This window comes from Artibeus jamaicensis, unplaced genomic scaffold (assembly GCF_021234435.1).
Source record: "Artibeus jamaicensis isolate MK-2021 breed Jamaican fruit bat unplaced genomic scaffold, CSHL_Jam_final scaffold_847, whole genome shotgun sequence".
NCBI classification, from domain to species: Eukaryota; Metazoa; Chordata; class Mammalia; order Chiroptera; family Phyllostomidae; genus Artibeus; species Artibeus jamaicensis.
The window spans coordinates 2,677,732-2,804,643 of record NW_026522057.1 but is presented as its reverse complement, the minus strand read 5'-3'; the positions used below and the strand labels follow the sequence as shown (position 1 = coordinate 2,804,643).

At 50.0% G+C, this 126,912-nt stretch overlaps 6 protein-coding genes and 1 pseudogene across 10 annotated transcripts; 3 read left to right on the top strand and 4 right to left on the bottom strand.

Annotated features, from left to right (window-relative positions):
• The first annotated feature begins 7,679 nt into the window (after positions 1-7,679).
• MPL (MPL proto-oncogene, thrombopoietin receptor) lies at positions 7,680-21,128 on the top strand. 2 transcript variants are annotated; one of them, XM_037149489.2, is made up of 12 exons: positions 7,680-7,759; positions 7,875-8,040; positions 8,337-8,515; positions 9,004-9,302; positions 9,708-9,870; positions 10,126-10,252; positions 13,896-14,077; positions 14,241-14,383; positions 16,779-16,938; positions 17,148-17,244; positions 19,336-19,423; positions 19,633-21,128. In XM_037149489.2, exons 1-12 carry the CDS (start codon positions 7,681-7,683, stop codon positions 19,918-19,920), a joined length of 1,971 nt encoding a protein of 656 aa, XP_037005384.2. In that variant the 5' UTR covers position 7,680; the 3' UTR covers positions 19,921-21,128. The 2 variants fall into 2 exon arrangements, with proteins under 2 accessions (XP_037005384.2, XP_037005385.2); XM_037149490.2 differs by having other exon boundaries at positions 7,681-7,759; positions 7,908-8,040.
• Positions 21,129-24,575: 3,447 nt separating this feature from the next.
• CDC20 (cell division cycle 20) lies at positions 24,576-28,544 on the top strand. The gene is made up of 11 exons (XM_037149618.2): positions 24,576-24,682; positions 24,782-25,015; positions 25,119-25,267; positions 25,341-25,437; positions 25,621-25,749; positions 25,848-26,044; positions 26,161-26,255; positions 26,395-26,623; positions 26,779-26,904; positions 27,797-27,914; positions 28,290-28,544. The coding sequence occupies exons 1-11, from the start codon at positions 24,598-24,600 to the stop codon at positions 28,466-28,468; spliced, it is 1,638 nt and encodes a 545-aa protein (XP_037005513.2). The 5' UTR covers positions 24,576-24,597; the 3' UTR covers positions 28,469-28,544.
• A 154-nt stretch (positions 28,545-28,698) lies between these two features.
• Positions 28,699-33,701, bottom strand: ELOVL1 (ELOVL fatty acid elongase 1). The gene is made up of 8 exons (XM_037149619.2): positions 33,583-33,701; positions 30,872-30,931; positions 30,460-30,650; positions 30,208-30,288; positions 30,019-30,075; positions 29,828-29,933; positions 29,602-29,738; positions 28,699-29,422 (listed from the first exon to the last, which is right to left on the bottom strand). The coding sequence occupies exons 2-8, from the start codon at positions 30,915-30,917 to the stop codon at positions 29,201-29,203; spliced, it is 840 nt and encodes a 279-aa protein (XP_037005514.1). The 5' UTR covers positions 30,918-30,931; positions 33,583-33,701; the 3' UTR covers positions 28,699-29,200.
• A 14,174-nt stretch (positions 33,702-47,875) lies between these two features.
• MED8 (mediator complex subunit 8) lies at positions 47,876-53,787 on the bottom strand. The gene is made up of 7 exons (XM_037149724.2): positions 53,714-53,787; positions 52,297-52,415; positions 51,469-51,613; positions 50,579-50,719; positions 50,305-50,386; positions 49,320-49,568; positions 47,876-48,258 (listed from the first exon to the last, which is right to left on the bottom strand). The coding sequence occupies exons 1-7, from the start codon at positions 53,717-53,719 to the stop codon at positions 48,194-48,196; spliced, it is 807 nt and encodes a 268-aa protein (XP_037005619.1). The 5' UTR covers positions 53,720-53,787; the 3' UTR covers positions 47,876-48,193.
• Positions 53,788-53,866: 79 nt separating this feature from the next.
• SZT2 (SZT2 subunit of KICSTOR complex) lies at positions 53,867-105,345 on the top strand. 3 transcript variants are annotated; one of them, XM_037149278.2, is made up of 72 exons: positions 53,867-53,969; positions 64,657-64,782; positions 65,080-65,253; positions 65,547-65,717; positions 69,347-69,478; positions 70,233-70,374; positions 70,773-70,879; positions 74,466-74,676; positions 74,893-75,063; positions 75,506-75,740; positions 75,931-76,060; positions 76,811-76,953; positions 77,195-77,347; positions 77,492-77,606; positions 77,811-78,028; positions 78,129-78,344; positions 78,665-78,743; positions 78,972-79,066; positions 79,572-79,740; positions 79,939-80,053; positions 80,148-80,261; positions 80,478-80,648; positions 80,817-80,911; positions 81,322-81,445; positions 81,547-81,711; positions 81,802-82,006; positions 82,293-82,408; positions 82,521-82,767; positions 83,256-83,397; positions 83,541-83,633; positions 83,786-83,864; positions 83,968-84,261; positions 84,539-84,680; positions 84,861-84,968; positions 85,052-85,115; positions 85,328-85,513; positions 85,898-86,065; positions 86,153-86,240; positions 86,379-86,450; positions 86,633-86,834; positions 87,340-87,439; positions 88,169-88,298; positions 90,467-90,619; positions 90,703-90,805; positions 90,896-91,001; positions 91,087-91,198; positions 91,826-91,944; positions 92,054-92,218; positions 92,462-92,546; positions 92,697-92,861; positions 92,953-93,120; positions 93,469-93,602; positions 94,043-94,209; positions 94,328-94,425; positions 94,508-94,640; positions 94,755-94,885; positions 95,021-95,121; positions 95,195-95,371; positions 95,574-95,841; positions 95,947-96,026; positions 96,113-96,238; positions 96,362-96,561; positions 98,357-98,447; positions 98,684-98,764; positions 98,846-98,920; positions 101,180-101,393; positions 101,778-101,931; positions 102,077-102,199; positions 102,309-102,714; positions 102,836-102,952; positions 104,275-104,343; positions 104,480-105,345. In XM_037149278.2, exons 1-72 carry the CDS (start codon positions 53,943-53,945, stop codon positions 104,621-104,623), a joined length of 10,299 nt encoding a protein of 3,432 aa, XP_037005173.2. In that variant the 5' UTR covers positions 53,867-53,942; the 3' UTR covers positions 104,624-105,345. The 3 variants fall into 3 exon arrangements, with proteins under 3 accessions (XP_037005173.2, XP_053516278.1, XP_053516279.1); XM_053660303.1 differs by having other exon boundaries at positions 78,951-79,066; XM_053660304.1 differs by lacking the exons at positions 53,867-53,969; positions 64,657-64,782; positions 65,080-65,253; ... (6 more) ...; positions 75,506-75,740; positions 75,931-76,060 and adding an exon at positions 76,089-76,474 and having other exon boundaries at positions 78,951-79,066.
• LOC119052462 (DNA replication complex GINS protein PSF1-like) lies at positions 60,617-63,861 on the bottom strand (annotated as a pseudogene).
• On the bottom strand, positions 105,336-108,008 carry HYI (hydroxypyruvate isomerase (putative)). 2 transcript variants are annotated; one of them, XM_037149276.2, is made up of 8 exons: positions 107,761-108,008; positions 107,568-107,679; positions 106,431-106,545; positions 106,159-106,237; positions 106,017-106,066; positions 105,859-105,928; positions 105,599-105,733; positions 105,336-105,485 (listed from the first exon to the last, which is right to left on the bottom strand). In XM_037149276.2, the coding sequence occupies exons 1-8, from the start codon at positions 107,957-107,959 to the stop codon at positions 105,412-105,414; spliced, it is 834 nt and encodes a 277-aa protein (XP_037005171.2). In that variant the 5' UTR covers positions 107,960-108,008; the 3' UTR covers positions 105,336-105,411. The 2 variants fall into 2 exon arrangements, with proteins under 2 accessions (XP_037005171.2, XP_037005172.2); XM_037149277.2 differs by lacking the exon at positions 107,568-107,679 and having other exon boundaries at positions 106,431-106,561.
• Between the last annotated feature and the right edge of the window lie 18,904 nt (positions 108,009-126,912).

Genomic DNA, 126,912 nt, shown 5'->3' with positions numbered 1-126,912 from the left:
CAATTATTGCACATGTGTCCACACACACACACACACACACACACACACACACATACACACACTTGTACAGCCCTGGCTGGTGTGGCTCAGTGGATGGAGTGCCAGCCTGAGAACCAAAGGGTCGCAGGTTCAATTCCCAGTCAGGGCACATGCCTAGGTTGTGGGCCAGGTCCCCAGAAGGGGGCATGCAAGAGGCAACCACACATTGATGTTTCTCTCCCTCTCTTTCTTCTTCCCTTCCCCTCTCTCTAAAAAGAAATAAATAAAATCTTTTAAAAATCTTGTACATAAATGTTTATAGAAGCATTATTCATAATTAAATAAATTAATTATTCATAGATAAAAGTGGAAATAACCCAAATTCCTATCAACTGATGAATGGATGAACAAAATGCAGTATATCCATACCACGAAGTGTTCTTCAGCCATTAAAAGCGAATGAAGTACTGATACACACTATCACATGCATGAACCTTGAGAATACCATGTTAAGGGAAAGAAGCTACTAACAAATGATCACATGTTGTATTTGTATATAATTGACATGAAATGTCCAGAATAGGCAAATCTGCTGCTTTAGGGTTGGGAGGAAGATGGTGGGAGAGGAGTAAGGATAGGAGGACAGAGCTAAAGAATATAGATTTCTTTTTTTAAAAGATTTTATCCACTTCTTTTTAGAGAGAGGAGAAGGGAGGGAGAAAGAGAAGAAACATTGATGTGCCAGAGAAACATTGATCAGTTGCTTCTTGCACACCCCTAACCCAGGACTTAGCCTGCAACTCAGGCATGTGCCCTGACTGGGAATCGAACTGGTGACCCTTCAGTTTGTGGTATGATGCTCAACCCACTAAACCACACCGGTCAGGGCTGGATTTCTTTTTGAGGTGATAAAAAAGTCTAAAATCGGCTGTGGTTGTTTATATCTGTGAATATATTAAAAACCACTGAATTGTACCCTTTCAATGGGTGAATCATATGATATGTGAATTATATCTCAGTAAAGCTACTAAAGAAAGACAGAGTGCAGGCAAGGACATCAGTAAGAGAGCATTCCAGTCGTGCGGGTGAGACGTGGTGTGGGGGCAAACTGGAAGGAATACGCGGGAAAAAAGAAATGGACGTGGCTTGAAGATGGAAGTGGAAAGAAAGGGTAGAATCTAGGATTACTGCCAAGCTTCTGTTTATATAACTGGGTTGATGGAGATGCCGGTTACTAAGAAAACAAAAACAACTAACACTTAAAGGGCATTTAATTGCCAGACACTGTTCCTGGCGCTTAGCATGTATTAATTCCTTCAATCTTGAACAACATATTAGGTAGGTACTATTATCATCCTCATTTTACAGAAGCTCATAAAACAAGCTCAGAGAGGTTAAGTAACTTAGCCAAAACTCTGACAATTAGTGAATGGCAGGGCTGGGATTCAAACGTAGATGTGCTGACTTTAGTCTCTCTCTTAGCCACGATGCTATGCTGCTTCTCTGGGACAGTGAAAAGGGGCCAGAGTGGGGTATAATACAACGTCCAAATTGAACACAAAAGCACACATCTCATGCCAGGTGTGGGCTAGGGTAGGACCCAAGGGCACCCTCTCCCAACAGAAGATGCCCACATTTCCACCATGGCCCACTGCACTCAGAGCCTCACTACAAACGAGGCAGCAAGCTGCGGGTACAGAGCACCTAAATTCTCAGCCTCTCCTGCCCCATACCTGACTAGTGTCAGTTCTCAGTGCTTCTCTCTACAGCTGTCTTCTCACAGGTGATGGCCTGGGCTGGGCAGAGGCTGGAGCAAGAGACCAGTCCAGCAGCACAAACTGATATCCAGAGCAATGATGGAATAGAGAAGAGGGAAGCTCGGGATACAGCTCTCAAAGCCTCGTTAGGCAGGCAGCTGGGGAAGGAGAACCTGAGCTTGCAGTCCAAGGGGCCCCACTGCAGCTGGTCCTGGCCACAGAAAACGGAACTCCGACCAGCAGGCCGAGTCATTCCCTCTCAGCCCCCAAGGAAGGAGTGATTTCCTGCATGGCCCTCTGGGCAGCTCAGGCCCCTCCTACAGGCTGAGCATCCTCTTATCTCACCCCTGGCCCTGGCCCTGTCCCGGGGTGGAGCAGGCCAAACAGAGCCTGGTCTTCGTAGGCTGGTCCTCCTGTTTCCTCAGCAGGAAACAAGGATTCGGGGTCAGAGAGAGCCTGGCAGCTCAGCAAAAGCAGCTCAGGAACCAGGATGGCAGCTCTCACTGGGGGTCACTGCTAAGCACCTACCGGTCCTTTTCCCACTTACTTAGATCCCTTCTTGGCGCCTCTTTTGAACTCAGCCTCACACTGTGGGAGAGACACACCAGGCCCTGTGCCCAGCTCGTAATGTTAAACCAATGAGTAAAATGGAGGAACCAGAGGTCCTAGTCAGGGCTGCCTACGCTGTGGCCAAACAACAGACTTTGGAGCCAAACAGACCTGAATTCAAACCTCGGCTCTGCTCCTCAGTAATGACTTTGGACAACTCATTTAGTCCATCTCAGCCTCCACTTCATCTTCTGCAAAGTAAGGAAAAGGGCATGGGTTCATTAATGGTCGCTGGTAGTATAATGGTAGAACAGGGAATCAGGGAGGAAGAGGCAGGCCCACTCCCACCGGACTTTTATCCCAGGATGGGTGGCTCCGCACTTGGCAGGATTCAATTTTGTCTAGCTAAAGTGGAAAAATAGCATGGCTCCTTATGTATGAAAGTACCCCAACAGAGGCACAAAATTGGGGGGGGCGGGGCTCAGAGGAGGAACACATTGCATGTTTGCAACCCGAATGTCCTCAAGGCAGCCAGCCCCTCGGTGTAACCTTTCCGTTTATATTCCATTAGAACAGCTCAGTCCCTGTCCCACCTTCTCAGGGAAGCCCACACCCTCCAGTTTTCACTAGCACTCTCTCTGCAAGGCGTCACACCTGCACGATCACCTTTCGATCACATCCCTGCTTTGCTCAATTCTTGATCACTGGGGTGCTCACTTTCCATGGCTGCCATCCTCTGTCAACTCCACAGGGATCAGAACAGGTATTTCTCCCTTGGTTCCCAAACCACCACGGTATCAAGTTTTGTGTGTAAGACGCTTTCACTGAGCGTCTAGGGTGCTATAAAGAAGCTAAGCATCCACAGAATAGGGTGTAAACTTAAAACAGAGCATTAGGCATTACTGTTCTAAAATTTTCCTCTAACAACCCTGGCTGGTGTGGCTCAGTAGACTGAGCACTGGCCTACAAACCAAAAGGTTGCTGGTTTGATTCCCAGTCAGAGCACGTGCCTGGGTCTCCGGCCAGGACCCCGGTTGGAGGCATGTGAACTCTCACACATTGATGTTTCTCTCCCTCTCTTCCTCCCTCCCTACCCTTTTCTCTAAAAATAAATAAATGGAATCTAAAAATAAAATAAAAATTTCCTCTGACAGTCCTTCCATTGGAATGTCTCTCTGGTGAAGCTTTCTTCTCCTCCAGTTGCTGCTGTTACTTACTGGCCCTCCGCCTTTCTCTGGGGAGTTAGCAGGGAACAGGCTGAAATTCCCATCAATTTCCTATTCCGCTCTCTAATGCCTTCCTATCAAGGTCACGCCCACTGGCTCACCAACTTGTTTCTGACCACAAAAGACCTACTGAGGCCTCTGAAAGGAATGTGAAATTGCATTTCTGTTTTTAATTTAGCCTTTTCCCCCGTTACATATAGTTGGGAGATAAGGAAAGACTCCCCAAGAAGTAGTGAGTTGGGGACAGATCTTGAATCACAAAGAAAGTTCCAGCAGACTAAGAGGTGGGAGGGCTCTGTGCCTGGGGGAGAGGGGGAGGGAAGGAGGTGCTGAGCAGGAGGGAGGTGGGGCTTGAGTCATAGGGAGGGAGAGACTCTAGAACTGGAAGGTGAAAGGTCAAAGGGCTGTGTTCCATCTAGCCTCAGGAGTCTTGGCCCAAAGGATCATTCGGACCCATGAAGGATTTTAAGCAGGGAAATAAAAGCCAATTGAAGCTGCAGAAGAAGCACTGAGTAAGGAGATACCATCTGTTGACTATGGGAATGGCAAACCTGAAACAACACGGATAAAGGAGTGGGGGAGGGCAGTGCTCTAACACACTGCTGGAGGTGCAAATGGAACAACCATTTTGGAGAGCAGTTTGGCAATGCTGGGGAAGAGATGGGGGACCGAGACTCCAAGTGCCTGGACACACGTATCTCGGACTTTCTGACTGGATAGCAACACTGGTGTTGGAAATCTGGGAAAATGGAGAGACAGTGGGCAAAAGCGCAAGCATGGGCTTAGGAAAGCCAATCCCTTTCCAAGTCACTTTCAGTATCATCATGTTAGTGGGTTGAAATTGGCCATAGTTCACATCACAAAAACCAGCAAATGCTACGGAACAAGACTTCCCCTGCCCCTGGCCCTGGAGAGAGTAGTTTAACAGTGCTCAACTTTCTGCCTGAGCCAGTCCTCAACCAGCAGCCCCTCAGGTTCTCTCAGCAGTGGCTGCACAGAGACCAGAGAGGGGCTTTAATAAGCCAGGACTTACACCTTCTGTGCCAACAGAAAAGCCTAGGCCTGCTAATTCGGGCTGCACTTTAGAAGCCTACTGGGCTCTTTGTCTAAAGGGTAGACAGACCTAAGTGGTCTCCCTGGGGCTATTCCAGGTCCTACTTTAGATTTCAAAGAAGGAAAGAATTGGGGGGAGGTGCCTCTTTCTAGCTGTGTGGAAGCAGAGAAAAATGGGGAAAATGACAAGGACCGGCAGCTGGACCTCCTCCATGCAGGAGCAGAAAGCCTTCATCTCAACGCTCTGACAGTCACAGACAAGCCACTTGTCTTGTGAGCCCTGCACTACTAGTCACAGACCTTCTAAGACTTGGATGCTTGGGTGCAGGGGTGGAGGAAGAATGAAGAGTTGAGAATAATTCAGGTTTCAGACTTGAATGCCCAGACAGTCTGCAGTGAGATGCGAACACAGAAGATACGAAAGGGCGTAGTAGAGTTAGTCATAGTTCTTTCTGGGACTTGGTGAAGTGCCTATGGGACAACAAATAGAGATGGCTAAGAAGTCACTTTAGACTTCTAATTTCAAGGGAGTGATGAAGTTACTGCTGTACAGATGAAATTAAAGCCGAGATCATTCAGGGAATATAAAGGGCAAAGAAAGAACCCCTGGGGAACAGCAACAATTAAGAGAAAGCGCAAAGAAAGAAACTGGGGGTGGGGGGACTGTTACAGGAGTAGGAGGAACCAGGAGGATGTGATACATTGTAGAACACAAAGAAGAAGAAGAATATCAAATGTTGCAGAGAAGTCCAGCATGATAAGGATTGGGATGAGAAACACAATGAGGTTATTGTGTCTGATCCAGAGTGAAGAAGACAGTGGTAGGAGATGAGACTTACACAGGCAGGGGCTAGGCCAGGCAGGACCTTGTGTGCCATTAGGAGGCATTTGGATGTCATTCTAAGTGCAGTAGGAAATTATTAGAGGAATTTCCCAGGGGAGCAAAGAAGTATGCTTTGCAGTTCAAATGTATCCCTGCATTATGTGGAGGGTAAACTGGAGGGGGTAAGAGTGGAGGCAGTTGGGGAACAGCTATTGAGTGCCCCAGGTGTGGGCTGGGCTGGCAGGAGCAGAGGTGGTAAAACATGTTCAGATTCGGGGTACATGTTAAAAAGATATCTTGCCCTGGCTGGTGTGGCTCAGTGGATTGAGCACTGGCCTGCAAAACAAAAGTTGCTGGTTTAATTCCCGGGCAGGGAACATGTCTGGGCTGTGGACCAGGTCCCCGGTAGGGAGTGAACGGGAGACAACAGACAGATGTTTCTCTTGCACAGCCCTCTCTCCCTGCCTTCTACTCTCCCTATAAATAAATAAATAAATAAATAAATAAATAAATAAATAAATAAATAAATAAATCCTCTAAAAAAAGCTATCTGGGTGCTAAAGAAAAAAAATAAAAGATACCTGATAGAATACAAGATAAGAGAAAAATAGAAATCAAAGATTATTGAGGTTTTTGGTTTGATCAGCTGAGTAGATAGTGGTACCATTTACAGACATAGATAAGACTAGAGGAAATAAAACAGGTCCAGGGGTGGGAAGCAGAATCCAGAGTTCTGTTCTGGCCAACTCAGGAATTAGATGGCCATTGGACATACAAGTGGAGAAGCCAAGAAGGCAGTTGGCAGTCCAAATTTGGAGGCTGGAGGGGAGTTAGAGATATTAATTTTGTGTATATATAGAGCCTCAAGGCAATGGGCCTCTACGGACATCAAAGCTCTGTTTCCCCTTTCACTTGACCTGACGGAGGTCGGGTGGCCTTGGCTGGGGGCTGGGAGAAGCACACAGAGTCATCCCACTGGGCAAAGGAAGCTGGTCCTTGGACCTGAGAGCTGGACAGGACTCAGGACAAACCTGGCTGAGGGACCTCCGACAGACAAATGGTGCCAGGGAAACTAAGACCTCACAAGAAGGCTGGCGGATCTCCATGCCCCCTTCTCTCTCCCCTCTGCATAATTCTGTTAGTAACATTAATTCAGGAGGAAGAGAGAAAAGTGATGCTGAGGATACTGACATCTGTAGAGCCAGCAGTGGGAACTCCAGCTGAGTTCAGAAGGGCTAAATGTGGGAGTTTATGTGACATGCACCCCCTTATGCCCTGCAAGAGTCAAAGCTCCTGAGAGTAGGCAGAAGAGCCACCCAGGGCCACAGCACTCCCAGGAGGAGGCCTGGGCTTCGGGCAAGGGGCCCTATTCTGCTGCTAACGTGAAGATGAGCATCTGCGGAAGAGCTGACACCAACCACCCCATGATTTTGAGCCAACCAGATGAAAGCACCAAAGACCAGCACTTCTCCAACTTTAAAATGCATCCACATCATCTGGGCACTTCGGTAAAATGCAGGTTCTGTTTTGGTCCATCTGGGGTAGGGCCAAAGAGTCTGCATTTCTGACAAGCTCCTAGGTAACGCTTTCGCGGCTGGTCTACCGACCACACTTTGAGTAGCCAAGAATGAGCCGTGGAGCTGCCCAGGACGGAAGGGGCATGGCAAGCTCTGGGGAGAACCTACTGAAGTGGAACCAGCCACCGTTCCGTCTTGGTTGTGAGGCAGATGGCCATGCCTGGCAGACTGCACTTTGCAGGAGCATCGCATGGTCGTTGAGCATTTGGGTTCCCGAGCTTCACCTCCGAGGAGGTGTGTGAACTGGGGCAAATCTTTAACTTCTCTGCATCTCGGTTTCCTCATCTCTCTAACCAGAGTAATAGACTATTGTGAGGATTAGCTGAGTCGATAGACACAAAGCACTTGAAACGTGGTTGCATAGCAAAGTAAGTGCTCGGTAACTGTTACTATTCTCGTCCGCTTCTGCAGCAGCCAAAGTAGACACGCATGGCGGCTTAGTCTCCTACTGGTACACAGTCAAAACTGTAACTCCCATCTCCCTCCCACCCACAGGCCCGCATCCTCTCTTTCAAATTCCTCCTACCATCCTGCCCTGGTGCTCCTCCCCTGGCCCCTGGCCCCAGTGTGGTCTGGATGGGCCCCAGAGGGGCAGGGACAGGGACAGGACGTGGGGCTGTATCTGACAGGAACCTGAGGGGCTGGCCTGGGAGGGGATTGGGGCCCAGCTTCCTGAAGGGAGGCTGGGCAAAGGCAGGCACACAGTGCCGGAGAAGATGCCCTCCTGGGCTCTCTTGGTGGTCACCTCCTGCCTCCTCCCGGCCCCCCAAAACCTGGCACAAGTCACCAGCCAAGGTGAGGTGTGTGGAGGGTGGAGATCACCTATAGGCAGAAAGAGGGAGCCCCGGGAGGGTGCAAGTCAGCAGGCTCCCACTTGTCCCCCACTCTTTCCCATAAACATGCCTGGAAGGACCCAGAGCCCAACTCACTGGCTGTTCCTCAGATGCCTCCTTGCTGGCCTCAGACTCAAAGCCCCTGAACTGTTTTTCTCGAACATTTGAGGACCTCACTTGCTTCTGGGATGAAGAAGAGGCAGCGCCCAGTGGGACATACCAGCTGCTGTATGCCTACCCAGGGTACGTGCAGGGCTGCGCCCATGCCCCGGTGTCTGTCCTGTCCTTACCTCAGCAGAGCCTCGCTCCCTGCCCCTGACTCTGTAAGAGAATTTCTTCAAGTACATGTCCTAAGTAGCCACTTATTGAAGCGATGTGCTTTGACCAGGCCTAGCTCGAGCCCCTGCAGAACCCCTCACCTCACCCATCCCAAGCACCGGGAACAAAAAAGCAGCAATGGAAATAGAAGTAGGGGTTGGGCCCCGCCTGGGTGCTGATGGTGGCCAGGTAGGCAGGATGGACTTTCCCTGCGCCCACAGGGAGGAGCCCAGGGCCTGCCCCCTGAGTTCCCAGAGTGTGCCCCCCTTTGGAACTCGACACGTGTGCCAGTTTCCAGCCCAGGATGAAGTTCGTCTCTTCTTCCCACTGCACCTCTGGGTGAAGAATGTGTTTCTGAACCAGAATCTGACCCAGCGGGTGCTCTTTGTGGATAGCGTGGGTAAGAGCCACCCCCCTGTCACCCTGGCCCCTCCATCTGCTGCCCCCAGGCCAGAGCGCGGAGTCAGCCTGGTCGGGGCTCTTTCAGGACAACGTGATGTCCTCATTACTAGCCACCCCCAGAGACACCTCAGGATGCGCTTACCAATCTTCCTAGCTGTGGCATGTAGCGCTAGACTTCATTTCACACCAGAGACTCCCTGGTCCTCCCGTCATCAACCTAGGCACTCACACACTTGTGTGACAGTTGTGGGACACTCGCTACGGGCCCAGGCCCTGCGCTAGGTGACAAGGATACAGAGATCCATGCTCTTGATGAAAACAGATCCTTGCTCCTGAGTCTAACTGTCCAGGAATGAGGTCACTGTTCTCGTGAGAAAAGGAAAACAGGATAAGGGGCCTCTCTGTCCTGCCCTGCTCTCCCAGAGAGCCAATCCGGCCTCACACGCTCCTCCCTACAATCCACAATGTGCCCCATCTTGCCCTCAGGCCTACCAGCTCCCCCCAATATCACCAAGATCGTGAGCGGGAGGCAACCAGGGGAACTTCAGATCAGCTGGAAGGCCCCAGCTCCCGACATCAGCGATTTCCTGAGGCACGAACTCCGCTACGGCCCCAAGCACCCCAAGAACTCCACGGGCCCCACAGTCACGCAGTTGCTGTCCACAGAAACCTGCTGCCCAGCGCTGCGGGGGCCGAACCCAGCCCCGGCTCTGGACCGGCCTGTGTGTGTGCAGCCCCTGATGCCCCAACAGTACGGACCAGAGCAGACCTCCCCAGTCAGAGAAGTATCCTGGCCTTCTTCAACTCCACTTTCTATCTCCTACGCCTCATTTTGCCCCAAGAAAGGACAGGCTATATTTTAGGAATTCCAGACTGCTTTGGTCCTTGGGGAGTTAGTACAAACTCTGATTAGTCCTCAAGAACTGTGTCTGTTTAGAGATTTCCCACTTTGGGTCATTCGCACCTTACAAAATTGAGAGCTTTGGGCCTCCAAATTGATGGGAATTTCCCTAAAAACCCCTGAACACACCCAAAACCCAATGACCTGATCCCCAACCTGTGTGCATCTTTGTCCAGTAAGGAACTGAGCATCTCTCTACAGACAGGCTGTGGGGCTTCAAATATAAGAGATGGAGGCTGTGTTGGCCAAGAGGCAGACCTAGATCTGAGGCTGTGATTCTTCTCTCGAGGCTCCACCTCTGACAGTGATGAGTGGAAGCTGCCTTATCTCAGGGCTCCAGCCTGGGAAGTCCTACTGGCTCCAGCTGCGCAGCCAACCCGATGGAGTCTCCCTCCATGGCTCCTGGGGACCCTGGTCTCTCCCTGCAACCGTGGACCTACCTGGAGATGCAGGTGAGACAGTAAAGGAATGGGTAGATGAAGGGGAAATAAAAAAATCTCTAGGGAGGCCTAGGCCAGACATGGAAGCTATGATAACCAGGGTCTTTCCCGATGACCTCAAACCTGCCGCTGAACAAAGTGAACTGTGTTCAGGGAGAAAAACAAAGAACGGGAGTAAAGGTTCCATGTTAGGTGGGTAAAGATGATCTGGATACCCTATAGGGTAGGAGCATGTGGGCCCTGATGGGACTTCCTTTTCTGATTCAGTGGAAATTGGACTGCAATGCTTTACCCTGGACTTGAAGAATGTCACCTGTCGGTGGCAGCAACAGGACCATGCTAGCTCCCAAGGCTTCTTCTATCACAGCAGGCCGTGGTGCTGTCCCAGAGACAGGTAAGAGACGAACTGCTGATTGAGCAAGATGTCGTGGGAGCGAGGCCCAATCCTGAGGGAAGAAGGGAGAGCTTGCTCTTGGGCCTCTTCACTCCCCTCCTGGTCCCCAAACCAAGTGACCTCCATGCTCTCCTCCACCAATAGGTGTTTTATCTTCTCAACCTCTCTCTATTACCACTGGGAATGCCTTGGTTTATTCCAGCGTTAATCGTGTCCCCTGGACCACTGCCACGGCCTACATGCTCATTCACCTCCGGCTGATCCCCCATGCTGCTGACAGAGGTCTTTGTTAAACCCAGACTTTGTCAGCTTTCCACCATCTATCAAATTGCATCAAAACTTTGCTTGGTCTCCAAGAATTTCCACCAAACACCTCACCAGTTTGTCACCTCCACCATATCCAATCTATAACCAAGCTTTGTTGATCTTACCTGTTAAATATTTCTAGAAGCTGTCCATTTTTTTTTTTTTACCGCTGCCATTATCTAGTACATCATCATCTCTCATTTGGGGGACTGAGAATACTTATCAACTGATCACCTCCTGAATCCTCTAAATTATTCTCCATGCAGGAGCTGAAGTGATCTTTTAAGAGTGAGAAAATGAACATAACACTGCCTGCTTCAAAATCTTGGATAGCTTCCCTTTGATCTTAGGATAAAGAACCCTACTGTGTGGCCTAATAAAGTTCTAAAAGACCCAGCCCTCCCCTCGGCCCTCAGCCTCAGGTTGACTGCGCTGCCTTTCGCTCTCTGTGCCCCAGTACCAGTCTTCTCTGGTTCCCTCTTATCTGCCATATTCCCTCCTGCCTCTGGGTCTGGGTGCAGGCTGTTTACCCAGCTCTCTTATCTATGTTCGATTTCTACTTATCCTTCAGATCTACACTCAATGTCGCCTCCCCAGCGAACCCTCCCCCGAGGGAGAAATTCACATCAATCCAGGCAAGAGATAACAGTGGTTGCATCTAACCCCTGTTCCCTCTGACCTTCCAATAGCACTACTATGCAACCTTGCTGTGCCGCATACAAGGGCTTAATCATAGTTACAACTGTACATTTTCATTTATGTGGCTCTTTGATGATAACATTTTCTCTCAGAATTCCAGTTGGGAAAGGCTGATCCTGACTATACAGGATCCACGAAGGCAAAGCCAATGCCTGATCTCTGCTCACCGACGTATTCTCCCCTGTTACAGTGCCTGGGATGTTGTGGGTGCTCAGTGAACAATAATGAAGCGAAACATTATTCACAGTTTCAATCTATTCTTCCAGTTTTTCTATGCACTTATATATGTCTATACGTGACAGTTAATTTTCAGTATAAACTGCATGCATGTGTGTGTGGTTTGCTAAACTACTTTTTTACTTACAAATATGTCTTGAAGATGATTACAAAGAATGCCACTGGTTCTTTTTACTAACTGCATAGATTTCCATAGTACCGAGGTACCTTGAATGACTGAAGTGTGGCAAAGCTGGAGTTATCATTTCCTCTATCGAAACCTGCTCCTCCTCTTATTTCCTCCATCCTACCATCCATGCAACTTTTCAGGCCTGAACCTTGGAAATCACCTTGGACTTCTGCCACTTCTACACCCTCAAGGTCCAATCAGAAAGCCTGTCATTTCTACCTCTTTGGTATCCCTTGAGTCCATCTATTTCCCTCCACCCCCATCACCATCACCCTATTTTCAGACCCTCTGCACTTGGCAGGTGCAAAACCGTAACAGTGTCCTAATGGATCTCTCTCCTAGTTCACCCTCACAAATCCTTGCCTAGAAACTGCGATCTTCCTAAAGTACAAAGCCGATTATGACAATTCCCTGTTTAAAATCCTAAATGTCTTCATAATTACTACAAGATTAAGTTCAAGCTCCTTAGAAAGGCCACAGGGCCATCCAGGACCCTGGTCTGCCCTCCCACATTTATCACTCCCCATCAGGCCCTCTGTGCTAAAAGCAGTCTGCACCACCATGTAGAATTTCCCCCAAAGCACCATATCTCTTATCTGGGCCCAAGCATGTGCTTTGGATGCCCGTCTGTGCCCTTAGCATCCTATTTATAGTCTAAGACCCAGTTTAAGTACAGCCTCATCCAGGAAGTATTCTCTGACCCTCCCATTCTGGGTAAGATCATCCTCCCTGATACTCCCGAACCAGCCTGTGCTCCACAGAAAAATACCTTCTGTTTGTTTTTCCACCTTTCCTACTGACGTGAGGCCTTTAAGGTTCTCCTTCTATGTATTCACAGGGCCTAGCCCACTGCCAGGGGCATAGTGTCAATTACTTGATGAATAAATGAGTAAGCATATTAAATACATAAAATGATGAATAATTTTAATAATAACTAGACATTTGGGGGTTGGAAAGAGACACACTTCATTTGTTTAATAAACCATTGTCAAAGGTGACTGTGCCAAGCACTGGGGATGAAGAGACAAAGAAAACAGAAAAGGTTCCAGCATCGTTGGGGTTTACATTTTCATGGGGAATGGAGCGGGCGACTAACAAGAAATAAAGAAACAAGACTATACAATAGAAACTAAGTGGGAGAATGCGGTGGGAGGGTGGGGTTGCCCATTTAGAGTGAGTGGTCAGAGAAGGACTCACCAAGGAGGTGACAGATGAGCTAAAACCTCAGTAGCAGGAAGGAAAGTGACATGAAAATCTAGAATCAGAGCAGTCCAGGTCACAGGAAAGTGCAAGACAGTGTGTCTGGCACAACTGTAGCACAGAAAGAAGGCCCGCGTGGATGAATGGTGGCAAACTGGTGTGAGAAATGTAAGGCATGAAAGCGAGGGGGTCGGAAGGAGCTAAATCATAAAGTCCCGAAGGCCCAGGTATGGATTTTATTCCGAGTGGGATGGGTAGCCATTAATGGATTTTAATCAGAAGAGTGACATAATACAATTTACATTTTAAAAGGATATGTTTCTTCGTGAAGTTATAAAGAGAGAAGAGTTGAAGCAGGATCACCAGTTAGAAATTCACATTAATCCAGGCAAGAGATAACGGTGGTTGCATCTAACGGGGCAGCGGTCAAGGTCAAAATAAATGAACAGCTTTGTGATATATTCTGGATGTTATCGGCTCAATATTTTGGAAACAAATTCTGGTAGCTGTGGAGAGAACACATGGAAGGGAATGGCAAAAACGGAAGCAGAAAAGCCAGTTAGGAGACTGTTGTAATAACCTAATGGTAAAATAACAGAGATGACAGAGAGGGCTGCTGTATAAGAACAGATTTAAAACACAAGGAGTTTTCCTGTAGAAAGATGAAGGCCCTTTAACCTTTGAAACAATTGTGAAGTAGGTATTATTAACCCATTTTACAATGGAGGAAACTGGGACAGAGCTAAACCAAGTAATTTGCCCAGAGTTGTACACCAGCAAGCGAAGACCTGAACTCAGCAGCCTGTGCTATCTCCTTGTGCCATCTAGCTCCTTTCTGAGGAGGAAGAGGCTGGACACCAAAGCAAACTGTAGAAAGCAAAACATGTCAAGAAGACAGAAAGCCCTGAAGGGCCATCCAAGAGAGAAATCAGGTTAATGACCATGCAGGGCACAGCTCCTGTGGGATGGGGAATATCAGGATTAGTGTCTGCGGCAGGCCTGATTCAGTGATTCCGTGGGGCTGATTCTTAGGGACCCCATCTGGGAGAAGTGTGAAGAGGAAGGGAAAAATCCAGGATTACAGCCCTCCCAGTTCTCCCGCTGCCACTTCAGGTCACAAAATGACAGCGTTATTCACATCCTTGTGGAGGTGACCACAGCCCAGGGTGCTTTACACAGCTACCTAGGCTCTCCTTTCTGGATCCATCAGGCTGGTAAGAACTTGCTTCCCTGCTCCTGTCACACAGTACCCCCGCCCCCACTGCACCTGACCCTTTGTCCAGAGTCAACAACTCTGACACTTCCGACCCGTGGGCCCGGTGGCATGACGTCTCATGCACAGAGGGCTTATGCCAGTCCCTGATGACATCCCTGTAGTGCTCATCCCCACTCCAAACTTGCACTGGAGGGAGGTCTCCAGCGGGCAGCTGGCTTTGGAATGGCAACACCCATCATCCTGGGCGGCCCAAGAGATCTGCTATCAGCTCCGATACACAGGAGAAGGCCACCAGGACTGGAAGGTAAGTTCAAAGAACACATGCCCACAGACCTCGCCACACTGGGAATCCCTGAGTTTCACTGTGCCTGTTGTCAGGGGTGAGGGTGTCCGTGTATCCATGCCTAGATTTGTGGATCTGTGTTTATCTGATTCAACTGGTACCTTAATCACCCTTTGGCAATTGATACTGCTGACTACTCTCATTTAAAAGTTTCTCTTCCCTTTGCCACTGGGATATCAGTCTGTCTTGATTCTCATACTGCCTCTCTGACCATCCCTTTCACTCTCCTTTCCTGGCTCTTCCTTTTCCATCCTTTGTTAATATGCTGTGCTTCCTACAGACCCATCCTAGACTCTTTTCTCCCCTAGATAAATACATACTCTTTCCCTAGGTGAGTGCCTCAACTCCACGGTTTTAACAACCATACATTAACCATCCCAAACTGACCACATGGAAAGGAACTTCTACACCACGGGCAAATTACTGAAACTTTGAAGTCCCAGTTTCCTCATTGGTGAAATGAGAATAAAGCTCTCTACCTCCCAGACTTAAAGTAGAGATGAATTATATAAATATCTAGCATACTGCCTGACAGATAGAAGGCACACGTACACACTCGTTAATCTTAGCTTCTTTCTCTACTTTTATTCCCATTTACCACACAGAATATATACAACTTCTTACCAACCAGATCCACCTAAAACCTCCAGGAGCATTTCAGACTCATACAGTAGTTCCCCCCTTATCTGTGGGAGGTACATTCCAAGAGCCCCAGTGGAGGCCTGAAACCACGGGTAGTAGCAAAGCCTTCATGTACTATGTTTTTTCCTGTGTACACACACACACACACACACACACACACTTTATGGCTTCTCTTCGGCATATTCAAATTATCAGCATCACTATTTTTGCCTTTTGGGGCTATAATTAACTAAGAGTTACTTGAACACCATTGCCATACCTTAACAATTGATCTGTTAACTGAGACAGCTACATAGGGACCATCAGGTAGGACAAAGGGGTAATTCATGTCCTGGGTGGGATGGAGTGGGGCAGCACGAGCTCACGACATGCTACTCAGATGCCGAGCAATTTAAAACTTACAGGTTGTTTACTTCCATAATTTTCCATTTAATAATTTGAGAACACAGTTGACAGTGGGTAACTGAAACAGTGGAAAGAGAGACTGTGGATAAAGAGGGACTACTATGCATCCAAAACTTAGCTCATCTACAGTAAAGTTCACAAATCATGAGTATGCCGTTGACTAATTTGTACATGTGTATACACCTATGTAACCATTACCCAGATCGCAATATGTTATTTCTAGCACCCCAGAAATTCCTCATGCCCCTATCGTCAGTCACACACATCCCTTCCAAGGCAACCACTATTCTGGCATTACCACTGATAAGTCTGACTGTTGTTGAACTTAATAAAATGGACCCATACAGTATTTCTTCCTCAAACCTATTTCTCTTCTGGACCCTGTCTCTGACGATGGCACCACCACTTACCCAAGCCTGGAATCCTCCTTGACTCTTCTTCCTTTTGCCTTGTCTCTTCCCCCTATTCATCAGGTTGAGTTTATTTTACTAACAGCCCTCAAATCCCTCCTACCACTGCCTTGGCTTCATCTTTGACCGTCCAGCCTGCCTATCCATGCTCTCAGCTCACCCAACTGCTTTGTGGCCTCCAACCCAGGAACTCAGGCTGCACTAAATGCTGCTTTGTGCTCCTGGTGCCTTGCTTATATCATTATTATAGCACCAATTATTTGTATTGAGTAATTATTTATTTGTGTGTATCTTTCTTATTAGACATGTGAGAGACCCTGCTTCAGCATATTACAAGCAGCTCATAAGTGCTCGCTAAATGATTAAGTTAATAAAGTTTCCCTGCTATACACACAATGCTTGCATCTTCTGTTTAGAATCTGTCCTTGTACTTCCAGCACCTAGTGCAATTCTGGCATCCTCTGCTGAGTGCATATGATTTGCAAAAGGGCCCTGAATATGTGTGTCTGGGGTTTCCATGGCTTCTGGCAGGATGCGCATGTGTCCCGGCCAGTGTGTGTGCACCGGCATCTCTGTAAGGGTATACTGCAGGTATTTGTGTCAGGATGAGTAATTCTCCGTGCAGATGAGGTCGGTGTGTCAGGCTGAATTTCTCAGGTTGGGCAGGCCTCAGGCAGGGCGAGGCTGCAGGCAGTGGGAGGTGTTCTGTCTCTGTTGGGTGAGACAGAACACCCAAGTTCTAACTTCCAAGTTTCCGCTCGGATGTGTGATTTTTGTCAGTGAGGTTATTTGAGGGGATGCGCTGAGATTCGGTCCAACAGATGCTGATCTCTCGGGGACCCGATGCCCTCTCATTTGCACCTACAGCCTGACCACCTGCTCGCTTCTCCTCTGCACAGGTGCTGGAGCCACCTCTAGGAGCCCAGGGAGAGATTTTGGAGCTGCGCCCGCGCTCCCGCTACCGTTTACAGCTGCGCGCCAGGCTCCACGGCCCCACCTACCAAGGTCCCTGGAGCTCCTGGTCCGACCCAGTGAGGGTAGAGACCGCCTCTGAGACAGGTGAGGGCTCAATCTGGGCAAAGGCGCTCTGCGGCTGCGCACCTGGAAGCGCGCCGGCGCAGCGAGAGCAGGGCTCCAACAGCACTGGTCTGCGGCTGCGCAGACGTTTGCGGAGCCGGGTCAACAACCGGCGGGCTCAGGGCGGGGATGGCTGAGCCGGGGGGTGGGGCTCCGGCCCGAGGTAGCCGAAGTCTGTTTTCCTCCCATAGCCTGGATCTCCTTGGTGACCGCTATGCTGCTGGTACTAGGCCTCAGCGCTCTCCTGGGCCTGCTGTTGCTGAGGTGGCAGTTTCCTGCACACTACAGGTACTGTCCTGGTCAGGCAGGAGACAGGGTCGTGGCCCGAGAGGGGCCACGGCCTCTAAATAAGCATTCCAAGTTGACACCCGCTTTCCGAACAACTTCAAGTCCACACCTGTGGCTTCTGCAGCTTCCTGCATGTCTTTCCTGGTGGGTGGCACCGCTTCCTCAAACTCTAACATACCCACTGCACTGAACACCTCAAACGGCCCAACCTCCTGGCTCCTCATCTCAGTAACAAAGCGAATGTCCACCTGTCACTCGAGCCAAAACACTTAGGCGCCTCCCTCCTCCTTATCCAGTCTGATCTGGTCTGGTCATTCCACCTCCTAAACCTCGCTCAAACAATGGCCCCTTTTCTCTGGCCCTACGGACACTACTCACTGAAACAGAGCCTCTTCTCTCTCCGATTTGCCTCGCGCAACCACCAGAAAAATCTCTCTGAAATGCACACATGAATATCACGCACCTCCTTCAATCTTCTCATTAGCTCCCCAGGATAGAGTTCGAATTTTAGAATGACAAGCAAAGCCCCACAAAATCTGGCCCGTGCCAGCGTTTCCACCCTCTTCCACCCTGTGCATCAGCCTTGCCAAACTGCTGGTGGTTTTTTCCACAAGCCAAGTGGTTTTACTTCTCAGGCCCTTTGCACGTAATGTCGCCTCTGTCAGGAATACCCTCCCCGGATGACTAATACCCACTTACCTTTAAGCAACTTTCTTCACCAACTCCTGGGAAACCTTTCCTAACCCTCCCCCACTGGCTACTCTCTTTGTATCCCTGTACAGACTTCTATCACAGTACCAGCAGCGTTTTACTACATTTGTTTCTTTACATGTCTTCCCTGTACCTTAGTTGGTCATCTTTAAAACCTCAGCACAATGTCTGCCAAATAGCATGCCCTTAAATAGCATGCCCTTATTAATGAATGACTTATTTATGTGGGAAAACTAAGATTAAGGAGAAATGTCACTGGAAATTATGAAGGGAAGAGATAGAATGCATACCACCTCAGCCTTTTAATTGGTAACATCTCTTGATTCTTGAAGAAGACTCAGCTCAGAAGGAATTCCTCCAGGCAGCCTCTTTTGATGGTCCTACACTGTCATCTCTCTTTGAACGTGCCTGTCTCTGACCTTTTAATCTGCTTGTGTATATAAGCAGACTGGAATGTATCCTCTATGCAGGTAGCCAGATCCAACAAAAAAGTTAGGGGAGAAGAAGGAATTGATGCTGCTGAACCAGAAATACTCAGTTCCTCCCTGCCCCTCCGCCCCCTCATTTACCAGATAACTCACTCTTCTTCCCCTGGAGAGATATGAGTGAGGTCACAGAAGAAGCCTACAATGTTGTTCAGCGGAAGTCCCTCTATGTGGAAATATGAGCCTAAAGAATTGGAGGTTCCCCCAGCATACCTTGGCTTAGTCCATACTCTTCCCTGATGACTCACTTTCCCATGTAACTTAACAATAGGCCCCACTGGCTCTCTTCATTCTTTCATTGAGCTAAGTTCTTGAGCACCTATAATGGGCCACACACTGTTCTACACCCTGGAGATACAGGACAGAGTGAATAGACAAACTTTCGGCTCTCATGGAACTACATTCTAGTGGGGAGAGACAGACAAAAAACAAATATATATTAGAACAACAAATAAACAATAAGTCAAGTGTTATAAAGAAAAATAAAGCAGAGCAGGAGATAGTGTGATGGGGAAGGGAGGTGGTGCTATTCTAGACAGGGCAGTCAGGGAAGACCTCTCTGTCAGGATGGTACTTGAGCAGAGACCTAAATGAAGCGAGGGCATAACCTGAGTGTTCCAGACGGAGAGAAAAGAAAGGGCAAAGGCTCTGATGCAGACTGTCTGAGGATACTCTGTACTGCTCCTTTTTTTGACCCTCCCCTCCACTAACTTCTCTCCCCCACCTGAGGTTCAGTTTGCACTTAAGCTCTTACGTTATTACCTTGACTACACGATTACCCTTCCAGGCTCTACTCAGCCACCTCAATGCCCTCCTCACTGCCCACCTCACTGTTCTCCTCCTCCCTCCCAACGCACTCTCTTGACTCAATCTCCTTCTCTTCCTTCTCCCCAAGGAGCCTGAGGCATGCCCTGTGGCCTTCACTCCCGGACCTGCACCGGGTCCTGGGCCAGTACCTTAGGGATGCTGCAGCCCTGAGTCCGGTGAGAGCACTCCCCTCCCTACTACCCGCCACTAGTCCTCCCTGGAGCTCGATCCTTGCCCACACAACACGTCTCTTCCAAGGCCATTACCCACCAGCATTTCCTCCCCCTGGGTCCCACCCACAGCCAGATCTTCCTTCCTATGCAGTCTGGGTCTTCCCCCCACGGGACCTGCTAATCCAGACCCCTTTCCCTCCCGTCTCTCCCAGCCCAAGGCTGCAGTCTCAGATGCCTGCGAGGAAGTGGAACCCAGCCTCCTTGAAATTCTACCTAAGTCTTCAGAGAAGACTCCCTTGCCCCTGTGTTCTTCCCAGGCCCAGGTGGACTACCGTGGATTGCAGCCCTCTTGCCCGGGGACCATGCCCCTGTCTGTGTGCCCACCCATGGCTGAGTCAGGGTCCTACTGCACCACTCACATTGCTAACCATTCCTACTTACCACTGACCTGTTGGCAGGCCCCTCACTCCCAGTACCCTGGACAGATCCAAACCCTCTAGACCTTTCTTCCCACCCTCTCAACCCACCTCGCCCACCCCGACACCATATACATCTCAGACCTCACTTCCAATCCCCTTGTTGAGCCTCAGAGCTGGGCTTCACAACACTGATCTGGCAGCACTGACCCAGGACCCTCTTTCCTCGGGCGAGGCTCATTTGTTTGACTACATTCTAACTTCCACCTTCTTTCTCTCTCATCTTTAATGCCATACTCCCTGAAAAGAAGTCTTCACTTCCCCACTTCTCATTTGTTCTTTGGACTCCTTTAATTAGTTCTCCTACCACTTTGCTAATGAAACTGCTGAGGCAAAGTTCACTTCAACCTTTCTAATTGCAAGATCCAATAGACTCTTGTTAACCCTTCATTTATTTGATCTCTCTGTGGCGTTTGTTATGGTGACTACTTGTTTCTCCTTTAAATTTTCTCCTGCCTTGGTTTCCGTAGCATCACGGTCTCTCCTGGCTTTGCCCCTCCAGTGGTTAAGAGCGTAAACTCTGTAATCAGCACAAAGTTCCATTTCTGTCATCCCGCTTACTAGCTTCAGGTAAATAAAATTTTTGAGCTATAATTTCTCATCTATACAACAGGGGTAACAGAACCCTATAGAGAGTTGTGAAGAGGGTTAAGTGAGGTAATCTAGGTAAACCAGAGCACCTAGGACACGGTGTTTAGTATATCCGAATGGTCATACTTATTCTTTACTGTTCTCTTATCCTGGTGTCTTTTCCACTCCTTAATTATTGCAGTCCCTCAAGAGTCCACTCTTAACAGTCCCCAATCCTATCCCTCCTCATTGCTTTTACTCTGTGCTGTCCATTCCACAGTTCTAGTCTCCAGCCCAGGCTTCTGCAACAGCACCTGTGGTGCTTTATGTAAATAACAGTTTACCTGTCTGTCTCCCACTATTAGATTGTGAGCTCACTGAGGGCGAGGGCTTTGACTGACTTGTTTCCCCCCCACCCCACCAGCACCTAAAGTAGCACTTAGTGAGTGCCAGTAAGCCTTCAATAAATGTTTTCTAAATGAATGAAATCATTCTGGACACCACTACCTTAATCCTATGCCAACTTCCCTCATCCTCTAAGCCATTTACTTATACTCAGCAGTAAATGTACTTAGGCTATTCTGACTGCGCATTCCCCAGACCCTTTTAAATTCTCAAATATGTTTTTGTTTGGGGGTGTTTTTTTTTTCTGGCTCCCAACATACCCACTGTATCAGTCAGGGTCTTGGCAGAAATAAATGGCACACCAAACTGGGTATACTGATGAGAGTTTAATAAAGGGAATGTTTATAAAAATGAGGCAAGACTTAAGAAAACCATCAAGGAATACCACAGTGCCCCAGGGCTAACAACAGCTGGGAGCTGGTTCCATCCCTCGGCATCAAAGGATAAGGGGAGAGAGTGCCTATTAGATCTGGGGAGAGTGGCTGTGAGAGAGGGCCACCTGGCAGCAGCTGTGGCCTTAGATAGAGAGATACTGTCAGCCTGTGGGGACATGGCAGGGAGGGAGCCAGGGGAATAAATAGCTCAAGTTCACTCTTCTCCCATCCTCTGATCTCTGTCTTGGCTTGCTAGGGCTGGTGTAACAAAGTACCACAAACCGGGTGGCTCAAACAACACAAACGTATTGTCTCAAAGTCCTGGAGGCTAGGAATCCAAGGTGTCAGCAGGGTTGTTCCTTCTGAGTGCCGTGAGAATCTGTTCCGTGCCTCTCTCCTAGCTCCTGGTGGTTTCCTGGCAATCACTGGTGGACCTTGGCTTGGTAGAAACATCACCCTTATCTCTGCCTTCATCTTCCCATGGCATGCTCCCTGTGTGTGTCTGTGCCTAAATTTCCCCATTTTACAAGGAAACCAGACATACTGGGTTAGGGCCCACCCAAATTACCTCATCCTCACTAATTACATCTGCAATGTCCCTGTTTCCAAATAAGGTCCCACTCTGAAGTACTGGGGCTTAGGAATTCAACATGAATTTGGGGGGTAGGTCACAATTCAGTCCATAATATCCTCCCATTGGTGGAACTCAAACAGAAACCAGAGCCCAAGGGAATCCATTGATATGGGCTATGAATTGGCCTCGTGGGCACAGGGCAGGGGGAGAAGGATGAAGAGTGGGTCTGGATGGGCTGAATGGATGACATCCAGTATACTTATTTTCCATCATTCCTTCCCCTAGACATGTTCAAGGCTCCAACTTTACTTCTAGGGATTGAGCCCAAATTGCTGAACCTCTCACCTTTACCCCCACTCGGCCATCATGTCCTGATCACTTTTAATTCCTAAATTCTATATCCTCTTCTCTATCTCCACTGATCTATACAGCCTTCTGGTTAATATCTCTCCTCTGGCCTCTCTTAGTATCTCTCCACTCTCAACCTGTATGTTGCCTCCAGATTGATCTTTCTATTAATCTCACTCCTCACTTCTAAATCGTTGGTGTTTCAGAACCTGATTTCTTTCTATGCCATGATTTGTTTCTATTCCACGATTTCTTCCAATGTGAGGATTAAAAGTGTTAACACAACGCCAAGCACATAGTGACTGCTCAGTGTTTACTGATATCTCACTCTTTCATTATTTTCCCAACTGAGTTTTGCCACCCCCTGAATATCACCTGTATTTTATCCTTCTATGCCCTTTGCTTCCCTAGATTAAAGTCCTTCAGGTGGGAGTTCCCCCATCTAACCAGCTGCTCAGCCTCTAACTATCCATCTCAAACACCTTGTTCTCCTTCCCTCTGCCCAAGAGGAAGTGATCTTTCTTTCCTAGACTGGTAAAGCTCCCTGTTTCTATCCCATTTCTTCCTGGTTCCCTTGTTCTGTCCTCTTTCACCTCCCCTGACTTTTGCCTCCACCTTCAAATAGACATAGGCCTCTTGATGCTAGTATTCCCTCAAGCTCTCATGTGCTGCCCCTTGGTCACTGTCAGATTTCTCGTACAAGTAGCCTGTGCTTACTGCCTCCACATTCTCCCTACCCTTCTTTCTACGAACCTTCCAAATGGAACCCTAGCATCCACTCTCCTGATTGTACTCTCTCCAAGGTCACTGATGATTGCTTGATTTCTCAATAGCCAAATCTAACATCACTCTACTTAACTATTTTGCATCATATCAGAATTCCTCCCACTTCAAGGTCCATGTCAATATAATCTGGCTTCTTTAATTCCTTTATTTTAAAATATATGAATTCCCTGCTGTTGTATGCTTATATACTCTATCCTCCTTTTTCTCTGCACTTAACCTTACTCCAGAAGCTAAAAACTGCTAGCCATGTCCTGCCCTCAGATGCGTTTGGTTCAGCCCATGCCTACACAGAAACTTGCACTAATTCCACAATGCCTAGCAGATCAAGTCCAAACTCCTTAGCTTAACATTTAAGGCTGGGACTAGCCTGACTCTAGACTATATTTTCTAAGTAAATGGCACTCCCCATTTACAAACCCGGGGCATCCAACTCCTTGTTTTCTGAGGTAAATGAAAACAGAGAACATAAATGCTTCAAAATCAAAGATAATAACGTGAAATTTGGCCTAAGAGATCCAGATTTTTCTCTGAGTCATCAGAGTTCACTCCACTACTATTATTGGCTGTTTGCCTTTGGACAAGTTTCTAACCTTTTTCTGAGCCAGTTTCTTTCTCTAGAAAAGGGAATAATAGAGTACCTGCCTTATGGTGCTAAGGATTAAACTCAATTATGTATGTAAACTGTTTATACACAGTAGTTAGCAGGTGACCAATAAATGGTACCCATCATCATTATTATTTTTATTGCTGCTTCATACAGTTCATTCAAGTCATTTTTAGAGCACTGGGGTTGAATGGGTTTCAGACCTGGATTCCCACCAATTCGTGTGATCTTGGGCAAATCTCTTTTCTGGGCCTCCAATTCTTTACCTGTAAAATATGGGTATGTTGCCAAGAGGCGGAGGGTGCACCCCCCGCAGATCAAACTAGTGGATCTCTAAAGTTCCTGACACCTCGGAACCCCAAAAGGGTGAGCCGCACTGTCTCCCTCAGGGCAGTCCAGACTTATCTTCCAGATTGGTAGGTCTGTATCCCGATCCTTTTTCTTGAATATAAGGAATTCACCCCTATTTCAGACTCATTTTCCTTGCTTGTAAAACAACAAACAGAACAATTTTTTTAAACAAACACATGTACTACTTTCTTTCCTAGCAGTGTTCCTACAGGCACCAAACAAACAGAAGATGCACCCTAACTAGTTCTGGCTTCCTAAATTTCTCAAGTATTTCCCCCGTCCTACCCTTGTCCGGCGGCCGAGAGGCCGCCCGCTGCCTTTCCCTTCTCTAAAGGGCTCAAATGCTTTAGGTCGCTCCATGGAGTTCTGCACTTCGGTTGCATAAATAGAATACAATCCAATTGCAGTTTAAATGTGAAGGGCGGGTGAGAGGAATCTGAAGAATGAATGGAAGCGAACCGGGAAGGCGGAGACAGCGCAAGCCCCGCCTCCAGACGCTCCCGGCTCCTCCCATCTGGCTTTCAGACAAGTTCCCAGGGACCTACCTTTAGTTTGTCTCTCACCCTTCAAATCACACTCCACGGCGGGACTCTCGTGAGATCTGACTTGCCCCGGAAGGCCCGCCCCCAGTGCCATAGAGGCCAATGGGAGAAGGTGACGGTTGCGACGGTTGGGTTTTGAAGGAGCCAATGAGTGCTCGGAGCGGAGACTTTAAGAAGCGTAGTCCCACACTTCTGAAGTCGGTCCGGTACCTTAATCGTCTCCGACCTGACGGTGAGAGGCGGCTTAGCCCAGCTAAAGTGGGGCTGCGGCCGTGGTGATCTTGGCCGTGTGGCCGGCCTTCCCAGACTACGGTCGCCTGTCTTTCTCCAGGGCTCGCCCGCACCCACTCCAAGGACCCCTCCCCCTCCAGACGCTTCGCCGCAATGGCGCAGTTCGTGTTCGATAGTGACCTGCACTCGCTGCTGCAGCTCGACACACCCATCCCCAATGCACCCCCTGCGCGCTGGCAGCGCAAAGCTAAGGAAACCGCGGGGCCGGCCCCCTCACCCATGCGGGCCGCCAATCGATCCCATAGTGCCGGCAGGACCCCCGGCCGAACTCCTGGTGAGTGGGGTGCGGTGGGACGCGCGGAGGGAAAAAAGAGTAACCTACGTTTCCCTTTTCGGAAACCTGGTGAGACTGTTTGGCTTCCCTTTTCCCGCCCTAGGCAAATCCAGCTCCAAAGTTCAGACCACTCCCAGCAAACCTGGTGGTGACCGCTATATCCCCCATCGCAGTGCTTCCCAGATGGAGGTTGCCAGCTTCCTCCTGAGCAAGGAGAACCAGGCGGAAAACAGCCAGACGCCCACCAAGAAGGTATGTGTCTTAGAGGACCTATCTGTGTACTTTGCATTATGGCATCCTGTCTCACCACCACCGTATGTGTCAGGAACATCAGAAAGCCTGGGCTTTGAACCTGAACGGTTTTGATGTGGAGGAAGCCAAGATCCTTCGGCTCAGTGGAAAACCGCAAAAAGTTCCAGAGGGTAAGACCTGAAATCCATGGTTTTTAGAGGGAGCTTTCAGCCCATCCCCCGGGGCTGAGGGGAGATGCCTGTCTACTTTTCACACCTAAGACTGAGGGGAGGGAAGTGCTTGTCTGGCCTTCCAGGCTAGGGGCAGCGGAGGTGTCAGTTCTCCCAGTGTCTAGACTTACTCCATTGCCACAGGTTACCAGAATAGACTGAAAGTACTGTATAGCCAGAAGGCCACGCCTGGCTCCAGCAGGAAGACCTGCCGGTACATTCCTTCCCTACCAGACCGGATCTTGGATGCCCCTGAAATCCGTAACGACTATTGTAAGTGCAGCCTGTTCCTTGCCGGGTGAGTGCAAAAAGGGGCTCTGGGGACCAGACAGACAAGGAAGCTTATGTTCTCCCCTTCACTCCTCTGGCAGACCTGAACCTGGTGGACTGGAGCTCTGGGAATGTGCTGGCTGTGGCGTTGGACAACAGTGTATATTTGTGGAGTGCCAGCTCAGGTGACATCCTGCAGCTGCTACAGATGGAGCAGTCTGGGGACTATGTGTCTTCTGTGTCCTGGATCAAAGAGGGCAACTACCTGGCTGTGGGCACCAGCAATGCTGAGGTGCAGGTGAGGCTAGGCCCTGTGCTGCAGCCCTTTCGTTCCCCAGACCCTGGGAGCTTTTGCCTAGCGAGAGAATGTTAACGCTAAGACCCAATCTCTGATCATAGTGGTTTTCTCTCTAGCTGTGGGATGTGCAACAGCAAAAGCGGCTTCGGAACATGACCAGTCATTCCGCCCGAGTGGGCTCCCTAAGTTGGAATAGCTATATCCTGTCCAGGTCAGTGGGTTTTGCTAGTCAGTTGCAAAAACAGGCAATGATTTTTGCTCTGTCTTCCCAGACTACACTTCTGAAGTGAAGCAGCTCTGGTGGCATTTGGCACTGCCACAGAATCTGATTCCCTTCTTCTTTCCTACAGTGGCTCACGCTCTGGCCACATCCACCACCATGATGTTCGGGTAGCAGAACACCATGTGGCCACACTGAGTGGCCACAGCCAGGAAGTGTGTGGGCTGCGCTGGGCCCCAGATGGACGACATTTGGCCAGTGGTGGCAACGATAACTTGGTCAATGTGTGGCCTAGTGCTCCTGGAGAGGGGGGCTGGGTTCCCCTGCAGACATTTACACAGCATCAAGGGGCTGTCAAGGTGAGAATGGGGTCAAGCTCAGACCTCCACAGACCCTTACCCAGGACCTGGGGAATATTTCAGGGAGATGGGATGCTGGGATTGGATTGGGTTAATCTGGCACCCTTATAGTTCCCTGTCTAGTAAACTGCTGACCCCACCTTTATCCCATCTAGGCTGTAGCTTGGTGTCCCTGGCAGTCCAGTATTTTGGCAACTGGAGGGGGCACCAGTGATCGACACATTCGCATCTGGAACGTCTGCTCTGGAGCTTGTCTGAATGCTGTGGATGCCCACTCCCAGGTAGTCTTTTACCTACTCTAGCCTCTCCCAGATAAGTTCTTCCTCTTTACAGTCTTCCTGGGCAACCGTCTCCCCTCCGATGGCTTCTCCAAGTCTATACCCTGATGATTTCCAAACTCCTGAGTCACCTCTCACTCAGGAGCTCCAGACCTGCATTTTTAATACCCTGGTTCATCTCCCATTCCACGTTCTATAGGTGACACCGCCCTAATATGTCCCAAATTAAATTTGTTACTTCCCTTTGCTTCCCTAAAATGTATTCCACCTCCTCCTTTTATATTCTTTTTGGACAGAAACTACTCAGAAATTTGAAAAACCTTCTAAAATCTTTTATCCTCCTCACCTAGTCACCAATATTCCAGTTTCCCCTCAGAATATTATGTATGTGTATTCCCTTCCCTCAGTCGCATCCTTCTTGCCAGCAGAGGTCCAGTGCACTGGTCCCTCAGCCTTCTCAGCCCCTCCAGTCTTCCTCTGTACTGCCGGCTGGGTGGTACACTACTGTCCTCCTTAAACCCTGCAGTGGCTCCCCCTCACCTACAGCACATAACCCAAATCCGTTAGAATCTGAGGCCCTTGCCTGGTGAGTCTCCCTGCAGCAACTGCAGCTTCTTCCTTTCCCCTGTTGCTCCCCCACCACCTTTATTATAAGCCAGAGTTCAGATCCTGGCTCTGTCACCTACTGACCTAACTTGCATGAGATCTTAGGCAACTTACTGAACTCTCTTCTGCTTGATTCCTCATCTGTAAGATGGATAATGATTATAACTCTCAAAAGGCTTTTACTAGCAATTGACAGCAGATGGCAGGGTGCCTAACACTGGAATGGACTTAGTTCTGATTCAAGTAGCGTTGACTCTGTGTCATGCCTACACCACTCCCCTCTCCACAGGTGTGCTCCATCCTCTGGTCTTCTCACTACAAAGAACTCATCTCGGGCCATGGCTTTGCCCAGAACCAGCTGGTCATTTGGAAGTACCCAACCATGGCCAAGGTGGCTGAGCTCAAAGGTAGGTGCTGAACAACAAGCCAGACACAAAAGACTACATATTGTATGCTCATATATATGAAATGTTCAGAAGAGGCAGTGCAGAAAAATAAAACCAATTAATGGTTGCCAGGGGCTGGAGGAAAAGGGTAATGAGTGACTTTCTTTATGGAGTGATGAAAATGTTCTGGAATTATAGTTGTGATAATTGCACAACTTGGTGACTATACTGAAAACCAATGAATTATACACTGTAAAAGAATAAGTTTTATGGTATGTAAATGATTAATAATGTCAACAAAGCTGTTATTTAAAAAGTAGGTTGCCCTCAGAATTGGAGAGCTGTAGTATGGCTACATTCATGTGCAGCTCTCACTTTTTCCCTCTTCGTGCTCAGGTCACACAGCCCGGGTCCTAAGTCTGACCATGAGTCCCGATGGAGCCACAGTGGCATCAGCAGCAGCAGATGAGACCCTACGGCTGTGGCGCTGCTTTGAGTTGGACCCTGCACGTCGGCGGGAGCGGGAGAAGGCTGGTGCAGCCAAAAGCAGCCTCATCCATCAAGGCATCCGCTGAGGACCAACTCATCACTTTAGTTCTTTGTTGTTGTTTTTTTAAATTTTTCTAATAAAGTCATGTATCCCTCTCTTCACCTTGCATGACCACCGCCCCACTGGCTTCCCCTCTCCTATGTTTGAGTGCTACAAACGTCCATCCTGTGGGAGCCTTGACCGTCCTTCCTGTTTGTGGACAGGGCTAGTAGGCTTGGTACCCCACCTTCTTCATTTACACACATACACACAGCCTTGGTGGTTTCCTCTGTCACTTTTAATGAAGACATAAGTGAATGTGCAGCCTCCACAGGCTGTATTCCCAGGCTTCCCACCCATTTGACCTGTGGGGAGCAAGAGGAGGGAGCCTGGGTCCACAGTGACAGATTATTGCTGACGTCTTCAGTGTGAGGAAAAAGGCCACGAGACCCTGGTGGGGGCCAGCCCTGAGTGTTCCTCTCCCAAGTTTAAGGCCGGGAGGGGGAAGTAAGCGTCCAGCCCTTTCAGTGCCCAGCTCTGGAGTGGCAGAGGGCAATCAGGCCACGTCTCTGGGGCTGGCTGGGAGAAGTGGGTGAGGAACAGAAGCTGTGGTCCCTGTGTACCAGCTGTGGTGAGGGGAAGGCTTTGTCCCCTGCTCAGTCCTGACCACATAAGCTCTGGTCACAGGTGTAGGTGAGAAGGACAATGATGGAGCTGCCCAAGGTGCAGTCCTGCAGTCCTGAGGCACTTAGGTGGGCACCTTGCCAGAGCGTGTTTCTCAGTTGGCCTTGACTTTGGCAGTACCTGGAGCTCCATTTTGCTGAACTGCACGGGGTAGCCGCTTGCCTTTGGTGTAAGATTGATACCAGAAATTGGAGAATAGCACAAAGAAGATGGTGCCGTACATCCAGATGAGGTGAATAATGACTGGGTATTGGTAGTTACAGCTGGACATGAAGTAGTACTGGGAGATGTGCAGTGAGACCAGGACAAACTGGACCTAGGAGAGAGAAAAAGGCAAGGGTCAGAGGGAATACTGAAAGGACTGGAGGGAAAAGGAGTAGAGAAAGAGACGAACTTTGAGTGGGGGATAGGGTCAAAGGTGAGAGGATGGATAAAGGAAGGATCCAGACTAGGAATGCTGGGTGGATGGTTATGGGCCAGGTGCAGGCCCCTTACCAGCTGGATGGCTGTCATGTGCTTTTTCCACCAAAGGTAGGGCTGGGCCACAGGGCCAAGGGCAGACAAGCCATAGTACAGGTACATGATGACATGCACAGAGGAGTTTACCATGGCATGGAAAGAGCCCATTCCTCCTGCAAATGGACAGTGAACAGGGTCAGGAGGGAGAGGTTCCTGGTGCTCTGTGCCCACCTCTCTTCCCAAAGGGGCCTGCACCACTCACCTGGAGCAATATTTATTCCCCACCACCAGCTCCAGGGAAGCACTGAGTGGTGGAAGACATGTAGGAAGGTCACCTGTCCATCTTTTTTCCGGAGAATAAAGATCACCTGAGAGAAGAGTAGGGAAAGGAGTTTCAGAGTGAGGGCCTCTCCTTCCCCCAACCCCAAGTTTTCACATTTCATTTATTCTCACCGTGTCCATCAGCTCAATGAACTTGGAGAAGAGGAAGAGCCAGGCCACTCGAACCATCTGCAAGAAGTCAGGACTGTCTCAGAACCCTTACCCTACTAGAGCCTCCCTGAACTGGCCCATGAGCATAGGTCACACCCAAATTGCTCCTGTCCCCAGGTTGCTTATGACCTGGCCCCCACTCCTACTTACTCTCAGCGCCTCCGGGCTGTTGGAATAGTCCACAGGGTCACAGCGCCAGGTGTAGCTTTTCAGCCAGCCAGACATCAGGAACTAGGATGGGGTGTGGATTAGACCATCGGAATTCCCTCCCCAGTCCCTCCCGTTTTCTAGTTGAAGAAATGGATCTGAGCCTCTCTGGACAGGAGATTCTGTGCTCCGGTTCTAAGGCCCGCCCCTTATCCTGTCTGCAGGAATTAAAACCTAGGCATGCCAGGGGCCCACCTCATATACAATGTAGAGGGAGAGTGCCACCAGTGAGAAGTTGTAGATAACCATGAAGCCACGCAGCTGGAAGGGCTTCCGGTTGGCCATGATTCGAGGCCCAAGTGAGAGAACGAAGAACACATAAGTCAGGAGAATGGAGGTCATTAGCAAGGGGGACCCCATCAAAGGGTAGTCCTGAATCCGGGGATCTGTGAATAAGAATTAAAGGAACCAGGATGGGACAAAGGAGTCAGGAAGTGCCACAAGGTTCAAAGGGTCCCCACCAAGTGTACAGATATGGGATCAGATCACAAAGGGTCAAAGGGGTTTGACCCTTAGGTCCATTAGGAGAAACTTTCCATTAGGACAAAGCCCTAGATACAGGGACCTCAGGGCAGGAGGGAGGAAGGGCAGGTGGACAGCATCTTACCTGCAAGCTTCATCATATCCTGGTACAAGTTCACAACCGCCTCCATCCTGTCTAATGACTCTGGGGATGTATGGAAGGGGGGGTGTCAGCCAGGGCTGACCGTGTCTCCCCATCCCAGCCCTGACCCACAGAGAGGACACAGATCAGACGAAACAACTCCCAATGCCTCATTGCAAAAAGGACATAACAGTGAGAGGAAGGAATTGCTGGGGACTCAGAGTAAGAGGAGGCAGTTTGTCAGGGGCATCTGCTTCCCACACATCCTGCCTGCCCGGGAAGGGTTGATCCACCCTTCCTCTCCATACCTTCCTCTCCTCTTCACTCTCTGCTCTTTGGAGATTTTTACTCCGTGATCTCCCCTCCCAACCTCCTCCACAAGAAAACTCTCAATTTTGATCTCTTTCTACAAAGTCTTACATCTCACCAACAGGAATTCATCTCCAGAATGAACTGCCTCTCCCTTCCTCACCAAAGCCTCTCACCTCTCCGGCTCTGGGCCTCTCTTCTCTCCAGGGATCCTCCCCTTCAACCTCTTCTGGCCCATTTCGTGAAGCTCATCTTCTGGGACTGTCCCTCAGGACTCTCACTCCCTGTCCCTCCTGTCCTTTCCAGGACTCGCCTGTCCCCAGGGTCCCTCCTAACCCCTGGAGGACTCTCACTTCCCAGCCCCTCCTGCCCACCCTGTCCCTTTCGTCCATTCTGGATGCTCACCTCCCAGTCCCTTCTGCCCCTTCCTCCGCTCCCCTGTGGGGACACTGCTCCCTAGGGCTCTCCTCTGCCCTCCTGGGCTCTCACCTCCAGCCTCTCGGCTCCTCTCCGGTGCTCTCCTCTTGCCCTTCCTCTCTGGGAGCCTGGCTCTTTGAGACTCCTGCCCTGGCAGCTCCACCTGTCTGACTAGATCTGGCAGCAGCCCCGCCCTCCGCCCACCCCGCTGCACTGCACATGGGGTGGAGGGTGGGTCTAGGCCACAGGTCAGTGCCTGGAGGAGCAGGACCCACGAGGATTGAGAAAGCCAAGTAAAGCTGGGACTCACCACCCACCCACCCACCCCAGACCAGCCAGATAGGCTAAGGTTCTAGATTTTGAACCACAAACCTGCCAGAGCTCCGGCCCCAACCCAAACCTTGGCCCAAAGAGAACTGCCAAAAATGCACACCCAGTATCTTCTAAACTAGCCACAAATTCTCAGTTTGTCCTACTTCAGAATGGGTACAATCACCCTGCTCTCCCAGGGAGGGGCAGGGATGCCAGTGGCATGTGAGGAGGTGGGGGAGTGGGGGAGGTCTCAGGAATCTTCCCCTCCCTCAGGGAGGGGACTAATGAGCTAAGTCCTCTCCCCCTCAGAGCCGGAAGGAATGTGGAGGGAGGGCTCGCTGGGACACCAAAGCCAGACCCAGGGGAGCCTGGAGCTCCGGGGCAGTCCCAGAGGGGCAAGGCAGTCCCCAGACAGCCCGGGAAGATGATGCTCTGAGAGCTAGCACTCCAGTCGGCCAGGTTCCTCCCAGCCAGAGAACAACCTGTGCAGGTTCGGAGTGAAGAACACACCTTCTGACACATCCACTGAGGCTCGATATGCACCCCTCACACACTCACTGGGCATGCATCTCACAGATGCTCCCTCGACCTCCATGTCAACCCCAACCGCCACACCACAATGAGGCCCAAGTCTGCCCATACTCACACCCGCTCACACGGACCTGCCTCTCACACAGCTCTCCCCCACCCACCCATGACGAACTCACCAATGGTTAGCACACACAGAGCCCACACACCTCCTGCTGGCAGCAACCGCCCTCCTCTGACACACCACCCAAAGAAGCCCGTGGACTCTAACACTCGGACCCACTCACACCTCCTCCAACTACATCCACACTAGAACATACCTGAGATGCTCACACATCCTCCCTCGTAAGTCCTGCATTACCATGTGCAAATGCTCATGCCCATACATAAGTGAGTCACAGATAAGTGTGGTCACACACACAAACTCATACATCCCCCTTAGCAGGGAATGAACAGAATATCACTCACACCACACGCAGGCACACACCTGCCCTAGGTGGAGCATACAGATGTCTTTTCACAGATGACAGCCATCATTCATTCATTCATTCATTCATTCACAATAATACTTGTGTTGGCTGCCTAGTCGGTGGTAGGGCCTGCCCGAAAAGGCATAGCATGTGCTCTGTGCTGCGCACAGTTCCTCCCTGACCCATGTGAGTTTGCCAGCTTGTTATCTCTCTCAACCACCACACAGGCACACACGCACGCACCCTGGAGGTCAGGAGCGGCTCAAGGCTGCTGGGAAGGACCTCTCTCCCAGCCTGAGAAGAATCTGGGTGTGTCCCTGGTAGGGGGAACTCAGTCCATTTCTTCCTTCCTTTAAGATGGATGGAAGGAAAAAACAGGCAGGCGGAGGAAGGGGTAGGAGAAGGGAGGAGGGAAGAAAAAGGAGGGGACAAGAGGGGACAAGGGTAAGACCAGGAGGTGGTGGAGGAAAACCTAGGTTTGAGTAAATGGGGTGCACCGGCCGGAGGGAGGTTGCAGAAGAGGCTCAGCCCCAGAGAGCTGGGACCTCCCACCCACTCTCCCCAGCAGCAGCCTCGCCCACAGCCTGGGCAGGGCAGAGCTGGGCAGGGCTGGGCCGGGCCAGCCCGGCAGGGGCCCTGGGCACGTGGAGCGGCTGCCTAGGGGAGGTCCAGACTCACCAGTGGGGGGCCAGGCAGGCAGCAGTGGAGGGCTCGAAGGGAGCAGGGCCAGAGAATAGTCCCCAGGGCCAGCCTGCCTGCCACTTCCTCATCTGCTGGGCCGACTTTCTGTCACCAGAGGGGGAGAGGGCGGGCCGGGTGGGGGGCGCCTGCTGATTGGGCCTCCGGCTGAGGCAGGAGGGGCCGTCCAGCCTCAACTGGGATGGGCCCGCAGGGCGGGAGCTAGGGAGGGACGCCCGATTCCGGGGCAGGAAGCACGCCCAGCTGTGACTCCCCACCCCTTCCCTCGGCAGCGCTGCCCGCCGCTGTCAGGTCGCGGCGGCCTGGCCAGGGCTGCCAGAGTAGTTGCCTATTTCTTCCCGACATTCAGCTCTTGAAAAGCCTCATTCTGGGCCTTCTGGCCATTAATCCGCCAACACGACCAACACACCTTCTGTGTGTGGCAGGCCCACCCAGCTTAGGACCCCGGGAAAAGTTCCAGGGCTCAGCCCTTCCCTCAAAGAGTTCCCTGCAGAGAGGGCGAGATCCGAGAGATGGGCCAGAGCAGCAGGGGGGCCTCTGGTGGAGAGGGCAGTTGAGCACGGAAGCCCCCCTACCAGCCTATGTATCTGGATGGGCCCCCGCATCAGGAGGAGCTGAGAGGACACCCTGGCGTGGAGGTGGGAAAATACAAGTGCCCGGGGCACAGCTGCTCCGCAGGGCGCGCCGCGTTCCCTCCGTGCCCGGTGGGAGGTGGTGTGGTCCGAAGGGCTGAGTATGAGCCCACCGGATGAATCCTTGTTACATTCTCTGCACATGTGTGCTTTGTTTTTCACTGTTTGATATTCTATGATATCTATTTTAAGAAAGCACTAACCTGTAATAAAGTAATTAATTTACTCTTTATTAAAAACACACGCGCACACACGCGGCCCGGGGCAGGGACAGGGAGTGAATCGCTGGCCGCACTGGCCTTCCAGGTAGGAAAAAGGGAACAAGGGGAGCGAGGCGGTGGTTGAACGTAGCTTGAAGGTCAGATGGGACAGTTTGATTTCATCCTGGAAGCAGAGGATGAGCAGTGAAGATTTTTGAGGAGGCTGTAATCAGGCTTGTATTATCAAATACTCATCAAATATTTATTGACCACCTACAAGTGCAAGGCTGCACTAAGGGCTGGTGACATAGCAATGAAGGCGGCGGAGCTGTCTCTGCCTGGGGTTTACCATCTAGCCGAGTCCCAGCAGTCTGGTGGCCAGTGTGAAGCCGGCATTGGAGGGAGACCAGTGAGAGATACAGCCCGATCTAAGCAGGTCTGGGAATGAAGAGGCAGACACTGTGGAGATTTCCCTGAGCCCTTTGGAAAACACACACACACACACACACACTTAGTTGTCTATCCAGCTTTCCCTCTTCCACAGATTCAGCAATTGGACTGAATTCTTGGGGGTGAGGACTAGGTTTTAGTGAAATGAAATCTTTATGTCTAGCAGCTTGCATGCACTTCTATGTAGATGCATGAGCATTCATTTAACAAGTATTTCCTAAATGCTTACTGTGTACAAAATGCTATTCTGAGACTGCTATTGAGAGATCTTGGATTCAGTGCCCACCTAGAGATGGACTAGAGAAGAACAGAGCAGACCAACATGGACAATGAAACTGTCCTAGAGGCCGATTATAGTGATAGGGAACTTCAGCTACCTCTGTATGCACCTGGACCACGTAGGCAAAAGACCATGGCAAGCTCTCAATAAGTACTGATTGATTCCATGAATGAACATGCCCAAAGGCTCACTTGTTTCAGTTCTTATCCTAGTCCTTGGAGAAAGCACCCTCAAATATCTGAGACAGACCACTTAGCCCCAAGTCCCACTAAATGGCATCCCCATGGTTGTGGGGTTCCTGTAAAACAGTCTCGTGGGGAAGACAGACACTTAATGAACAATTAGAGTAGCCCGTGTCAAGTATTCCTACAGAGATACATCCAGTGGGTTACAAAAGCATGGGGATGGGGGACACTGTACCCCAAGGTGGGGGTTAGCTCTTAAAGACGTCACAGAAATGGCATGTAAGCTGAGCATTAAAGGACCCTTTAAAGAAGGCAGGGGGAGACACTCCAGGCAGAGGTAGGCAAGTGTGTGAAGGCATAGAAGCTAGAGAGGTGGCAGGTTTGGGGAGCTCTGGGGAGTCTGCTGTGGCTCCAGTGCAGAGGTCATACGGGTAAGGACAGGAAACCTGGGCAGGAGTCAGTTTATGAGGAGCCGCTCTGTGCCGAGGTTTGCATTTTATTATTTATCTTCTTCAGCTCTGGCTGAACAGTAGAATCACCTTGGGGAGCTTTTAACGTATCAGCGCCTGGCTCTCACCTCCGTATTGAGGCTAATGGTTGTTTTAATGGGAAGGGACTCGAGTATGTTTATGTGCTGTACGGGAGGAAAGAGTGGGCTCCAGCATACACCCGCAGACCGAAATGTGTGGAAATGAAGAGTAAGCTTGTCAGTGGATTGGGAGGAAAAGGAGCCGTCTGCCGGGAAGCTGGGCGGAAGGCCTTGGAAGTCAGAGGAATCAGTGAAGGGTTCTACCCGAGGGGCAGGCTGATAAACTGGAGAAACTGAAGGAGTCCAAAAACTCACCGTCTTTTTCATTGATTTTAGGGAGAAAGACAGGAAGGGGGAAAGAGAAAGAGAAACTTCAATCTGTTTGTTCCACTTATTTATGCATTCATTGTATGTGCCCTGACCAGAGACCGAACTTGACACCTCGGTGTATCTGGACAATGTTCTTGATGCTCTAACCAACTGAGCTACCCGGCCAGGGCCAGAGAATCACAATCTTGAGAAGAATGGAGGTCCAGTGTTGCGAAGAAAGGATACCTGATCCAACAGCTAAAATTGCCCCCACACACAGACAACAGGAAGTGAGGTGGCACCTGCCCTGCCTGACTCACTCCTCGCTCAGAGCCCTCTACGGAGCCCTTCTCATCCTCTTTCCCCACAAGGCATGGGTGTACCTTCTCCAAGGGTTTAGTCTGAAAATCATCACCTGTATAAACTCTAACAACTCTATTCCCATAATTATTTTAGGCTTTCAGCAGAAAAAAATGGAATCAGAGAAACAGTCATGGTAATGTGTTAAAAAAAGGAAAAAGGTGAGCCTGCACCTTTGGGAGTGAGTGGGTGGGGGGGAGTGAGTGCAGAGGGGAGCAGTGGAAGGAGGAGTATGGGAGCCGGGAAATCATCCGAGAACAAAAGGAACTGAGGGTCTAGGCTGAGGGACAACAGGAGTGGCAGGTAGACGTGGAAGCAACTTCCTAGGGGCTGCGTCAAGCTTCCCCATCCCCGTCATGTGAAGGACAAAGGGCACTTTCTACACAGTGCTTGCCCTGGGTAGCGGAGGGGAGGGCTAAGTCTGTGAGGACAGGGGAGCGCAGATGTGGATGAAGGGTTCGTCAGTTAATCATTCTGCGTGTCCCTGGGCCTTTGCCAGCTAGAACACATCCTCTGCCTTCTGGGACCTTGGCTGAAGAAGCGGGAGCTGGAAAGGCATCTAGCTGGCAGAAGGGAGAGACTGTTTGCAAACACTTATCATATCATCCAGAATTGGGGGTTTGCCTGAACTCAGGAGAGGTCAGGGACGGGAGTGTGTAGCCAGCGCCAACACACTGTGGGCATCATGGAGTGCTCGCTGAACTGAACTAAGGAAACTCAGGTTGGAGGGAAGAGGGCTTTGATAAAACCTTCATGAAGAGCTCTGGAGACGGACAAAGGGAAGCTTTTGGGCAGAGAACAAACCAGCGGAGGCTATCAAGATGGGAGAAAGTGAGTTAGCAAGATCTGGAGGATGCGTGAGGAGGGCCAAAAGGGGAAAAAAGAAAATGTAGCTTACATTTCAGTATTTTCTCTGATAAGCATGGGGCCAGTTGCTTTCTATGTGCTTTTATGGATCAGTCTTGTAAGGTATTGTTATCACTGCTTACCAAAGGAGAAGAACAGAATCAGAAAGGGTGAAGGATCTTCCCAAGGTCACATCGCAAGTAAGGTGGAAGCAACATAGGTGTCCTCGGCTGAGGGAAAAGCGTGGATGAAGGCGTGGAGGAAAGCACAGGACAGGTGTAGGGAACTGCAAGTGATTCTGTGTGGCTGACGGATAAGGTGAATGAAAGGCCTACATATGATAGAAAGTGAAAAAGTAGGTTGGCCCCATATCATGAAGTGTTTTGAGTGAAAGACGGAGGAGTTTCATTTGTACTGAGGGTGTCCCTGAAGATTTTTAAGAAAGGGGGTTGATATGATCCTCATTGTTCTTTACAAGGGCACACCTGATGACAGTGAGCTATATTATCAAGAGGAAAATTGGAGCCCTGGCTGGTGTGACTCAGTGGATTGAGTACTGACCTGTAAACCAGGGCGTCGCAGGTTCGGTTCTCCAGTCAGGGCGCATGCCTGGGTTGCTAGGCCAGATCCCTGGCTTGGAGTCTGTGAGACGCAGTGAACTGGTGTTCTCTCTCTTTCACATTGATGTTTCTCTCCCTCTGTTTAGCCTCCCTTCCCCTCTCTCTGAAAATAAATAAATTTAAAAAAAAAAAAAGAGGAAAAGGAGGAAGAAAGACCAACTGAGACGCCGCTGGGAGAAGCGCAGGTGGGACACAATCCAGAGCAATCAGAGTGAGAAGGAAGAAGAGGGGAGAGAGCAGAGGGAGGGCCCAGAATGGGCGGCAGCGATTAGCTGAAAACCCGGGTGAGGTCGGATGGAGCAAATGGAGGTAGTGTGGGACGTGCTGAGTTCAAGGTAAGACCGCACATTCAGCAGCAGCCCGAAACACAGCGATCGCCGTAAGTACGGGACGAAGGACGGGGCTTGAGAAAAACCCCTAAAGACTCTGTGCAGAGATGAAATGTTACCAAGTGGACCACGGGGGCTCTAACTTGGGTTGTATTCAGACACTTTCCCATCGCCCCGTTTTCTTTTCCTTTAAGGAATTCCCGCCCGACTCCACTCCATGGGCTCACTAATCGTGATGTTCTCCCCCTCCCCCGCAACCCTAGCTACTAATGGCACAGAATGCTGTCAGAACAATCCGAGCTCTTCCACACTGGCCGCCGCACTGCTGCAGACGGAGTGCAGACTCAGAGGACCTAGGCAAGGCCGGAGCCCCCAGGCCCCCAGAGCCAGCTGCCCTTCACTCCGCATGTGCATAACTCAAATACAATTGGCTCCCCTTTTTGGTTTTTGGTTAAGCTAGTTTAATTGTAATGTGTTACAATCAAAACAGTCTAATATCCCATTTAATAAAAATGAGGTTGCTCAGGAAAGCAGAGAAAGAAGTGAACAGTAGTTAGCGTTTGAGTGCTGACTATGTGCCTGAAGGGCCTTGTATGCCCTTCTAAGAAGCTTGGACTTTATTCTGTAGAAAATTGAGGTTAAATTTAATTTTATTTTTCCCATTTATTTTATCTTATTGTTGTTCAAGTTCAATGTAATTTTAAATAATGTTTAGTTGAAGGTAGACTTTGAAGTCGGTGCTATAATCCCGTTTCACAGAAGTGGAAACTGAGTTTCTTGAAAGAAAAGTAATTTGCCTAAGGTCACACAGTAGGTAAGTGTTCTGGTCAAGATCTAAACTTGTAAATGAATAAACCGCAATGGCATTCTAGGTACTGTAATGCAGATGTGTATGGTGTACAGAGAGGTATAATTTAAGAATGGTCGATTCTACAGGGGAGGAAATGGTACTCAAACTGGAAGGATGAATTGCTCAGTAGGTGAACAAGGGGCTTGGAGCTGGAAAAAGAGAAGGGCAGGCATCCCAGTTAGAGGGTAGGAGAACCACTGAAGTGTGAGACAGCACCTGACCCCCAGGTATTTCCTTATGGCTACAGCTGAGAGTGTTTCTAGTTTGGTGGCGAGAACAGTGGTCTGCAATAACAAAACAAGGCCTGAAGGGTGGGTGGTGAGAGCGAAGGGAAGAGAGGCAGGCATGGAGCTCTGGTGGTGGTACACCCAGCGAATTACCCACAGCCACCATGAGGGCCTGAGCCCAGACCGAGTAAGTAAGGACAGTCCAGGGGAGAACTGATCACAGCTGCACAGAGAGATCTGTGAGTGGTGAAGGCCCTGTTGAGGGGGAACGCAGGCGGACAGTGGGATGGAGTCTACCTAGTTTGGGCAGGGAAGAGATACAGTGTAGGAGGGATGACAGAGCCTATTGGGTGAGGGAGCTTGTCATTGGGCCTCAAAATGATGCAATTTAAGAGACAATCCTGGGCTTTAATGAAAGAGTGACAACTAAGTGGGAGAAAGAAAATTCACAAAACTAGATTCGAAAACGACTTACAATAATATCAGGCAAGTCAGCGTAAACACGTTCTAGTACCTGCTCCGTGCAAGATGCTAAGGAGACACTGTGGGGAGTGAAATGGGCACAGAGGGTGTTTCCCAAAGCCAAGCTCCTGAGATGTGAGCACAGACATGCTGCAGAGGGAGGAAGAGGTTACTTCCTAAGGAATATTGGTCAATCGTTGATTTAAGCAATAATTACTAACAGCAGAGTTCTAGACACTACACTGAAGATACTTATTGAGCTTTTGCTATTGTTAGGCACTATTCTAAGCACATTGTATGTCTTAATCTGTTTAACTTTCACAGCAAACCTCTGCAATAGCCACTATAATTATCATCCACACAAATAAAAAAACGGAGGCACATAGAAGTAAATTAACTTGCCCCAAATCACACAGCTAGTACGGGCACAGCTAGGATTCAAATGTAGGCGGTCTGGCACTAGCATGTGCTTTGAACCCAAATACAACATCACAGGTGCATGTTATCTTTCCAAAGATTATACAACTCTCAGGTGAAAAAACTGGGATGCAAACACTTTAGGGTACTTGGGTTGGGGGGCAATGAAGGGCAGTGCAAGCTAGAGTTAGATTGTACAAGGTACAAATATGGAGCATTAAAGAGGAGATTATTGACCTTACCTGGTGGGAGTGGCCCTGAGTTGAGGACAGACTGGGTTGTTGGAAAGCTTCACAGGGTGGCTCATGAGCTGAATTTTGAGGAATGATTGGGCAAAGTGTTCCACACAGAGGGACCAGTGGGCATGAAGAAATGGAGGCTGGAAAGAGTCGGTTACTTTCGGGAAACTTCAAGCAGTTTGTACGTCGTGGGGACAGAAGGGGCGGCGGGACAATATTCATAGGAAATAAGTCAGGAGAAGAAGTCAGGAGGCTAGATCACAGGGAATCTCATTTGCCTTTTCAGAAAATTTGAGCTGTTTTCCAGGGAAGTAAATGTAATGGCAAAAAAAGGGGGGGGGAGTATATAAATATTCCCAGGGAATCCGGTGGCTTAGTCTGCAGCCCTTCAGACTGTGGTCTGTGCCACACAACAGGTCACCTGTACAATGGTGGCCCCATAACATTATAATGCAGCTGGAAAAGTCCTTTCGCCTAGTGAAGTCGTAGTCATCGTAATGTCATAACACGATGCATTACTTATGTGTTTGTGGCAATGCTGGTGGCCAGTGTTTACAAAGCCTACAGCAGTGCCCAGTTGTGCTCTTGGCCTTCACATTCACTTGCCACTCACTCATGGACTCACTCAGAGCAAATCCCAGTCCTGCAAGCTTCATTCATGGTAAGCACCCTATACAGGTGAAATGTTTTTTATATTTTATACTGTACTTTCACGGTGCCTTTTCTATGTTTAGAATCACAAATACTTACATCATTACAAATGCCTACAGTTATTTAGTACGGTAACATGTTTTCCAAGTTCACAGCCCAGGAGCTACGGGCTGTGCACCACGCAGCCGAGGCTGGTAGTGGGCTCTGCCGTCTAGATTTGTTCACCGCGTGTTTGCACCATGGCGGAATCACCTGACGACGTGTTTCTCAGAACATCCATCTGTCGTTAAACAACACATGACTGCAGTGGGAGTTTTTTGAAGTCTATTTTCTCTTAACGATACATGAATGATAATTTTGTATTCTCTTTACTTAAAATTACTTTTAAGTGAAATGTGTATTCCAGGATGATTTTATCCTGACTCCCAGTGTGCCTGGCACTGGCCTTACTGATCTGCCGGGTGTGTGGACTCCAATTTGAGAAACACGGGAAGGGGATTATCAAAAGGATTTCAATCGAGGGAGCAATACAATTATGTCTGCAGTCTAAAAGAGCTGTTTGGCAGCCACGTGGAAGATGAGTTGGAGCAGGCAAGACTGGAGACAGGGAGTCTGAGTAATTTTCAAGTGAGAGGCCCAGGGCCTAACCTGCAGGGCAGGACAGATGGATATTCAGAAGACAGAACTGTTAGGATTTGGAGCCTGATTGGATGCAGGGGGCTGAGGACAGGAATGGGGAAGAGTGTAGAGTGGCTTCCATGGACCTGGCTTAGGTCACACCCAGGAAAACTAACAAAGAAACAGGGGTAGAGGGAAGGATGATTGGATTTGGACATTCAGAATTTGAGGTACCTGTGGGTCATATGAGTAGAGATGCCCGATAGTCATTTTCAGCTCACCAAAGAGGTACATGAGAGTGGTGGTCACAAATAGCCAGTAGAATAAGAAGAAAAGAGAGTTAAGGACAGAGTCCTGGAAAATGACAACATTCAAGAAGCAGCCAAAGGGATAGAAGCCAAAGTGCCACAGAGAAGGAGTGATCACAGTAGTAGGAGCCAAGAAGAAAGAAATGAAAAGAAAATGATCAGCACAGATCAATGCTCTGGAGCTCAAATAAGATGAGGATTGAAAAAATCCTGGAGTTTGCCGTTATGATATCATTTTGCAAATGATAAAGTAGTTCCAGAGGAATGGTGGAAGAAGAAGCCCATGCAGGGACTGAAGAGTGAGTGGGAGGTGTGGGAGAAAAGAAAGGGGAGGTGAGAGCATGGCTGTGAGTCAATGAGTGGCGAGGTGGCATCAAGAAGGAAGAGACGCTGACAGGACACCAACCCTCGGGAGTAGGTGCAGCCCAGAGAAATTAGTAAAAAGAACAAAGGATAGACTACATGTGAGTGTGGGCAAGAGTAGAATTGAAATGACCACCAGCTAGGGAGATCTGGGTAAGAAGAGGGTAGGCGGTGGAATGGCAGAGGGAGAGTAGGAAACAGCCCTGGGGCCTTGAGTTTGATTCAGTAAGCAAGGTTCTCATCACGTGGAAAAAGGATAATTTACTGCTTGTATTAGAAGAGTCTCTGTACAACGTATCTTGCCCGGGAGCAGAGAGGGATGCTTGAGGGTGGAAAGGTGGCTTGTGATTCACAATACATGTATCTCTGTGATGACTAACCCCCTCTTGGATGACTTTTCACTAGAGAGCTAGTGAAAGCTAGAAAAAAAATTCAGGGTAGTGGTCTAGAGAGATGTTAGTATGTTCAGTTACAAGTAACAGAGAGGGAACTTTAAGAACAGCCTGTAGGGGTTTTTGCAACGGGTTCGCTGCCAGCACACAGGTGTCGTGAAAAACACCACCAGATCAAAGCCAATATGGGAAAAGAAGAGACTCACATCACCATCATAGTTGCTGGACATGTAGATTCTGGCAAGTCCACTACTGCTGGCCATCTGATCCACAAACGTGGCGGGCTCAACAAAAAAACATTGAAAAATTTGAGAAGGAGGCACACTCCTTCAAGTGTGCCTGGGTCTTGGATAAACTGAAAGCTGAGCATGGAGTGTGGTATCACCACTGATATCTCCCTGTGGAAGTTCAAGACCAGTAAGTATTGTGTGACCATCCTCGATGCCCCGGGACACAGAGACTTTATCCAAAACATGATTCCAGACACATCTCAGGCTGACTGGGTCGTCCCAGTTGTTGCTGCTGGTGTTGGTGAGTTTGAAGAAGGGATTTCCAAGAATGGGCAGACCCGTGAGCTTGCCCTTCTGGCTGACACACTGGTGTGAAACAGATGGTCGTTGGTGTAAACAAAAAGGTTTCCACTGAGCCACCCTACAGCCAGAGGACATATGAGGAAATTGTTAAAGAAGTCAGCACCTACATTAAGAAAATTGGCTACAACCCTGACACAGTAGAATTTGTGCCAATTTCTGGTTGGAATGACAACATGCTGGAGCCAGATGCTAATGTGCCTTGGGGTTCAAGGGTTGGAAAGTCACCTGTAAAGACAGCAGTGCTAGTGGAATGTGCCACTTGAAGCTCTGGACTGCATCCCGCCACCAACTCATTCAAGTGCCGGCTTCTGCCCCTTCAGGATGTCTACCCATCTGGTGCCACTGGTGCTTTCCCTGTGGGCCGATGGGAGACTGGTGTTCTCAAACCCAGCACGCTGGTCACCTCTGCTCTAGTCAACGTAACAACTGAAGTAAAATCTGTTGAAATGCACCATGAAGCTTTGAGTAAAGCTCTTCCTGGGGGATGATGTTGGCTTCAATGTCAAGGTGTTTGTCAAAGATATTTGTTACAGCAACGTGGCTGGTGACCCACCGACAGGCAGTGGCTGGCTTCACAGCTCAGGCGATGATCCTGAATCATCTGACCAAATCAGTGGGCATCCACCTGTGCTGGGTTCTCACAGCTCGGATTGCTTGCAGATTTGCTGAGGTAAAGGAGATTGATTGTCGCTCTGGGAAAAAGCTGGAAGACGGCCCAAAGTTTTTGAAATCTGGTGATGCTTCCGTTGTCAGTATGGCTCCTGGCAAGGCAGTGTGTGTTGAGGGCTTCTCTAACTATCCTCCTTTGGGCTGTGTTATTGTTTGTGACATGAGACACTGGCTGTGGGTGTCATCAAAACAGGGGGCGAGAAGGCAGCTGGAGCTGGTAAAGTCACCAAGTCTGCCCAGAAAGCTCAGAAGCCTAAAGGAATAATCAGCGGCAGAAGGATGGTCTCAGAACTGCGTGTCTCAGTCGGCCATTTAAGTTTAATAGTAAGACTGGTTCATGATTACAATGCACCATGAAAACCTTCAGAAGGGAAGGAGATGTTTTGTGGACCCTTTGGTTTTTGTGCATGTGTGGCAGTTTTTAAGTTACTAGTTTTTTAAAATCGGGACTTTTCGATGGAAACAACTTGATCGAATATCTATGACAGAATTTTGAGACCCATGAAAACAAAGTTTAATGAGAAAAAAACAAGACAGTGTGTAGGGGTTTGAGGGACTCAGGGGTTGATCGAAGAAAAATGTGTCCTATTCTACATACCACTCATGCACGGAAGAAAAAAAGAATCATTTCCAGAGACTTGAGAGCTGGGAAGAAACACTGGGGTCACTCAGGTGATCTTGTCCGTGATATAGTTGCACAAGATGCTACATCCTAATGGTAGGTGACACGCTGAGAGCATATTAACCCATCAAGCGACCACAGTAGGGATCCAGGATCTGCCACAGTGACTCACAGGAGCCCAAGGACAACAGAGAGAGAAGTTAAAGGGAAGGAGAGAAGAAGTTTGTCTGGTGGGACAGAACACATGTTGAAGCGATGGGGTGCTGTGCCCCTGTCAGATGGGTTGGAGTTTGCCTTCTGTTCCAATTAGAGAGCCCCATCTACAGGGTGGCAAATGCTTTCCAAAAGTTAGTCCCTGTGCGTTCAAGGCCGTCAGGCCAGAGCCACATCAAGCCTCCTCAGTTGGGCACAGTGAACCCTCAGGACCAAACCGAAAAGGGACCAAAGCCCCTGGCCCAACTTTTGGCTTGTTGCTAAACTTCAAAAGGTTATCCCCTCAAATCTGAAGCAGATGAAAGAAAATGTACATCCCCTAGTTTCTCTGGACAGCAATCAGGAGTTGACCCAGGGTGGGCATTTAGAAGGATTCAGCCTCTGTCCTGCCTGGTGCTGGGATCAGCTCATACAGCCCCTGTGTCCACGGGGTACAGAGAATACATTGTCCATAGGAGGATTATTCTGTGCAAGAAGCTTAGACAAAGGGAGAGGTTGTTCCCAGCTGCCTGGGGGAGGTGGGAAGGGGGTGGGAAAAGGGACCAGCCTTGCACTGAGGCATTCCTACAGAGTTCAGCTTCTTCCCCCAAGCAGCAGGACAGGAGGTGGGCAATACACCTCCTCCAGCTCAGTCCTAATGCCAGGATTCATTATGGAGTTAGAGGGAGCACTTAGCTACAGCCTATATTTCTATCTTGGCTGTTTCCCAAGAAAGTACAAGGTTAACTGAAGTAAACTATCTAGGTAAGAATGCAATGGACACCAGAAGGAGAAGAAAATAGGGTGACTGGGGCAATGAATGAATAGGAGGTTCAGCAATGCCCCAACCCCAACCTTAGGACAGAGCTGTACTGACTCAGTAAGCCCCCACCTTCAGCAGGATGGACTCAGTGGTGTGGTAAGAGTTTGCTATTTCACAGCCGCTGCTTCTTTCTCCACCCTAGATATAAACCTGGAAGATAATCTCATTCCCTAGGAGCCCCAAGAGTAGGAAAAAGCAATCCCCAGGCAAAACAGAGCAGTCAGAAACTGAGGAATATTACCGAAGTAGGGCAAGAGAGCCATCTTCTGCAAATTCTAAATCTGAGCAAGCAAGCAGGTCATATCCTCATCTTTAAAGGAAACTCCATTAACATACGTTCCCTTCGGAAGGAATGGGTGTGTCAGGGGTGGGAGATACGTACTCTCCACTGAGGCGGTTACTGAGTTCTGTGGGCCCCAAGGTAGTGATGCTACATAGGTTTGTGTGCTCCAGAGGATTTAGGGGTGGGGAGGGCCTGGGAATGTAAGCAAATACTCTCAAAGTTTAGAACATAGAGATGTGAGTGCCTCCAGAATGAGGAGTATTTGCTTCTGGGCACAAGATATAGATCGAGTCCTTCATGTTCCTCTTGGGGCAGGATAGTTCCATTCTTGGAGGACAGGAATCCATTTCAAACAGTGGGGTGGGAATGAAGTCAGTATTAACCATAGACAACCGAGAAACTTGGGTTTGGTGCCTCTCAGCTGGAAGGATTCTTTTTGTAGAATAAAGGACGGCAGTTGCCAATACGCCAGGGATTTTAGAGAAGCACAGTGTGAGCCTTGGGCACAATGATAGTTAGCTTTGACCTCACCGGTAGGAAGAGATCCGATAAAGACCTGAGGAAGCTGACAGAGCAGTAAGGCAGTGCTGAGAAAGTGGGAGAAAGGTCAGGCATTGCCTCAGAGCCGATGACGTCACTCCCTGTGCTGCTGTGTAACATGGTTAGTGTGCTTTGTGTGTTTCTTGTCCTTATGGAACAAGGATGGCTGTGACATCTGGGACCACTTTTGTAGTCCTTTGCTGCCACAGCCTGGCAGAATGCTGCCTGGCACCGAACAGATGTCCAAGTATGAGCAATGTGATGAGAAAACAGAGAAAAAGGCAGCGGGAGGGGATGAACGGGCTCTCCTTGAAACTTAGGACTTTCAGACCAAAGCTAATCAAAGATAAAAAGTTTTAGGGAGAACAAATTAGAGGTGCCTTGCAGCAACCCTGCAAGTCTCTGATATATGGTCTCTGGTCCCTGATACAGCTCTTCCATAAATTGCTGTCAGATAAGCCCAACTCAGTGACCATCAAAATTTAAATAACTTTATTCAGGGAAATCTTTTGGCCCACTTCTGCTGACTTAAGCCCTGCCCTTGCCCACAGGGAAGGACTAAGAAAGGCAGCTTGGACTGGAGACCCAAACTCGATCTGCTCTTCTTCAGCTTCAGGAAAGCAAGCGAAGGTACTGAAGGCGGCCCTCTCCCAGCGCCCATCCAGCTCTTACTTGAGGCGCAGGCTCGGTGGACTGGAGGAGAGCCATCCTGGCTGGAGTCTAGGAACTGGGCATACGACCAGGATAACCAAACCCTGATGAAAGACAGGGTGCAGTAAAATTCCCCTCTTCCTCCAAAGTATGAAAAATGAGCCTGGAAAGGGCTTTTTCTGAATGCTAAAAAAAACCCTTTCTTACCCAGCCCTACCTAGTAGAGCCACTTCTTGGGGAAGCCCCAACCCCACCCGTTGGGCCTTCAACATCCTCCTTCTCGTGTGCAGGGCATGATAAACAGAAGACTTTGAGACTACTTCCCAGGTAAGAGCTAAACTGGCTTCTGAGAGAACGGAGAGCACAGCTGGCCCAAACGGCACCAGAGCTGCAGGGAGAGTTCATCCAAGCCCAGAAGCCTCACTGCCTACAGCTTGCGGATGGCCAGGATGGAACCTGGGCAGAGACAGTGAGCCTCTAAGCACACAGAGCCTGACACGGTTTGTAGCAGCACAAAATAAGCACAGGCTTTTTTGAGTCCCATGACCTCGTGTTCATCAGCTCACCATGGCATAAAACAGTATCAAATCAGGGCTAGTTCTGGATCAAGGACTGAGGGTAACAGGGAGAAGTGGCTATAGAAACTGTCATTTATTGAATCCCGATTATTTCATACACTGTGCTTAGTGTTTTACATTCATTTTCTCATTTTAATCCTCATAACGACCCTATGAGGTAGGTATTATCACCATCTACAAATAAGGAACAGGCTTAGAAAAACTAGGCCACTTGCAAAGTCACACAGCTGGTCAGTGGTGGAACTGGGATTTGTCTATTGCAGAAAGCCCATGTTCTTTTTATCATGCTCATCTAGGTCAGCTTTGGGCAAAAGGCAATTTCACTGCCCAACTCTGCAGAGAACACTTGGCTGTGGAGGCTGCTGGCCACACTCACCGCTGGTAGGGATGCATTGAAGCTGACTTGATATTAGTTTTTATTCCACCTGGCATTTTTCCTGAAAGGAACATGAAGACACAGGAAGCATGGTAAGACTTTTATGATCAGCCAGAAATGTGGCCTCTCACATTTCCTTCTGCCACCCCCTCAATCATCTCAGAACCTCTGTGGCATCTGACCTTGGATGGCAAACCTCAGAGGTGTGGTTCCGCACTCAGCCCTCTCCCTGAAGGCGTCTAGAAGGAGAGGACTGATGGGGGTGGGTAGTGGGAGGGTCAGACTCCTGCTCACCTACTCCTGGAAAAAACAGCTAAACTTGTGTGACTTCATTTAATGTCATGGGTAAAAGTATATGTTTTCTCTCTCTCTTTTATAAAGATTTTATTTGTTTACTTTTAAAGAGAGGGAAACAGAGGGAGAAAGAGAGAGAGAAACATCAGTGTGTGAGATACGGGTTTCCTCTCACACGGCCCCCAACCAGGGACCTGGCCCACAACCCAGGCATGTGCCCTGACTGGGAAATGAACCAGTGACCTTTCAGTTCACAGGCCGGCGCTCAGTCCACTGAGCTACACTAGCCAGGGCTGTTCTCTTTTATTTTAATTGACCCTTTTCTCAGGCAGCTTGGAAGAAAATATCTCTCCTAGTTACTTGCATCTGAACTCCTCCAGATTGTTCTCATCATTACTCAAAATGAGCAGGAGATACAGGGTACAGAGAAAACAAAATCATGGAGCACCAGGAAACTTGACTGCTTATCAATTCACAACCCACCTACCACATGGTCTTAATTAAGGTTTGACTGTCAGTTTCTCTAAGAAAAAACCCTGGCAACACACCAAATATCCAGAGTAAATGGAACAGAAGGGTAGTTGAGACAGAGGTCTGAGATGGGGGTTGGAGGTGAGAGCAGTTTCTGCTATTCGAAGTTATTCTTCATTCTCTTGGTGTTTGTTAGAGTCTCAAAATGAAAATTTTGCTAAAAACTGTTTTCTGGGTCACAGTCCAGGAGACTAGGAGAAAATCTCTAGCTCCGGGGATGCTGGAGGCACAGATGTTTCTACTTATTCCTACTTCCCTGTTTAAGGCCTGTCACCACGTCAACCCTTGCCGTCTTACCTGGTTGACCTGCTTGAGCCATTTGCACCCCACTGAGCATTGACTGCTGCTGGCTTGGAGCACCTGTCATTTGCACCTGCTGTAACCCTGAGGTTCCTGCAAGGATTGTTCCAGTTCCTGGCTGGCCTGGCTGGCCAGGTCCGCTGCTGCCTGAAGGTCTCCAATTAGACAATCCCTTTCCAAACGCAACTGCTGCCACCAAGGCATTGGTGTCTGCAGGGTTAAAGGTTTGCTTGTTCGGCCGGAGACCTGAAGAAAAAGGTGAGTGAGGACCTTGGGGTATAGCTCTGGCCCTGGACTGAATGCAGCAGTCTGAAAACCCATATGAGCATCAGAGCTTGGAATTCTGACTTCAGCAGCATCCAGACTCCCTGGTGGCCTAGAGGAGGAGCCAGAGGACCCCCCAAAATCATCTCAGAATTCTCCCTTTTCACCCATTTCCTCCACCTTCTCCAGGGCTGGCCTTAAATAAAAAGGACTAACAGAATGGATGTAGACCCTTTCCTAAGGAGCTCATTCTTTTCTTTTCTTTTCTTTTCTTTTTATTTTTTAGCTACAGTATTCCGTCTTTTACTCCCATCCCAGCCCCCCCCCGTGCCCCCCACCTCCCTCCCATTTCCACCCCCCTTAGTTGTTGTCCATGTGTCCTTTATACTAGTTCCTGTAAATCCTTCCCCTTTTTCCCCTGAAATTCCCTCCCCTCTCCCCTCCAGTCGCTGTCCCCCTGTTCTTTATTTCAGTGTCTTTGTTTTTATTTTGCTTGTTTGTTTGTTTTGTTGTTTAGCTTCCTGTTAAAGGTGAGTTCATATGGTATTTGTCTTTCACCGCCTGGCTTATTTCACTCAGCATAATGCTTTCCAGTTCCATCCAAGCTGCTAAGGAGCTCATTCTTACATCCTCATTTCACTACTACCAAAATCACCATTCCTGTAGAAGTAATCTTATTCCTCTTTCCGTCTCCACTTTGCCACTGATCCCTCCATACCTCCACTCTCTGATTCTCGTTCCTCTTTGCTGATTTTCTCCAGAAGGTTTGAGCACATTTTATTCAAGCTCTGGATCTGCTTCTATAACACAAAAATTGGTGCAGAGATTAGGGCAAGCAAGAGGTGATTGTGGGGAAGTTGCTTTCTTATGTCCCTCTAGGGGCAATTTACATGCAACCAACTGTGCATCTCCACCCAACAGCAATGGTAATGCCTGGGTTCTCACGATGGGACATGGGGAGTGGGGGGCAGCAAGGCGCACATCAGCCCAACCTGAGCTGCATCAGCACCAATTCGGGCAGCATCTGTTGTCAGCTGCTTCTCTTGCTCTTCAACCTCAGGGTCAGGCTTGGTTCTCAGATGGTCAGGGACCACCTCATGGCTGAAAACAGGTACTCGTCCTTCGGTCTGCCGCTGTTAAACACAGATTTTATTAATCCTCCTATGCATTCCAAGAAGATTCAATCTGGCCTGATATATATTGTGGTTCTTGCCACAGGCAAACAGTGCATTTTCAGGAAAAACACATCCTAAGACTTATAACATTTAGCTTCCTAGGACACTCTATCCCTCATTCTTTCTGTCTCCTCATGCTCCTGTATCTACTGGACACAGGAGCAAATCTCTCTACTATATTTTTATCAAACACTGAAATATACAAACTCACAAAAGAACATTTTTTTAAAGATCATTTATTTATTTATTTATTTATTTTTAGAGAGGGGAAGAGAGGGAGAAAGAAAGGAATGGAAACACTGATGTGCGAGAGATATATCAATCGGTTGCTCTCTCATGCCCTCAACTGGGGACCTTGGCCTGCAACCTAGGCATGTGTCCTGACTGAGAATCCAACCAGTGTCCTTTTAGTTCACAGGCCAGTGCTCAATCCACTGAGCCACACCAGCCAGGGCAGAACATTTTTTGCTCAAGATAGGTATTCAAGGAGAAAGGTCTTTGCCTTGGTGACAGTCCTCAGATGTATTTGGGAGCAGCTCCCCAACTCCAGAAGGACAGAAAGCAAGGCCTCCAAAAGGCAGCCCTCACTTTTTACTGCCACACACTACTGCACATTCAGAAGTTCTAGAATCCCCAAACAACAATTGTGCTCTAGGTCCTCATCTAAGAACTTTATTTCCCAAGTTGCACCTTTCTTCTCCTCTTACCATGAGATCTTCGTCCCGGTCTGGGGACAACACCAGAGGGATGATGACCTGGTTACGGAACAATGGTGTCTTTTCATGCTTCAAGACCTTGTTCAGAGTGTTCAATTGTCCAGACAGCAAGGCAAAGCTGTCCAGGACGGAGGGCCTGGTGGCAGTAAGAAGGTGTCAGAACGCTCCCAGTAGTCTCAAAGGAGTCCTTCAGATCAGGAATACCCAGATTTACCCCCCAAAGACTCACAGCCCTATGGCTTGAGTGGGTGGGAACCAGACTGGCTTATAGGGATTGTTAGGTTAGGAAAAAGGGACACACTTTCAGTTTCTGACACAGATGGAGGAAAAAGGCAGTTCATTATCTGAATGGGGTGGGGAAGGGTGGCAAAATAAGAACCATGGCTACACTGTTATCACTAAAAATTCAGAAACTGAGTAAAAGCCTCCTTTGTGGCCTAGAAATAAAATCCATACTTCCAGTGTAGGCTGGACTTGAAAGACTCACCAATATCTATGGCAAGAGATCCAGTGTGGCTTTTGTATCCCTACTGTAGCAGGGAGGACCCACTGAGGAAAGATATCTTCCCAGTGAGGTCAAAGAATGAGAATCAAAAGTACAAAGAACCTAGGTTGGGAAACTGTATGCTTCTCTATGTCCTTGCCATGGAGGCCCTAAGCTACACTTCACTTGTTAAATATTGGGCAACCCAGCTCTTAACACATCATAAGATGTTTGCAAACTGATAAATGGTTACACCACTGGAGATGTACTTGTCCACCGGGAGGCCTGGTCCCCCATCCATGGAGCCCTCCCTAGGTCGCCCTGGCCACCCTTACCAGGTCAGCCGGTCATACTCGTTCTCCAACTTGTAAATGAAACTCCCCAGTGAGTTCTTCAGATCAGCCACTTGACTCAGCAGTGCATCTAATGATGCCTCAAGCTGCTTCTCCTCCCTCTGCACCAATAGAAACAGGTCGATTACCCGGATGAGTGTGCGAGTATGACATCCACATACAGGAGGAGAGCAAGCAACACTAGTCAAGTAACACAGGATCTCATTTGCATGAGAAAGCCAGGTTGTTTTCTATCTTCAGTATTTAGGTTACAGGCAAGGTCAACCCTTGGCCCTTTCAACCCGTTCACCTGATTTCAGTTCCTCCTACTAGCTGATTCCTTTCTCTCATCACCTCCTCAAGCATGACTATTTTTTCTCTGTGTGAAGTACACTCTAGTCTCTCTGAGAACTTTTTTCCAGACCTAAATGCCTTGGGTTTATTATCTTTCTGTGTACCTCTGCAGCATATTTACTCTTCTGTCCTAGAACTTGCCTTCTGAGCTGGGCTTTCTTGTCAGTGGCACACAATCTGTGAGAAATCTACCAGCACATGAAGGTCTCTTCTGAATGCTGGCCTTGCACCCCACACCCCCTGTCCCATTTCACTTGCCTTCAGCATTTGCTGATTCCACCTCCTCCTTCCTGAATTAATCTGCACCCATTTTATTTCTGTGCCAATATTACTGTACTCCTTTCATAGGTTACATTTACTGACAGACCACAGGGGCAAGAAACTAAATGACAAATGACAAACAATCCCCCCCAATATTCACATGTCCTAAGCAGTAGACAAACAACTGTAAATGCGGGGGGGGGGGGTGTCCGCAAAGCAATTTCTCTCCATCCGTGACCTCCAGTTCTACTTCATCCTTAACAACTATCGGGCATAGATTGTGAAACAGTTTTGCAAACTCGCCATGTGCAGAGCAGGAGCCCTGATCCTGGGTTCTACCCACGGCCTCAGATTATAATTAATTCAGGATTTAGCCAGTTTCGTCCCATTTCTTCACCTCCGGCGTCTCTCCAATTACAATCCCCTGTTATTTCTACATCCAACGGCATCCACCCAACAAGCGAAGCCGGGCCGAGCCAACGCGCCACTTTCTCGCTTCTTCCTTAGATTAACATCTCAGCCTTCCAAATTACAACCTGATCCTTCCCCACACTCCAGCAAATCAGTGCTGCTTCCTCCCTCCCGATTTAGCCACAGCCTGTCTCCAGCCAACAGGGTTCCCAACCCATCAAATCTTCACCTCTTCTACTCAGTAGGCCTTGCCCCTCCACACCACGTTCTTACGCGCCAGCCGCCAGCTCTGCACCCTCCTCTCACCCCAACTTCTAATCTCCCCCCATTCAACCACTCTCCGTCCAGCAACCTGAAATTAATTGGCAATCAAGAGCCCCAAACCGGTACTCACCTGCATAGCGGGGGCAGTGTCAGCGGCAACAACCTCCTCTTCCTGTTTGCCAGTCAGCTAGTCAAGTAAGTGGGCTCCTTTCACCAATCAGAGAGCTCATAACTCGTCCCGCCCATTCATTTCCGTCCCGCCCTTTCATTACCTGCGCAGGCCCGGTGCGAGGTAGCCGGGTCAGGGGTCACAAGTGGGACCTCTACTCTGGCTCGGGCCTGCGCCGGAGCGCAGTGGGATGGCCTCGGAGCGCCCGGAGCCGGAGGTGAGGGGCGGGCGGGCGCAGTGCGGCCATGGCCTCCTTTGGGTCTGGAGGCGACTGGGCCGCGCAGCCTGGGCGGGAACCGGCCCAATTCCTAAGGCCAGGTTCATTTGAACCTCCTTGCTGCGGTCCCCAGTTTCCTCGGGGGGGCTAGAGGAGAAGCTCGTTACTTTGTTTTGTTTACTGAAATTTCATCCACGTCGCTGACTTTAGGGCTCTTGGATACTTTGTCCTAATAATGGTATTAACAAAACCTGTGTTTTGATTTTATATCGCAGTTTCAGCGGGCAGCAGGGCGATAGACTTACTTCGCCGGTTTCTTGCATTTCTGCAAACATTGGAATCCCCTAAACATCATGAAATAATTTATTTCTAGCACTCGTAATTAGGGAAAGAAGCTCTAGTTTCGTGGAAAAAAAACTTGACTCAGAGTGAAACCTCATTCCAGTATTACCCAAATGGCTGATTTCGGGCAAGTCTTCGCCTCCCAGATCTTGTTTCCTTCTTCCTAAAATACCTGTCTTCTGGTGCGTTGTGAGTACCACGTGTGTTAAACCAGAAAATGAATTTGAGTTGTATATTAGGTCGTAAGGACCACACGAAGAACATAGCGTACGTTGTGTTATTCAAACCTGTGCAAGGAAGTGGCAATACCTATTCTCATTTACAGGTAAGGAAACTGAAAAGTGAGAGGTTAATTAAGTACCTTATCCAAGTGCTACTCAGCCAGCAAGTAGCATTCTGGAGGAACAACATCACTAGGAGAGGTGTCCAATATCACAAGAGGATAAATGAGTGGGTGGGAAGGGTGAGGGGTTTGTGTGATGACAAGCGGTAGTCATTACTTACTGAGTGCTTGCTGCATAGCAGGCACTATTCTAAGCACTTTACCAATACCAATTAATGCTCTCATCCCTGTGAAGACACTCCAGTGTTAACATCCCCAGTTTTTAGTTGTGGAAACTTAGGCACAAGAGATACTCAGAGCAACCAAGTTACACAGCTAGTGAGTCATGAGCCAGGGGTCCTAAACGGGTGGTCTGGCTCCCGATCTCATGTTCTTAACCATGATGTTTATAGTATAAAAATAAAGTAGGGACAAGATAGTAAATCTCCAGGGTTTTGGGTTTTTTTTGTTTGTTTGTTTTTATGGGTTTGTTTTTTTTTTTTGTCAATCTCATGTGATGAAACCAAAGATTAGGAAACTACCTTATTTAAAATAGTCACACATGTTCATAGGGATGGTGGAATAGCCCATACATCAGAAATATCAGAATTGAGAAAAGCATGAAAAATTTTGGAGTCTGATTTTTTTATAGATTAAAATGAGAGGAAATAAAAATGGGGAACAATGCTTTCTAGGCAGATAGTCTAAAACAGCACTGTCCAATAGAAATCTAATGTCAACCATATATGTGAGTTTTGTAGTAGCCACATTTTAAAAGGTAAAAAAAAAAAGAAACAGGTGAAAATTTTAGTAATATATCTAACCCTATATTTCTGAAATATTCAACATGAAGTAAATATTTTCGATGATGAGATATTTAACATTCTTTTTTTGTACCAAATCTCTAAAGTCCAATGTGTATTTTACACTTCAGCACATGTGGTTTTGGACTAGCAACACTGCAAATGCTCAGTAGCCTTATATAGTAGTAGTTAGCACACTGAATAGTGCAGATCTAACGTAACTTGGAGTCAAAACACACTCTCTGGGTTCCCATTCAGCCAAAGGCTAAGCATTTGTTAAGTTTTTGATTTGCATTTCTGAGAACTTAATCTCCGGAAGAAAAGGGAATGAAGAGTTCTTCTGCCCGTGGGCAGAAAAGTGACTGACTTGTAGAGGTTGTTGACAATCTCAAGAGAGAAAGATTGGGCACAGTCAGATTTAAGAAATCATTCACTCCTCAAATACTTAAAATATTTTGAGTGCTGTTATGGACTCAGAATTGTCCTAATTATCGGGGTGGATGTGTAGTAGTGTAACACGTGTTTCCTATTTTAATGGAGTAAATAAACATTGAATTATAATAAGTGCTGCAAAGGAAAAATACAGAGTGAATGAGTATTTAATGGGTTCTTAACCTACTTTATTAAGAAGTGGTGGTGGCAGGGGTGGATCAGGAAGCTGCTTCAGGTGAATGACATTGAAGCCTTAAGAATGAGTAGAAGTTGCCCAGAGAAGAGGCCAAGTGCATTATAGGCAAAGATGATAGTGAAAATCCTGAGGTGAGAAAGGGCCTAGAGCCTTCAGAGAACTGGGAGGAGGCAGCTGCTAGTGTGGGAACAGTGTGACGATGAGAATAGCTAGCAGTGCTTACTAAATGTCATCCAACAGTTCTAAAATCCCCATGAAACAGGTACTGTCATTATCCCCGTTTTACAGATGAGTTAACTAAGGCAGAGTTTAAGTAACTTCACCAAGGTTTTATACTAATAAGCAACAGAACAAGTGTTTGATCCTAGGAGCTCTAACTTAGGGGGACATGGGGGAAAGATGAGGCTGGAGAAGATTCTGGTTGAGGTCATGCTCGAGTTTTAGGCTTTCGTCATATGTATAATGGTAAGGAGGTTTCAGACAATTCAAGGGGTAGAAATGCCTACATTTTTTATGGGACCCTTAACAGAAAACAGCACACGTGTTTGACTATACCTTAAATACAAGGTGATAGGTGCAAAAAACAACAAACTAATGAGATGGGAATGTTTCCTTTGCTCTGATGTGCATGATAGGCAGCACAGTACCTGATGATGTTTTATTCATCTTGTTATAAATGGTATGTAGACCTCAGTAGTTGTTCCAAAGAATGACAGGCTTCCTCTGGCATTGTTCTGACTCTCTTGTTTAATTACAGCAACATCCTTATGACATAGATATTCTTGTCTACATGTTATCAATGAAGAAACAGGCCTGGAAATATTGGGTAACTTGACCAAGCTCACCTAGACAGGAAGTAGTAGAACCAGCTTTGATTCCAGATCTCTTGGCTCCAAAACCCTGCTTTCTCTTTGCCATACTACTCTGAGAGTAAAGCACTTTAGACTCAGGGGAATGAAATATTAAGGACTTGAAGCTCTGTATGAGTGTGTAGATGCTGTGAGAACACAACTAATTCAGGGATTCCCAACACCGAAGTGAAAGAATCACTTGGGGAGCTTGTTAAATGTGAATTCCTGAACCCTATCAACTCTAATTCATTTGGAGTGGGGTGGTGCCCAGGATTCTGCCCTTTAATAAGCACCCCAGGTGTTCCTGATGCAGCTGGCCCTTGGATCACACTTTGAAAAATACCATTTGAGCTGCTTAAATCTTTTTAAATCTCCTGGTTCTGATAAATTACATCTGGAATGTGAAGAAAACTTAGAGATGTTTTGAAAACATGGTGGTTGATTTTAAAGAACCACATGTAAGGGGGAATGTTGTAAGAAAGTTTGAGTTAGACAGGTGTTCCTGGTTTCGAGAGTGGATTCTATGAGAACTGACTGATGAACTAAACCTCAGCTTGGCCTTGGACAGTCAGGCCATCATTCAAAATAACTTTTGAGACAAGGTGGAGAAATGTAATTAAGCAGCCTACTAATAATCTGAAGAAAGTTTTCTACTAGCATAGTGCCGGTGTATACCCTCCATCTGGTTCATCCTTCTTTCCCTCCTCACTTAGCAAACGATGCTTAATCTTCAGTGTCCCTTTCTCCTAAGATCCTAGCCTGGGACAGGTTACTTGGTTACATGCTGTCATAGAACCACATTCTTATCCTTTGGTGAATATATTCAGTTTACAATAATATAATAATTAGAGTGATTATTTGGTTTTTTTTCTCCATTGGGTAGATTTCATGAGAGTAGAGAATGCCGATTTTTGCTTTCCATTGTATCCTTAGGACCACTTAGCCCCCTGCTGGCATGTGGCAGCCTCTCTGTAAACTTGGCTGATGAATGAATGCAAACTCACCTTGCCTTTCTCCTCTTGGAACTTGGATAAGACTTGATGATATCCTGATCAAATTAGTGGGGAAGTTGAGCTAGAAAGAGATTTATTAGAAGACAAAATAGCCCTCTAAGCTTCACAACAGAATAGTTGACTGAATTTATCCAATACGATAGGACTAATGGAATAATTGTATGTGTCCCCCCAAAAAGCCAGCTACATGAGGACAGAATTGTGTGTGTGTGTGGCGGGGGCGGGGGGGCAGGATTGTATCTTAACAGCAACACAAGTGAGGAAGTCATCAAAGTTCCCTGACTGTGGTGTGGTAGAGCTTCTAAAACGTATAAGCAGAACCTAGGGGACTCTAAGTCTGTCCGTTTAGCTGTGCATTGCTTTCCATTCTGGCCCCCACATTTTAAGTTGAAAAGTAGATCAGCCAAAATTCATTCCTAGGCATATGATAATACAAGATAAAAAGTGAGGAAATTTGAAGCCACACTGTTTGAGACATATTTAAAGAAACTGGAGATGTTTATTATGGAAAAGCAAAAACTTGGGGCCATCACCAGATGTTCGATAGACTCGGAAGCGACTGGTTAGCGGCTTCCTTGTCATTTTACTGGTGTGCGCATTTACACTGTCGTGCGCCATCACGGTAGCTGGTGGTATGTTACAGAGGAGAAACTGAAGCTCAAGCCCATAGTCTTAGCAATCACATCACACGATTTTTTGTTTCAAAATCTATTATAATCCTACCAGAACCCCTCCCCAGATTCCAAGAACACTAAAAAAGAAAACACTAGAAAAGAACAGACTAGTGAAAAACTGGTTTTTTTAAAAAAAGAAAAACAGCTTTCTTGTAAGCAAAGGAAAAGTCCAAACAATAGAATAGGCTAATTTTTCCATAAAGCGAATGGATGAGGAAGAATGGAAACTCTTGAACAACAAAGTAGAAATTAATAAAAGTGAAAAATTAAGGATAGGTGGTAAATTATGAGAGCGATTTCTCCTTCATGCACTTATTCAACAAATATTTAAATACCTAGTTCACCTTGGCACTGTGCTCTTTGCTAGAGATACAGCAAAGAACGATATATACTTTCCTGGAGCTTCTAGACTGTAGGGAAAACAAACATTAACAAATACGTAAATTCTCTATTGTAAGTTGTCGTGGGCACTATGAAGAACTACAGACTGCTTTGTTAAATGCCCAGCAGAGATACCTACAGTGCAGAAGATCGTGGAAAGATTCACTTATTCAACCCAGAATTGCCAAGATTTTAGCCCTAGAAGAGAGAGTGACCAAATGTCCCCAGCTGTTTTTAGAGTGTTGACCCATAGACATGTGCTCTCTGCCCTTGTAAATCTAGTTCCAAATAGGCCTAAACTCCTTTCCTTAGTGTTTCTTTGCATAGACAAAACAAGCTGGCATTTGGGGGGGTGGGGGGAGATCATTACTACCAAAAAAGAACAAAAGAAAAATAGTGTTGAGTCTAGTGTTAAGTGTTATCACCCTGAGAACAATTGTATCAATATGATTAAAGTTTGCTTTGCTTAGACCATACAGTGAACTCACTTATTCAGCCAAATTGTGTTGAGCATCCTGTATGCCAGGCACTGCACTAGGCTCTGGGTATAGAGTGTAGATACACTGAAAGGACTTCTAACTTAGCATATCCTTCCTTGTTCTGATTACTCTGAGCCCCAGCCTATCCTTTTCTAGTGGCAGGGAACCAGCATAGTCAACTAATAGACAGTGGTCACTAATAGTCACACTCACATCAGTCAATTCTGAGGGACAGGTTGCCTGGTTAGATTTTATTTATTTTTAGAGATGGGGGAAGGGATGGATGGAGAAAGAGAGGGAGAGAAACATCAATGTGTGAGAGAGACACTGATTGGTTGCCTCTTGCATACCCCCAACTGGGGATCTGCAACCCAGGCATGTAACTGGGAATTGAACTGGTGACCTTTTGGTCCCCAGGCCAGCACTCAGTCCACTGAGCCACACCAGCCAGGGCTCATTGCTGCAATTTCTTTCATTGCCAGTAGACCACTTTTCTGTTTTTAGGAGCTTGGCAGTGAGACTGTAATTTGATGGGAGATTTTGAGGTGGGTGGTAGTTAGAAGTGATGGCAAATATAGCGAATTTTTCTAGCTAACTTGGAAATCATTCTGCCACTTACTGGTTTCCGATGCTACCTTAGTCATCCTTGACACCTTCCTTTTTGTCACCTTCTTCACTTCCAATTAATCACCAGTTCTTGCCTGTCTTATTGCAAAGATCCCTTAAAATGCACTTGTCTCAAAGGTTAGTTCAAGCTGACATTTGTTTCTTTTTTTGTAACCAGACTTTCTCAATGAAAGGCAGTGGCGGTTTTACGTTGTAGCACAACTCCTTGTGTCCTCTGGGATCCACCGCAAACAGTTTACAGAATTGCTACTTGCAGTAGCTGTGGTCTAGACTACCATCATTTCCCATGGTCATTAGGGAAACTTTCTGAATCGCATGGCAGACAGGTTTGGGGGTGGGTGGGGGTGGGAGCTGTAACTGTAGGATTGTTACAGTTATACATGCAGATTACAAAAAAGAGGAGGAATCCTGTACTGTAGAAAAACAACAAACCATTCTCAGCCAAGTATTCCTGCTTATATTAAAGACCGTCAGTAACTTTTAAAACCAAAGAGGGACCCTGGCCAGTGTGGGTGTGGGTCACTTGGTTAGAGCTTTAGTCATAAACCGGAACTCAGGGGCTCATAGGAGAGGCAACCACTCCACGTTTCTCTCTCGCTCTCTCTTCTTCCCTTCCCCTCCCTCAAAACACACACACACAAAGGACGGTAGGGGCAAGGGAGGGTGGAGAAGGAAGTGGAGGAGTTTGAGTGGATGGGTTCAGCTCCTCGTACTGCAGGGGAGCTCGGCAGCACCTCGCTGCGAGGTTTCCGCAGGACGTGCTCCAGAACTCCTTGTCTGATCAACTGCTCACGCTTCCACCAAAGCACAAAGTGCTGGCTATTTTTATATTTAAGCAGGACTGAAGTGCCATCGTCAGCTTCAAATTCTGCAGTCTTTTAGACATCATACTTCAATAGGTAGGCTTTTGGGAGGTTTCATGTCCTGTGTAAAATCCAAACCTTCATCTCTTCCCAATGACCTCATTTATCGATACCAAGGCAATTTTATAATTATTGAACCATTCCATTTCTTCAGTAGACGTGTGAAATCGCAGAACATTTGGCAAAGCACTGCCGTATTCCCACTCCAGTCCTCTAAGCCAAAGTAGTCAGTCATACAGGTGTGCTACAGTGCAGCATTGATTTCTTGGCAAAACAGTGTTGACATTTGATGGTTAGTATCAGATCACTTCGTCCACCTGACTTGGCTTCATTCACATCAGACTGGCTTTGTTCATTTAAGCCTTTGTCTCCCTTAGAACTTGCCTCAGTCCATCCTCCTCTTTCTTTTTGTTCTTGGCTCAGGGACGTCCAACCTTTTGGCATCTCTGCACAGCACTGGAAGAAGAGAGTTGTCTTGGGCCACACATAAAGTACATTGTGTTATGTAATCACATGCACAAAATCTCATAATGTCTTCAGTAAATTTGCAGTTTTGTGTTGGGCTGCAGTCACAGCCATCCTGGGCTGCGTGCGACCCTCGGGCTGCAGGCTGGACGCCCCTGTAAGGGCATTTCCAGCCTTTGGGGAAAGTCAGAAAGCCGGGGTGGGAATAGAGGGAACTGACTTTCTGCTGCAGCTCTGGCTTGGTGGGTGCTCCCTTTCTGGCCAAGTCCTTCTCCAGTTCAGGCCACTAATCTGCGTGCGGGGAAGACCCTAATTACTCAGGTAAAGGAGGCCCCCTCCCGTGGACCGAGCCAGACCTCAGCCCAGTGAGAGTCAGCCTCTCAGCTCCACCCCAGCCATGGTGTGGGGTGTGGTTATGTTGGTCCTCCAAGATCCAGATGGATTTTTTTCCTAATGCAAATACGTTACTCTCCAGCTAAAAAAAAAGTTGAGTAGCTTGACCTAACTCAGGAGAAAATTCAAAATCTTAGCCAGGGTCTACCTCAGCCCAGAGTAAGGAAACGATATAATAGAGTAGAATTTTCCAGCATGTGATCCTAGATGGTATAGCAACAACACAAAATAATGCTGAATCACTTCAAATCATTGTGTAAATTAACTTTTCTGCTTATGTCAGAGGATCCTTTCTGCTTGTAAACTCCCATTATGTCCTTTCTTGTGAACACTTTTAATCTTTTCTGCTTTTAGGTCCCTGGTTTTATCCATTCATCACTCTCAGTAGATGGGCTTTGTAGCTCCTCAGGCCTGGGTCTGACTGCTGACCCTATGACCTACTAATCATTTAGGTCAATTAACCTTTTTGCATCCAGGATTCAGATGAAGACTGAATGAGCTTAATCTGTGTTAAGACCTAGCGTTGTGCATCTGGTAATGAATAACTCATAATAGTTAAATTTTATTGTATTCTTAACTAAGCACCAGGCACTGCACAGAGTACTTCATATGCATGATTTCACTTAATCTACACAACAGAACTATTCATCAGTATTAGGGTTGTCCTCCCTTCCCAAATGAGGACACTGAGATTTAAAGAGGTTAATGTACCTTTTTCACAAAACCAAGCTAATAGGTGGCTGAATTGGGATTCAAACCTAGTTCGTCTGAATCTGAAGTGCGTGCACTTAACCTTTACAGTTATGCTGTTGAATGTATTTTAGGTGCTCAGTAAATATGAGTTCCTTTCCTCTTTTTGCTTTTAACTTTCATCCCTGTCATTCCCCAGGATCTGTTTCTGTATCTTTTTAGCTCACCTTCTGTCTTAGAGAAAAAGACTTTCTTCACCTTTAGTCGTTGCACGTCTGCTCTCCGTGCTCTCCTACCGTTAGGCACCCTCTATTCTTGCTTCTCCTGGGCTGTTTTGATCTATTCTCCATGCACATTTCCCCATTTGGGGTGAGGGGGAAGACCACTTCCTTTCAAAACCACATTTCTCAACAGGCAGATAGTGACTTCTTCCTGTTCATTACCACTCTGTCTTCAATCCTCACAGCCTGGCATTTTCCCCTTCACTAGTCAGGGACACCAGGAGGAGAAGTTTGCAATTTGTCTAGAATAGGAGGAGGGTAATCTTTTCGTCTAAGGCTAGAGGAAGAGAGGAAGGGAATGCTACAGATAAGGGTGAACCAGGAGGAACCCTGGGTAGCTCGCACCGGCTGACCCTCTTTTCTTGTGAAGCAGTAGGCGTGTGTCTCTGCAGGCACTGTGGGGGCCGAGGGACTGGAAGACTCTCTGGGGGCGTAGGAAAGGTTGCTGACCTGGGAGAAGGAGAAGGATTGGTAAAGGCCCGCCAGGGGCAGCAACTTTCTAAGAGCAGCTGGCGTGGTACGTGTGGGGGTAAGGGCCATGTCAACCTCATCCTGAGTCAGCACTCTGCAGGGCTTAATGTCGTTAGGACAAGGGCGTGGGCACAGGAGCCGATGCTTGTCGGGACGCTGGACAGCCGCTTGTGAGGCAGTGGAGGGGAGCAACTAGAGTTGGTACTTGGCAAGTGTGGGACGTTGTGACCCACCGAAATTTGATTTTGAGGTATTCGGCAGGCTTGCCATTCACTTGGTGAAGATTCCTTTAGTTTCTGCTGTTGTCAAGGATTATCAGGAGGAACTGTCTGGCATTATTGAGTGTCTGCTCTCTTTTAAGCAGTTTGCCAAGCACAAGGACACGAAAAATGGAACAAGATACAGTGTCTGTTCTCAAAGAGCTTATCATTTATAGGAGAAATTCACATGAACATTTGATAACGCGTAAAACGTCTTCGTCTACATAGAGATGTGCGGGGGAATGGGAGCAGAGAGCAGAGATTTGAATCCTTGGGCACACCTTGCTCTTTTCACTTCTGCTTCCTTGCTTCTCATGACTAGTGAGCTCTTTGGACAAATTACCTGCATAGTGATATTTATGAGAGGAGATCCAAAAAAACTAGAATTGTCTTCTGGAGGGCTGGCCCCTTGTAGTACAGGCTTCCTCCACCAGGTGAGTGTTCCAGGAGCCCGTCTGTATCAGTGTACTGGCTGGTGGTGTTGTGAGGGGCTGTGGTCAGCTTCAGTGAATTTTTTTGAAAACTCTTTCAATGCATTTGCCCGTTTCATGATGGTGATTTATGAGCGCACTGAGTGTTCAGCAGTTTTTGACCAAAAATGGCACGACCCCTATGCCCAGCCTTTCCTATGCACCCAAGCTTGCCCCAGTGATTTTTTGTTTCCCCAGATGAAAAAAGTCCTCATTGTGGAAGAGGTGAAACAAAAAAACAATAGGGACTTTAAAAGGCATCAAAATTGACAAGTTCAAAAACTGTTTTGAGCAGTGGAAAAAAGTTCATGATAGGTATATTGCATCAAATGGAAAGTACTTTGAAGGTGATTGAAGTTTAAACATAAGAATAAACCCCAGCTGGTGTGGCTCAGTGGATTGAGTACTGGCCTGTGAACCAAAGGTCACTGGTTCAATTCCCAGTCAGGGCACATGCCTGGGTTGCGGGCCAGGTCCCCAGCTCGGGATGTGCTGTTTCTCTTTCTCTCTCCCTCCTCCTCTCTCTGAAAATAAACAAATAAAATATTGTTTAAAAAAAGAATAAATATACAACTTTTTTATAAATAAAGTCCAGGTTTTGGGGGGTCCTCCCTTGTATAGCCGAGGAACTTTTATAAATTTTTATAAATTTATTAATGTCTCTTTGTCCCCAGGTGGAAGAAGCTGGGCAGGTGTTCCTGTTGATGAAAAAGGATTATCGAATCTCCCGGAATGTTCGCCTGGCTTGGTTCCTCAATCACCTGCATCAAACCGTGCAGGCCACGCCCCAGGAGATGCTGGTGAGGCCCAGAGACACACAGGATGCAAGGGGCTGGCTCAGAATATCGGTTTCTTTAAAAGAGGGACTGGAAAGCGACAGTAGGGGAGACTAACTCTGGGAGGGGCAAGTGACTCTGCCCGAAAGATGATTCCACGGGGGAAATTTTGTTTCATAATTTCCCATATAGGAAGAATATGTGTTGGGTTGCGGGAGGTGGAGCCAATGGTGTGTCATTTTGGATATGGAAGTGCAGGTCCTGGCAAGAAAGGGGGACTCCTCCCTGACTCTTTCCTCTTCTCTTCATCCTAATTGTCAGCTTCAGTCTGAGCAGGAGCTGGAAGTCCTCAGTGTCCTGCCCCCCGGGTGGCAGCCAGATGAACCAGTGGTCCCAAGGCCATTTCTCCTTGTACCTTCCACCCGGGTCACCTTCTTGGCTTGGCAGTATCGATTTGTCATTGAGCTGGACCTTAGCCCATCTACTGGCATTGTGGTAAGGGGCTGTGGGGAGACAGTGGGGGAAAGGATGGGTTGGGGTGAGGAGGAGAGGGAAAGGCTTGGGAGAAAATGAAAAGTGGTCTCAGCCAACCACTGTGGAAAGGAGGCGGGCTGTTCAGGAACGGTGGGAGTGTAAAGACAGACCCCACTCCTGTGGCAGCCCTGTACTTGCAGTGGTGCTCCGCCTGCTGATGAGTCCCACTGACCCACTGGAGATGCTTGTTTCTGCCCTCTGCTCAGGGTTGCCTTTGCTTACTCTTGAGAGATCTTTCTGTGCATTGTCCTCAGGACGACTCCACAGGGGAGATCTTGTTCGATGAAGTTTTCCATGCCCTCTCCCGCTGCCTGGGGGGTCTACTTCAGCCCCTCCGAGTGCCTGGCTCGTGCATCAACTTCCAGCCTGAGATCTACGTGACTATCCAGGCCTACTCCTCAATTATCGGCCTGCAGTCCCACCAGGTATTGCGTCCTGTCTCCGAGTCCGGACCCTCAGACCCCACTTCTAATAGTCCTGTGCCCAAGTCCTTGCCCTGTCTCTGCTGCCTGTGCCCAAAGTCCACAGCTCTGCTGGCTTCTTAAATCTGATAGATTTAGTCATCTCTTTGAGTCTCTCTCCTCTTGAAAGGAATCAGTTCCTCTGGTCTTAGAGAGCCTTGCCATAAGCTTTGGGTCAGTCAGATGGCACTGATTGGACAAATTCCTCTCTCACTCCTCCTGTGTGTCTCTGGTCCTGTCCACCAGACGTCTGTTTTCTCAGTTTGTTTCTCTCCCTCCCCGCACCCTGCCTTCAGTTCCATCAGGTTGGCTGGTGTCCTGGCTCCTGGCACTAACCCCCAGAAGATGGTCTTCAGGAATAGTTTTGTGATTTTGAAATATAACAGATACCCCAAAAACCTAATTTCTTCCATGGACAGAGGCAGTCATTTTCTCTGAGTGTCCTGTGAATCGTCAGGTGGAATGCTGACCATATAGATAATTACACACCCAAGCAGGTTATCACAAGGCACTCCTTTTGAACAATGGCCAAGTCTGTTACTAGAATATCTATCTTCGACTTAGATAAACATGGCCCAGTTTCCCCTCATCTGCTCTTAACCACCCTCAACTCATTGGTAGGGGCTTACCCTGAACTCTCCCTGATGGCTACATTGTCACCTTAGCTATCAAACTGGTTTTGAAAGACAGGGATGTATGGAAAAGCATCTGAGGGTCAGAAATATACAACAAGGTGCTTGGTGCACACCTGAATCCCAGCCCTCCACCTTGGATTAAAGTGCTCTCCTAGTGCAGCTGTTAGGACTGCTGGTGTGGGCTCCATCCCCAGATAGAGTCCAGGCTCTGTAGGGGTGTTGATAGCCAAGGCAGGAAAACGTGGGTGTTGGGTAATCACTCAACATTTGGTTGGGTTTGGCAAACACTTACTGAAGCCTAATCTATGCCAGGCTTGGGCTAGCTCCTGGAGACGTAGATGAATCAGACGCCGTCCCTATCCTGATGGGAGGAGTTGAGAGTTTAGTGGGGGAAACTGATATTGAAGGAGGGAATTTCAGTTGAATGTGATAAGGACACTGGTAAGGTATGACTCAGGGGCTAAGGGAGCACTGTGAGGGAGTGTATCCGGCCAAGTCTGGGGCAGAGACAAGCGAAACCTTGGGACAAAGAGGCATTCGAACTGTGTCTTTTTAAAGGAAGAATTGAAGTTAACTATTCAGAGACAGGGAAATAGGCTTTCCAGGCAGAGGGACCAGCAAAAGCAAAGACACAGAGCTATGAAACTGTTCTAGGGTATTACTCAGTTTGACACAGTTGAATTTGATGGTGGAGGTGGGGTGGTAAAGAGAAGACTGAAGAGATGAGTGGGGACAGGATTATGAAAGACCTTGAATGTCATGGCTAAGAACTTGTACTTTATTCTGTTGGGGAGTTTAATGTGGTGGTGGAGAACGTTGGATCTGGAATCACGTTGCTTGTATTTGCTTCCTGGCTCTACCACTTATTGGCTGTGTGCCCTTCGGCAAGTTTCTAAACCCCTTCATGCATCTGTATCTTCTGTTCAAAGAGGGGATAGTAACAGTACCAATATTATGTGGTGATTGAATCAGTACGTGTCCAGCACTTAAAGCAGCGCCTGCCGCATAGAGAACATGTAAATGAAAACCATTAGCCTTAGGTAGTAGGGAACCTTTGAAGGTTTTAAATGGATGGTAATAGGATCAGATTTGTACACTAGAAGATCACACTTGTTTGTAGCCAATGAGGAAGATGGATTAGGGGACAAATTCTGGATTAGGAAGAACAGATTATTAGCACATGGGAGAGGGGATGGGCCTGAACAAGGACTGCAGCTGTGGAGCGCAGAGGGCTTCCCACGGGCCACATGGTCCTGAGCCAGCTTCCTCACTGTCTCTATAGCTCCCTAAAGATGTGTCTTGTTGCTTTAGAAAAGAAAAGGAAAAAGAAGTTAAAGATCACTTTATTATACATGTCCATTGAAGGAGATTTGAAAAATACATAGAATTAAAAGAAAAGCAAAACCCACCCATAATATAGCACCCAGAATAACTACTATTAACATTTTACGTTATTTCCTCGTCTTTTTTTTTTTTTAATTTTATTTATTTATCTTTAGAGAGGGAGAGAAACATCAATGTATGGTTGCCTTTTGTGCATCCCCTGCTGGAAACTGGCCTGCAGAGAAACAGCCTGCAACCCAGGCATGTGCCCTGACTGGGAATCGAACCACGATTGTCTGCTTCATAGGCCCGCGCTCAATCCACTGAGCTACACCAGCCAGGGCTCCTCCTCCTTGTCTTTGAGGATGTGTTTCCCCTCCCTCATTACCACCCCTTATCTAAGTAAAGGAGGACCATCGGACACACTGCAGACACACACTTTTACGTCCTGCTTTTCTAAGGCTGATGTGGTTGTTTTTCCATGTTACTAAATATTCTTTAGGAACATGACTTTTAATGACTGTTTATCATAGTTTATCATTATGTAGTTAACCAAACCTTTGTTGTTGGATCCTTAGGTTGACCCAGTTTTCACCCAGTATAAAAAGGTGTGAACATCTTTCACACCTTTTTCTAGTCTTCTGATTCTGTTTTGCTTCTCACACTCTGGACCGTAGAGTGGTACAGGGTCCCCCCTCCCCTCTCTTAGCTGTGCCCACCACTCCCCCAGTTCTGAAAAGAGAGCAAAGGGGTAGGTTGCACAGGAGGGTCCAGCTGAGAAGTGGTGTTTGAGGCAGGTCGAGGGAGAGGAAGAGAAGATATCCTGAGGGCCACCAACAGGCCTATGTAACGTTTTCGGGATGGGGCACTTATTTATGTTGGAAGCAGAAGGAAAGAAACCCTATGGAGAAAGAATGAAAATATTAGAGAAAAGATCCAAGATTAGATGAAGAGATTAGCTTTAGGGAAAACGAGGAGGAGAAATCTCTTCTTCAGAGCCTAGAAGGAAGCACAAGAACACAGACATAAACGTCCAGCAAGCACTGAGGATGTTTCCGTGGGTGGGCGAGTAGTAACACCCTCCCGGTTAGGGTGAGCTGGGAATTCCTGACGACACATCTGAGGGGGGAGTTATCACTGAAAGTAAATGGAAGGAAGGAGCATTCATTGGGAAAATAACATTTTGAACTTCAAAAAGAGAAGTGTTACACGCAGTCTCTGAGTGCAGTGCTTAGAAATCAATACGAATACAAAAATATGAGTTAGAATGAAAAAGGTTGCCAGGATGGGGTGGGCCAACTTATGGATAAAGTCTGGTAGCCCAAGTGGAGGGAACTGGAAGCTTTTTTGGTGCCCCCATGCAGGGACCTGAGGAAACGCAGTGTTGGGGACTGTAGCAGAGGAAGGCTGTGACCCAGATAGAGACAACTGATGACCTGGGGACATTGAGCAGGAATACCTGGGCTGGGGACCGATGGCGTAGATGATCTGATGAGGGAGGAACCGGCCGTGGAATTAGCTTGCTTGGGTGAGAAGTCAGGATTGCCTAAAGGGAGAATAAAGGAGGCAACCAGGAGGGGTCTTGCCCAGTGTCCCCCGACCTTCATGCCTTGGTCTTTCCCTTGTACTTTTCAGGTGCTGGTCCAGGGCTGCCTTTTGGACCCTTCCCAGCGGGAAGTGTTCCTGCAGCAGGTGTATGAGCAGCTCTGCCTCTTTGAGGATAAGGTGGCCACCATGCTGCAGCAGCAGTATGATCCTGCGAGCCAGGTGTGTTGGAGACAAAGTAGGTAGAGGCTGTTTAGAAGAGGAGCTGTTGAGGTTCAGAAGGGAGAGAGGAGGGACAAGCCTAATACAGAGGGGGAAGAAGGTAGAAAAAAGGACTAAGAGCCAGAGGCAGAGCGAGCCAGGAATAGAAGTGCTGGTGAGGGCACACGACAGGTCCCCTGTTGGGAAGAGGACTTGGCTACTCTTCCCAAGACACAAATTCTTGCTGGGAGAAAATGTGAAGGCTGCTTGCCTGTGTTTTAGTCCAGGATCTTTTCCCTCAAGGAATCTGAGAAGGTGATCATGGGTGGCTTTGGTCTCTAAATAGTATTTTGTACAATCAGGGATTAAGTTCCCTGGGCTCACTAGAATGCAGTCTCATTCCTTTCAATATCCTAGAAATAGGCAGGTGGCAGTGCTGTGTATCTGAAACACGGTTTCATTGATGTGTGAAATACTTGATAATGGCAGTGGGAAAATGTAGAAAGGGGGCTTTATTGACAAAAGGTGGGGAAGCCCTGCTTCAGTCCAGTCCAGTGCTTCCCACGGTGCTGGGCCCCCTGCCTGTTAGAGGGTCAGTGTCTGAACATGCACTGGGGCAGGGAGCACCGTCAGGGCTCTGCTACAGAGTCGGGGGGTTGGGGTCCTCACAGGATTGGGGCTGTCTGGCCTGGGAAATGCTGCTGTAAATTCAGGCTTTGCTGTGGATGTGGCAATGTCGTTGGTCCCATTCTGTTTTTTCCATAACTTGGGTCAGGCAGAAGACCAGTCTCCAGACTCAGGGGAGCCCCCTGGCCGGAAGATGGGCGTCTCCATGGTGACTGCTGATCTTGGGCTGGTCAGTATGATTCGTCAGGGCATCTTGGCGCTGCAGTTGCTTCCCTCAAACTCTAGTGCAGGTCAGTAGAAGGAATGTTGGTGGGATTGGGATTTGAGAAGGGTGCTGGGAGCATTATCAGCAAAGCTAGATTCTAGGAGATTCGTAGGCACCAGGGGAGAGGATCTGATCTGCCTTCTCATTTGTTAGAGTGAAGTGAGTGTTCATGGTTATCTCCAGTACCCACAGCTCTGACAACTGTCAGGGGTCCTAGTGGGAAGGAATAGCACTCCAAGGGCATCTCTTAGGAGGAGATTAGGCTCCAGCACTCAGGAGAAGCCGGAGGGTAAGGGAGAGGAAAGATGTCTGAGGATTAAGTACATTTGTCGGCAGACACTGAGGTATTTGGGGCTCCATCAGTTGAGTGCCTGATTTGGCAGGTCAGCATTCTGGGTCTGAGTCTGCTGTCTCCTACTGCAGGTATCATCGTGATCACAGACGGGGTGACCAGCATCCCTGATGTTGCTGTCTGTGAGACCTTGCTGAACCAGCTTCGCAGTGGCACCGTGGCTTGCTCCTTCGTCCAGGTGAGCACTTTCCAGGGTGGAGGAGAGAGAAGTGTGGCATCTCACAAGCAGAATGTGGTTAGTTATTTTTTTACAGGTGATGATTTCCCAGGTAGAGCCATAGCTGAATTGTGTGTATGGTGGGGAGAGATGTCACATATAGGATGGGGTACGTGGCAGTGGTGGGAGAGGACTCTTGTCTTTGTCCTCTTTCCGTAGGATGTGGGAGAGAGCATATTATTATAAAAAGAATGCAGAATTGGAACTCCGGCAGTTAGCGCCCATCCCGTTTGATTAGTTATTACTGTTTTGTTTGCAAGGGTCAGAAAACCCAGTTCAAACTAGCTTAAGCAAAGGAGGCAAGTGGTATATTGGGGAAGCTGCAGTCAGTTGGGGTGATGGACTGCGGAGGAGGAGGCAGAGAGCAGTGGGAATCAAGGCTGGAGGGCAGGCCTGGGCTAGAGCATGAAAGGCTGGTTCTGCTGTATTAAGAAGTTTCAGCGTAATTCTGTACGTAGCGCAGATAAGCAGAAGGAAAGTCACTAGTTGGTTTGGGTATTATAAAGGTCATGCTTGATGCTGGGTAAAGGGCAGGAATGGAGGCAAGAAGAATATTAACTGCAGCGGTCAGGTGGGAGAGGAGCAGGGCTTAAATTAGGGGAATTAGGGTAAGAGAAGGGGGTGGGGGTGGGAAAATGAAGGGGCAGAATCAGTATGACTTACTGTTATGACGTAGGAGGTGAGGGATGAGGGAGAAGGTAGAGCTAAGGATGTCTCCAAGTTTCTGACTTCAGTGAAGACTGAGTAGCCTGCAGAGCAAACAGGAAGAGAAGCGGTTGGGGTACAGTTAGCACAAGGCGATGAACCCAGGTGTATGCGTGCTGCACTCGATAGATCAACAGGAGAGCCCTTGGGAACGTGGCCTGGAGTCAGGCGTGCCCAGCCCAAAACCTGGCTCCGCTTATTAACTGTGTGGCGCTGGACACGTCACTTCACTTCTTGGTGGGATTTATTTGTAGATGGAGATTATAATAGTCCCTACCTCACTGGGTGAGAGGATGCATTTAAAGTGCTTAATGTAGTGCATAATTACTTAATAAATGGCTGCTATTCATAGCAGTTAGCAGTTGGATATGCAGATCTGATACTGAGGAGACAGCGCTAGTTGAGAGAGGGCTAGGTTTTGTCAGCCTACACATGATAACTGAGTAGAAAAGAGGGTCCCTGAAGAACCTGGGGGAACTTTAGTGTTTAAAGGTCTTTCATAGGCAGAGGGATCTGCATGCAGTGAAGGGAATATTCAGATGAGAACCAGGAGATTCTGGTGTCAGAGTTTAGAGCTTGGGGAAGAAAGGAGTAGTTAGCTGTATAACATGAGGACTGAAAAGTGCCCTTTGGACTTGGTGGTTAGCAGCTCACGGGGATCTTTTCTGGCCATTACAGTGAGGTGGTGGTGAGGGAATGATCGCAGCGGGTTGAGGAGTGGGTAGACGAGAAGGAAGTGGGGACAGTGTTGACACAAGGCATTTGGTTGGTCCTCAAGTGGGGAGCGAGAGAGAATGGTAGCCAGAGGGAAGTACAGGGTGGAAGGAAAGTGGTGTTTTTCTGTTTTGTCTTGTTTTGCTTGTTAAGCTAGAGACTTAAACATGTTTCTAAGGATCCATGATGAAGCAGAGCTTGAAAATAAGGGAAAGAAAAGGAAGCCTGATGAAGTGAAGTCCCTAAATTGGATGGGGGTTGGGGCAGGCAGTTGGCTTAAGAAACAGATTGAGGAGCAGGAGAGGGTCCCATCTGTCTTTGAGACCAGAAGGACAGGAGTGAAGATGCAGGTAAATTCTCCCGAGTGCCTGTGGTTTCTCTCCGAAGTACAAGGTGAAGATGAGTGTTGGAAGAGTGGCTGGAGCTGGGATGCAGGCGCTGTATTGAGGACAGCGTTGGAAGACCAGCGGGGTCGGGTGTCACACATTGTGATGTCATGTCAGCCTGCACAACTGCATGTTTTTCTCCATTTGGGATCCATTGGAATCCCACTGAGGGATATAGATCCTAGTTCAGTTTTCGAGGTGGACGCAGAAAAAAGGTGAAGAGGGCCAGGGAATTGAAAGTGGACATAGGGTCCCAGCCGGGTTGAGAAAGGAGGACTAGGAGCTGCTGGTATACTTAGGGAGAGCAGAGGTGCAAGGCCTGACAGTCTTGTTAAGGTCAAAGAGCAGCAGGAAGAGGAAGATGGAAGGAACATGAAGGGCTGTGGTTGTGTAAGCAGTGGAATGTGGGAACTGAAATTGCAAAGATAAATACAGCCGCCTGTCCTTGTCCACGGAGCATATGTTCCAAGATCCCCGATGGATGCCTGAAACCAGGGGTGGTACCGGACCCTATAAGTAGCATGTTTTTTCCTGTATGTGCAAACCTTTTGAGTTAAAGTACCTTACAGCTTCTCCTTGGTACCTCTGAATTGCTGGCATCACTGCTCTTGAGCTTTGGGTCCATTATTAAGGAAGATAAGGGTGACCTGAACACACGGGCTTCAGTACTGAGACAGTCGACCCGACTGCTGATCTGGTAACAGTGACAGCTACTAGGAGACTCACGGGCGGGTGGTGTGTCCAGCATGGATGGGCTGGACACAGGGATTGTCACGTCCTGGGTGGGGTGGAGCGAGGCTTCATCACACTACTCAGAGCAGCACACACACAATTTAAAATTGAAGAATCGTTCATTTCTGAAATTTTCCAGTTACTATTTTCAGAACGTGGCTGACTGGGTAACCAAAACTGCAGAAAGCAGAACCGCAGAAAAGGGCGACTGCACCTTCAGGTACAGGGCCAGCGCGGCCAGCAGGCCGCAAGTGGAGTCAGGAAAATCCCGGGAGACGAGAGCTAACAAACCGAGGGCCCAGAGGACTGAGCGAATCCTCTGGAGTGGTCTGCGCTCGTTTTCTGTGAAGGACCAGCTGGTCGGTGTTTTGGGCTTCACAGGCCGGAGCGTTGTCACAGCTACTTAGCGTTGATCTTGTAGTGTGACAGCAGCTGTGCACAGTGTGACGATGAGCGGGTGTGGCCGTGTTCCAGCAACACTTTATTTACAAAAGTAGGTACTGGGCTAAATTTGGCCCACAGTTACATTTAGTTTGCCAGTCTCTGATCCACAACCTTGATGCTCACAGTATGGTCCACAGTCCAGCAGGACTGGCATCCCAGGGAAGTTGTTATAAATGCAGACTTTTAGGCCCAATTCCAGACCTGCTGCATTTATACAAAATCCCCGGGGTGTTTTGGTATGCACCCCAAACTTTGAGAAGCACTTTGTTAGGGAGACACTAGTTTCTGGGGATGATGACCAAAAGCTAGTGAACCAGTTGCCAAAATCCTTAATGAGTGGGGCAGGCTGGTGGTTGATGAACAGAGAAGGTCCGACCAGATGGCACAGGAGTTTGGCAGGAGGGCTCAGGGAGGGAAGCTGCAGCGATCTGTCCTGGCAGGACGCTGGCCCACTTCCCACTCTGGACCAGAGGGTGGGGGCAGCCACCAGCGCAGCCTCTTCTGCTCTTGGACTTCCTTCTCCGGTGCCTTTTTGAGTGAGGTCGCCAATGGCTCACTCTCTTCAGGTGGGAGGAGTTTACTCGTATGACTGCAGTTTTGGCCACGTGCCCAATGTGGAACTGATGAAGTTCATCGCAATGGCAACATTTGGCTCCTACCTGTCCACTTGTCCGGAGCCCAAGCCAGGCACCCTGGGTCTGACCGTCTACCACCGGGCATTTCTCCTCTACTCCTTCCTGCGCAGTGGGGAGGCCCTGAACCCTGAGTACTACTGCGGTGAGAAGCAGACCGGGACAGGGGTGGGGACGCAGGGGTGGGAATGCGCTAAGATGATACTGGGGTCTCTCTGGGGTTTGGGTCCTTGGGGGACTGAAAGTGTAACCGTGACCAGCTACTCTGGCACTGTTCTCTCCCCATGATTTAGGCACGGCCCCTCCCCCACACCTCTCCCCGGTAACAGGTAACCACTGTCCCCTTCCCCATCCTCACTAGGCTCTCAGCACCGCCTATTTAACGAGCACCTGGTCTCCGCCAGCAGCAACCCTGCCCTGGCCCTGCGACGGAAGAAGCACACTGAGAAGGAGGTGCCAGCCGACCTGGTCAGCACCGTGTCTGTGCGGCTTCGGGAGGGCTACAGTGTCCGAGAGGTCATGCTAGCCAAAGGTAAGGGTCACAAGGCCCTGCTGCAGCCCACAGATCTCTCAGGCTTTGCGTGTGGCAGGACCTGCTGAACACAGCAGGAGACTCGTGTATCACACACCAAAGTATCACAGTGAGAGATTTCGCTTGTCATTTGAGACAGGCGGCTTCTGAGCGGCCTGCAGGGCTTAGTTCTCTTAGGTTTATCTGCCCACTTCTATCTCCTTCTGCCCAAGGTGAGTCACCTGAGAGTGGAGTGGTCTCTTGAACTTGGCTTTGTTTCAGATTACTGCAAAATTCTGTTTGTGTCAGTTGGCAGGCCGTGGGCCTGAAATCTGTGGAACCACGCTTGGAACTTTGGGCCAGGCTAGAGTTCCACGAGGTAGGTGGGTTCAGACGGGGCTCAGCCCCAGGCCCGGAGTCCTCCGCCTGCGCCTCCTAACGAGCCCTCCTGCTTCCCCCGAAGGAGGGTCCCAGCTGGAGGTGAAGCTGGTGCTCCTGTGGAAACACAACATGCACATTGAGTATGTGGCTGTGGCGCCCTGGCCCCTGGAGCCTGAGGGCCCCCGAGGAACACGGGTGGAAGTGACCATGGAAGGTGGCTATGACATTTTACATGATGTGTCCTGTGCGCTAAGGCAACCCATTCGCTCGCTGTATCGTACTCATGTTATCCGGCGGTTCTGGAACACACTGCAGAGGTGAGTGAGGCCACCACTCAGTCGGTGACACTGCCCATCTGTTGTGTAGAAGGACAGATATGTGCAGCTTAGAGCTGAAGAGAGTCACCTTGAGCACCAGGCTTGTGTCCAGGGTCCCTTGTCCCCCTGGGGCTCCCTTCTTCTGTACCCACCAGTCAGGTGTGGCTCAAGATTGGTCCTTGCCCTGCAGCATTAACCAGACGGACCAGATGCTAGCGCACCTTCAGTCCTTCTCCTCCGTCCCGGAACATTTCACGCTTCCGGACAGCACCAAGAGCGGAGTGCCCCTCTTCTACATCCCTCCTGGCTCCACCACCCCGGTGAGTGGCTCCGGTGCCCGTCACCCCATGTTGTGCCCGCCCAGGCTTGGACTGGCACAGCATCTGCAGGCCACCTGCTTTTCCCTCCCTCTCAAGTCCAAGTCCTCCAAACCAGAACCCTTTAGCCCCGAGAGCAATTGTCCCAGCCCTGGGAGTGGGGAAGGATCTGCAGGGAGAGGCTGGCTATCCTCACCTCGATGTCAGAGGTAAACACAGAATGTCTAGGTAGTGGTACCCCAGCCCACTGTGAGCCTCCTCGCCCTACCCCCATCTGGCATACTCTGGCCTCCCCCCCCGCCACCTTTGCCCTTTTCCCACCCTTAACAGCCACCGTGAACTGTGCACTTCCCGAAGGCCACAGCTTCCCTTGTCCTGTGTGTGCTTCACACCCGGCCTGCCGTCAGCCTGGCTTTGGTAGGCTGTGGGGCTTATGTTAGTGATCAGTGGCTTCCTCTTGAGGTCCTGCCACCACTCAGTGGCTTTGCTCAAAAATCAGTGACAGAAGTGTGACAAGTCTCAGCCTTTGCCTGGAGTTAGCTTTAAAAGACTACACAGTCTGTCCCTGGGCTCATTCATTCTAATCTAGCCTTAATATTGGAGGCAATTTTTGCCTCCAGCCCAGGCTGGGGTATGGGTTCCTTTGGCCTTAAGCCACTGCCACCTCTGAACCCCACGGTTCTGGGCACCGTCTGGAGGCTGTACCCTGCTTCTCCGTGAATGCTGCAGCAGAGCGCTCCTCCCCACCCCCAGGTGCTCTCCCTTCAGCACAGTGGGTCCGACTCCTCTCATGCCCAGTTTGCGGCCTACTGGAAGCCAGTGCTGTCCATGGATGCAAATTCTTGGCAGCGTTGGCTGCACATGCACCGCCTAGTGCTAATCCTGGAGCACGACACGTGAGTATCCTCTTAGGGCCACAGTTGGGATGGAGGATGGGGGTGATGGGACAGCAAGTGATGGGGAAGGGGAACAGCAGATGAGCCCTTAGTAACCTTGGCCAAGAAAAACTGTGACCCTCTCTTCCTGCTCCTTAGCCCCCATATACTCAAACAGGTCCTAGAAAAGGTAGCAATCTATTCTTTTCCCCCAGAGATTAGAGCTGTTGCGTCTCACCTCAGTGCTTACCCCTTTTCTCAGACCAATCCCCAAGCATTTGCACACCCCGGGCAGCAATGGACGCTACAGTACTGTCCAGTGCAGGATCTCACATTCCTCGCTGACCTCTCTGCTTCGGGACTGGAGCAGCTTCGTGCTGGTCGAGGGCTATTCCTACGTGAAGCTGCTCTCCAGGTGGGCAAAGCGATGTCCCCTCACTCTTCCTCCAGCACCTCAGCTCGTCACGTCTCTTCCTCTAAGCCCAGACTGCATCCCTACTTCCTCCTAAACTCATTACGGCCAACCTAGGGCTGTTCTCTGACTTCCATTTCTTCCCAGTGCCCCAGACCAACCCCCTTCCTCCTTCTACATGGTCCGCATCATCTCCAAGGCGCCATGCATGGTTCTTCGCCTGGGTTTTCCCATCGGCACACCAGCACAGGCCCGGCACAAGGTGAGCTGGGCCCTGACTGACTCCCAGCCCCGGGAGCCTGGAGTGTAGGCTGTTGCCTTCTCCACTAACCCACAGGCTAGGGCTACAGCCAGTAGAGAGAGGAGCCCCCAGATTAAGTAAGGCTCCCTCGCCTCATCTGTGAGCCCCTTCTCCCAGATCTGTAGGAGGTGGAAGTAGGAGAATCTGATCTCATTTTCCCCGCAGATTGTGTCAGGCTTACAGGAGGAGATCCTGCGGCTGCGGTTCCCCCACCGGGTACAAAGCAAGGAGCCAACACCCAAGGTGAAACGAAAAGGGCTGGGAAGCATCGGTGGGGGCAGCTCTCCCTCCAAGTCTCCCCCTCTGCTGGGGCCACAGCAGGCCCTCTCTGACCGGCCCTGCCTCGTGGTCCTGCATAAGCCACTGGACAAGCTACTCATCAGGTTGGTACAAAGGGTGCGGTTAGGGCCAGGAGCATATGGGAGGGCTGTGGCTTAGCTGGATATAAATAGCAGTCAACTGGGAGTTGCTCCTGTTTCCCAGGTATGAGAAGCTACCCCTGGACTACCGGGCACCTTTCTTGCTGACACTGGAGCCACCAGGGCCACTACCCTTGGTGTCGGGCCGCTCAGCCTCTTCTAGCCTAGCATCGCTGTCCCGCTACCTCTACCATCAGCGCTGGCTCTGGAGTGTCCCATCGGGACTGGCCCCTGCACTGCCACTCAGCGCCATTGCCCAGCTCCTCTCCATCCTCACTGAGTACGTCACCCGAGGCTGGCAGAAAGCCTACGCCAGAGACTGCCCCTATCTGAGCTGTTACGCAAAGGGTCCAGCACAGAGCAAGGCCCGTTACTGCCTTCCCCTCTCTTCCCTCCACTCTGCTTGTTCAGGCCTCTGGTCCTAATTAGACCTGTTACATTCGAGGGACCACTGGTGTTAGCAGGGCCACACCAGCACTCAGGTCTGCCTGGATGGCCACTGGAAGGTGGGTGCATAAGTGGCACGGGGGTCAGGGACGTACTCTGACCGTCTCTCTTCTGTCTCATCCTGTCCCTGCCCCCACCTCCATGGGGCTTCAGAGTCCGACTCTCTGAAGGGTTCCACTTCGCCTGCAGTGGGGAAGGGATCATCAACATGGTGCTGGAGCTTCCCATTCAGGTAGGTGCTGTCCCTCACGACACCTCCCACCAAGGTGTGTCACCATCCCACAGACACCGACCTCTGGGCTGGGTTGGGACGGCTGGAAACTGCCTCATAGGGAGCCAGGTCCGGAGGCCAGTCCCAGGGCGGTGTGGCAAGGGGACTGGAGTTCCGAGGGTCGGAGCTGGTTGGCGCTAGATCTCTGCTTGGCTGGGGTTTGCCTAGGATCTCCCGTTCCACCTGCAGAACGAGCCCCCAGGGCAGGCCGCGGTGGAAGAACGGCACACGTGTGTCGTCCAGTACATCCTCTTCCCCCCACACTCCACCTCCACCAAGGACAGGTGAGGCCCTGCCGCTCTCTGCTTTCCTCTTCTTCCTCCTCCCTCCTGTCCCCTACAATTCTGTCTTCCACACCTGAGAGAGAGAGAGAGACAGTTGGGCCAGGGGGTGCTTTTAATTTTTTTATCCTCACCCGGACATGCTTATTGATTTTAAAGAGAGGGGAAGGAAGGGAGAGAAAGATCAATGTGTGAGAGAAGCATCGATCTGTTGCCTCTTGCACACACTCTAACCAGGAGCTGAACTCCCAGACCTAGGCATGTGTCCCTACTGGGAATCGAACCTTTCAGTTTATGGGATAGTGCTCCAAACAACTGAGCCACAGTGGCCAGGGCATGGGGTGCTGTTTTTCGGTGCTTCGTCAGGCCAGGGGCAGGTTTGGGGAGGGTGACTTATAGCCGTCTCATGCACCGACTGCCTTCCTGCCCTCCATGGTCTGGCTCTAGCCATGGGGGTGTGGATTGGACTCCCCTCCTTACTCCCTGCTCAGGGCCCTTCCTGCTTTAGTTTTTCAACAGACGATGACAATGATGTGGAGGTGGAGGCCCTGGAGGGAGACTCGGAGCTCAATCTGGTCACCGAGGTGTGGGTGGAGCCACAGTGTGGGCGAGTGGGACCCGGCCCTGAGAGCTGGAAGCACCTCCAAAACTTGACGTACTCTGAGATCCCAAAAGCTGTGAGTGACTTCAGCAGCGCCCACATGGCTTACCGGGTTGGGTGCCACCCCTTGGGCAGTATCAGAGCCTTTGGGCTTTCCGACCCCTCTGAATCTGTGTTCTGAGTAGCTGACTGTGGGCTTCCTTGAGAACTGGAGGCCTGGGGCTCTGAGGCTCTGGGGGGGGCTTATTCCTGACCTGTGCTGTACCTCCCCTAGCTCCACCCTCGGGATGCTGCCTGCATAGGCTCCATGCTGAGCTTTGAGTACCTGATACAGCTGTGCCAGAGCAAGGAGTGGAGTCCTCTGCCCCTAGAGCCGAGGGTCTCTGATGGTCAGTGGGGAAGGGGCCCTTGAGGGGAGTGGGTGGGGCCACAGACCAAAAATCTGGTCTCACCATGGATCTTGTTTTCTTCCCTCCCTCTTAGGTTCGGACCAGGGAGGAGACACCTGTGTCCATGAGATCCCTTTTCATTTTGACCTGATGGGACTGTTGCCTCAGTGCCAGCAGCTCCAGATGTTCTTCCTCCTGCTTTCCAGAGGTAGGTGAACTTTGTACCCACTCACCCCACACCTGGAGGGCCTGCGAGCCTGGCTGAATTAGAGCATAGAGAGCAGATGAGTCTGTGAACCAGCAGATGAGTGATGGGGGCCAGAGAAGGTTTGGGAGCTGCAGGAAAGGCCATGCTGGTCAGGGCTGGGCCAGGGCACTGGGCAGCAGGAGGCTCTTGGCGCTGAGCGGAATGTGTGTCGGGCAGAGCCAGAGGGCATCCCTTTCGCCGAGGGGCCTTGTCCCTCCAACGACATGGTGCTGTGCCTGCTGCATAGCTGCCTAGGGCAGGAGCTAAGTGACCGGGAGATCCCACTGAGCACCGCTGACCAGGCTATGTTCCTGAGTGAGGTGCTGCGGCGCACCCACCACAGTCCAGGTAAGCTCCCCATCTCTCTCCAAATACCAGACTCTGGCCCCGCCCCTTCTCCCCCCTCCCCACAAGGTGGTTTCCATCTTTGGGTTTTGGCCTCCCCATCTCTTCACCTCAGAGCCCTGCCTCTCTGCTGGCCCTGCCCTCCACCACTCATCTCTGCCCTCATTGTAGGTCCAGAGGGGCCGCCAGTGGGGGGCCATGGGGTCCTGAAGGATCAGCCAGTCAGCACCGCTCAGGCCGCAGGAGACTCAGCTCTTCCTACCCTGGTCAGCACCAGTTTGTCTCCCTGAGCCCTTTCTCACACGGACCTCCCCCATCACCACGTATCCATACCCTGACTTTGCATCACCACGTATACTAAATGGCTCCTGCCTATGACAGGATACTGTCACTTCCCTTTGTTCTGGGTCTTGCAAGCTATGCCCTCAGGAGTGTCCAGCCCATGGCCTTAGGGCTGCACATGGCCCAGGATGGCTATGAATACGGCCCAACACAAAATTGTAAATTTACTTGAAACCCTTTTTTTGCTCCTCAGTTTTAGTGTTTGTGTATTTAATGCGTGGCCCATACAACTCTTCTTCCAGTGTGGCCCAGAGATGCCCCTGCTGGGTGCGGGCAGGGAGCAGGGCTTGTTTGCTCCTGTACAGATTGCTCTAGTTCTGTTTCTCTCTTGTAGAACGTCGGCCCTCCTGACGCTCTCAAGCCTCTCGCCTCAGCCCAGCCCCCTCAGTGGCGCTGCTATGCAAGGCTTGTGAGCCCTCAGCATGCGTTTCTGACATTCCTCCCAGCTACCTTCTCGGGTACTGACCGCTGACCTTCCTCGCTGGTCCCTCAGAAACCCCCGAGCTCCCTCTCTGAGCTAACAGGCAGCTCTGATTTACGCCTCCCTTTTCCTTTTCAGATGTCCAGCACCTGGCCGCCTATGGCCTAGAGGGACCCTCTCAAGAGGAGACCAAACTCAAGCTCGGAGATTGGAGTGGGGCCTCCAGTCTGAGAGATCTGGGAGGAACTGGGGTCAGGGTTCCAAAGGCCCAGGTCCCTATCCTCAGTGTCACCCCAGCCTGTGGTAAGGCTGCTGACTCTTAAGTCAGTTAAGCAGGAGCAAGAATGGGAACAAATAGAGGGCTGGAAGACCATGCGACACCTCTTCTCACAGACAGTGCCCAGAGTCCAGGAGAGCTGAGCCCACCCTTCCGTCGGGACCTACAGGCTTGCACCGGGCGTCAGGCTCCACAAACAGAGGGTGCAGATGGACCCCGGACACGCTGTCCAGTCTTCATCTACAGCTGTGCCCTGGAAGCGCTGAGGGAACAGATGATTAGCATGCAGCCCCCTCCGGCACCCCGAGACCTCATCTTCCGGTGAGTGCCCTCATTGTTGACCTAGGTCTTCTCCCAGCCAGGGCTCAGGTAACATGCACATGCAGGTGTGGACAGACAGGCTGATGATCGGTTGCAGGGGCTCAGCTGCTTAGCCACGTCCTGCCATCTCCTCACTGGGCCTCCTTCAGCAAGTCAGTTGAACTTGTTGGGTCTTGAATTCAATTGGTGGGGACCTGTAGATGGCCCACTGACATCTGGGTAGATGGGAAGTCCACAGTGTCACTCAGGGAAGTTGGCCAAGCTCCCTCTTTCTTCTCATTCCTAGGACTCAGTTTCTCGACCAGACTGCCCCCTCCTCAGCCTGGACGGAGCCCAGGTCCAAGGAGGCAGCCAACCACTGTGCCTTGCTGCAGGAGCATGCTCAGCGGTGCTATGTCCGTGGTGAGCAGGAGGGCACTGGAGGGGGCATCAGGGAGGAGACAGGATTGTAGGGACGGGGACTGGGGAGGCAGTTCCAGGGTGTGACCCTCGTGGCCCCTTCCACTTCTGCCAGGGTTGTTCCGGAGCTTGCAGCAAGCACAGAGTGTGACCTCCCAGGACTTGCTGATGGCAGTGGATGCCTGTGAGGAGCTACTTCAAGAAGTAGACATCACCCCTTTTCTGCTCACACTCTGTGGATATACCCGGGGTTTGCCTCATGCACCCCCAAGTCCTGGTCCTCTCAGCCCTGGTCCCTTTAGCAGCAGCATCGAGGAGGGCCCTGAGCCCCGGGAACGAGCTATCCTGGCTTCTGAGTCCAGGTTAGGATTGCCCTGGAATGACATAGAAGGGGACACACAGACAAAGTCCTGATAAACTGTCCCAGGGAACAGCTGTCCAAGGTGGCACCCAAGCCCCAGAAAGGCAGTAGTGCTCTGTCTCTGGATTCTGACCTCATGTTTAGACTTCCTCCTCCCATTTGGCTTGGGGAGCAGCCTCCCTCTGGCTCTCCCCATCTCCTGTTCTGGTGTGGAGTATAGAAATAAGTTAGGGCTAGGGAGTTGCCAGTTGATACCAGTGAAAGTAGAAGCTGTTCCGAGGACATTCATATAATAGTGATGATCCCCTGAACGAATGTGAGTTCCACAGAGACAAACACTATATTCTTCCCACTGTTGAGTCCCAGGCTCACCCTTCCTAGAAATAAACACAGATAGGTGTGTGCTGTTTTCAGTTGGGAAGCAGAATCCTTTAGGACTTGGTGGTTCTTAAAACTTTAACACCTGCTACCCCCACTCCAACCACTCAGCATAGAGACCGAGGACCTAAGCGAGCCTGAGTTTCAGAGCACCCGTGTCCCTGGCAACCCAGACCCTGGCCTGGAGATCTCTCTGACAGACGTCTGCCAGCTCAGAGGAGAGGCGCATGATGCCCTCCATAGCCTCATCCAGGTGAGGGTGGAAGAGACGTGGAGTCCTGCCTGTGTGGGGGTTAATGTCTTCTCCTGGCTCGGGGGTGTGTGGGGTCTATCATAGGGTAGGGGATTGTTCTGAGAGGTGGCTGACATTATAGCCTCCTTCCAACTCCAAAACAGGAGAAGTTCCTGGAGGTCAGTGGTCTCCACTTCCGCACAGTGCCCTCCAATCCCCACTACTTCTTCTACTGCCCTCCATCCAGCAGGCGAGAGGTGAGTGGCCTTCTTTACCTTTCTCCTGCCCCGGCCTGGAGCCCCAGAGGTTCCACTTGGCCCACCTGGATTTTCTTGACTCTGGTTCCCTCAGGTCTGGATATGGCTCTTGTCCTGCCTTGGATCCAGTTGTGTGTCTTTTTCTTGTCCAGGATGAGGGCCCCCGGGACACAGTAGACAGAAAAGTCAGTGACCTGGAGTTTTCAGAGGCTGAGTTCCTGGGAGAAGAAGGTTTGTGGGCAAGTGGCTGGAGGTGGGGAAGGGTGGTTCAAGCCAGGACTCAGGGTCCTCCACTGCCAGCCTCTCCAGTTGAGCAGGAGACATGCATCTCTAGGAGACACATCTGCCTGCTGTGTGGTCACTGAGAGTGACCCAGAGCTGGAGGTGGAATACCGCGAGAGCCGTGAACCGGACCAGGAGCCTGCTGGGCTAGACTCCGCCTCGCTGTCAGATGCAGACACCGTGAACCCTGATGAAGACTCCTTCAGTATCCTGGGGGGCGACTCACCCACTGGGCCTGAGAGCTTCGTGCACGACCTGCCTCCGCTCTTCCTGCACCTCACCTGCTCCGTGCGGTTGCGTGGGCAGCACAGCTCAGTGCCCGTGTGCAGCCTGCCCACCTGCCTGGGTGAGTTGGGGGTGCCCAGCGGAGAGCAGCAGGCGCTGGTGCAGCCTGCCCACCTGCCTGGGTGAGTTGGGGGTGCCCAGCAGAGAGCAGCAGGCGCTGGTGCAGCCTGCCCACCTGCCTGGGTGAGTTGGGGGTGCCCAGCGGAGAGCAGCAGGCGCTGGTGCAGCCTGCCTGCCTCTTGCAGGATGTCTTTGGGTACAACTCTTTAACTCTGAGAACTTGGGATCTGGGCTTGTCCCACAGCTCCCGGCAGCATTTAACTTCCCCCCTCTCCCAGGCCAGGTGCTTTCCAGTCTGGAGGGCCCCTTGATCGGGGGCCGAGTGCCCCTGCGGGACCTCAGTGTCACTTTGGATGTCTTTGTGCTGACCTTACCACTAGAAGTGGAGCTTCCCCCGACCTCAGACCCTCAGCACCACCGGTGAGGAAGCAAGTTTGGTGGGGGGGGACCTGGGGCCTTGTGAGGGTAGGGGAGCCATTAAGGAATCTAGGAGTACTTCAGGGCCAAGGACATCTGAAATACTCCAAGAAAGTAATGCTGAGGAAGTCTTGGGAGGAGATTAGTTCCTGACCTTTGACCTTTGCTCCTTGCCCTGTTCAGGTCCACATCTGAGAGCAGTGCTTCATTCCCACGATCTCCAGGGCAACCATCATCTTTAAGGTCAGATGATGGCCTGGGGCCCCCACTGCCACCCCCAGAAGAAGACAGGTATTTCCTTTTCTCTCAGAGTTCCTTGCTTCTTCTCAGTTTTATTTTCTGGAAACCATTGTCTACACCTTTCTTCCAATCAGGCACCCGGGACTATCCAGTTTGGCCACACCCCACAGATTGGCTATTGAGACCACCATGAGTGAGGTGAGGGCCTTCCCTCCCCTGACCTAAGTCACAGCCCCTGGACACTAACTGATACCTTTTCCACCATATCAGTGGGGTGAGGCACCCCCTTTATTGTGGGATCGAAGTGAGGCCTCCCTCGATCTGTGAGGCAGAGTAGCTTATAGAATCTGCTAGTCCGGTCAGCACTGGCGGTGCCCTTGGCCACTTCCTGGATTCCCCTCTGACTGTAGATCCGCTGGTTGCTGGAGGATGAGATGGTGGGGGCACTTCGGAGAGGGGGCGTCCCCCAGAGCCCTGCCCTGCACCGTGCTGCCGCCCACATCCATAGCTCTCCCGGACGCTCCACCTGTCTTCGCCAGACTGTGCCGCTGAGTTTTGTGTTTGGGCCGGAGCGTTCCCTCACACAGTTCAAGGAGGTACGCTGCCCGCAGAACGCTGCCCGCAGAACACTGCCCGCAGAACACTGCCTGGTCACTTCGCACCCACTCTGCCCTGGCCTCCAGAGACGGAGTCGGAAGTCCCTCTCTTGCTTTGAGTCCCTCCAGTTACCTTCCTGCCCACCTCCTCACCTGTCTGCGCCTCACCCCACGCCTGGCAGCCCAGGTGGGGAGAGACCCAGCTCCCGGCCTTGATACTGGCCCACTGAACCTTCGGTGGGTCACTGCCCCTTTTCTACTGCAGCAGTGGAGGCGCTAGTGCCCGCTTCACAAGGTAGTTGTGAGCGTCTGATGAGGACGTGTGGGGTGCCGAGGATAGGGGGCTTCCATGTCTAAATCGGGGCCTTGCCTCCCACTCCTCAGGAGTTCCGTCGCCTCCACCTGCCCGGCCGTGTGCTTCTGGAGGACCCTGACAGTGGCTTCTTCTTTGTGGCAGCTGGCCAACAGCCAGGTGGGTCCCCCAGGGTACCCTCTTCAGTGGCCTGGGCTTGGCACAACCACGAGGATAAGGCTGAAGGCATCGAAGGGGAGGTGAGTTTTTCTGGGCTGACCTGGGAATGGCAGGGGTGGTGATGGGGTGTGTGGGGCCTCTACTCAGTCCTGACTTCCTGTCCTCAGGCTCTGACAGCCAGTCCCCGAGGGCCTGGCTCCCCAGAGGATTCTGAGGGCCCCTCCCTCATCAGTCTGCCCAGCCTGCCACAGGGAGGTAAGAGAGGACTTGGGCAGCAAAGTCTGGGGCCAGCACCCAGAATGTGTACGTCCCTGGACCTGCTTCCCTTTCTGGAAGGCAGTCCTAATTAGGACTGAGAGAGGCTCTGGGCATTTGCTTCCCTTCTGTTCCCAGGGAGCCAGCCTGGGCCCGGCCAAGGACTGAGCCTCGTGTCCAGTCAGGGCAGTGTGGACTCAGACCACCTAGGTAAGCTGTGGCAGCAGGTGAAGGACTCTAGCTGGTGGGCAGTGGACTTAGGGCCACACAGCGAAAAATCTGGGCTGGGGGCATGGGAAGGGACTAACTGGAGGGGCCCATTAAGCCTGATATACTTTGGAGACTCAGATGAGCTCAAAGGTTGGGTTACAACTTCAGCACATTTGACACAGGTTATGATGGTGGCAGCAGTGGCTCTGACAGTGAGGGTCCCAGTGAGACCCTGGGTGAGAAGAGCCCCTTCACATTGCGGACCCTGCCTGGTCCAGCACATCCACAGCCTTCACTCACAAGCGTCCTTGGGCCATGCCTCCCAGACTTCTGGCTCATCGTCCGGATACTGCAGGATCGTGTGGAAGTGTACGCACATGCACGGTGAGTGGAGCCAGGCCCCCACCCTGACTCTGATGTTAGCTTCCTTTCCCTGGTCCCACAGCTTCTCCCTTGAATGTTGTTCAAGGGTTTGGTAGGGGTCTGACTTTTATTCTAAGGTTGAGGGCACCTGACCTCTTCCCACAGATAGCAGCAAATCATGTCACTTCGGCATCTGGTTAAATACTGCTCTAATCATAGGGTGGGGTGGGGCTGAGAAAAAGGAAGGCCGTCATCCTAACAATACAGAAGGTCTGAGAGTAAAGCATAGGTGAGCCGCATGATAGACGCCTCAGTGTGGTACCATATGGAGGCTGGCGAGGCAGGCACGGAGCCCAGGCTTCCAGAATGGCTGCTGAGAATTCCGTCCTTCCGTTTCTCCTCTTGTCCACTTCCGTTTGTTCAGCCCTACTTCCTTTTCATGGTTCCTCTTGGTCCCAGCTCCCATGACCCTCCCTTCACAGTTTCCTCCCTGCAATTCTGTGTCTGATCCATCGCTCCTTCCCAGGAGCCTGACTCGGGAAGATGGAGGGCCAGGAGCCGAGTGTCGCCACCTGCAGCAGCTCCTAGTGAGGCGAGTTGGGGAGATCTGCAGGGAGGTCAACCAGGTAAGGGCAGCCAGCGGCAGGGCTCTCCAGGCGGGATCACAGCTCAGATGAGGAAGGAGTCTCCAGGACCTTGACTTTCAGAGGCTATTGATCCCTCTTTGACCCCCAGTTATTGAGATACTCTTACTCCCCAGACTCGCCACAAACTAGGGAACTGTCCCTAACTCACCCCAGTTCTGTGGGTGCCTCTCGTACCCTCCCGGGTACTGTGAGGTGTGGAGATGTTCCCGCTCACTGCTCTGTACCAGTATTAGGGATAAAATGGTGAGCGAGAGGGAAACCTTGACTCGGGAGCATGTGTCAGGTGGAGGAGACAGACAATGAATGAGTCACACAGATTATTTTCATTACAGTTATGAAGACTTCTACAGTGGAAAAGTAGAGATGGCTCTGAGAGCATACAGTAGGGTCTGACCATCTGCAGCATCAGGGAAAGCTGCTTAGAAATGACTTTTAAGCTGAGACCTGAAGGATGGCAAACACATTCTAGCAAAGAGAAGGGACGTGTTTTCCCAGCTGGGGTCCAGTGCTTGGGCCCTGAGCCCGGTGACTGTCAGACACCGTCTCTGACCCCCCCAGTGATTACTGATGTGATGTTTTTGCCCCCCGACCTCCCCCCCACCCCCCAGTGATAATGGGCATTCTCCGTGGCCTGTGATTACCTTGCACCGCCGCTGCCCATTTACAAGGGGACATTCCAGCTCCCTGACGTCCTGCCCCTTCCCCCAGCGGCTGCTCCTTCAGGACCTTCACGACAGTCATGTGTGCAATTCTCTTCTGGTGGCCGAGAGTGAAGAAGATCTGTGGCGCAGCGAGACCCCCTTCCACTCACGTCAGCGGGCAGCACTGCCCAGCGATGGTGAGGTTCCACCCAGGAGCCTTCCTTTCCCTTATCGAAGACTTTGGTGAGAAGCTGAGGGTGGGATCACTGGGTCACTGGCGCCAAGTAACACTGGGAGAGCAGGAAGGAAAGGACTCAGGGATCACCGGATTCGGCCATTTCAAGTTCATCAGTGACTTCAGTGGGAGTATTTTCACTGTAGAGAGATGGGAATGCAAACTGGAGGAAGTTGGAAGTGAAAGGGTGTTACGTGGCGCGGAGAGTACCCGCCGTATTTGGCTGTGTGTGGCGCATGCCCACGTTTTGTGCATGTTACACACGGGATCATTATACCTATGGTATGTAATCATTATACTCATGTATAATGTGCACCCTTTTTTTCCCCTCAAAAATTTGGGCACATTATACATGGCAAAATGGGGTATTCTTTCAAGAGGCTTGGCAGTGAAGGGAGAGACCAGATAGGGTTGGCAGGACCTAGAGGAAATGGGGGTCAGGGCAGCAGTTTTGAAGTGGAGGCTTGAGGACATTTGTGTCCCACAGCAGAAGAGCCATGAAGTTCCACAGCAGAGGAGAGGTTGGAGAATGCTAGACGGGTCACTGGAGGGGCGCCAGCTGCGACCGGTCTTCCTAAGGGTTTGGCCCGGCCTTGTTTCCCAAAGTGACCGTCTTTCTTCTGCAGGGAAATAGGGCCAAGAAATGGGGGATAGTGAGGGGGCAAGTAGGCCAGTTGACAGCTGAGAGAAGACCAGAGGAGCAGAGCCTGAGGCCTGGTAGGAGGATTTGCCGTCTGATTGGCTGTCCCTCCATACCAGGCAGACACAGGACCCCTTTGGTATTGGTTAGGAAACATGGTAATCTGCTTGGAGTGGTAATTGACATCTCCACGCTTCTGCTTCCTTCTCTTACTCCTGATGACCTCTCACCCCAACTCACAGAGCAGCGATTTTAAAACATACAGTACCTGACTGTTTAGTTGGGGCACTGACCTCTTTTCCTTTGGATTGTCCAAAAAAAAAGGGACAACAGCCAACACAGTAGCCGTCCAGTGTGAATGAATCAAAGTGATATAGGTATCACTTTTTTTGTCAGATCAGAAAATACATTTTTTTGGTGCGCCACAGAATTTTAGTAATTAATTTACATGTGCCAAGAGTTGAAAAAGGTTGAAAATCGCTGTCATAGAGGAAAACCAACTCATGCCATTTCTTTTCAGTTCTCCCTTCTGGTTTAAAAGTAAAATCAGACCACTTATATTTAACATTCTCAGTGAGTCTGAAGACTAACGTTCCTGACAGCTCTGGAGAGCTCCTCTCTCAGCACATCCTGGAGTGTATTTCATATCAAAGCAGAATTCCTGCAATTAGTGGGCTTCCCAGGAACGTTAGTCATCTTCTGCAAACGAGCTGGACAGCCCGGTACTTGCACTTCCCAGTGACTTCCAGCAGCCCGAGATGTTGGAGCAGCAGAAACCAGGCAGAGCTTCCTCTTTTTAAGTCTTCACGTGGCTTTGCTGGAGCCCTTAGCAACCAGCATTCCATTCCAGACGCTGCAGCCCCGTGGGTTTCCTAAGCACTTCTCACATCTCACAGTAGCTTCTCTAGGAAACCAAATTGCCACCATTGGGCCGCTGGAAGGTGCCATGTCAACCTGGGAACCCAGAAAGGCCCTGACAAGGCACTGGACTGTGTCTGTGTGCCCTCGCATACTGCCACGCCACCCTTTGGGGTCTTTGGGGTAGTTTTCCTCCAGAGCATGGGACACAGTCTTCCCCACTCTGCAGCAGGTCTGTATAAGCAGTCATACTTTTTTGTTTTAAGGAGTTATTGTTGCAACTCCCAAAGAGTACACAGATGGGGTGTATATTATATTATGACATATATTTTGACAGGGTCAGGGTGTTGTGGCATTATCTTCAGGATTTTCTCATGCTTTGCCTTTCCTGATACATCTTACTTTCTCCTCCACATCTCCCCAGGATAGTTCTGAAAACCTTTGTGCTGCGACCTGTCTTCCTAAGAGGATGGTCCTTTCTTATTACCCAAAATGACCATCTTTCCCCTGCAGGGTAATAGGGCCTAGGACGCAGGACAGTGAGGATGAGGAGATCAGTTTACAGGTGAGAAGTGTGTGAGGACAGAGGGCTGTGTCCCATTTCTGATCCGAGTCTGCCTTCCCCACATCAGATTATGCTGCTGATGAGAGCTGTGCACCTCGAGGGTACCTGGCAGCCACAATGCAGTTTGTTCCCGGCCATTTCTCCTGTGACGTTGTATGGGAAACTGTGATTCGGGTCCATTCACGCCTCAAAATGGGGCCCAGCATGGGGGTCTCTCGTGGTGTGTGATGGCAGGAGAGGGCAGGGGGAGTGCGGTGGGGGCTCTGGAGCAGGGAGAGTCCTGAGCCCCTGTTCCTCCCACAGCCATCCAGGCCCTGCGCTCTGTGCTCAATGCCTTCTCCGTGGTGAACCGGAAGAATATGTTTGTTTATCAGGAGCGAGCAACAAAGGCCGTGTATTATCTTCGGTATGTGTGCCCTGGGAAGACAGGGTAAAGCATGGGTCGTGGATGGCATAGGAAGGAGGTGTGTCCAAAGACCTTGCCACTCTTTCCCAGGCTCCTGGAGACGACCTGCAGTGAGCGGCCGTGGGAAGGCGATGCTCTGCCCCCATCCCTAGCTCTGTCCCGGAGCCAGGAGCCCATCTCCTCTGAGGAATCCTCGGCATGTATTCCCTCCACTCCCCGATGCCCCGTGCGCCCTCAGGCCTTGCTCCCTAGAGCAGGCCCTGACCAGAGTTTTCCTGCAGGGTCCTCGTTCTCCCCTCGACTTGGCTTCCAGCCGCAGTGCAGATACTGCTCGCCCTGTGGGCCAAGTGGACAGGCACATCCGGCTGCTGGTGCATGGCGTGGGGCAGGCAGGTAAGGACTGCAAGGAGAGGGTAGGAGAGTGACCAGATGAGGTTCCAGAAGTGTCCAGGACTTTTCTCAAAGCCTTCCCACTCCAGCTCACGCTATGCTCGGGGCTTCCCTCAAGCAGGAGCCATGCAGGTATGACAGACTGCTGTGATACTTAGGTGTAGGACCTGCAGTTGATTGAAATGCAGCTAGGGGAAGCGGGGTCATTAAAGCTGACACCCAGGTATCTTTCCTGGGTGACTGTGTGTGAGATGGTGGCCCATTGGCTGGATGCCAGGGGTGGGTGGGGGTGAAGATGATGGGCTCGATTTGAGACACGTTGAGCCTGAGGTGTCTGTTAGGCAGATGGATTTTCCAGCTAACATTTATGGTTCAATTAATGTGTGCTGGGTCTTGGGCTAAGATGGTTATATATGAGGTAGGTGCTATTAGTCTCATTTTATGGCTAAGGGCACTGAGGCTTTGAGAGGTAAAGCTCACTTGTCCACAGTGAGTGGCTTGGCAGAACCAGCCCCTAGTGCTGGCTGTCTGTATATATGGGAGAATGTTCAAGTCTGGGGTTTAACGGCTGGTTTGGGATAGCTGGATCCTCAGCCAGTGTCTCCACCTTACCTCCATGGCTGCGTCAAGGTCCTGAGATCACAGATGAGCTGGTGCGGGTCCTGCGTCGGCGCCTGGATGAGGCCACTCTGGACGTCATCACAGTCATGCTTGTTCGGAACTGCAAGCTGACACCAGCCGATGTGGAGGTCAGCTCCCTCCCAGACTCCAGCATCCTCCATGGTGCAGTTGCAGATGCAGGACAGCCTTGGCAGGAACCTCTTCATCCAGCTCTGACTCCCCTTCCACTCTCTGCAGTTCATCCAGCCCCCTGGAAGTCTCCCCTCAGAGGTGCTGCATCTGGCCTTGCCCTCCGCCTGCCGGCCCTGGCTTCCTGCCCTGGCCTGGTACCTGCGGCAAAACCTGCTCATTTTCCTGCACTCTCCCAAGTACACAGACAGCAATGGCCGGAACCACTTCCAGGTGAGGTTTCACCCGCCTCCTTCCACACCCACATGCACTTAGTCCCCGCCCCCCAACACACACAGCCTTAGGTGTGTTTTATACGGATTCCCCATGCATACCTTTGCCCATGGACCCTTCCCCCACATACACCTTTGTTATCTCCCTGTGTCTTCCCGTGCTCCCCATTCTCCAGACACCCATTCCCTGATGGCTTTTGTCCACTAGCCTCATCTTAGTTCTCGGTGGCTGTTCTCTCCCCAGCATCCACTCCCACCACAGGGCAGCCTCCCCGACTTGGACATTTACTTGTATAACAAGCCTGGTGGACAGGGCACTGGGGGCAAAGGTACAGTGTGGGCAGTACCAGGTGTGGGAAAGCCCTCTCCCATCTCTTGGCTGAAAGGGCCTTTCCCAGCCTTGCCTCTAAGGTGGGTGCGGGGGAGGAAAGGGGATCTGGAAGTTCCAGACCTGAGTTTTCCTGTGGATTTCTACCCAGGAGTTGCCTGCATCACTCTAGCCTTTGTGGACGAGGGAGGGGCCCCCATCTCACTGGCATCATGGCCCCCCTCTTCTCCGGGGCCTCCAGATGTACTGCAAGAGGAGGAGTTTGAGCAGTTGACCCAGATCACTCGCTGCCCGGTCGTGCCAGACAGCTCTTCAGGTGGGGCCGCTTTGTTAGAGGAGTGTTCGCATGCTATAGGATGCTTTTGGAACTGGGGGCACTCTCAGGTGACCCCCATTCTTTCCTCCAGCTCACAGTGTGGCCCCACGGCTTCGACTGGATGTGTGGGAAAAAGGTCACATCAGCATCGTACAGCTAGAGGAGAGGCTCCGAGCAGCGGCTCGCCAGGCCCTGGCCGATGCCGTCATGGAGCTGCAGCTACTGCCAGCCTCCCTGTGCACGGAGGACATGTCCCCAGGTATGTCGGGGCCAGAGAATGTCACAGATCCAGGCAAGATGGTGTTTGAGGTGTGGGATCTGGGAATATGTCACAAAGGCTCCATCTGGGACGCACATTCATAGCTGTCCTTTGCCTTCCCCGCATCAGCAAGTCATGAGCAGAAATGTGCCCAGGCTTAGAGTCACCCGCATGGAATGAAAAATTCCAGGAATTCACACCTGCAGCCACGCACTGTCAATCACAGACACTGCTACTGTCACTCACTGACCAGTAGAGGAAGCCTCGAGGCATTGTCATACCAGTCTTGGGCTAGGTGTGGGGAATTGATGGTTAGTGACAGACATGTGTATTGTTTGATGTCTACAGGAAGTCTCAGGAGTGGGTCATTGGAAACCAAGAGCCCTGCAGGCCGAGCTAGCACCTTTCCCCCTGGGCCTGCCCCTGAGGAGCCTGTGACTCCCCCCAGCAAAGCTGGCCGGCGTAGCTTCTGGGATATGCTGGTAATGGGAGAATGGGAGGAAGTGGTGAAGTTGGCATCTACTTTCTTGCTGCCTCCTAGTTCCGCCTACACTCCCCTGCAGGCCTTGCCTCAGAGCCCCTATTATATATATAAAACTACTGTTCCTTGGGTAGGAGTTTGCAGAATATGGCAAGTTCTCACTGATGGAAAGAGAGCCTCAGCTTGTTAAGTGCCTTCACTTCTGTTTTCCTCACTGTATCCTCAGACCTGTAAGATGAGCAGGGCTTTTACCAGTGAGGCAGTTGGGGCTCAGGAAAGTTGAGTAGCCTGCCCAGGGCTGCTTAGTCAGTCTGCAGTAAAGCCAGGCCTGAACCTGGGCCTCCAGATCCTCTAGGCTCCTGTTACCGTTCCCTGATATGTCCACCCTCCATCCTGTTCCCCTTCCCAATAGCCCCTCTTCATTCACTGCATTGCCTTCAGAGTAAAACAGAATCTGGGGACTTGGGTTCCCCCAAAACAACTGATGACATTGTCCTGGATCGGCCAGAAGATACTCGGGGCCGAAGGCGTCACAAAACTGAAAATGTTCGGACTCCAGGTGGAACTGAGCGGGCATCGGACCCAGAATCTGGAGCCAAGAGACAAAGGTGCACATGTGTGTTGTGCAGGGCAGGGTGTGGTGTGAAATCACAGGCGGGGCTTGGGTGTAGGTAAACACATACGAGTCAGGAATCAGTGTGTGCTGCTTACTCCTGCTGTCTTCAGACGCCGGACCACACAGCTAGAAGAGGGCGAGGTGGGGACCCTGCAGCCTGTGTTCGCTCATGTTACTCAGCGCTGGATGGAGTTCATGGTTCAGATTGGTGAGATCCCCCACCTCCACTCCCACCCTCAGCCCGGTCCCCACCCTGCAGCTCCAGCAGGACTTCTTTGCTCTGGGTCCAGGTTGCGCCTCAGTGTCCAGGAGCTCCACCTGCATGGTGTCCCGGTTCCTCCTGCCATCCATCTTGTCTGAGTTCACCACTCTGGTCACCTCGATGGCTGGAGACACCAGCGTTCGTGTCTTTGAGCAGCATTTGTGAGTGTGGGGTCCCACAGAGGCTGAGTCCGGTGGGGGCTTAGGCTCAGGAAGGTGATGGTCAGGGCATGAGACCAAGCAGTCTGCTTTCTCTGCATCCCTCCCTCCTACTAGGAGTTCAGGGCCAGACGTCTTCAGTCCTCGTTCTCTTGGACAACTGGGCCCAACACCCCGCCCAGCAGCTGAGCGGCATCTGCTGCTTCTGGGAAGGAACTTCTTGCAGTGGAGGCGACCAACCCAGCAGGGTGAGAGCATGGACTAGGGGAGGGTGAGTTTAGAGTGACCAAAGGGGTGGTTTCTGACCTTGTGGACGACAGGACAGGGTGGAGGGGTCTCTGTCTCCAGACCCCTATTAAGACTCCCCCATCCCCACACTGTAGCTGCCAAAGCCTTGCAGCGCTTCGAGCCAGGGGGCGATGGGAGCTCAGGGCGGAACGCTCCCCGGCAGAGGTTCTTGCTCCTGGAGATCGTGGATAAGAAGGTAGATATGGGGTCAGGGGCTGGGTGGGAGAAGAGGTTCTGTGACCTCACTGACCCTGACCCCTGACTTCCAGCTACTGCTGCTGACTTACAACTGGGCTCCAGACCTGGGGGCAGCCTTGGGCCGAGCGCTGGTCCGCCTCGTGCAGTGGCAGAATGCACGTGCCCATCTCATCTTCTGCCTCCTCAGCCAGAAGCTTGGACTTTTCCATCATTATGGCCAGTTGGACTTCCCAGTGCGGGATGAAAAGGTACCTGCTGCTCGGGCTCCCTCCTCTAGTTCTGGCTCCTGAGGGTTTTGTGTAAGGAAGTACCAGCTCAGAAGTGGTCAGGGGATAGACTGAGGGCAGAGGTGGTGCAGAGAGAGAGTCCGAGAGGGGAAGCCATGGGACAGGAGAGAAGAAGGTCTGAGGACAAAGGCCACGCACCCATTGTGAGGCTCCATCTTTTCAGGAGCCAAACCCATTCCTGCTGCCCACAGTGGACGCAGAGACCCTCATCCGGAGTGCAAGTCCCCCTCTGAGCCGGGAGCAAGGCCGGCTCACCGGGTCCTCTCGGGGTGGGGGTTCCCTTCCCCTGGACACGTTCCCCTTCGATGAGGCCCTGAGGGACATCACAGCTGCTCGCCCCAGTGCCTCACTCGGCTCTGTGCCCAGACCCCCCGATCCCGTCACCTACCATGGACAACAGTTTCTGGAGATCAAGATGACAGAGCGCAGAGGTGAGAGCACCGGGCCCGACCATGGGCAGAGGCAATCTGTGGAGTCTGGGAGGGAGGCACATGGCAGGTCCTGGGGGCCACTACTAATGTTCCCAACCCCCCCAGAGCTGGAGCGCCAAATGAAGATGGAGAACCTGTTTGTAACCTGGCAGCAGCGGTCCACCCCAGCCAGCATGCCCGTCAGCGTGAGTAGCCCGAACCCACATCCTCCAGGGGCATCCTGTACCCTTCCCTGACCACTGCTCTCACGCTCACTGCCCCATTTCCCCAGGCTGGGGAGCTGGAGACCCTGAAGCAGTCATCCCGCCTAGTACATTACTGTGCAACAGCCCTGCTCTTCGACCCTGCTGCCTGGCTGCATGGGCCCCCAGAGACCTGTGGGCCTCCTGAGGGGCAGGTGAGGCCCGAGACTCCCGGTTTCCTCCCTGGGACCTGTTTACCCCGCAGTGACCTCCATCCCTCCACTCTCAGTAGGGTAGCTAACAGTAGGCAGACTCTCCCTTAATTTCTGCTCCCACAGCGGCGCCATCGCCCTGAGCCAGGACCTGGGAGCCGAGAGGCCCCCTCAAGCTGTGAAGCCTTGGATGTGCCTCCACCGGGCACCCGTGAGGAGCCTTGGCTGAAGGAGCTGAGCCTGGCTTTCCTGCAGCAGTACATGCAGTATCTGCAGAGCATGGGCTTTGTGCTGGTACCACTGCGGCCCCCCTCGCCCGCCCGCAGGTGAGCGCATCTCCTCCTTGCCTCCTGCACTGCAGGTGAGGCCCACTCACCTTCCTGTCTTCACATGGGTTCCGTGAGAACAGCTCAGGCCTGTACATGTGCACCCTCTAGGCCAGCACACGTACATGAGGTCCTTGGAAATTTCCATGCAGCCCTCCTCACCCATGTCCTGTAGATGTCACACATCTCAGGGAACTCACAGAACTGTGTACATTCTCACAGAGCTCATGTGAGAATGTACACAGTAAACCCATACATTTACATGCACATGGAGCTGACCTCTCCTGAGGTTTACGTGGTCCTGATCCAGGAAGCCCTTGACTCACCGAGGCCAGCTGTCTTTCGCACCAAGATCCCCAGCCCTGGGCCTGCTCGCCTCACTCTCCTCCAGCCTGTTCTTGGTCTCGTTCATCCACTGGCCGCTGGTGACAGGTTGGAGTCTTGGGAAGTAGGCAGCCCCTCTGTCACCACTTTGCATCTCCCAGAGCTCAGGAACAAGTCCACAGCCACCTCTCCTCCTTTATCGAGTCTCAGATCCCCATTGCTGTGGCCCTGCTCTGTGTTCTTCTCAACACCTGAGCCTCTGGATTCTGTGTGTTCCAGCCCCTTGCCAGAGGCTCACGGGACGGTGTCTGTTCATGTCACACAATTACTTTCATGCCTCTGGATTTCTGAGTTTCTTTTCCACCTCCTCTCTATCTTTAGTTTGATGCCCTTTCAAGGTAGTAAATGCCATTATATTTCCTTCATCAAGATACCACCTTGGACCAGAAAGCCAGTTCCCCCTTAGTGTTTTGTGACCAGCTCTCCACCTCCTGGGCGGCCTGTGTCTCTGGGCCCCCACCCCTTGTTTCTCAGCGACCACCCAAGGTAGTTGCTCAGCTTGCTGCCCTTGGCTGGCTTCAGCTTCTCTGAGAGAAGCCCCTGGGGCCGGGGGGTGTTCGCTTACTTTGTATTTATTTATTAGAAATCTGAATTCCTTTTTAAAACAAAAGATGTGCTAGGTTAAAAAATGTTTCTAGAGCAAAATTTAAGTCAGGCTTTCCTTTGTTACCAGTTGCCAATCACTAGTTAGGTCTTGTCCTTATTTCCTTAAGGATTAAATGGGACATTTCTTTTCACTAGAGGCTTAGACACCCGCCCCCAGCCCCCGCAAGAGTTCTGGTTCGTGCCTCCTAAGTAGGAGGACTGGGTCCCACTGGCCCTTCCTGTATTACCCTGTTCCCAGCACTTTCCCTGCTGTCCTTCCCCTTTGCCTCTGAGCTGAGAAAGGAAGAACAGGAGGCCTGTGGAATGCTGAAGGTACCACTCCCCCGGCACGAGAGCAGCCCCTTTCCCTCGGAGGGGAAGGTGCTTAACTAGGTGTCAAACTCAGGTCTCCCTGAGTTTTCCTCTTAAAATCTTAGACATGCAGCACCGCCCCCCACCCACACTGCCCCCAGGAAGCAGACGTCTCCACTCATGTGCATGTCTCCCTATGTCCTCAGCAGCCTCTCTGGCCCTGACCGCCTCCTCTCACTGGTAGAGAAGGGCCTGGTCTCCACCTCTGAACTGAGCGCTGCCCATACTTCCCCTTAAAGCAGCAGTTGCTGTGGAGGGAGCCCTGCCCCGAAGTCTAGACTGGACTCCAGTCCCAGCCTTGCCACTTACTCACGTGGTGCCCCGAGCAGGTCCTTCCCTTTCCGGGCCCAGCTGTGCTCCTACCAAACAGTTCCACATAAAACGGTTGTGGGTCTGATGACCATAGTCGTCCTCCTCACTGACTGGCTGTGTCTTGTCTCTTCACTTTCTGCAGCGCCAGCCGGTTGCGGGCCATGGCGTTCCTTGGGACAGAGGGTCGGGGCTCCTTCTCCTGCCCTAAGACCAAGGCTGATGGGAGCCCCAAGGTAACACGTCATCTTGTACCTTCCCTGCCTGAAAATCAGTGATGCCCCAGATACCAGTGTTACTAAGTCTGAATTATTTCCCAAGGCCAGAGGTCAGGGACCCTGCATATGATGCCTGAGGTTGTTGATTGTAGCCTGACTCCATTAAAGTCATCAGCCCAAGAGCTTCCCTGCTGATCTGAAGCCAGTGAACCCTCAGCCCTTGCCTCTGAACCTGTCTCTTTTCCCTTCTCCAGAGCACTGGCTCTCCAGTCACCACCTACCACTTGCAGCGGGCACTGCCCGGGGGCATCATCCTCATGGAGCTGGCTTTCCAGGTGAGCAGGAGGAGCACTGAGTGCGGGGAGCCTGGCCCCCTGTCTCTCGCCCTCCTGACCTCGTGCTCACCCTCTCTCCAGGGCTGTTACTTCTGTGTTAAACAGTTCGCCCTGGAGTGTTCCCGCATCCCCATGGGGCAGGCCGTCAACTCGCAGGTACGCGGTGGGGCTGGGGGTGTGGGGTCTAGGCCCAGTCAGTGCGTCCCCAGTGTGCGGCAGCCAGTAAGAGCGATGCATGGGCAGTCTTGCCCAGTGATGATCCGGTGCTGTGGGCTGGCCAGGCAAGGGTCATTCTGGCGACTGGACCATCCACCAGTGTCACTCTGCAGGTGGTCCAGAGCTATGTTCAGCTGTAGCAAGAGGGCAGAAGGCAGTCCAGGACAGGGGCTGGTCTGGCCACGATCATCCTGGCATTGACAGCCTGGTGCAGAGCCAGCCCATAACCACAGCTGGTTAGACAGAGCAGACATTCGAGCATGGCAGGGAATCTGACACATGGGTGGGCCGGTGCCCTGGGCAGTCCTAGCCCAGTCTGCAGCTGGGGGTATTCTGGCATGGCCAGTGCAGTCACTGACCTTGGCCTGTGGGCCACAGTGCCCACCCACACAGCATACCCGTCACTCAGTTGTTATTCATGCAGGGCTCCTGAAAACCCTGTGAGGGCCACATGCTAAGACAAGTGAAAGATCCTAGTGGCCAGAACCGAAGCCCTCTGCGTGTGACTTAGTTCAGCTCCGTCAGGTTGCTCCGCACATCATGCGAGGGCCCGTGCCTTCCTTGGGCCTCGCATTTAGTTTCTGAGAGATCAGGATTCTCATGGGCCCCATCTGCCACCCCCCAGCATAAACAGCATTGCCTCCTCTCCATACCTGGACAGCTTGTATCCAGCCCACAGATGATTGCCTTTGACTTGGGCATGGATACCTGGTCTGGTCATCACAGGATAATGTAACTCGGAAAAGCTTAGTGGCTATGTGCAGGGACCTCCTTGAGCCTCAAGTGTTCAGAAGGGAGCGATGAACCGGCAAGAGCTCTTTCACACTTGGCCGTAGTGTTGGCAGGAAGGACCCACCCCCACTACTCTCCAGCCTCCTGAAGTCCCTGTGGCTCCCCTGCCCCGATTGCCATCTGGCCTGGCTCTCTGCTTCCACTTACCTAATCTCTAACGCTACTTAGATTCCTAAATTGCTTTATTATCGTTGTTTGTTTATTATGTGCTTAGTATATCCACTAAGTGAAGGGGAGTTTTAGTCCTGCACGGATCAGGCAGCAGGGTCATAGAGGTTCACTAATTCTCCCCAGGGCACAGAGCTGGGGGGGAGGCAGTACTGGCTCTCTGATGCTGAGGCTCATTCTTGATTGTGGTGTTTTTCCCAATGCCTCTAACTTTACGAAGACCTTTACTTTATCTCCAAGATAGGTGAGGAAACTGAAGCAGGCAGATCGTGACTTACCCAAGATCTAAGCAGCTACTCTGACTCCTAGGCTGTTGCTCTTCTACGTTCATTTCCTTTCCTAGTAATTCCTCTGCCCAGGGTGCCCAGGGAAGTGCCCGTGTAGGTTCTGCCGTTCTGGCCCCAGAGAGCCAGCTGTTAACTCACTTTCAGTGATGGCGATTCCCACCAAAGGAAGCATCAGCTCCATGTCTCTGCCCACTTTCCTTCCTTCCTTCATTCACGGATCAATCAGAGGAGGCCCACCCTAGCCTAGCCTTGCCTTGGCAGGATATCCCAGACAGAGCTTACTAATGAGACATTAGCCGGGCTTGGGGTCAGGGAGAGCAGCATTCCAGGTGAAGGGAGCAGGTACGAAAGAGTAGGGTCTATGTGTTGAACCTGGGAAGAGCCAGTAGTTTGATGGGAAAATATGTCTGGAGAGATGGGAAGGGGCCAGCAAAAACTTTCCGATAGTCAGTAATCACACACCTGGCCTACCCTAACCACCTGTTTAAAATGGCGACCACTTCACTTTTTGATTTTCCACGACACCTTCTTCCAACGTACTGTGTACTCAGGACCTCTGTCTAATGTTTACTGTCTCACCTCCCTGCTGCTCAAATCAAGCTCCTCAAGGGCGAGGGCTTGTTTCCCAGTGTATTCGCAGCCCCTACAGTCGTACCCAGTGGACACTCAAAAAGCATTTGTGCATCAGTGAGTCTGTGCCAGACTTCAGCGGACTCGGGTACAGAGTAAAAAAGACCGGTCTCTCAGAATGGTTGGTTCCGTGTAAACAGAGTTACATACGGTATAAAAAAGAGCATATTGTGAGGAGGGCTTCCCAGAGCTGCTCTGGTGGCCGGCCCGCAGCCACAGGGTGCATCTGGAGCTGTCTTTTCCCGCACGAGGGGAGGGAGACGGGAGTGTGCTGGGCAGCCCATGCTGCTGTTTCCTGACCCCGGCCCTGCTGCCTCCCCAGCTGTCCATGCTGTTCACCGAGGAGTGCGACAAGGTGCGGGACCTGATGCACGTGCACTCGTTCAGCTACGACTTCCACCTGCGCCTGGTGCACCAGCACGTGCTGGGGGGCCACCTGGTGCTTCGGCATGGCTACCACCTCACCACCTTTCTGCGACACTTCCTGGCCCACCACCCCGATGGGCCCCACTTCGGTCGCAATCACATTTACCAAGGTCAGTGCCCAAGGGCAAGCCAGTAAACCTGAAAAGAACACAGGCCCCAAGGTGTGGGCTGGTGGGACCACCTCCTAGGGCCAGACCTCATCTTCCTGTCCCACGTCGTTAATTGTCTCACATCTCTTGGACCGTGTCTCACAGCTCTGTCTTAACTTCTTCAGTTTATTTCATACCAAAGTTTAGACCCTGTGTCATGTACCCCCCCCCCGTCTGTCCTGACCCACTTTGTCCCATCCTAATTTCCCACAGGGCCTTAGGGGCTCCCCCGAAAGGCAGGGCCAGTCCGCCTGTTGGTCAGAGCCTTAGGGACCCTTAACCCTCCGAGCCACCCTGTTGGTGTGTCTATCCCAGGCTCACCGTCTCCTCCAATTTGCCCCATAGGGACCCTGGAGCTGCCCACACCACTCATTGCTGCACATCAGCTGTACAACTACGTGGCCGACCACGCCAGCTCCTACCACATGAAGCCCCTAAGGATGGCCCGGCCAGGGGGCCCAGAACACAATGAATATGCCCTGGTGTCGGCGTGGCACAGGTGAGGAGGGCCATACCAGCTTGTTTTCTGGTGGAGCTGTGGTCAGGACCACCCAAGCAGTAGGGAGACCCGTGTTTTCTTGGGCAGAAGGGTGAGGTTGATTTCATTAGAGCCTCAGGACTGACACCTTATCCCCACCACACAGCTCTGGCTCCTACCTAGACTCTGAGGGACTTCGTCACCAGGATGACTTTGACGTGTCTCTGCTTGTCTGTCACTGTGCTGCACCCTTTGAGGAACAAGGAGAGGCTGAGCGGCATGTCCTGCGGTCAGCAGATTCTCTACTTTGAATGTGCCCATTGCCCTGCCTGCCCCCTGCCCTCACCCTGTGTGTCTCCTGCTGTGACCATCACACTCTTTCCCCCTCGGCACCCCAGGCTACAGTTCTTCGTGGTGCTCACCAGCCAACGAGAGCTCTTCCCCAGACTAACTGCTGACGTGCGCCGGTTCCGGAAGCCACCCAGACTACCCCCTGAGCCAGAGGTTCCTGGGAGCTCAGCTCGTAGCCCTAGGGAGGGCTCAGGGGTTGGTCTGGCCCCTGGACCAGCTCCTCTGTTCCCCCCGCTGGCTGCAGAGGTGGGCGTGGCTCGGGCACGGCTGGCTCAGCTGGTCCGGCTAGCTGGAGGGCACTGCCGCAGGGACACCCTCTGGAAGCGCCTCTTCTTGCTGGAGCCACCAGGGCCTGATCGGCTGCGGCTCGGGGGGCGCTTGGCCCTGGCTGAGCTGGAGGAGCTTCTGGAAGCGGTCCATGCCAAGTCCATTGGGGACATTGACCCCCAGCTGGTGAGGAACTGTGTGTGGGTCGGAAGGGGCTGGGATGGATGTTAGGAATCCATGGGCAGCCAGGGCGGAGGGTGCAAGGTGGCTTGGGACAGCAGACCCAGGCCTGTGCGCCCTCCCCCAGGACTGCTTCCTGTCTATGACGGTCTCCTGGTACCAGAACCTGATCAAGGTTCTCCTGAGCCGCTTTCCCCAGAGCTGTCGCCATTTCCAGAGCCCAGACTTGGGAACTCAGTATCTGGTAAGTTCCCTTGATCCACCCCCACCCCAAAACAGGAGGCTCACCAGAAATCCTCATCAGAGAATGATGGGTGTCCACTTCAGGTAACCCAGCCCAATCAAATAAGCTCTGCTTGGGGGGGAGGCTTCAATGGACGAGCCTGCGGATACATGTGTAGAAAAACAAAAGGCAAACAAAAAAGACACGCACTCTGAGCCGTGGCATGTGACTCGCTCACGGAGAACCACCTGGAGCTCCGCCTCCAAGGCTCACACAAACACAAACCTTCCTTGGCTAGAGCTCCTGAGGACCAAGTTCTGGAACCTCCTCAGTGGTTGCTCTTGGAGGCTGCCGTCCCAGCAAGGACCTCTTGGGCTTTAAAGCTTTATTACCCCCAAACTGTGGCTTCACACCAGCAGCATCAGCACCACCTGGGCCCTCACCAAAGTGCACTCTCGGGCCCCACTCCAGACCCACTGGCTCAGAGTCTGCGCTTCAGCCAGGTCCCCAGGTGGAGGGTGGAAGTGCTGCTGGGAAGGACAGGTAGAGAGAAAAGACCTGTGGGGACAGGCACACACACGGGGCGCTTCAGAGAGACGAGAGAGATGGGCCCAACGAGAGCAGTGGTCCAGGAAAGGAGACACTCGGGAGAAGACTTCACAGGAAAAAGCAGGAGCTGGTTCGTGGTGATGTAACCTAGTGCTTGTAGGAGTGGGAAGGCCGCGGCAGCAGGGGGTTGGGGAAGAGCGAGGTGATGCGTCTGAGGCTTACGAGGACCTTCTAGGACCACAGTTCAGAAGGTTTGTGTGGATGTCAGGGATTGGCACTCAGGAGGGGGCGGTCTGGGCAGCACCCGTGTGAACAGGGGCCACTGTAGCCTTGGGAGAGGAAGAAATCACCCAGGGAGACTACGAAGCTGAGCATGAGCAATAGATAGGGGATGGTTGCAGGAGAGGCCAGAGACACAAGACCTGGGACAGGACAGGAGGCGAAGAGGGGTCCTGTCAAGGGTGGAGAACTCTCCTTCCGTGTTGGGGTTGGTTCAGTGCCAACTTTGTGCACGGCCTCTAGATAGACGGCTTTGGGAACCTTCCCGATCAAGCCCCGCTTCCCTTCACTGTGGCCAGGCTGGCCAGGCTGGCCAGGGGCCAGTGTGGATGGGGGCGGAGGTTCCGTTTGGAGAGGCGGCTCCGGGCGATTGTGCAGCGCAGGTGGGGTGGGCATGGGGATGGAGGTGGTGCTGCTCCCCACGGCCCGCCCACTCCCAGGACGCCCTCCAGGACGGGCCGTGCTTCCTCAGGGAGCCAGCCTCACTCCCCATCTTGCTGTGCCTTTTGCTGCAGGTTGTGCTAAACCAGAAGTTCACTGACTGTTTCGTGCTAGTGTTTCTGGATTCCCACTTGGGAAAGACGGTAAGAACACGGGGTGAGAGGTTTTATGTTGGCCTGGTGGGAGGCTGCGCCCCAAACGCCCTACCCCATAGTCTGCTGAGGTTGGGGAGCCTTCCCTACCTTCCTCTCACCAGCGTACCCCACTGTGTCCCCACAGTCTCTGACAGTGGTTTTCCGAGAGCCCTTCCCAGTGCAGCCCCAGGACAGTGAGAGCCCTCCTGCCCAGCTGGTCTCCACCTACCACCACCTCGAGTCGGTCATCAACACAGCCTGCTTCACCCTCTGGACCCGCCTCCTCTGAGGGACAGACTGCTGGTGTCACTGTTCCTTGGATCGTGGGTCTGTACGGTCACCCACTTGAAGCAGAACCAACCAGCCCTTCTGTGCCCCAGCACAAGCCTGGATGCTGAGGGACACCAGAGGGTCTATGACCACATCTGGGGGGCCTGCAGCCCCAGCCTGGCAGCAGAGGTAGCTGTCCCCAGAACACAGCTGCTGACCAACCCGGGGCTCTGGAGGGTTGGTCAGCCCCTGAGGTTCCCATCTCCTCTGGGGTCCCTGGGCCCTTCCAGAAGGAGACTCCTCCTTCCTGCTCACCTGGTGCAGTCCCAGGAATTCTTCCACCTGGCAGCAAGCACTCACCCACATTCCTCTGCCTGGATGCTGCTCCAAGTCACCGCCTCCCACCTTGAGCTCTCTGGTCTTGGCTTCCCCTGGGATATTCCTCCTGGACATGGCCCCCGAGACAGGACCCCTTGGTCCCAGTCCCTGCTCTGCCTCTGGTGCACCTGTGAGCATGGGCGAGTCCCTTTGCTTCTGGACCCTGTGTCTCATGAGGAGACACCTATACGTGAGGGGGGGGAACTCGGATCCCTCCTGTCTCACAGCAGTGCTGCGGACTGGAGGACTTGAGTGTGAGCTGTGTCCCTTCTCAACAGGAGGGAAGTGGTCCCAAGAAAGTGAAGGGTCAGACACTGTGTGTCCCCCCTGCCCCCAATAACGTACACATATGAACACATTCAACAGGTTGTCTTTAATTCAGAGGATGCTCAGCTCACTGTCGCAGAGACGTGGGTGGGCAGCAGGGCCTCACGGGCCAGCCTGGGGGCGGCCCCGCCTGTCCCAGTAGGAACGTAGCCAACTCAAGCCCTCTACTGTGTCTCCTGAGGGGAGAAGGTGGCATCCCAACCCGTGAGGAAAACAGCCTTTGTCCAATACCTGGCCCTCCTGTCCTCCCCTCCCCGGGGCCAGGCCTGGAGCCTTAGCCCACCCTCACCTTGAGGCTGGTACTCGCAACCTACAAAGCCTTTGTAGCCTTCATCTTCCAGCAGTTGGAATAAATAGGGGAAGTTCAGCTCTCCAGGGCTGCCAGGGTCCCCCCGGCCTGGGACCTGTGCCACCTGCACATGCCCTGGGGATGGATACAGGCAGATGGGAGGCCCAGGCTCCAGCTGAGGGGCAGGGGCTCGGAAGGGTAGGAGGGCAAGGGAGGCAGCACAGCAGACAAGGAGCGAGCCAAGAAAGGGCCCCTCTCACCAACGGTGGGCAGGAACTCCCGGATGTTCCCCGTCAGGTTCCCATCCATGATCTGCCAGTGGAATATGTCCTGGGCAGAGATTCTCAGTCAGCGCCCACCACTGTTCCCAGACTTGGAGGCCACGGGCCCTCTAAGAAGCTCCTCTTTTTCCACATACCATTTGTAACTGGAGGTTGGGTCTTCCAACCTTCTGCAAGATGGCTGCCGCTGGGAGAGAAACCAGGAGGGGGCTGTGACACTCAAGGAGAGCACAAGAATCAAAGGGACGACGGGAGGTGGCACAGGGCCGGGGGTCCTACCCTGGTGGGGCGACTCCAGGAAGTACTGGGGGTCAGTGAGGCGGGTGTTAATGGGCTCCAGCAGTCCCACGAGGTTCTCCTAGCACCGTGTTGGGTCTGTGAATAGAGCTCCTCCCCCGGGGTTTGTCCTCATCTCAGTTACCAGTCAAGCCCCTCACTGGCCCCTCAGACCCGAACCAGTGCCCAGCCTGGTGCCTGGCTGCCCTCCACACTGTGCACGCCCCTCCACAACACACTCAGACACACGTGTGTCTGTTTTATTGTCACCTCACCTGAGCCAAAACCCCAGCGGCATGCCTCAGGTTCTCCAGAAAAACGGTCTCCATCTCACCCCTGACTGCTGCGCGTTCAGTGCCCTGTGGAACTCGGCCGGCCATCAGGTGAATCCTGTGGGGAAGTGGGACTGGAGGGGGCTATGGAGTCGGTCCCAGAAGCAAGACCTTCGCCCCCTTGACCCCCCCAGTGTGCCCCTCTTTTAGCTGCCCTTGGCCCACACCAGCCCTTCTGTCCCCACACCCCACGTCTCCAGTCCATACCACCCGGCCTGAAGCTCAGGCCGCACCCTTTCCACAGCCTTCCTGCGGGTCAACCCATCCTCATCTTCCTGTCTCAGAAACCTCAGTCCTGTACTTCCAACCTCGGCCTATAAACATGCTCAAGTCTCACCTTTTATAAATTTTGACCCTTACCCTTCTCAAGAATTCTATGCTGTTTGTCTCTACTTCTTGCATCTGTTTCTTAGCTTCTCGTCTGATTTCATACCCCCACCTCCACCAAAAATGACCCCTTGTTGTCATTTCCTGCTCAGGCTGTCTGACCTGCAGGAGTGGACACTGCTTGATCAGCCCCACTTCGAGCTCCCACCTCCGTGATCACTCCCTGATCTTTCTCAGCTGTGTCCAACCCCGACAATCGACCTCTTGAACTCTGCTGAACACACCGAGCTTCCTCTTGCCTCTGGCCAGTGCACCCCTGCCTGGAATGCTCCTTACATCAAGCTAATGATGCCCACTCCTTAAGACCCAGTTCAACATCAGTACCTGTAGGAAGCTTTCTCTGATTTGAGACAGCTAGGTGCCTGCCTGCTCTGCGCCCACCGCCTGCATGAATTGACCCAACCTCAAATAGATCCCTCCTCTGTCTTCTGTTTACTGTGCTGTCTCCCTGGTCAGACTGAGCTCCCAGCATGGGATCCCAGCAGGAGAGAAGCATGCAAGAGTTGCCAACTGAGAATGACACACAAATAAAATACGGAAGGCAATTTACAAAGGGTCAGGACTGCAGGGGTGGAGAAGTGCCAGTGGGCTCAGACTTCTAAGCCTCACGCCTGGCATCCTCATTGCCCACACCCCGAACCACATGCGGCAGGGTCTTGGGTCGTCAAGAGGAGGAGGGAAGGACAAAAATACCTGGGACAGCCTAGAGCCTTGGCGTACAGCACAGCCTGCTCCAGCCCCTCTCTGAAGGCCGCCTGCCTCCCGGGAACGGCCCCCAGCCCCATTTCCCCCTTCTCTCGATCTCCTGCCGAGAAAGAGAATGGACCTCAGCTCCCTGCTCGGTCCTCCCAGCCCCCAACGCCCCGCCTCGGGCCCCACGGCGCACCCGGAGGCGTGTTGATGAGCACCAGCTGCAGCCCTGCTTCTCGCGCCCTGCACGCCAGCGCCTCCGGTGGCTCTGCGTAGGGCCAGGCGACCTCGGCGGCCTCGAAGCCCGCGCTCCCCGCCGCCCGCAACCGTGCAGGGAGACCGGAGAGCTCCGGGAACAACCAGGACACATTGGCGGAGAAGCGTAGCGGAGCCATAACCTGCTAGGGACCCGGGGCGCAGAGCAAAGTCCACTGGGGCCGGAAGGCGGAAGGGGCGGAGCGCCGGCGAGGGCGCGGCCGGGACTCGCGGAGGTGCCCTCGGCCGGCCGTGCGGGGGCGCGCTGGCGCCGCGAGTCTGGGTCCCGGGCTCTCCGCAGGGCTCCTCTGGTGAGAACGGCAATGTGTTGTGAAAACCCTGGCCAGTCCAGAAAAGTAAAATATTTCAAAAGAGGAGAAAGGCAAGTGCGGGAGAGACGAGGGGGCCGAGCGAAGGCAACGCGGCCGGGTCACTGGCAGGGAGAAAGTGGGGAGCTCGCGGGCCCGTTTGGCTGAGGCAGCGCTGACAAGTAAGAGCCGGGCTGCCTCCAGGGCCCAGTTGAAATGCAGAATAGGACTTTAACATATACTTAGTATTTTTCTTCATTATGAAAATCGTATCTGTTCATTACGGAACATTTGAAAGTTTATGACCAAATAAAGAACATTTAAATCACCAGTTATCGCACCACTCACCCATTAACTTTCTTACACATTAGAAAATAAACGTGCAGGGTTTTTTCTTAGAATTTTTTTTATCATGCTGTATATGTGGTTTTATGGCCTACTTTTTATTTAATATAATTTTGTGAGCATTTCTCATGCTAAAAATAAAAATTCAGCTTAGTAAATTTGAACTAATTGACTTTATCCAACAATTCCTGAATCAGACAACGTTTCATCTAGCAAGCAGAGAGCTACCCAGAAGGGCTCCGCAAGATGGAAGGCTTTTATAGAAAGGAGAGTGGGGCAAGGAAGTGTTGACCCAGAGAAAAATATACCTGCCAAAAAGGACTGAGCGTTAAATGGGCCCAAATTCACAACCAGAGACTAGCAGTCATTGTTTGCTTTCGGCTGCATTTCAAAGCGTTGTGCTTCCCTCACCTAAGTCAGCCCTTAGAAGAGAGCTCCTAGGGGAGAAATTAAACCAATAGAACTGACATTTTTTTCCATCCAATCTTTGCTACCCAATCAGAGTGGCTCCATTCCATCCAATCAGGATAGTGCTTTTTGGGCCAAACTAATGATATGGAGTCCTCATTTCCATGTGCAAGGACCAATCCTGGACTTGGGGCCAAAACTCTTTATAAACCAGCTCCCCTGCCATGGATGTGGGGCGCACTTGCAGTTTCCCTCTGCTGTGCTGCGGCACCAGGACCGTGATGCAGAGGCCGTTTCCTGACTGAGTGGGCCCAGCCACAGCTGAGCTCTTTCCTAATTGAGCTGTTTTCACTGAAAAAAAGTCTTCCCCTTCGCCACACCCCAAACTGGAAACTCCTGTTGGCACCGAATGGCTGGTGATGATCTTCCATGATCTTCCGTTGACAACAGTCATTAGCAGAAGGAAAATGAAAGTTCACTGGAGGAAAGTAAGTATTCAGGGTGATCACGACTTATTGACTGAGTTGTAGCCTTTTCCATTGGCTGGCCTTGTTGCTGGGCAAGCAGAAAAATCTTCCTCCATCCAGAGTAGTAAAGTAAATACACCTTCCTCTTGGAGATGCAAGGTAGGTCTTTTCCTGGCACCAGGAAAAGTTGAGGTTTCCTTAATTTGTACGCGTGTGTTCTTCAGTGTTCAAAATCATTGCATTAGTTGCTCATTGTTCCTCACCTAGACAACCCACAATTATCTTACAGAATTGAATGTCTGTTGATGGAGATGAGGGTTTTCAATGTGTGTGCACACCATAAAAGCACTTTAACGCACCTCTCAGTACTGTCTCTGAATTGTTTTCTTCAGTTCTGTTTGTGCAGATGTCCATTACAGTGTTTGCCACATCAGCTGTTTAGATCAATGAGGGACCACATGTATGCCGGTGGTCCCATAAGAATATAATGGATTATAGTCAAAAAGTTAGCTTGCAATGTTGAAAGAAAATTCTGGACCCGACAAGGAAGTTGCAGTTACTGCTAGCTAGTTCCCCATGATATGAGGAGGCTCAGCATTCTGTCCACCCACCATGTGCCCTCCTGAAGCTGGGGCCTGGAGTTGGCAAGGGAGCAAAGGGAGAGGGCTGAGGAGAGGGAGAGCTGAGAGCCCACCGCCCGTCCACGCTTGTCCACACGGCCCCTGCACTCAGTGTGCACAGGTACTTGTGTGCACAAACTCACTTCCCTTCCCTCCATTTCCCTCCACCTTTCCTTCCTCCCAGTCCCAGTTCTCTCTCCCCTCCCCCTCTGATTGGGCACATTCCTAAGGATGGAATTACATGGTAAAAAAAAAAAAAAAGGAACATGTTTAAATTCTTCATGGCTGTGCTAAATTGCTTTTTAAAAGTGTTGAATGTTTATACTTAAGCAGTGCATGAGTGGAAGTCATCCTGGTCTGTTTTCTGTGCTAGCTTTGACAGAAGGAAGCTCTAAGTGGGAGCAGTAGGAGCACCCAAATTCCACTGTCTTCTGTCACTGCTTCCATTTCCAGCCAGGCCTCCCAGGCACCTAGAGCCCAGGTTCATCTCAGAGCGAATCCCAATGCTTGGCAGGTCCCATCTCAGCTCTGCCTCTAAGAACAGGCTGCCGCCAGCTATTGCGATCACCTGATTTTGTGCCCATCCGAAGCTGGCATTACACTTGGCACTTTGACTTGTCCTAGGACATGTTTCTTGGGCGCAGTCCAATCAGGATGTGAAGTCAATCCAAACATCAGCGTGTATACAGTCCAATGTTGACTGTGCCGAGTAATATCTAAGGGAAGTAATACTTTACTATAAATCTCTGAGTAAGAAAATTCTAAGACTTTAAAGAACCTTCATCTTCTGGGGCTTGTAACGGGGACAAAATTCCCAGCCCCCAGTGGTTCACTCCTTCTTTGCCCGTACATTCTTTAGGGCAGCAGAAATGGTATATGAACTAGATGTGCATGACTCATTTGCCTTTAATTCCCTTAAAACACCTTCACGTAATATATCAAAATAAATACAAAAGCCCTGGCTGGTGTGGCTCAGTGGATTGGGTGCCAGTGCTGATTCGAATCCCAGTCAGGGAACGTGCCTGGGTTTGGGGCATGTTCCCCCAGTCGGGGGCGTGCAAGAGGCAACCGATGGATGTTCTTGCACATCAAGGTTTTCCTCCCTCCCTTCATGCTCTCTAAAAATAAATAAATAAATTCTTCAAAAAATAAGTAAATAAATACAAAAGGAGAACAATGCCCATGACTGTCTATACCTTAAGCCACTTTGCAACATAGTCCTTATACTAAGCCGTTATTACCCATCTCGATGCTTTGCATTTAACTCTTAACCAAAGAATTTGCACAGGTATGACAATTAATCAAGGTAGCAATAATATATACATAGTCACATGGACAATGGCTAAAACTTGAGTGTACAGTTGAGTTTCATTTGATCACTGGATTGCACTTGCAGATGCGGTAAAAAAAATATTATAACCCATGTGAAATGAGAATAAAAACCTCAATGAAATTCCATTCTGTGCCTCCCAGATTGACAAAAATCTACAAGACAGATAATATCAAATATCAGATAGGATGGGAAACAAGTAGAACATGTATTTATTGCAAATGGAGTGTAAATCACTTCAACCACTTTCGGAAAAACATGAGGCATTATCTCTTACAGCCAAACATTCACACACCCTTGATCCAGCCACTCCTTTCTTAGGTGTATTCTCTGGGTAAACTCTTGCACAAGCACACCAGCAGACGAGGTCAGCGACACTCACAGCAGCACTGTTTATGCAGCAAAAAGATGGAACTGACCCACATCGTACACAGATGAGCTGCGGCGTAGCCGTACGTTGCTGTACACCAACGTGAAGAGCAAGCTGGTGGCTTGAAAAAGAAAGTCAAGTTTGCTTTTGTATTAGAATAATACACAAAGAGCTTAGTGAAGTTGGGGTCAAACTGAAAACATCGGTGTGAACACCTCAGATGGATAAATCTCAGAAACAGAATCTTGAATGAAAGAATCGAGTCACAGAGGGACATATGCAGTATGATTCCATTTCTGTTAAGTCAAAAGCGGGGAAAACCAAACAATATCTTGTGTAAGACATTTGTAAGACACCCACATTGATAACACTATGAAGAAGAGAAAGGGAATAATCACAGCATTCAGGGTGACAGGGACCTCTGCAGGGGTGGGCTTGGGTGACACTAGAAACTTCTGAAGGGACGGTCACCCCCTTTCTCTTCCACTGGATGATGTGGTCATGTGTCTTCATTTATCACTGTTCTTTGCATCTGACATCTTATAAATGCCCATTTGTATCTGTTTCATATTTAATAAATTTTTTAAACCTTCTGTATGCATTACTACCACCTGTTAGCACATTTTATGTTGATATTCTTGTTGTAGTATCATAATCTCAAGGTTTTCCCACAGAGTCAGCTTGTTTGTATTAAACTGTAATTATCCCATGTTAGGTTCAACATGCCGCCGCCCAGCCTGGCGTTCTTAGATCGTACTCTCTGCCCTGTGGAACCTATGGTAGGTGGCCTGAAAAATGGCCCCCAATGATCTTGTGTCCCCTCCCTGCAGATGTGCACTGGACCCAGCAACTCATTTCTAACAATAGCACACCACACAGGTGGTGCAACATCACCTCGGAGATTGGTTACAAAAAGGCGCCAGGTCCTGGCTTGGGCACCCCCTCTCACTCTTTCGCTCACTTGCCCTGAGAAAAACCAACTGCCATATTGTGAGCTGCCCTATTGTTAGGCCTGCTGTTCGAGGGACTGATGTCTCTGGCCAGCAGCCAGCAAGCACCTGAGGCTTGCCGGCAGCCGCGGGAGTGAGCTTGGAAGCAGATCTGCTCCTGCCGAGCTTCAAGGTGGTTGTGCCCTGGCCACCACCGCGGCTGCAGCCTTGTGACAGACCAGGTTTGAGTCGGAGCCACACCTGACTTCTGACCCTCAGAAACTCTTCGACAGTAAATGTTTCTTGTTTCAGGCCACTAAGTTTTGGGGTAATTTGTTAGCAGCAATAGTAACTAATAGAGGATGTTTCTTCTTCTGGGTGCAGTTTCCTTGTTTGGGGGGACCACGTCACTTTCACCACCTCTTCACCCACAGGTGTGATGACTGCTGCCGTCTTCTTAGATGGTCTGTCTTCAGGGACACAGCGGTTGGTCCGTGAGTGGCCACCTGACCCTCGATGGACCAACCACGGCACCTGTTACAGGCATTGTAGGTTGCCTGCCCGACGTCCGTTTTCTCCTTTCTCCTTCCTAATAGAACCACACCTCTTCAGGACAGTCAGCCAGAGAAAATGAAGCTCACGTACAAGTGAAGTGGCAGAGAAACCCTGGGAGAGGCATGGCCTTCAGCACCTGGAGCCTCTGTGAGGGAACCAGCCACGCCGGCCTTCACAGCCTCATCTTAACTCCCAAAACGAGACGCGCCAGAGCTGCCTTGCTTTTCCCATCTCAAGATCCAGCATTGTGCACATTTCAAGAAACCGTGAGTTCTCTTGGTAAAAAAAACAGTGTGAAGATCTGGGCCCTAGGCACTGGGGCTATGTTTTTATATCATTTCATGAATTTGTATAATTCCATATAGCTTGTAGGGGCAGGGTGAGTGACCCCACAGTCACTTAGGGATTTCAGTGTCTAAGAGGAAGGCTTTCTCTTTGAAAGTCAGTTTATGCTGATGTGTTTTATTTCCCCAGTCTTCATCAAGTGCTTTTCTACCTTGCTCTAATACAAGACCATTTTCATTCCTGTTTACCTATCTTTTCTTGAGCTACCAGTCTTTTTATCATTTTTATACAGCATGTTCAAATCAGACTTTATATATTATGTTATATATTTTCACATCCAACCATGCATTCAGTTATAGCTGCCTAGATTTGAGAATATCAACATTCAAGTGTCATCCTTTTTTTTTTTTTTTTTTTGAGCCATTGAGCCTGCATTTCCAAGCTTTGGAATTTAACTCTCCTACTTTACTCAGTCTTCCCAGTAGTAGTCCATATCACGTGGATTCCTAAGAGCTTGTAACTGTGTCAAAGAGGAAACTAAATCTCTGGTTAAATTTCTCTTTCATAGGTTTCTATTGTATCCAAGCGTGTCATAGAGGGATACCTGTGTCACACCTGCATTAGGGCTCTGTGACTAACCCTTTGGCACACTGAAATGAAGCTGTCCCATGCACAGGGCATTGAATAACGTCATCACACGAAACAGCAGAGTCCCTTTACGGCATTGTGCTTGTGTGAGTGGTCATCTGTGTTCTTGGGAGGATATTATGATATTCGCTCTCCGTGTTATACACCCTTATCTTTAAAGAGCAGTGCCTGTAACTGATGCTTTATCTTCAGTTTCTGCCCTGTTACCGGGGGGTTGGATCCCATCCAGAAACTCCTCTCGTGCCCCTCCCTTCCATATGCAGGCTGTTCAGTAACTCAAGAAGGCTCTTGCAGCCTTAACTAATGGAGTGTTAACTAATTAATACCCATCCACATGCAAACTTTAAACTTAGTTAAATACAACCCGTGTAGTATAACTCAAAGGGTGTGAATATTCAAAAAGTTGGATTTGTTTTTAACATTTGGAATTTTGAAAAATCTCAGTAACCCTGACGATAGAATCTTCTTCCCTTGTTTAATTTTTATGCTTGTGAATTCAACTGATGAGGTTGCACATATATATATTTGCACATATATATATATTACTTTTTACGTATAGTGATATATATAGGAAGTCTTTCTTTGGGAAAAAAACCTATGTAAACTCAGTGTACCTCACTGTTCTTTCTCGCTTGCTTTGGCCACTCTTTTAACTTCAGCTTATGCCAGGCTATGAAGATTGTGTTGTTCCCCGGCTGGTGGACAACAAGATTGTTCCAACTTGTCACCCTTGGGAACAGCAAGCATCCCTGCCTACGGCATTCCATGTGTGTGTACAAATATGAACATTGCTCCGCATTCTATCCCTAGAAGTGGACTCACTGGGCCAAAGAATGTGCACAAAGTTCTAGCTCACTGCTGAGTCACCCTTCAAAAGCCTTTATCAATTTACATTTCTTTTTTTTTTTAATTTTTCCTTATCTTTTAGAGAGGAGGTAAGGGAGGGAGAGAAAGAGTGTGAGGAACATTGGTTGGCTGCCCACCCCAGCATGTGCCCCAGCTCAACGAGGAATTGAACCTGCTGCCTGCAGCTCTGCAGGACCAACTGCCCGAGCCACGCCGGTCACGGCGTCAGTTCATGTGTCTGCTAACGGTCTGAGTGCCTGTTTCCTGACGTCATCATCAGCACTGGGTAACATCAGACTTTTGACATTTTTGCCAATCCTAAGGGAAAAAAAAAACATGTATACAAGCAAATTCTTGATTATAATTGAGGTTGAACATTTTTCCAAATGTTTATTTGCCAGGAACATTCCCTCTTTTGTGAATTGCTTGTTTGTAGCCTTTGTCCACTTCTCAATTGGATCCTTAGTGTTTTAATTACTCACTTTGTCAGTGCTCCTCATAGAAATTCTGGATATTAAATCTTTGGCTGTTTTTGCTCCTCTTAGGTTTCATGTAAAGTGTTGCAGGGGTGCCGCCTCCCTGCCAAGCCTTATGTCCCCTCCTGGGGGTAGGTCCGCCCTCCCGCGTGGAAGGCTCCTGGCCTCCTGCCCCATCTTCTCGGTCTCTCCCAAGGGGAAGAGAGTGACTCAGCTCATGGGTCACTTCGGCAGAAAGAAGGAGCCAAAACGCTCAGTCCCATCCTCCCTCCTTTCGGTGAAAAAGCTCACATCCTCCTCTAGTCCTCCCTGCGGTCAGTTTCACAGGGGCAGACCCTCACAGGGCCGACCCCAGGCATGAAACGTGAGCAAACCTGCTTGCCTAGCAGACCTCAGCCATACTGTTCAGGGTCAGTTGTACTGGTAATAAAAGTAATATTTGCATCTGCATCTGCCACAGTCCTGTGTCTATCTTGTAATAGGTCCTTGCGTCAGAGTCCAAACAGAAACAGATGGTGCGCTCAAATTAGAATAAGTCAGATTTAATAAAGGGGCTATTGACGGAGGTTTTGCGCAGGGCGTAGGGAGATAAATGGGATAGTGCAGCAACCTGGGGCTGGTAGCAGCAGAGCTTGTGCCAGGCCTACAAGGATGAAGGGGTGGGGGCGTGGCTCCTGAAATCCAGGGGAGGGCCCTGTGGAGCTAGCTGCCCTCAGGTGAAAGACACAGGCCTCCTGCAAAGAGGGAGCCTGAGAACAAAATACCCTGACCTTTCTCTCCTTCCCTTCTCTAATCTGCTCCCCACTAGATAAACCCAGCAGAGCCAGAGGACAAGAGAACCCACTGATGTAATCAGTGTAGATCCATCTACTTGGACAAGAGAGCAAAGAAGGAGAGGGATCTGGGGGGACAAACAGAATCTCTCCGGCATGGTTCACCTCTTCCCTTCCTCACTATACACGGTCACCTTCATCTGGGCAAAAAACTCACGTCCACATCAACAGGATGTGCAAAGTCCCACTGGTTTCATTTTATCCCTCGGCAATCTCGATTTGGCATAATCCCTCCTGAAATCTGAAGCTTTACTATCAGCTGAAGAGTTGGGGAAAAGTGAGAAGAGGTGCAGTGGGCAGAATTTGGAGATGGCATCCCCAAATTCCTGCCCACCGGTGGACACACACCTACTCTCTGTTACTCAATCCAACGCTAAGCTAGGACTGAAGGAATTCCGCAGTTGTAATTCAGGTCCCAAATCAGTTATGAAAGGGAGATTATCCTGGGTGAGCCTGACCCAATCAGGTGAGCCCTTAAAAGGGCCAAGGCTCTACCTGACGAGAGAGATTTGAATTTAGTGCATGAGAAATTCTCCACTGTTAGTTGTGAAGAGGGAGAAGGAATACGGGAGACCATCAAAGAGCAAAGGCCTGGTCCGGTGGCCGCAGGGAGCTGAATGCTGCTACACCACGTGAGCCTGAAAGAGGGCGCTGAACTCCAGAGGAGAAGGCAGCCAACCCCTTATTTTCAGCCTTTTGACACTTTGAGTAGAGCACCCAACTGTGCATGCTGGGCCTGGACTTCTGACCTGCAGAACCGAGCTACACCGTAGATGTGGTTTTAAGCCGCTAAATTTGTCATATTTGGTCAAAGAGCAATAGAAACCAATACCAGAGACAAAAAGCATCATAAAACATAGCTGTGAAGGTCCCCGTCTTGTGGCTGGTCATGGGGCCTAAACTGGTGATCACATCTGTCTTCTTCCCTCGCTCACTCCAAGCCCCCGTTGTCCTTAGATGAGGGTTCTTGACCTGCTGGAGTGACTCAGACCTCCCTTCCTACTGGATGTGAGTCTTTGGTGGTCTAGCCACTGACTTCTCAATTTCCCGTCCCTCAAAGCTTTAGGGCAAGAGAGGGCTCAGAGGTGCCCTGAACAAAGGCCTTCTCCCCCCCCCCCCCCCGCCCCCCCCCCCAGGTGCAGCAGCCACACAATTTCCCCTGCTGATCAGGATCAGTGACCCTGCCAAGCTGAGAACGTCTGTTTGTTTAGCGGTGCGAGAACCCTAAAACGAGCAGGGTAAATCTCAGCTTCCAGTTAGGAACCGGGACCATGTGTCCCAATGGAAGCATTGCTACTGTGGACACTAGAAACTTCAGACTCACGGAGCTCAGGTTTCAAGGATGGAAACAAAAAAGCTTTCCGGTGAATGACAAGGGGGAACAGTGAGAGGGGCCACTCCTAGCCCTGGTCCTTTGTTCTCGGACACATGCGCCTCCGCTCTCAGGGAGGTGGCACCGCACACTGACCGCTGGTTTCAAGCAGGTGCTGTTTGCAGGGTGTTGTCCTCCTGCTGGCTCTGTAACTGAGCCTTCACTAACCCACTTCACCATTCTCTCAAGCTCCTTGATTCTAGATGATAAGCCACATGGTGATACCAGCGGATTCCATGGGGACGAGCCTGCTGCCACCCTCCTTACGCTGTAAATGGTGTCCCATTGTCAGAGGGGATGTTGCATTTGATACCACGGTGAAGGATACGTCGTTCTGCGAGTCTACGACGATGCTGGAAGGAGCACTTCAAGCGGGAGCACCAATAACTGAGTATGTGTTTATCCTGTGGGAACGAAGCACGGCTCCCTCCAAGAGGGAGGGGTCCAAGGTCGCGTCCCTCCCACCCCAGCGTGTCTCTTTCTTCCTGGTGCGAAATACAAGAGATAGCAGCTTGTATCTCACTTCAGAAAGATGCCCCAGACCACTGAGCCCCTAGAAACCTCACTTATATGGCAGGCCCCTCAGCCTCAGGCACACATGTATCTTACAAAGGCATCCAGAGAGCTAGGCACTTCCCACTCACCAGGTCCCCTTAGCCTAATACCCTCTATGTAGTGAGCCAGGGTGTCCTGTAGGGTATGGAAGGTCAAGGTCCCCTCACACGATATTATGACATCGAGGAGGAGGCTCGACGTTGTCCTGGTGCACGATGGTAAAGGTGTTATACTTGCCCTGCTGTGTAAATGCAAATTTACACAGATAGTCATGGAAAGAAAACGGTTTCCAGGTCCAAAGCTGAACGCCAGGTGCCGTAAGCTGTGTTGAGTTCCCACAGTTATGCACCTGAGTTGTGACTGGCACCACTGCCTGACTAAGCCTGCGTAGGTTTGCTGTCTTTCTCCACTCGCCATCCGTCTGTCGCACTAGTGAGAGAGGTCAAGTGAGGTGGGGATGGGGAAGAAATCGCCGCCTTTGCCTTTCTCAAGTGTTTGATGGTAGCACTAATTGCTGTAATTTTTCCCAGGATTGAAGTTTTATTGCTTTCGACTTCCTTTCTCGGTATGATGGGGCGGAAGCAAGGGGGTCATTTCAGCAGCTTCCCCTTTGACCTTCTCATCATGGAGCCTTCACTGCATGGGTGAAAGAATCAATGTAAGAATTCTGCCAGTTATTAAGTGCCTTTCTCTTCACCATATATTCTGGGAGTGGGAAAAAATACAGGGTGGGTACACGACCCCATGGACACTGCGTTAGACAGACGTGGGCTTGGTCTCCATACATCACCAACTTTCATAAGTCCCCAGTCTCACTGCTGGATCACGGTGACCCTTTGGGACCCTGGGGTCAGAGGGAATTCAGAGCTGCCATCTATTAACCTCGGGAGGATCCGGTATGTCCCCTTCTCCAGGGCATAGTCACCCTGGCAAACGGCTGCAGGTATTTCGGGGAAGACGCAGCATCTGTGAGCACACGGCAGGATGCTTCCTCACTGGAGGGTCCCCAAGTCTGTGGACCGACTTAATTAGGTCTGGGAATTGGACCGGAGGCCATGAATACCCCGTCCAGCTTCTACCCAGAAACTTAGAAATTTCCATCTGCTTTTGGCGAGCAGCACCTTCATAGGCTGCCCAGCAATTTTCATTCCTAGAAATCTTTCCTCCAGTTCCCTAGGGATCAAGGTACTCTGGCTGTCATTCTGATTCCGTGGCATCCTCTGAGCCTACCTCGTCTTCGACAGCTAAGCGTGGCCACCTTGACTTTCCTGCCCTGGCATCCCACTGTTCCCACTGAGATCAAGGGACCCAGATCCCCTGCATCACCCCCAGTTGTCATCGCCAGTCTAGGGACAATAGTCACAGCAAGCTTTCCGAGCACTTCTTAATGCCTTAGTGAGGGAGTGTCCTCTAGGCCATCCCAGGGGCTTTGGTCAGGGAGAAGTGAACAGGCTTACACAGTGCAGTTCTCAAAGTGCGGAGGTTCTGATACCTCTGCTGTAGAAGAGGCTTCTCCAACTTCCATGTGCATGCAGATCACCTGGGGATGTTTGGAAGCACAGAATCGGATTCAGGAAGTCTGAGGTAGGGCCCAGCATTCCTCATTTTCCAACAAGCTCCCATTCGATGCCAGTGCTTCTGATCTGAGACCACAGCCCTGAGCAACAATGCCGTGGAGGAGGGTGCCTGGAGACTCAGTAAATGAAAATATAATGGAGTGGTTCGACTAAATCAGTGGTTCTTGAACTTCAGCTGGTTTCAGAACCACCCAGAGAGCTTATTAAACATGGGTCTCTGGCCCTTCCTCCCAGGGTCCATGATTCTGTAGACCTGAGGCAGGGCCCAAGCATTTGAATTCCCAACACGTTCGGCAGCGGATGCTCTTGGCCCAGGGACCACACCTTGAGAACCACTTGTCTAATGTCCTTGTAAGCCACTCCCACACATTTCCCTTAGATTCTTCACTCCACACCTGGGCAAGGTTTTGTAACTCTTTAAGCACATCGACCATCTTCTTCTGGAGCTGGCCTTTTAGTGATGATGAGAGGCAAGGAGTGGACCTAAGGAGAACTGGCCTTGGCTTATAAGGCAACTGCCCTGAGCGAAGTTATTGTCAGGCTTTGATGCAGAGGAGAGCTCGTTCCTGCAGCCAGCGCAAGAGGCCTGGAGCCAATGTGGAGGGTCAGAATCCTCAGCTGTCTCATCTGGCCCTTGGGCATCAGGCATCCCCCACCGTTTCTCAGAGTTCCACCTTTCCCACCAGCAACCTTGCCTGGGTGAAAGAGCTTGGCAGAGTTAAGCACTGAATTGGAGCTATAAACCTCCAACTCTTACACTCAGACCCTGGGCCTGGTTCTTAGCCACATTCGCTCTGAAATTAGCAGAAACAAGGGACTTCTTCAGTGCCACCGTGGAGGTATGCTGGTTCTCCATGTGTCTTTTAAATTGTATTTCCATGGGTTTCATTATCTCTTTTTCCCTATGTATGCTTTCCCTATGTGGCAAAAAGAATCCGGTTGGTTCCAATATTTTATAACCACTGTTGTTGCCATGGCAATTAAATGTCAGAGCCACTTGATCCCTTCCTGCCTCCATCTGCATCTCATCACGTGCTGCCACCATGGATGACTTGAGTAATGATAATGCCGCCACATTCCCTGGATTTCCCATTTCCTGCTTCTCCCCAGCAAGGGTATCGCTGCGTTCCTCAAATATATGGGCAACTGAATTCTAGAATCCCATTTTGAGAGAGTATTTCCTGATTCCACAATAACTGTATTAGTCTGAGTCCAAATAGGAAACAGATGGCACACTAACGTTAGTTTAACTCAAGGAGGGTTTTATGAAGACTATTTATTAAGGCTTCGGTAGCGTATGGGGGACATGCAAGGGAGAATGTGGTGATCCAGAACCAGTAACGGCTGAGCTATTCCATATCAGTGTCCCTCTGCCTGAAGAGATGCACAGAGGGAGTGGTTTCTGGAATCCTGAAAGAAATCTCTATAGGGTGAGCCAGTAGAGAGAAAGCAATGGTTTAGGGTCAAAGAACATGGTCGGCCCGAGTGAACTTCTAAGGGAGATGCCTTGCTGGGGTTATTCATGGCCAAACCCAACAAGAAGCCCGCAGGAAAAGAATCCATCAATATAGTCCATGCAGATCCCCCAGGCAAGGAGCGGGGTGCAAAATGGTAGAGAGCAGGTCTGGGCAGCTGAATGGCCTCCTAATTTTTTTCTGACACTCTTATAGTTTAGTTTTCTTTACATTTTTAAAAAAGATTTTGTTTATTTATTTTTAGAGAGAAAGAAAGGGAAGGAGAAAGAGAGGGAGAGAAACATCAATGTGTTGTTGCCTCTCATGTGCCCCCCATTGGGAATCTGGCCTGCAACCTAGGCATGTGCCCTGCCTGGGAATCAAACTGGTGACCCTTTGGTTCCCAGCCCATGCTCAATCTACTGAGCTACACCAGCCAGGGAAGTTTTCTTTACATTTAAATCTACTGTTTTGTCCTTTGTTTCATACTTGTCTCATCAAGTTTTTGTTCCTTTATTTCTCTTTTCTTCCCTCCTGTGGGAGTAATTGTTTTTATTTTTTCATTTCCTCTCTTATGTTGTTAATTTCACACTTTCTTATTCTTCTAGTGGTTACCACAAAAATTGAATACATCTCCTTACATCAGTGTAAACTCATGTTTAGCTTTATATAGATATAGATGGTTACATATACAAACATATTTATAAGTATTTATATAGACACACATACATGTGTATGTACATAGGCTAATATACACACATACTTATTTGCTCCATCAGCTGAGAGGGTTTGGAAGGAGTGACACCCCATTAGCAAGAAGCACACCTGGCACCCAGACTTTGGCTTCTAATACCATTTCAAAATCAAAGAGACTAGGGCTCCTTGGAGAAATGGCTGACTAAAGTCGGGAAAGAAAATATACAAGATAAGCCTATATCAGGTTAAAGTTCCAGAAAGTGAAAAGGTGCTTTTTAAAAAAAGATGAGGGGATGTCAAAAGGATGCAGGAATCAAATGAAGAGGTCATAGTGGCCAAGCTGGAACAATTTGAGCAAAATAATAATAGGTAAAATGGTACTAGATTATGACCCAAAGTATAAAATATCCACGAGTCTATGCTGATGTAAATAAGTGAATAAGTAAATTGGGGAGAAGAGAAAAATGTCCCTTGCACAAAAATTCTACATAATTTACATAGATATTCCACCTTTAAGGAGGTAGAAGTTAACTCCCACTCCTTAAGTATGAATCATACATAGTCGTTCTCTTCCCAAAAAAAAATACAGTATGGAAAGGAGGAAAAGAGTAATTTCATGGTGGGGAAACTTGATGAACATTACCTTAGCCAGAAAACCATGGTTAACCTCAACCATGACATTGATAAGTCATGTTGATGGTAGTTTCCTCTTGACATGTGAAAAAAAACGAGACTTGACCGTTGTGTTTCTCCACTCCAAAACAGACAATTCCAATCTAACCATGAGGGAAAAAAAGACAAATCTCCATCAAGGGTCATTTTATAAAACACTTGACCAGTTCTCCTCAGAACCCACAAGAGTTTAACTCCATTGACCTCTCCCTCCCCACATTTGGTGGAGTTTTTGTTATTCATTTTATCTCTACAACTGCTTAAATTCTAGAAGACATGATTACTATCATTTTAAGCAATCGATGTCCTTTTAAACACATACTATACATGTGTGTATGTGAGGCATGTATTTGTTTATCTTACCCTTACCAGTGTTTTACATCTCTTCCTGCGTTGCTGTGCTTCCGTCCTAGACCATTCCATTCAGCCTGACGCCCTCTTTAATTGTGGTGACGGTGACGTCAGAACCTATTAAATCATGCACATCATTTAAAGACCCCCCGAAACGTTTCCTTAGGTTGGTTGGTGATCACACCTTCCAGCCACCCCTTCCCCCTGCCTCATCCCTAGCAACCACTGATCTCTTTTCTTGTCACTGAAGATTTTTCTTTTGCATATTCTAGAATTTTCTATAAAAAGAATGATATTGTGTGTACTCTTTTGGTCTGGCTTCTTTCAGCAGAATCCTGCTGTGCGCCTCGCTCCGTGCACACCGATAGCTCGTTCTTCTCTCTGCTAACCAGTGTTCCATCGTATGGATCACCACCGTTCGTTTGTTCGTTCACCTCCTTCACCTCCTTATGGACTTCGGGTTGTTTTCAGTTTTTTTGTATTGCGAACAAAGCTGGTATAAACACTAGTACAAGTGTTTGAATGGATATGTATTTGCTTTTCTCTAATGTAAACACCGAAGACTGGAATGGCTGGATTATGTGGTAGGTGTGTGTTTAACTTTTTAAGAAACTGCCAAACTGTCCTTCGAGGTGTCTGTACCGCAGCTCATTTCCCATCAGCGGTGTGTGAGAGTTTCCTGTGCTCCACTTTGTCATGAACACTTAATGTGGTCGGTGGGTCTTTTTAAATTTTAGCCCTTCCAGCGAGTGTGCAATGCTGTTGTTGTGGCTTTGATTTGCATTTCCCTAATGACTGCTGAGATGAGTGTTTCTTATGCTCAACCTTTGGCGGCTTCTTTAGTTACTTGAAGGAAATGGCTTTGTTCTTGTTTGTCCAGAAATACCTTTATTTTGCCCTCACTTTTGAAAGTAAATCCCGCTAAGCAGATAATTAAACGATAGTCCCTTTCTCCCAGCACTTTGCAGATAATATTCTCCCATCTTTTGACTTCCGTTGTGACTGCTGAAAAGAGAGCCTTTGGTCTAATTCTAGACCCCTTGGCATGGTCTGCTTCTCTCTCCTTCTCCTGTTTATCCTGTTTGGAAATCGCTTGTCTTTCTGAATCTCTGGCTGGTCATCGGTATCTCTGATCTGCTTCGGAAATTCGCACCCATAATCTCTGAATATTGCAGCTCCTGCTCCCTTCTAGAATATTCCTAATAAGGTTTATGTAAGATCTTCTCATTTGCTCCTCCCTCCCTCTGAATCTTTCACATTTTCACTATATTTGCCTCCTCTTGATGTGAGCTGGGTACTTTCCTAGGTTCATCTTCCCTTTCCACTTGCATATAATCTACCCTTCAACCCTTCTATTTTTCCACTTTGTTTTTAATTTCCAGGAGTTCTGTTTGGTTTCCCTTTCAACTCATCTAGTCCTTCTTAAAGGTATGTTGCTCCCTTGTCAATTTTTTAAATTTATTTATTTTTATTGATTATGACATTACAGTTGTTCTATTCCCCCCTTCATTCCCCTCCACCCTACCCCCATCCCCACCATTACCCCCCCTTTAGTTTATGACCATGGGTCTCAAGTCCTTTAGATTCTATATTTCCCATACTATGCCCCCATCTATTTTCTATCTACCATCCGTGCTACTTATTTTCTGTACCTTCTCCATGTCAAATTTTTGATGTCTTTCATATTCTTTAAACATATTAACAACATGTCTTATGTTTTGTATATGATCATTCTAGTAACTATCTTCTGGGCGGGCCTGACTCCGCTGGGCATCGTTTCTGCTGATTCGCACACAGGGTGCTCCATTGCCTTCTGTTTGAGGAGCGGATACATGGACTCACAGTCTCTGGACACTTATCTGTGGGAATTGACGCCTGGGTGAAAATGGGTTCTTCCTAGGAAAAAAAATCTCTCATTTGCTTCTGCTAGGCAATTGGGGGCCACTATAAACCCAGAATCACTTAACTAAACTTTAGGCTTGAGCCGTTTTTTTGTTTTTTTTTTTAATGCACAGTTAGGAGGCATCACTTCCAAGTGAGCACAACCCCAGATTTCAAGACACGTGTCATCATTGTCTTTTCCGCTGTTGGCATTTTTCCAGGTCATCCACAGGGAATCCCAGCTTTCTGCTGAGGGTTCCAACACAATGTCCCTACCCCTTCAGGCCTCAAGTTTCAATTCCTGTCCTCTGCATTTTGCTAAGCCACCAGCGACAGACAGTTATCCCCACGCAAACACCAGCTCCAGCTGGAATTTTTCTGAAATGGAAGTTTCTTCTTGTTTCTGATCATTTCCATTCCTTTTCTGACAACATTGCCATGCCTTTAAAAAGAAAAATGCTTTTTGTATTTCATCCAGCATTTTAAATGCTTTATTCTAAGAAGGTTTCTCCAGACAGCAGGCAGTAGGTTATTTACATTTTTTACCCATCTGGAGTTTATTTTTATACATGGTATGAGGCAGAGGTCTAAGGACTCTTAATATCATTTTCAGGGTTTCTCATTTTTTTCTCAGAAGTGGTATCTTTAAATCAACTTTTAAAACAATGTTTCCTCCCTATTTTCTGTTGCTCATTGCCAGCTGGATGTCTAAAAGTGTCATGGAAACCTACTTTTAAGTGATATATCCAAAATAAAAACTATAATATTTCTGGTTCCTTTAGTGGCTCTGGGTTTTTTACTCCTGTGTATTGCTTTATGAAAAAAAAATCTCAAAATCTATATAATGAAGTATTTTTCTAACAATCCAATTTTATCATTTGATCAGAGGCAAAAGGCAGCTAGGTTTTCTGACATACAGATGAAGAAAGTTTGGGTCAACAGCATTTTGCATTAAAAATCATAAATTTGAAAGAAGAAAGAATTCATAACTTTAGATTCTCAAAACTAGAAATCGTGCTGGGATATAATTTAAAATCAGTTTACAGACCAAGTCAATTTTCTCTCAGCCAAATTCAAACCAGTGGATGGAAAACAGGATGTTCCAAAATGATCTAACCCGTGTTTTCCATAAATTTTCATGTAAATGGAGAGAACACACTGCTCACACCTTTCACAGACTGACAGACAGACGTTAGAGAAAGAATATCTGTTGCAGTTTTCACAGCATAAATTTATATTTTCTTTTTTACTTTATTTATTTATATTAATTATATTATATTGATTATGCTGTTACAGTTGTCTCCATTTTTCCCCCTTTACCCTTCTCCGCCCAGCACCCCTGACTCCCTCAGGCAACCCCCACACCATTGTTCATGTCCATGGGTCATGCGTACAAGTTCTCTGGCTACTCCACTTCCTATACTGTACTTTACATCTCCGTGGCTCTTCTGTAACTGCCTATTTGTACTTGTTAATTCCCTCACCTCTTCACCCATTCCCTTCTACTCCACTCCCATCTGGCAACCATCAAAATGCTCTCCGTATCCATAATTCTGTCTTTGTTCCTGTTTGCTTAGTTTGTTTTTTTAGATTTAATTGTAGATAGATTTGTATTTTTTTGCCACTTTGTTGTTCATAGTTTTGATCTTTTTTTTTCTTAAATAAGACCCTTTAACATTTTATATTATAATGGTTAGGTGGTGAAGAACTCCTTTAGTTTTTCTTGTGTGGGAAGCTCATTATCTGCCCTTCGATTCTAAATGATAGCTCTGCAGGGTAGAGCAATCTTGGCTTTAGGTCCCCACTTTTCATGACTTTGAATATTTCTTGGCAATCCCTTCCAGCCAGCAAAGTTTCTTTTGAGGAATCAGCTGACAGTCTTATGGGACCTCCCCTGTAGGTAACTGACTTCTTTACTCTGGCTGTTTTTAAGATTCTCTCTTTATCTTTAACCTTTGGCATTTTAATTATCATGTGTCATGGAGTGAGCCTCTTTGCATCCATCTTGTTTGGGACTCTCTGTGCTTCCTGGACTTGCATGTCTATTTCTTTCACCAAATTAGGGAAGTTCTCTTTTGTTATTTTTTCAAATGGATTTCAAATTTCTTACTCTTT

Excerpts from the sequence above, each read along its gene's own strand:
- MPL (XM_037149489.2), top strand. The coding sequence starts at position 7,681 with ATGCCCTCCTGGGCTCTCTTGGTGGTCACCTCCTGCCTCCTCCCGGCC. Across the intron at positions 8,516-9,003 it reads GCTCTTTGTGGATAGCGTGG|GCCTACCAGCTCCCCCCAAT; the intron begins GTAAGAGCCACC and ends TCTTGCCCTCAG. Across the intron at positions 17,245-19,335 it reads CAGTTTCCTGCACACTACAG|GAGCCTGAGGCATGCCCTGT; the intron begins GTACTGTCCTGG and ends CTTCTCCCCAAG.
- CDC20 (XM_037149618.2), top strand. The coding sequence starts at position 24,598 with ATGAGTGCTCGGAGCGGAGACTTTAAGAAGCGTAGTCCCACACTTCTG. Across the intron at positions 25,016-25,118 it reads GACCCCCGGCCGAACTCCTG|GCAAATCCAGCTCCAAAGTT; the intron begins GTGAGTGGGGTG and ends TTCCCGCCCTAG. Across the intron at positions 26,905-27,796 it reads CTGTGGATGCCCACTCCCAG|GTGTGCTCCATCCTCTGGTC; the intron begins GTAGTCTTTTAC and ends CCCTCTCCACAG.
- ELOVL1 (XM_037149619.2), bottom strand. The coding sequence starts at position 30,917 with ATGGAGGCGGTTGTGAACTTGTACCAGGATATGATGAAGCTTGCAG. Across the intron at positions 30,651-30,871 it reads GGATATGATGAAGCTTGCAG|ATCCCCGGATTCAGGACTAC; the intron begins GTAAGATGCTGT and ends TCTTATTCACAG. Across the intron at positions 29,739-29,827 it reads GGGAATAAATATTGCTCCAG|GAGGAATGGGCTCTTTCCAT; the intron begins GTGAGTGGTGCA and ends GTCCATTTGCAG.
- MED8 (XM_037149724.2), bottom strand. Across the intron at positions 50,720-51,468 it reads ACCGGGACGAAGATCTCATG|CGGCAGACCGAAGGACGAGT; the intron begins GTAAGAGGAGAA and ends TGTGTTTAACAG. Across the intron at positions 49,569-50,304 it reads ACGAGAATCAGAGAGTGGAG|GTCTCCGGCCGAACAAGCAA; the intron begins GTATGGAGGGAT and ends CTTTTTCTTCAG.
- SZT2 (XM_053660303.1), top strand. The coding sequence starts at position 53,943 with ATGGCCTCGGAGCGCCCGGAGCCGGAG. Across the intron at positions 65,254-65,546 it reads GCCCATCTACTGGCATTGTG|GACGACTCCACAGGGGAGAT; the intron begins GTAAGGGGCTGT and ends CATTGTCCTCAG. Across the intron at positions 77,348-77,491 it reads TACGTGAAGCTGCTCTCCAG|TGCCCCAGACCAACCCCCTT; the intron begins GTGGGCAAAGCG and ends ATTTCTTCCCAG.
- HYI (XM_037149276.2), bottom strand. The coding sequence starts at position 107,959 with ATGGCTCCGCTACGCTTCTCCGCCAATGTGTCCTGGTTGTTCCCGGAG. Across the intron at positions 105,929-106,016 it reads CCAACCTCCAGTTACAAATG|GACATATTCCACTGGCAGAT; the intron begins GTATGTGGAAAA and ends ATCTCTGCCCAG. Across the intron at positions 105,486-105,598 it reads TTGCGAGTACCAGCCTCAAG|GAGACACAGTAGAGGGCTTG; the intron begins GTGAGGGTGGGC and ends TTCTCCCCTCAG.